Source organism: Macaca thibetana, chromosome 17 (genome assembly GCF_024542745.1).
Source record: "Macaca thibetana thibetana isolate TM-01 chromosome 17, ASM2454274v1, whole genome shotgun sequence".
In the NCBI taxonomy this organism is placed as follows: domain Eukaryota; kingdom Metazoa; phylum Chordata; class Mammalia; order Primates; family Cercopithecidae; genus Macaca; species Macaca thibetana.
The window spans coordinates 31,035,293-31,149,092 of record NC_065594.1 but is presented as its reverse complement, the minus strand read 5'-3'; the positions used below and the strand labels follow the sequence as shown (position 1 = coordinate 31,149,092).

The window sequence follows — 113,800 nt, the reverse complement described above, 5'->3', positions numbered from 1 at the left end:
CACCTTGTTCTCAGGAAGCAGCTACTTCCTACAGCTACGAATTTAACATGTTTAGTCTTTAAAACTGTTGTTACTCTATTAACTAAAGAAATATGCGCCAATGGTTATGCATATCATCTCCCACCCCCATGGCTCAGCAACCTCTACTGGGTTCTAAAAATAAAGAGAATGATTTAGTGATCCCAGCCCAGAAGAGCATATGGTCTCATGAGACAGACAGATAATCAGGGTTCAGCACACCAGACAAAGCCTTGATAAAGATGGAGGCAATGGGCTCCTTGGAGAATGCCTGCTCTCTAGATTTTCAAGGATGAGCAGGAGTTAGCCAAGTGAAGGTTAGAGATTTGCATTCCAGGCAGAGGGAGTTTGAGTAAGACCAGAGGTGTGAAGCTGCATGGTACAAGCAGGAAAACAGCATTCAGGTCAGGGTAGGAAATATCAAGATGGAAACGTAGGCAGAAGCTTTAAGTGGCATGTTAATTTGGGGATATCGCGTGTGTGTGTGTGTGTGTGTGTGTGTGTGTAGGAAATAGGGAACCAATGAAAAGTTGCAGGCAAGGAGGAAGCTGTGTGTGTGTGTGTGCGTGTGTGTGTGTAGGAAATAGGGAACCAATGAAAAGTTGCAGGCAAGGAGGAAGCTGTGTGTGTGTGTGTGTGTGTGTGTGTGTGTGTGTAGGAAATAGGGAACCAACGAAAAGTTGCAGGCAAGGAGGAAGCTGGTAAGTTTTCACCTTAGATGAATCCCCCTTGGTGGCTTCCCATGTGAAAACTGAGCAGGTGCCATACAGTCCAAAGAGGCATCTTAGTAAGGACAGCAGGTCATAAGGAAAGGTTGCCTTTTGAAAAGATGCTCCCTTTCAAAGCTTCATAATTAGATGAAAATATAGGAGATAGATCATTTACTTCTAACAGGTAAAGGGACTATGTTATGTTATGAAATGTCACTAAAATACCCAAGGACATCAGTTTAACAGAAAAAAAATCAGGATGATTTAAAAACAGAGGAAAAATTCAAGGTTGGATTAAGGACAGGAATGACAAAGGAGACTTAAATTGTATTCAAGGATGAAAATAAGGGTCTACTTTGAAAGAGAAGTGGACAGATGAGCATTCAGTAAAGTAAGAAACTGCAACAGGGAAGAATTACAAACTTCTTCACAACTTGGTACTAATTTCCCAAATTACTTTTAACCAGGCCAGTCTAAAAGTTGCAAATACAGCTCAGTTTGCTGTGCTGAATCTTGACTGAAAAGTTAGCATGTGTGTATAGACATATGACTTACTGGTACTTTATTACAGGTACTCACTTAATTCTCAGTAGTGGTACAAGCCAATCCTGATGGAACATCTCAAATTAGATTTCAAGGTCCTAGTTTGACTTGGAAAGGAAGGAAAAATGTGACAACTGCCATTTAGTCAGCATACCGAAAATGTTTTCTTTTTGTTTTCTGGCTGCAAAAACTTATGTTTACACCTCCCCTTCCACCAACACCTCAAATAACTGTGACACTAAAAAAATAGATATACTAAGAATAACCACTTAACCCACTCAACAGTTTCTTACATCAGATTTTATTATACTGAAATACAAGCTACATTTTTACAAAATAGAAATTCTTTGTGAGAGTGGATTGACTTAATTTTATTTCTGTATAAGCTAAATATGTTAATCTGTTTTATGAACATGTATTTTATAAAAATGGTCACAATATATTTTTTAAGTTAACTGATTTACTGAGGGAGGAGGAAGGAGTTGACCAAAGTCTACATGCACAGACAGTCCTAAAAGTATATCTCAAACATGAAGATGTAAATTTGAGAGTTAATGATACAAATTTCAGCAAGAAAATTTACAGGCAGAGAGTGTTTTGGTGTTTATAAAAGCTGAACTCCTTTTGAAGGGCTTCTGTACATATATGCATGCTCATATACTATATGCATATATAGGTGTGCTTCATTTTGAGAAAGTCCAGTATAATACTAGCATCAAATTTACAAAACAGGTTTAGTGTTGACTGACTGAAGAACTCACTACAGGTTTTACTTCAACTGCTTACATTCAAAAGTATTCAATTTACAATTTTTAGATACTTACTGTGTAAGGTAAGTACATCTATACATAAATACTTTTATGCATGTATAATCTAAACATAGCAAATAGCTGAGGCTATTTTCTAAGGTGTTTGGCTTAGTGAACCTTTTTTACATCTTAATAGTTTTAAAATCAAATACATAGCAGTCTTTATTTGGGTGTATGTTATCACAGAGGGATAAAAATCAGTAATGGGACTGGAAACAGTATACCCACTAAGTTAAATTAAGTCATTGGTTAAAACACCAAACTATTCAAAACCATTTAAGAGATATGCCCCCACTAAATTCCCTCTGAATTTAGTAATTTACAGATGTTGTGTTTCATAATCCTGTTCTCCCCTTTATGCCCGCTCCTTTGCAAACATTTTCACACCAAATTCTTACAACTGAATCAGAACCACAGAAAATCCAACACCTTTTCTCTCCTCTGCACATGGCTACAAAAATTCTAATAGTAACAAGATAGTTTGAAAGACATACCTCTATACACTTTTTACTAGCATTGCATTTGCAAATTTACTTGAAATTACTTTTTTAAAAAAACAGGATCTCTATGGCTTCCTGTCCTTCAGGGTTCCTTCTAAGGTATGAATGCTAAGAATTTTCTTTTCAGCTGCCTATATTTCATCAGCCTAGATTTATAACCATCTTTTATACTAAATTTGCCATATGCTGACAAAGTCAAAGACCTGTAATAAACTAGACAAACAAAAACTTCCTCTTAGCGGGACTAACGCTGTTAAAGGCAAGTGGTTTCGTTTCCATTAAAACTATATTCCTGCCTGTTAAGTTACTGAGGTAACTCTAAAAAATTAAGTAGTAAAAAATATCTCCATGGGATGTGCCCTAACACAAGTTCTACTCTGCCTATTCAACCAGCACCATAATTTTTAACATTCACTTAGCACCTATGGGTAATTAAACAGGCATCATCTGAGAATATTCCAGTCGCTCAATAGTACCTCATTATTAATTAGTACTATGTCATGGCTCTCTATGACTCTTTCTCTGCTCAGTTCTAGTAATATCTTAGCAGTGATAAAGTAGTGTTTTGCCCAAGTAGTTATTCCTATTTTGTTTCACTTCGACTGAAACAAACATCTGATTTTCTTTCATCACGTGCTGTCATATGGTGATATGGATTCAATAACTTAATCATAATGACCCCCAAGGTTAAGAAGAAAAAAAGGATCATTCAGCATCTCTCTTCTACCTTTTACGTTAAGAGGGAAACAAAACCTTCAAAGGAGCAAGCCAAGTAGCTTTTCCCCTTATCTAAACGTTACTGGAAATAAGGCATTAGAGGTGATTAGTGCTAATCTCACTTCTGTTCTCTCCTTTACTCCTTGACATCACTGTGTTCTACATGCAGTCCTCCAGGTCACCTGCTTCAACACCATCAGTTCATTCACAACAAAGATTTACTGGACCCTCTCTCAAACGTACTGATTCAAAATCTCAGGAGGCAAGTAATGAAGGTCTACATTTTTAAACGTTAAGCTTCCCAAGTGAGGGTTACTCACCAATAAGCTTAAGAACCACTACCCTATATATTATACAAAATAGCTGCCCAATGTTATAATTTTAGTTGTCTTGATATCAGAAGGTCAGCAGAGGATTAGGGTAAATCAGCTAAGCATGGTGGCTCATACTTGTAATCCCAGCACTTTGGGAAGCCAAGGCGAAAAGGATTACTTGAGGCCAGGAGTTGAGAGAGCAGCCTGGGCAACACCGCAAGACCCTGTCTCTACAAAAAAAATTTAAAAATTAGCTTAGTGCACTAGTAGTGTAGTCCCAGCTACTTGGGAGGCTGAGGCGGGAGGATCACTTTACTCCTGGAGTTGGAGGTTACAGTGAGCTATGATTGAGCTACTGTGTGCCTGGACAGCAAAGCAAAACCCTGTCTCTTAAAAAAAAAAAAGATTAGGATAAATAAGTTTTAAGAGAGAGTCTATCACTAACTATCTGAGTGAGTTACATTAAAAACCTGTTACAAATAAAAAAGTATATGAGATGACAGCACTCTGGAAAAAGTGCATCTGTAAAACCAAAGGTTTGGACTACGTAGTATTTAAGATCCATTCCAGCTCTAAAATCCTGACTTTGTTTTTGTCTCCTCATATTGACAGTGGATGGAATGCAAATACATGTTTGCATTCCAGAGAATAAGAGGTTCCAAAGCTACCTCTAGTCTTGGTAGATGGCCCATAAAAACATGCTCTGTTGATCTGATTTTAACAACTCTAAAAAAAAATCCTATGCTACACATATTCCTAAGTCCCTGTTCACAACTGGTCATTCTCCAATCTTGCCTTGGTACTTATTCTGTTGTAACTGTACTTACATTCCAGAACAAGAAATAGCTTTGCTAAACAAAGATTAGACTCACATATGCCATTACCTATAGTTTAATGTGTTAAGAAAGGGCAGACATAAGTTGAGTATTCAGGCTGAGGGCTTCTTTCCACCACCACAAGCTAAGCTCCATGAAGGCAGGGAATTTTGTTTACCTAGTACCTAGCACCTAGCTCAGTGTCTGACGCATATTTGGCAATCAATGAATACTTGCTGAGTGAATAAATGAATGAGTAGATGTCATGAACTAATTTCTTTTTCAGTTACCTATATTATTCTATTACATACCTTAAAGTAAAAGCCCACTCAAAGAAAAAGTATATGGTTTTTGACAGCAAAGACTTCAAGGGCCTCAAGGATGTTAATACTGTTTAAAAATAAAGTATACAACCCTCATCAAAGAGGGCTTTCTAGTATTCAACCTCTCAAAATTTCTTCGGGGATTCCAGAAAAAAAATGGACTGGGGAGCAATTCAGACTTTTGTCTCCAAAGACTGGTATGCTTATAAATTGACTCACTCTCTGTTTCCAGATTGCCATATATGCTCAAACCTAATTCCATGCCTGGCTTTTAAGATCTGGCCTCCCCTGTACTCCACCCAAGACATTTGGGCTCATAACTTTTTTATGAATGGAGGGCTAACCTAGTTAAAAAGTAAACTTCAGTCTGTTCCATTGAAAAACAAAACAAAACAAAACAAAAATCAGCCAGGCACGGTGGCTTACGCCTATAATCCCAACACTTTGGGAGGCCAAGGTAGGAGGACTGCTTGAGCCCAGGAGTTTGAGAGACCAACCTGGGCAATGTAGGGAGACCCCATCTCTACACAAAATTTAAAAATTAGCTGGGAGTGGTGGCACATACCTGTGGTCCCGACTACTCAGGAGGCTGAGGAAGGATTGCTTGAGCCCAGGAGATGGAGGCTGTAGTGAGCTGTGACCATGCCATTACATTCCAGCCTGGGCAAAGAGCAAGACCTTACCTTAAAAAAATAAATAAATAAATAAATAAATTTAAAAACTCAGGACACCCCTCCAAAAAATGGTATCTCAACTCCAGCCTGAGCAACAAAGCAAGACCTCATCTTTTTTAAAACAAATCACTATTCTACTTACATTGACAAATACATGATCCACTTTAAGGGGCTGATTTAAAAACAAAACAAAACAAAACAAAAAAACCAGTTTTAAACACTACAGTTTGAGATGAATAACTTCCAATATTTGAGTACATACTATGTGAAAGGCACTATGCTATGTATCAAAGATCCAAAGCTTAAGTAACACTGACCAAGACACACAAGGTAATACAGACACAGCTGCAATTAACCCTAAAATATGTGACACCATGAGGTGTCATCATAGAGGCATAAATGAGGCACCTCCACATCACAACTAGAGTGGCAATGCATTTCAGCAGAGGGCTTGGAGCAGGGAATTCCACAGAGTACTGATATTTTAATTGAGGTCTCATAGAATGAATGGAAGAAAATAAGGGCATTCTGTGCAGTGATAAGACCATGAGCAAATCCATCCAATTCTGAGAGCCTGTTCTGTATGCACCAGGTACTACACATACAAAGATGGAAGCCAGCCCCCACACTCAAGAAGCTCAGTCACACGGGGGAAGAAATGAATCAATTAATGTATTGATCTGACAAACAAGGAATAGATCAGCACTCTCAAGCATGCTCATGACACACTGTAGTTTTGGTATGACTCCATCAAAGGATCCAATGATGACTCAACCATAAGCAAATAACCCAATCCAATGCCACAAAAGTCAGTAACAGAGTAGCAAAAGACTAGGTTGCTTTCCTGGAGGTAGCATACAAATTCAGTTTTGACACATCAGTATGAAACTGGAGATGCCCAGGAGGGGCAGAAAAAGGAATGAAAATACATAACATATTCAGATACAGCAGATGTCTGAACACTAAAAACAAAGAATATGCAATAGAGACTGTAAGTCTCCTTTAAAGAAAAAGTTTGACTATGTCTAAAAGATTTTTGTGTGTCTGGGAGCTTTAGTACACAGCAAAGCAGTGACAAGAGATGTGGCTACAAATTTTGGCTGGGGTTGAATTCTGAAAACTCTTGAATAGCAGGTAAATGCCAGACTCACCCTCCTTTGAAGAATTTCAACACCAAACAGGACTGAGGGGAAAAATAAATCAAAGACTTTACACTTAAGTAGCATTTATTGATCACATAATTTGAGTCAGGACTTAGTTATTAAATCCTCACAATCCTGAGGGTTATCATCCAGTGTTATAAATAAGAAAAAAGTTCAGATAAGTCACTTGCCCTCAAAACACACAATTATTAAAGTATCAGAACTGGGATTCTAAGAGTCTAGATTAGTAAGTTACTCCTCCTTCCATTACAAAACAACAACTGTCTCTGTGGTGAAGTATAATTTTTTAAAGTCAATTGTTTTGAAATAGCAAACTAGTAATAATAATAATAATAAAGTCAAGGAAATGCACTCATTTTCTTAAGCATGTTTCATCCCCCACTGGATATACATCCTCGGCCTAAGCTCATTACTTATGAATGTGTTCACTTTTAGTCAATTCAAGTCACAGAAAAAGTTTAGAAAACAGATAATCAGTAAAAAGTGATAGTTGTGAGAACTCCCAGCTGAGAATAAGCCCATATTAATGTCTATACACTTGTATCTGCTGCACACTGATTCATTTGGGGTAAGAAGAAGATTGATGAACTAACTCATAAAAACGTCTATCAGCTTCTTTTCACTGATGGGAATAACAAGATAATCTGTGGTTTATAAACAGTGTGATTTTGTACCTTGCATTTTTTACAGATCCTAATAGTTTTACCTTCTGTTTTGAGCTTTGAAATTGAAATGAAAACCAGAGAATTTCGGAAGGAAGTCCCTTATAAGATTCTACAAACAGTTGATATTTTCTGCCACCATTTTATTTTACAACTCTTTATAAAGTGCTGCTGACAATACTTACATAACTAAGATCTCTGTAAGTAAAATTATTAAAATTTATTAAAAACTTTTCATGAACTCTTATGCTCTCCAAAGTAGAAATTTTATAAATTACAGTAACAATTGTTAACTGGCTGATATACTTTCCTCAGAGAGAATTCCAAATCTTGCAAGACTGAACTTACAACACAAAAAAAGCTTCTCTAGGATTTACACTTTCCAGCCTAGGATCTCTGATGTTGTCTGTTACATGAAGCACTGCTCTTTGCACTTCACACACATAGATACATAATTCCAAAACCTTCAGACCAGATGAGTTTTTGAAGTCAGAATTTTGGATTTTAGAAGATAATGCAATATAGATAGACCATTAATAGTAATTCCCCTTTATCCACGGTTTTGCTTTCCACAATTTCAGTGACCCATAGTCAACTATTGTCCAAAAATAACTGTTTACATAAGTTTTATTGCAGTATATTGTATATTCTATTTTATTATTAATATCTTACTGTGCCTAATTTATAAACTTTATCATAGGTATATGTGTATAGAAAAAAATGTAGTATATACAGCATTCAGTACTGGGGGTCTTGGAATGTATCTGCCACAGATAAGGGGCAACTGCTGTATTTTGTAACAATTTCAGCAGGATCAGTGCTAGCATTCTATAATTAAACATTTAATATTTCTGCAGCAAAATCTGACTATACATAGTATAAATTCAGGTTGGGTTTTATATCACTCGTCATACAAATGTGCGCGCGCGCACACACACACACACTCACACACAAAACCTTAGTATTTTGAGCCTTTTGGATTAAGATAACTGTGGAGTTACATGAATTCATTCAACTCAGACCATGAGGCATGAGGTGGATCCTATTATCTCCTTTATAAAGACACAAAAACTGAGGCACAGAGACATTAAGCACCTATCCACTGTCACACAGCTAGTAAGCAATGTAGCCAGGATGATCCCCACAGGATGGCTTCAGAGTCCACGAATTTAACCATTATGCAATACTGTCTTTTCATGTACTTAACAAAAGCATTAAATATATATTAATAGTATGCACAATTGTTTATTATTTAGAGCTTTTGTGGCTGCATTGTAGGGTACGGTTTTTAAGAAAACCCCATATAGGTATTAAGGAACATTTTCCTAACTCCTTCTAAAGAAACTGAAAATTACCTTTAGGTAAATAGTAGTGTTTCTGAAACATCTTTTTGTTATAACTGAATCCTTTAATCATAGGAAAAAATAAAGTCAATGATATAGGCAGAAGTCTCAATGTAAAAATAAAACCAAAAATTCATATGTGAAGGCATACCAAGTATCCAGAAGACTCAAGACAAGCCAAAATTAAAAAAAAAAAGAAAAAAAGAAAAAATTATATATATATACACACACACAGAAAATGCTAACTAACATAAGTTAGGAAAAAGGAACTAACCTGAATTATTCTAATTTTATTGGAGAAATCAGTGATACACAAATCCTAACATGTCTGTAGTAATAAAACCTTGAAACAATCTCAGCATTTGTACAACGGAACTGGTATGAGAGCTCTCAAGTTAAAGGAAAAAAAGAATTTCACTGACATCATGTGCCAGTCTTCTTACACATGCAACAGTTGTTAAAGGTATACTGTTTCTCTGTAATCTGGATTTGAGAAAAACATCACCCTCTCAAAAATCAGACTACTTCTTTGCATTACTTTCTGTATGAGGCAAGAGATTTGGATTCCTAATAAGCTTTCCTACTTAAAGTGAGGATCTCTAGGAACATATCTTCCCAGCTCATATATAAGAATTAGTTCTTGGCTGGGCACAGTGGCTCACACCTGTAATCCCAGCATTTTGGGAGGCCAAGGTGGATGGATCATGAGGTCAGGAGTTCAAGACCAGCCTGACCAACATGGTGAAACCTCGTCTCTATTAAAAATACAAAAATTAGCTGGGCATGGCAGTGTGGCAGCACACACCTGTAACCCCAGCTACTCAGGAGGCTGAGGTAGAAGAATCGCTTGAACCCAGGAAGTGGAGGCTTCAGTGGGCCGAGATTGCACCACTGCATTCCAGGCTGAGGAACAGAGTGAGACTCCGTCTCAAAAAAAAAAAAAAAAAAAAAAAAAAAAAAAATTAGTTCTTTAACTTGCATATTCTCTGCTTCCATTTCCAATCAGCTGATTTGGTAATAAAAATCATTCATTCCACATCTGATGAGAAGACTGCAGTTGTATGGGTAATGGAGTCTGACAGGTCTGGGTTCAAATCCCAGCTACTGCAATTACTTACTAGTAGAGTGACTTAGGCAAAGAGCTTTACTTTGGCCCCATTATCTTTCTGATTTGCAATAATGGGATGCTATTGAAGGGCTATTAAAAATGAGATAGTGCCACCCAGTCCATAAGAAATGCTAGTACACAGTCACTACCACTATTTGCAGTAACGGGTTAGAATTGTATATGATTTTAGCTGACTTGGAGTGGCAACTTTACTAAGGTAGGAAGTGAGGCTAAGAGTTAAATTAATCTCAGAAACAAAACACAAGGATGGCTCCAAATAGTAACATTTGTAGGTAAATCAATATTTTCCCCACAAGTTCCGAAAATAAAATCTCTCGGTGTAAAATGATCTTACGATTTAAAAAATGCACAGATGGAGAATGGGAAACCGCATCAAAAGAGATGATCCCTTTTATTTAAAACTACGTATGACCCTTCCCTGCACAGAAACCAGCATTTTGTCCTTCTAGCTTTTATCATCTCTCTAGTTCCTCTAGGCAGAAATAACTTAAATCCATACTCTCATATGGTTACAGTAGCAGGTATGAGCAAAAGATGTACTTCTTTAGAGCTAGTTACAAAGGGTAAGTGGCTCTAGGAACTAAGAAAAACCACCACCACCTAGAAACCTTCTACCTTTTTTTGGAAATGTCAGTAAAGCTACAAGTTCAGAGAGATGCACACTAATCTGAACAAGAAAGATTCCAAAGGAATTTAAGTGCATTAGGCCGATTAGATGGTAAATTAATATGCAGTTTTGCTCTGGGTCAGAGATATATCTCAGAGATCAATAATCTAATCCAGTATGTAGGTAACTGAGGAGGGAGTAGAGAAAGGTAAAATGGGAAAGCATAGCCAAAAAATATTTAAGTACTGAACTAAATTAACATTTCTATCTAAATAACTCATAATAGCATTGTGATATATCTCCATTTTAAACATTTACTTGAAGTTCATGACCGGGCCACTGTAGTGGCTCACTCCTGTAATCCTAGCACTTTGGGGAGGCTGAGGCAGGAAGATAACTTGAGCCCAGAAGTTCGAGACGAGCCTGGGCACACAGTGAAACCTGGTTCTACAAAAAAAAAAAACATAAATTAGCCAGTCGTGGTGGTGCATGCCTGTGGTCCCAGCTACTCAGGAGGCTGAGATGGGAGAATCATTTGAGCCTGAAAGATCAAGGCTACAGTGAGCCAAGAAAGAAAATGTGGGCCAGGCACAGTGGCTCACACCTGTAATCCCAGCACTTTGGGAAGCTGAGGCAAGAGGATTACTTAAGCTTAGGAGTTGGAGGCTACAGTGAGCCATGATTGTGCCACTGCACTCCAGCCTGGGTGATACAGCAAGACCGTGTCTCTAAAAACTTTTTTTAAAAAGGAGTAAAAATGTTCTTAAAAGCTAAGTTATTAATGCAAGCTATCCTTTTTCTCCATTCCATTTCATTCCCTATAGGGAGAAAACAGATTGGCCAGTAAGTGTCAGTGCTAAAGACTGAGTTTGTTAGTTGGCAATCAACTCTGAATGGGTATTAAGACGTAAGACAGGAAATTATCAAAATTGACCTTAATGTTTCAAACTTGTGGTATAGATACCTAACGAGATTACTAGATAGCAGAGTTCAAAGCAGCAGATAATTCTCTTTGAAGACAGTGGGAGAATTCTGGAGTCATCAAGGCGCCAATTATTATGGAAATCAGAAGAGATGAAGTCTATAAGACCAAGAAAGATATGTATTCCAGGGCTAACCTTAAAAGGGAAAGGAAACACTTAAGAGGAAAAATATACACATTCTGAACAAACAAAAGGCTACTAAGAGCACTAAGAGAACCAAAATTTGAGAAATGAAAATTGGAGTCTAGAAACAAAGAGGGAACAATTAATAGCTATAATGAGATAGCAGAGAATAAGGATAGAGTTAAGAGGCTCTCAATCAGAATGAAGTTTTTTGTTTTAACTTTCTGGAGGCTTACAAGCTTCCATTATCTAGAATGATTAAACAAAGCAGTACTTTAGAGTGGGATTCTTGAGCAGCAATCTAGCTTACTTTTCAAAATTCCCTTGACCTATAAATCTAATGTATTTGACAAGGTGCGTTTTATAATGCTTTCAGTCATGTGTTTTACAAACTCCCTTTAGACCAGCAAAATCCCAAATCCCACAACACTTAGCAAATCTAGCCAATAGGTAAGCATATTCTAGATAATATGTCCTTTAAAAACAACCAAAGATAGTACTATATTTTTTTTAAAAAGCAGCTATTTTATTTTTTTTGAGATGGAGTCACCCAGGCTGGAGTGCAGCAGCATGATCTTGGCTCACCGCACCCTCTGCCTCCCGGTTCAAGCAATTCTACAGGTGCATGCCACTACATCTGGTTAATTTTTGCATTTTTAGTAGAGACAGGGCTTCACCATGTTGGCCAGGCTGGTCTTGAATTCCTTACTTCAGGTGATCTGCCCGTCTCTGCCTCCCAAAATGCTGGGATTATAAGCATGAGCTAAAGCACCTGCTCAAAACAGCTATTTTAGTAGTGTCATTTTTAATAAAGAAAAAGTTAAGCGGCAAAAATATGCTTCTGTATTTAGAATCATGGACCTTTAATTATAACACTTAAGACTCTATGGATTATTTACAAAGGAACTAAGAAAAGCCTAAACCTGTTGAAGATTATGAAGGCAGCAATGACAGAAGATCTGCTAGAGCTAAGCATTCCTGTTTCTGGTGTAGTGCTGTACGTCCTCAACTATGCCTGTGCAGCAATAGCCTTCCTCCTCATCTTAGGATTATTGGTACTGAGAAAATTTAACACACAGAATACAAAAGTCACTATCCTATTTCCCTAAGGAGAAAACTTTAGAAATCCATCCAACCAAAAACTTTAATTTTGCCTTTTCCTTCAGTGTTCAAGAACAAAAAATGTATCTAGTAGCTCTAAGTGGACAAAAGGACACATGAAAACTCTAGAATGCTTAACCAAGCTATAACAGGTTTGGGCACTATCTGGTATCACCCTACTGAAACTTTCCTTAGTAACTCCCCTACACCCCACAACAAAGGACTAGAAGGAAGGAGCTGAATTCCTACTGTTTTGGAGGCTGAAATGATGACCTGTTTGCCTCCCACTCACCCTGCTCTGATGGTACAGGGTAGTGCTTTGCCATAAAAATGTTACTGACACCTAACAGAGCTGAGACCAACCTCTGGGGTATTACAGTTGAGAAAATTATGGTGAGAAAACAAAGTCAGATCTACAGGTCATCCATAGCCTATACTTTATAACAGCTTAGACTGTAAACAATTTTAATCACAGAACACTTTCCTGTCCCTAAAGTGTATTTATGCTGAGTTCAGCATTCAGTCTTACACAGTTCCTTCATGAATGTTATTTTTTCCCTGCTACATTTATAAGCTCTTTGAAGTTAATAATCATGTCTCTTACTTTTTGTATTTTCATGATATCTATATATTCTAGGCACAGAGTAAATAATAAACATATACACATTAATTTACTCACAGCAGTTACCATAAACCAATGAAACCAAAGTAATCATGGGGACGTGACAACAGAGATTTTCTAATAAAGAAGAAAAAAACACACCAAAAAAACCCACCAATGCTGTAATTTCAGGAATCCTGCTGTGATAAAAGAAGCAAGTGGAGTTGGGCTTTCCTAGAACCTTCTTTGCCCCACCTTTGCAGATTACCCTTAGTATAAACTTGCAGTGTGTTAAAACTCAGGTATCTATGTTTTATACAGAAATTTGCAAGGTAAGGACCAAAATATCTCAGTGCAATTAAAATTACAAATTCTTCCCATTAAAAGAACTAAATGGGAACTCCCTGTGATAATTTCTCAAAGTTCTCATTAAAAACTTAAGAAAAAGGTAAATAAACCAAACGTCTTCATAGAAAAATTGTATTTACAACTCCATTCAAAAGCAGTTTTTAAAAGCAAACACAATGTAACACTGAAGGCGAAAAATCTATGCTCACCCAAAGCTGCCAGATCTAATAAATTACTGACAGAATACTGCATCAAAAATAAGGCAATAACCCAAAATATACCATTAAAGATTTCTCCATCCTCACAACTAGATAGAATGAATCTATCTAGGAGCAAGTGATACGCTTTATTCAGTTTCACCATGTCTGAAATCTTTAAGGACAGAAGTGATAAAATGTTATCTTCATTCTTCATTAGACTTGAACACTTGAAGGAAAATAATTTCTAAAGCACAAAGAGGTAAAGAGGTATAATCTTTCAAAAAGATATTCAGTGTTCAAAATTCAAGAATGCAATATCAATACACAATGGGCATTAGGTGAATATACATAATACAGTGAGAGCAAATTAATTTATTTAGTACTTTTTCCATTCCATATCATCAGGAGGGTTGATTTCAACTTTCCTTTTACCTACATCAGACCAGTTGGTACTCAAAACTGTACCACCCGACTCCATCTGCAATGAAAAATTAAAATGAGATTAATTCCTGGACCATATAATCAAAATAGAATATTTTTCTAAAAATGTTCCAAGCATAGAGCCCCAAATATTGGCTATTATATACAGCTCAATATAAACTCTATACAATACATATATATAACAGATTACACACAGACAAAATACATAGCTCAATATAAACTCAAAACAGTATTTTTATTTAATTTTAGGCATTCCAGAGGTTAACAAGTTAAATAAAATCTGAAAAGGAAATCCTAAAGTAGTCAGGGAGGTGCACTACATCCTTTGCTAATGAGCATAGACATATACGGGGAAAAACGACCTTCAAATGAAGGTTCAAATTAAACTACCTTCAATTATTAGCTCCCCCAAAACAGTGATTATTGTAATTTCTTTTGCTGAAGACCATAAAGACCAGTCAAAATAATCTCTTTCTATATCAGCTGAAGAGAACTTTAAGGCCTCTACTTTGTGCTCTCTTTGTGCCAAACACAAGCAAGTTTATCCAAAATTCTTTAAAAATCAAGGTACATATATGCAGGTATAGAAAGTCAGTGTCTCAGTGAAAAATTGGTCATTTATTTACCATCTACTGAATATACCACCCACTAACAACCCAAGAATATTCATTAATATATTTAAAAAACATCTGGACATTTCTTATTTTAATATGATAAAAATCAATGGATTTGAACCACAGCAAAGAATAGTGCAAATTATTAAAATATAAACACTTAAAAATAACCAATTGGGTTAGTGGCCAATGTATACAGCTACACATCCTACACACTGGAACCTCAATGTAACCCCATGTCCGACACGCTCTACTGAGCTCCCTTACATGGGCTTTTTTGCACAGCTGTGAGTTTTTGTGTCCTTAGTCATCTTCCAAACATGAAATGTCATCACCTCTCCGTGGCTTTACTCTGACCTCTTATTTCTCTATTCCTGTAAATTCGTCTACGTAAGCCTAATACACTTACATAACATGTGTCCCACTGCATTGTTGCAATTTAAGGTTCTGTCTTCTTATATCTGCTTTCCACCCTCGACTTCAACTAATGCTGAGAGCTCATTAAGGGCAAGGAGTACATTTTACTAATATTCATATCCCAGTTCTAAACACAGTGGCCTAGCACATAGTAGGCTTTAAATAAAATGACTGAATTACATTTGACAAATCTGTATAATAAACTACCCCAAGGTTGAGCATAGTGGCTCACGTCTGTAATTCCAGCACTTTGGGAGGCTGAGGCGGGCAGATCACCTAAGGTCACGAGTTCAAGACCAGCCTGGCCAACATGGTGAAACCCCGTCTCCACTAAAACTACAAAAATTAGCTGGGCATAGTGGCACGCGCCTGTAGTCCCAGCTACTCCAGAGGCTGAGTCATGAGAATCACTTGCATCTGGGAGGCGGAGGTTGCAGTGAGCTGAGATCGCGTCACTGCACTCCAGCCTGAGTGACACAGCGAAACTCTCTCTCAAATAAACAAACAAACAAACACAAACTACCCCAAGAGGACCTTCAGTTATAAAACTGAAAAAAAGTAGATTAGTTTACAATCTGACCATATTTGCTGATGACACTTATCGTGCTCCGCCCCCTGCCACCGCATCTCTAATAGACTGCAGGGCAATTTAGCATTTCCCTGTGATTATTTTGTATATGTTGGTCTTTTGTCCCAACTAGATAAGGAGATTACAGAGAAAGAGGTCTAGTTTCTTTTGTATTCTCACAAGGACAGAAGCCCCTGGTATAGTCCAGATCAATGTTGCTGCACAGATGGCTTATTTTATGGGTATACATAATTTGGTTATAATTGTCAAAGTTTCTATATGAAAATGATTGCAGATTCTATCTTTGATCTTTGATTTGATGTGACTTGACATCTTTGATCTGATGTACTGCTACTTTTGTCTACCATACTTTCAAAAGTCAAAAGTGAGAACGACTTCTCCTGGGAAGATCGAGTAGATGTACTTTTCCTATTCTTCCCAGTAGTAAATCGACTAAACAGCCTAGACGCTACATATGAAACAAAGATAAAATGACTCTACAAGGGGCCAGGTGCAGTAGCTCACACCTATAATCCCGGTATTTTGTGAGGGCAAGGCAGGAGGATTGCTTAAGTCCAAGAGCTCAAGAACAGCCTGTTCAACACAGCGAGACCTTATCTCTATACAAAAAAAAAAAAGAAGAAAAATAGCCAGGTGTGGTGGCACACACCTATAGTGCCAGCTACTGAGGAGGCTCAGGTGGGAGGATCACTTGAGCTCAGGAGTTCAAGGCTGCAGTGATTCATGATCACACCTCTGTATTACAGCTGGAACAACAGAGCAAGATCCTGTCTAGAAAAAAAAGTAAAGACACCAAAAGGTAAAGTGAAGACAGACCTACCAAGGACCCTGGGACTCAAGAAATGACGTGGTGGCAAATTCTGGGTTTTCCTTTTGCCTCATATATCCTAGACTTGGAGCTGAAGAAGCTGGAAACACCAGGGAGGACAAACAAGAAAAAAAAAGTCCCAACAAACCCCTGCTCTCTCTTGCCAAGAGATCAGGAAAGGACGCTGCCTAGGAAAACAGAAAACTTTCAGACAACAGGCCAGGCATGGTGGCTCATGCCTGTAATCTCAGCACTTCGGGAGGTCAACATGGGAGGGGACTGCTTGAGCTCAGGAGTTCAAGACCAGCCTGGGCAATATGGGGAGACCTCGTCTCTAAAAAAATTTTAAAAAATTAACTGGGCATGGTGGTGCATATCTGTGATCCCAGCTACTCAGGAAGATTACTCGAGCCCAGGAGGTCAAGGCTGCACTGAGCCATGATCGCACCACTACACTCCACCCTGGCGATAGAGGGAGACCCTGTCTCAAAAATGAGTGAATACATAGAAATAGATAGTAGATAAATGTACATCTTAAGAACCTAAAAAAATAAGAACAAAATGCACCTAAAGCAAGCAGAATAATAATAATAATAGAAATGAATAAAATGTAGAACAAAAAATAGAGAAAAAAATGAAACAAAGAGCTAATTCTTTGGGAGAAAAAATTCAATAAAATAAGCAAATCTAGCCAATGGGTAAGCATATGCTAGGTAAGGTGTCCTTTAAACCTCTAGGAGACTAAGAAAAAAGAGAAAAGACACAAATTACCATTATAAGAATGGTAAAAAAGTATCACTATAAACCCTGCAGACATCAAAAGAGTAAGCAAGGCCGGGTGCGGTGGCTCACTACTGTAATCCCAGCACTTTGGGAGGCCAAGATGGGTGGATCGCTTGAGCTCAGGAGTTACAGACCAGACTGGGCAACATGGCAAAACCCCGTATCTACAAAATAAAATAAAATAAAAATACATTAGTTGGACATGGTGGCACATGCCTGTAGTCCCAGCTACTAGAGAGGCTGAGATGAGAGGATCACTTGAGCCTGGAAAGCTGAGGCTGCAGTGAGCTATGATCATACCACTACACTCTAGCCTGGGTGACAGAAAAATGCCATCTCAAAAAAGACAAAAAACAAACAAAAAGAATAAGGGACTAAATAAACACTGACAACTTGGACACAATGGATCAGTTTATCAGAAACACAAACCACAAGTCACCCATATGAAACAGACAATTTGAACAGTCCGATAAAAACTTTAGGTTAACTAAATTCATAACTTTAAATCTCCTAGTAAAGAAATCTCCAGTTTCACTGGTGAGTTCTGCCAAATACTTAAAAAAAGTTAACACCAATTATACACAATATCTTCTAAAAAATCGAAGAGGATGAAATGCTTCCTAATTCATTTTACAAAGTATTACTCTGACACCAAACCAAAGATAGCACAAAAAGTACAGACTCATATTCCTCATGAATATAGACACAATAACCCATAACAAAACATTAGAAGATAGAATTGAGAGATACACTATATGACAAAGTAGGGCTCATGCAAGACTGTCTCAATACTTGAAAATCAATCATATTAATCATATAAAATCACATTAACAGGCTAAGGAAGAAAAATCATATAATCCTATCAACACAGAGAAAACATCTGACAAAAAGTCAATGTTAAAAGTTAATGATAAAAAAATTTCAGAAAAATAGGAATACAACAGAACTTTCATAACTTGACAAAGATCATCTACCAAAAACTTACAGTTAACATTCTACTTAATGATGAAACAATAAATACTTTTCCCTTAAAATGGGAAGCAAGGGGGATGTCCACTCTCACTACTCTTACTCAACACAGTGCTGAAGTTGCAGCCAGTGAAACACAGCAAGAAAAGGAGATAAAAGGCACACAGATAGAAAAGGATGTAATAAAACTCTATTTGCAGATAAATAAAACTTCCATATTTGAAGATGATTGTCCACATTAAAAAAGTAACAATCCAAAAATATTCCTACAACTGAGTCCAGCAACGTCATAGAATACAAGATAAACATAAAATTAACTGTATGTCTAGATTCTAGTAATGAACACCAAAATTACATATACATCACTTTATTTTAAAATTTACAAAGAAAGACAAATGAGTTAGAGTATCTAAAAACAATTGTGAAAATAAAGGATAAAGTAGGAGGAATGAGTCTGCCCAATTTCAGACTTATACAGCTACAGTTCAAGACGGTGGGACTGACAGAGGAACATACATATAGATCACATACAGCTCAATCTAACAGAACGGGGAACTTAGAAATAGACTCACACAAATATGCTCAACTGATTTTTGAGAAAGGTGCAAAAGTGATTCAATGAGAAGAGATAGGTGCCAGAACACTTGAACATACTATCCACCCCACAAAAAGGAATCTCAAGTTAAATCTCACACTTGACATAAAAGTTCAAAATGCATCACAGACTTAAATGTAATATGTAGGCCAGGTGCTGTTGCTCACACCTATAACAATAGCATTTCAGGAGACCAAGGCCAAAGAACTGCTTGAGGCCAGAAGTTCGAGACTACCCTAAGCAACACAGAGACCCACCCCCCTGCGATCTCTACAAAAAATTTTAAAAATTAGCCAAGCATGGCAGCATGGATGTGTAATCCCATCTACTTGGGAGCCTGAGGCATGAGGATCACTTGAGCCCAGGACTTTGAGGTTACAGTGAACTGTGACTGTGCCACTATACTCCAGCCTGGGTGACAGAATGAGATCCTATCTCTAAATAAAAAATAAATGTAATATGTAAAACAATATTACTTTTATTTATTTTTTAAATAGGAGAGTCTTTGAGATCTAGGACTAAGCAAAGAGTTAACAGACTTGAAACTAAATGCATGATCCATAAAAAGCAGTAAATTAGACTTAATCAAAATGAAATCTTTTGTCTCTATGAAAGACCCTGCTAAGAAAATGAAAACTACAAACTGGGAGAAAATATTTGCAAACTACATATCTGACAAAGATTGCCAGATGTGTGATCATCAGGGATCATGGAAGGGTAGAGGTGGGGTGAGTATAGCCATAAAATAGCAACATAAGCGATCCTTGGAATCCATGAAAATGCTTTCTGTATCTCTCTCTCTCTCTTTTTTTTTTTTTTTTTTTTTAAAGAGATAGGGTCTCACTTTGCTGCCCGGGCTGAGTGTAGTGGCATGATCATAGCTCACTGCAAGCTTGTACTCCTGGGCTCAAACAATACTCCTGCCTCAGATGCCTAAGTAGCTGACAGGGGCACAACACCATGACAACAAGCTAGTTTTTAAATTTCTTGTAGAGACCAGATCTTACTACATTGCCCAGGCTGGTCTAGCCTCAAGGGATCCTGTGGTCTCAGACTCCCAAAGCACTGGGATTAAAGGTGTCAGCCACTGCATGCAGCCACGTTCCCTATCTTAACTGTCAATATCATGGTTGTGACATTGTACTACAGTTTTGGCAAAATGTTTCCATCGGTGGAAACTTTGTAAAAGGTAGAAAGAATCTCATTTCTTAGGATTGCATGTGAATCTACAATTATCTCAAAACTAAAAGTTTAATGAAAACTTTTTTTTTTTTTTTGAGAGGGTCTCTGTTGCCCAGGCTGTAGTTCAGTGGCATAAAAAATAACCCACTGCAACCTTGACTTCCCAGGCTCAAGAGATCCTCCCACCTCATCTTCCCAAGTAGCTGAGACCACAGGCACATGCCACCAGGCCTAGCTAATTTTTTTTTTTTTTTTTTTTTTGGTAGAGATAAGGGTCTCTCTATGTTGCCCAGGCTGGTCTCAAGATCTTTAGCTCAAGTGATCCTCCCACCTCAGCCTCCCAAAAGTGATGGAAAAAAAAATTTTAATTAATAGTGAGGCTGGTTGAGGTGCCTCACGCCTGTAATCCCAGCACTTTGGGAGGCTGAGGTGGCTAGATTGAAGCCAGGAGTTCGAGACCAGCCTGGGCAACATGGCGCAACCCCATCTCTACAAGAAATAAAGTAGCCAGGCGTGGTGGTGTATGTCTATGGTCCCAGCTACTGCAGAGGCTGAGGTAGGAGAATCACTTGAGCCTGGCAGACAGAGGCTGCAGTGAGCCGAGATCACGCACTGCACTCAAGCCTGGGCAACAGGGCAAGACCCTGTCTCTAAATAAACAAACTGTGAAAAGCACAATCATGACCAATTACCACATATTTCTTAAGTGTGAAATACCTGAGCCTCAACCACATTAACTAAATATTAAATTATTAAATACTAAATTTAACTTTCTACTGTAAACACGAATGTCTTAAAAGAGTCATATTTCCAGAGCTACTGGTATTAATAAAAGTCACATGATTACAACTGCAAGCTAAATAATCTATAAAGTTCTACAGTGACGAATTGTTACTAAAATCTTGAGGTCTAATTTAGGTATTTATGCTGCCCTGACAAAAAGCCTGAATTCTCTTAAGAGAGTTGTTAAACCAATGAATAATGTGCACCTTCTACTTGCAAACACTATTCTGGAAAGTTTCACATCTATATTCTTCATCTCTAACATTGACACTACATACGAATCTAGAAGGGACACAACAGAAGTTCACTCAGCTACTGTGATAAATCCAAGTAAGATGATTCCATATCAATCTAACTCATTGATAAAAAATACCTACTTAGGATAAACTACTTGTTTCTCGTCTCTTCCATAAGTTTTCAACTTCCTCAAAAATTACTCTTAGAGCAAAAAGAAACGTTCAGACAGACCTTATTCAAAAAGTTCTCCCAGCTATAGTACACGCAATTTGGTCTCACATTACCAATTTTCTCTTTTAAAATATGTAAAATTTGCTCCCATATATATATCTTTAAAAGTTTATATTCTTACAAAGGATTTGTTCATGGCACGTTTCACTTCATCAGAACCATCTGAATAGATCTGCTGAAATAATCTGTTTAAAGCTGCATCTCCCTCCAACTTTTCATTCTTTTCTTCTTCTTTGATCTCACCAACCAATTTATCCCAATTTCTTGTATAAGGAGATGATGATGGATATAGGTTCTTTACATCTGTGAAGTAAAAAAGGCAGAAGTAATTAATCAACATATTTCAATTATGTCAAGAATATGTAAACTTTGTGACTATGTATATGGAACATCTTAGCAAACAGTTTAGGTTACTGAATTTCACGTATGCAGTAAGTGTCTTTCTGGTATACACATCAGTAACAAAATTTACATTTCTAAAAACTGAGTCAGTTACCATAATGTAAAATCTGGGGATTTCTTTTGAGTACAATAACTCAATAAAGTGTAAACTTCTGACACATTATATAAAATTAGATTAGATTAAAAGCAGATTCTTCATGCTGATAACAGGAGAAACTAGACGAAAAATATACAGAACTTTTATGTTTTCAGAAAAGTTGCAAAGACAGTACAATTTTAAAAATAAAAGTTTTTTTAAAGGATACCTATGAAATCTTTCATAACTAAGATTTTAATAAATGTTAAAAATGTGGCTTTTTCTAAAGTATTTAGTATCCTTCAGAGTATAAATAGCCTGAAAATATAAATAATCATCCATGCCACTGCATACTCTCCCCACATCAAAAATATAAGATTATTTCAATAGGCAGTAACAATAAGTAATGCCTAAATGTTTAAAGTACTATACTTGATGATCTGAAGTTCAATGTCCACATGCCATACACCTAGCAAATAACAGTATTTGTAGGGCACACTGGGGTTTGTAAACAGAGGCTGCTTGCAGCCAGAAAGGCCACTGGCCCAGGGGCTCGGGGTACTGCCAAGATTGCTCCAAGGACCAAAGGCATCAAGATCTTGGCACACAAATAATTAGAAAATAACTAGCCAACCTAGTAGCTATAGGAGCAGCTCTGTTCACTGTCCAATAAAAATATGACAGCCTCAAATGCGAGTCACATATATAATTTTAAAATTTCTAGTAACTACATTACTAAAAAGAATCAGGTGAAATGCAGTTTAATAATATATTTTATTTAACCTGATATATATCACATATAGTATCATTTTGACATGAAACCGACAGAGGCTGGGCATGGGGGCTCACGCCTGTAATCCCAGCACTTTGGGAGGCCAAGGTAGGACGACTGCTTGAGGCCAGAAGTGTGAGACCAGCCTGGGCAACATAACGAGAACCCATCTCTATGGGAAAAAAAAAAAAAAAATTAGCTGAGCATGGTGGCACATGCCTGCAGTACCAGCTACTTGGAAGGCTGGGGTGGGAGGACTGCTTGAGTCCAAGAGGTTGAGGCTACACTGAGCCATGACAGTGCCACTGCATTCCAGCCTGGCTGACAGAGCAAGACTCTTTTTTTAAAAAAAAAAAAAAAGAAACCAAAAACAACAAAAAGAATGTATTTTACATTCTTTTCTTTTTTTCATACTAAGTCTTCAAACTGTGGCATATATTTCACATAGCAGATCTCAATGCAGACTAGTCATATTTCAAGTGCTGAACAGGTAACATGTGGCTAGCAGCTACTGTGTTGGACAAAACAGCTGTAGTCTTCAAAAAACCCAATTCAAAATTTCCCCATCAGCATGTATTAGGATACATTAATACTAATCTAAATGTTCCTCCCAATACTGCTCTCTATATCCCTTTTGTCAAAATAGCTGAGAAACTATTTAACATCCACTGTTTTTCTACGCTTTCACTTCACTTGTAAACCGACTTTCTCCCTGCCCATTCCTCCTCAAAACAAGACAAAACGACACACACACCACCAACACATAGTTTTTTTTCAGGGCCAAATATATTGTTTTGAAAATCCTATCCACCTTCCTTCTACTAGACATCCTTCTATCTTTGTACATTTTCACTAGAAGCCAGATAAAACAAAAAAATGCATGCCATGGTAAGTTAAGAGCCCGGGAAACATGGATTTAATTAATCCTAACGCTGACTCCCAGGAAGCATGAGCACAGAGGTTTTAATCTCCATTTTACAGATAAGCAAGCTGGCTCTCAGATAGGTTAAGTGACTTGCCCTTATCTACAGTCTCCAGCTTGCAATACACAGGAATCTGACAAGCATATTAATTTCTTACAAAAACAGGACAGGAAGAATATCATCTTGAATATCTAAGGTGTTGAGTTTAGAAAAAACATGGTAACTATAACACTAAAAAACCTTGATCTTTAATCTCAGAAAAACTTTTAACACCTGGAGATGGTAGAACTACTACTGAGAGATGAGTAACCTCCCTGCTCATTCACTATAATATCAAGTAACTGGCCAGGCGCAGTGGCTCAAGCCTGTAATCCCAGCACTTTGGGAGGCTGAGACGGGCGGATCACGAGGTCAGGAGATGGAGACCATCCTGGCTAACACGGTGAAACCCCGTCTCTACTAAAAAAATACAAAAAACTAAGCGGGCGCCTGTAGTCCTAGCTACTCCAGAGGCTGAGGCAGCGTAAACCCGGGAGGCGGAGTTTGCAGTGAGCTGAGATCCGGCCACTGCACTCCAGCCCGGGTGACAGAGCGAGTCTCCGTCTCAAAAAAAAAAAAAATCAAATAACTACATAGATACTCATGTCGGCAAAGACTGTTCCCATTGTTAGAAAATGCAACAACAAGCCGTATGCAACAAGTAGACAAGGGGTTAACAGAGTAACCGGAACCAACTGAGAAGACCTAGATTTTAGTCCTAGACAATGAGAACTGCTGGATAATCTTGAGCTTAACTTTCCTGAGCCTGCAAAATGGGAGGAGTACTAAGGGGCTGCCTGTTATGCAGGGCTGTTAGAATCAAGTAAGATGCTACATTTAAAATGATTATATTTTTTTAAACCTTTCAGCTACATATAAACCTCAGCCTCAAAATCTCTTGGAGTCAGTCCTAAAAGCAGCACATATATCTTTCCAATAAAGTGGGAAGCAGATGCTTAACTAAATACCTCAAATACCAACTAGATATACTTCAGTCCTTAGAAAGTATCTGTTGGTGTTAATACCCTGATTTTGAAAATTATACCATAGACTACTTAAGAGGTAATCATTGGACTAGTTAAGACCCTATCACCGGGGGAAACTGGGTGAAAGCTACATGAGAATCTCTTATTTTTGAAACTTCTAAACATCCAAAATTATTTCTAAAGAAATAACTACATACACACACACACACACACACACACACACACACACACACACACACGAATGATCTGTTGAATAACTTGGTGTTTTCTAAAAGGTGCCACAAGGAATATGTGTTTTCTGTTACAGAAGAAAGCAGTCAAAATCAGAAAAAGTAGCTGAGACACATGTTAGCTTGTTTCAGTCATTAAATCAGACTATTACTTCTAATAAAAAGAAATTTCCCTCCACTCATTAATGAGGCTATTGCTATAAAACATAATCTTAGGTTGTAGTTCTGAGTGTGCTGTGAATTAGTCCATTACAAAAATTCTTATCTAGTTATTGCATATACTTAAAATTGACCTCAACACAAAGTTCTGTCTGTTTCTTACAGGACTATATATACAATGAAGCCTGGTTTTCTACTCTTTTCCTAGACTTTCCTTTGGCATTTATTACCTATTTGTGTTCATCTCTAAATTAGCAATAAGAAATGGGGTAGATACCGTACCCTGTAAAGCCCTGAAAATTCCAGGAAATCAGATGACAATATCAGTAGAAGGAATAGAAAGGAGTAAGTGAGAGAGGGAGAGGGAAGAGGGGGAAATACATCAGCTGAGTAAACCAACTTACAACCCAAAAAGAAACAACAGGAGGGGCCAACACACAAAAATAAACATCCTTCAACTGATGTCATAAACTTTACGTGGTAAACAATAAATCCGAACTCCCTCTGGGATTTTGCTGCCATTCATTTTACTCTTAGAATTTGAGACGTTAGAACTTTCAACAGAAAGGCTACTTTATATTCATTATGGAGCAACCTTATTATACTCAATGTATCTTATCTTCAGAACATAAATAATGAAAGCAAAAAGAATGTTCATTACTATTTAATTTCAGTTACACAACACAATATGAATATAAAGCTATCAAGGCCAGAAAACAAACCTGCTACGAATTGTTTTGGCGTAGGCACATCTCCTTGCCCCTCTAGCTTTTCCCATCTCACAGCCTCTGGCTTTTTCAGTTTAATTTCAATCTGGAGGAAACACCAAATAAAATCCATTACTCGAAGTAAAATACACAAAACAGTAAAAAATGCAGTTTCCTTAAATTACACAAGGTTAAATTTGAAGAACTATGAAACGATTTTGTTTCTACACTCAAAATTCACCCTTGAAAAAAAAAAATAAACATACTATACATAAGCTACAATCAAGAAGAGACTTGAAATACATATGCTTTTTTTCATCCAAAGCAATCTGAGCCAGGGATGATTCTGCCACCCAGGGGACATTTAGCTATGTCTGGAGACACTGTGGGTTGTCATACTGGAGTGAGGGAAGAGGTGGTAGTGACATCTAGTGAGTAGAGACCACGGTTGCTACTAAACATCCTACTATGTACCAGGCAATCCCCCAAAACGTCAATAATGCCACTACAGAGAAATCTGATTCTAAAAGAATTACTGCATTTACATGTGCATTAACCTGTTTCACGGTGGAGAAACTTATTTCACTGTATAAACATAATACAACTAACACTAACATTCTGGCAATCATTCATTCAACAAATAATTACTAAGCACCTGCTATGAGACAGTATAGTCTTCAAGGCTGTGGGAGGTTTTTGTTTTATTTTTAGAGACAGGGTCTTGCTCTGTCTCCTAGACTGGAGTGTAGTAGGACGATCACAGCTCACTCTAGCCTTGAACTCCTGGGCTCAAGTGATCTTCCAGCCTCAGCTTCCCAAGTAGCTGGGACTACAGACAACTGCCACCACTCCTGGCTAATGTTTTTAAATTTTTTTGTAGAGTCTCACTAGATTGCCCAGGTTGGTCTCAGACTCCTGGCCTGAAGCCATCCTCCCACCTCAGCTTCCCAAAGTGCTAGGATTACAGGCATAAGCCACCATGCCCGGCTGGATTTTTAAAATACTAAACACACATCCTCGACCATTTCGAAGTATGTGAGATACTTTAAGAAAGTTACTAAAGTTGTAAATAAGTAAATGTTCTAAAAGCTCAGGAGAAGCACACCTGACTGTGAAGAGGAAAGGCTTTATATGCCTTGAAGGGCTTTGAAGGGTAGAAGCGTTTGCAAGAGTGAAGGCGTAGGTCTACAGAGGCACAGGGAACGGCCTAACTGGAGCACGGGTAGAAAGGACACTGCATCGGGGAGCAGTGTGAAGACTAAGTTCACTTATTTACCGAAAAGACTAAGTTAACTTATTAAAATGAAAAGTTGGCCAGGTGCAGTGGCTCACGCCAGTAATCCCAGCACTTTGGGAGGCTGAGGCTGGCGGATCACAAGGTCAGGAGATCGAGACCATCCTGGCTAACATGGTGAAACCCCATCTCTACTAAAAGTACAAAAAATTAGCCGGGCGTGGTGGCAGGTGCCTGTAATCCCAGCTACGCAGGAGGCTGAGACAGGAGAATGGCGTGAACCCAGGAGGCGGAGCTTGCAGTGAGCCGAGATCACGTCACTGCACTCCAGCCTGGGCGACAGAGCCAGACTGTCTCAAAAAAATAATAATAAAAATACAATGAAAAGTTAATAGTATCCTAATGGTATCTCTTACTCTAATTAACGCTAGCCCCCAGAGTCTATCTTTACCCCTAACACACACAATCACATAGCATTTTATCTACCTTTTGTTTTCTTTATTCAAATAATGCTCCCACCTCTATTTTAACAGGCTAAAATCAGCATTTTTAGTACAAATATTAAAGCAAGGACTACAATAAACATTATATGAAACACTTTAAATGAGCAATTGAATTAGAATTTTATATTCTGTTATTTTCCTATGAAAAGGATCACAACTTTTGTAAGCAGAATTAAAAAATCAAAAGGCAGACTTAAAAAGAGAAGCCTATTCACCCTTTGGTTCTTCTATCTTTTATCAGATGACTCATTTAAACTAGCAATTCCTGGTAATATTTATACCAAACGCATTCAGCAAAAGGACCTTCAAAATTTGCACCTTAAAATACCTTAACAAGTGCTAACATAGGGAAAACTGCCAGTATTTTTAATCAGAGATAAAATGATGGTATATGTATGTGGCGTATGTGGTCTCAAGTGTTTATTTTTATTTTCTTTAGGAGCAAAGAAATGTAATAAACAACTGTTTTCGTAATAGGAGAAAAATATGAAACAAATGTCACTGGGATAAGAGCTAAGAGTAGTAATCCCGAACGTTAGGAGGCCGAGGCAGGCAGATCACCTGAGAGCAGGAGTTCAAGACCAGCCTGGCCAAAATGGCAAAACCCTGTCTCTACCAAAAATACAAAAAGTAGCCAGGCGTGGTGGCAAATGACTGTAGTCCCAGCTACTCAGGAGGCAGAGACAGAATTGCTTGAATCTGGGAGGTGGAGGCTGCACAGAGCCAAGATTGTGCCGCTGCACTTCAGCCTGGGCAACAGAGCAAGACTGTCAAAAAAAAAAAAAAAAAAAAAAAGTATAGTATCTTTGGTGTAATTTACTTGTTTAAACTCTACATACATAAAAACATATTTCATAAGAATTTCTAGAATTCCCTAAAGTGAACTACAATTAATTTTTTATAAAGTAATATACCACCAATATTTTCTGTACTCCGGTTACTTTGTCAATGCTATGGTATTTATTAAGAGGGAACACAAATCAAATAGATGGCAATGACACAGCAACAGTTACTGAAAAGAACTATTAATATTATCTGAAATTAAAATTGCATCTTCTTTAATTTTCAGCTGTCTAAAAAATGAGGGTCTGGAAAATACTGTGTACATCACCACATTAAACTTGGCCACAGGCCACCCTATATTCACACTTCATGTTCCTGTAACTATGAACATACTGTCTATAAAAAGTTCCTTGTTTCACCTGAAGAGCAGCACAGAGTAGCATTCGCATCTACTGAAAACCACTATAACCTGAATAACTGTGCAGTATGAAGAGGACTTTATAAAGCCAAAGGCAAAGCTCTTAGTAACAACCTGCTTCAGCTGAGACAAGCTGACCTCAACTTGAAATTACACTTAATACATTCATTAAAATAGCTGCATGTAATAAACCACTTAAAGTAGCTTTTTAAAAAAGGTAAAAGGGGCCAGGTGTGTTGGCTCACACCTGTAATCCTGGCACTTTGGGAGGCTGAAGTGGGAGGATCACTTGAGCCCAAGAGGTTGAGGCCACAGTGGGCCATGATCACTCCACTGCACTCCAGCATGGTCAACAGAGTGAAACCCTATCTCCCCCAACAAAAAAAAAAGTAAAAGAAGGGAGGGACTATTTCCTATGAAATCCTTTTTACCCTTAATTCACTTTCAATGTTCGTACATGCTTTTAAAAATGAAGTTTTAAGTCTTGATGATTCTGGCACATAGGTCTAGAATTAGCACTAGTCCAATTTCAGAGGTTTTTATTGCAACCATTAACAAACCATTCTATTTTCATTTAAGTCAAAAATACTTTAAAAGTAACTTAAAACTTCGGTAGTTTGCTTGAATGTTGTTCTCATATGTACAGGGAAGGCTCTCAAGGTGCTAATATCCCAAAAGAGTATTCACAGTTTACACATAAGAATCCTTTCTGTGCTGGATCATTAGTTCTCAACAGTATATGTATTACCATCCACTTCTAAAGTCTCCTCTGCATAGCAGTTTAATTCTTTCCAATGAAAGAAATTTCAGATTTAAAGAGATGTCATTACGCTTAAGCAGTCGTGATATCCTGACACCACCATCTTAAGTGGTAAGTCAGATCCCACCTACCACTACAGACTGACATGAAGGGATCTTTCCCAGAGACTAAAAAGCTGGGCCAATTTATTGGCAAACTTTTGAGACCCATACACTTCAAGACTGTACTCATTAAATAATTGTTCCTCTAATCTTCAGAATACAGTCTTCCCAACATACTCTTACTGAGCTGTTTGCACGTTTAATTGCTACATCAAATTCCTTTGTCTGATAATAGCTCAGTCTTTGAACCCAGACTAATACATCTACCTTGATTTTACACTAAAATATTTCTATTATCATTTCTTAAATGCAAAAAAATGGCAATGAATGGAGAAGACTGAAAGATCTTCTCCAAACTTCTAACAGCTCATTTCAAATATTTGCTGAGTAACGACTCTGTGCCAGAAACAGTGCTGGTACATAAGGACACAGCCTCTGTTCTTAAATTAATCAATCAGGAGAGACATTCCCATAAACAAAAAGATTCCAGTATGTGTCAGGTGTAGTGACTGACCTATGTATCAGGAAATACCGAGTTATCTGAAAGGAAACATGCTAGAATTTCATCTGAGTGGTGAGTCTGAGTGATTACTTCCTAAACTCCTTTATCTTTTCCAGATTTTCTATGATACGCATTTGCTGAGTTTACAGCCTGAATAAAAATCGAAATAACTAAAATAAAACAATAAGAAAGGTACTAGTAACATTTATTGAGCTCTTATTACATATCCTGTATGCCACATGCTTCACATATATCATCTTACTTAATGGAATCACCCTACAAAAAAAAGATTGTTATCCATATTTTAGAGATGAAGGAGCCAAGATATGAAATAATTTGCTGTAAGTGACTTTTTCAGCTAGGATTTTTACTTATTTCCTCAGAAACAAGCAGGGGTTGAGAATAAGACAAAAACAATCAGTTGTATAATTAGAAGAGTCACAAATAGGTGCCACTGGTTGGATGTATGATCACAAGCAAGCAACTCAATCTCAGGGAGCCTCAGTTTCTCCTATAAAATGAGAACAGCAGGCCCTGACTCATTTAGGGTTCTCAAGAAGATTAAATGACATTATGTATGAAAAGACTAAAGAACCGTGTCTGGCAAATAACAACAGACTGATATTATCAATATCCTGATCAGTATAATCGGTTAAAAAACCTGGGCAAATTATTGAACATCTCTGGGTTAAGTTTCTCTACCTGTAAACTGGGGATAAAAATACCTACACCATGCAGTAACTATGAGAACTACATGAGATAATACACAATACAGTGCCTGACGTGATAAAACAGTCAAAACACCTATTCTAATTCTCCACAGGTCAAACAAAATGGGACTAACTAAATAAGCTACAGTATATGCATATGCCGAAATGCTTTGCTGTTGAATATGTAAGGATGTGATAAAAATATCAACAAAGTGTAGCTGTTTGAAAATTATGTAGAGTAAATTCTTCTTTTAAAAATGTATGAATATACATTACAAAATATACAAAAAGAATACATTCCAAGATCTACAATTGGTGATCTTTTTAAACTAATTCAGTTAAAAAAAAAATCAAATCTCACTATTATCACCACCACTGTATTAAAAAAGCAAAACAAAACAATAATTTTAAAAACTCCCATATTTATGTATTCAGACCAGCAGAAGCATCACGCCCAAATACCCCATTCCATTACATTATTACCAGGACTTTTCTTTAACATACATACATTCTTCTATGAACATTAAGAAATAGGATTCACTCTAAAACTTCTCAAATTTTAGTGGGAGAAGAAAAAGGAGGCTATTTTGTTTCTAAGATACACATTTTTATTTCTCACAATTCCAGGCCTTCATATTTTATATTGTATACATTACTGTGACTAAAAATAAGAACACAAGAACATTTTCACAAGGACAAATTCACCCCAAAAGACTGAGAATTCTAATTCTTTCTTTTCTTTTGGAGACAGAGTCTCATTCTGTCACCCAGGCTGGAGTGCAGTGGCACAGCATGATCTCGGCTCACTGTAACCTCCATCTCCCAGACTCAAGTGACTCTCCTGCCTCTGTCTCCCGAGTAGTTGGGACTACAGGCACCTGCCACCACGCCCAGCTCATTTTTTGTATTTTTAGTAGAGACAGAAACGGTTTCACCATGTTCACCAGGCTATTCTCGAACTCCTGACCTCAACTGATCCACCCGCCTTGGCCTACCAAAGTGTTGGTATCACAGGCATGATCCACCTTGCCCAACTTGCAAATCCTAAATCTTAAAGGGAAGGAAAATTAATTTTTAAAATGCATGTTTCACAATATGGGTGCCACTAAAGTCACAATTCTAAGATTGTGACCAGAGAATATTGTCATGAAATCAACAAGATGAAATGAAAGACATATAGTTTCTTAATTTCTAAAAAATTAATAGGCTGACATTAAAGCTGATATTCAGTAAAAAGTAGCAATAACTATCAGAGATACTGAAAAAATATGAATCCTGGCTTGGAAAAACATATTGGATACTACATTGTAAAATAGTTGAGAAATGCTATTTCATTAATTTCAGGGTTTTACCTCTTACTACTTTCATCACTAATTACGTATCACTCAAATTAGTAATATTTAGCCACCACTGGTTATACATGGATATGCAACATTCAATCTTGAAGGTGGGAAAGAAAAGAGAATTCCCAAAAGCAAAGAAATCGCCCTTTTAAGCTGCAAATTTTACAGAATCTCTACTATTAAGCAGATTCTCCTCTGCAAAATGCATCCTTTCTCAATTCACAAAGGTCCAAGACATTAGAACAATCAAGATATCTGAATACATGAAAACCAAATTATTTTAGTACTGCTGTCTCTTAAGTGTCCACGAAGTAAGCCTCAGTAACCCAGAGATTTTACTTTCAGTATTTTAATATTATCTTCCTCTACTGTATGAAAAAGGAAATTCAAAGATTTTATCAATTATTTCCCCAAGACATAATTAAGAAAACTTCTTTCAATTTGCTTCCCCCCAAATAGCTTAAGAGTAATCTAACAAGATTATGTGTGTGTACACACACACACACACACACATATATGATATATAAAATATGGAGATTCCAGGGTCAGGACAAGAAAAATAATAATTCTTTAGAACATATCCTTAGAATCTAAGTTCTCCAATTCAAAACTTAGAAAAACCTAAGCAAAGATGCACTAGTTTGGTTGGCAGTCAGAAGTGTATCTATGTCTCCTGGGTCAGGCCAGACAATTTACTTAACCAGGTAAACTTGGGGAAAGTATTTAAAGTCCATTAACCTCAGATTTTTTTTCCACCTGCAAAACTAAGAATAAAAATACTCTGCCAATGTCATGGGACTAAAACCAAAATCCAATTTTAATTCATTCACTGAACTAAGCACCCACTGTACAATGTACGTGGTGAGGGCTGCCAAGTTTGACAAATAAAAATATAGCATGAAACATACTTACATAAAATATTCATTGTTTATCTGAAATACAAACTTAAGTGAGCATCTTGTACTTTATCTGGGGATCCTAACTGGGGCACGTACAAAGATACAAATAAAACATGCTTCTTATCCTCAAGGACTTGCATAGAAATGAGGGACATGAAATGTATACATAAACTACTATACAAGAAAGAAAAGCAGTCACTTAGTATTTAAAGAGGAAAGGGGCAGAAGAGGCAAACTGAGAATACAGTAGTATGGTTGAAGAATGGTTAAAATTAACAAATCCAAGACTCAAAAGAGAAAAAAGAGGTAAGAATGCTTAATTATCCTCGACTCTTGCCACACATCTGTGTATTTACCACACATGATATTCTTCCACCATAGGAGGTGGCTCAGTAATGTAAGTTCTTAAGTCATTTATCATTTATTCACACTCGATTTAAATAACTCCAAATGGACATGCATTAACTTTTTTTTTTTTTTTTTTTTTTTTTTTTTGAGACAGAGTCTCTCTCACTGTTGCCCAGGCTGGAGTTCAGTGGCGTGATTTCGGCTCACTTGCATTAGCAATCTCGATAGACATATCAAAAAAAGTCAAATTCATAATTTTCTGAACTATATCCCTCTCAAATCTACCTATTTTGTGCTTGATTACTCAAAATAATTCTTTTATTAAACAAATTCTATACTATGTGGATAGGACCAGTGACAGACCAAAATCCTGGTAAGATTTTGTCCCTTTCCTCAATTTCTACTGTCCCAAGCAGCTATTTCAAAAATCTGCCTCATAATTAACCAGCTTTGTTCTTGACAATCTTCAAATAAATAGGCAGATCCTTTTTAACTAGATGCAAAAACTACTTCACTTTGCACTTCCTTCTCCAACACTCTGCAGCTGTCTCCTTTTTGCAAGCCCAACTATCATTCTTCACGACACAGGCCAGCCCCGATCCTGTTCCACAACAGGAAGCTTCACATGTCCTTAGAGCTTCAACCTAATAAATAGTAGCACAGTATGCTGCAGGACTTGTGTATAAAAAAGTAGTAGGCCAGGTGCGGTGGCTCACATCTGTAATCCCAGCAGTTCGGGAGGCCAAGGTGGGCGGATCACGAGGTCAGGAGATCAAGACTATCCTGGCCAACATAGTGAAATCCCGTCTCTACTAAAAATACAAAAATTAGCTGAGTGTGGCAGTACGTGACTATAATCCCAGCTACTCAGGAGGCTGAGGCAGGAGAATCACTTGAACCCGATTCAAGGAGGCGGAGGTTGCAGTGAGCCGAGATCACACCACTGTACTCCAGCCTGGTGACACAGCTAGACTCCATCTCAAAAAAAAAAAAAAAAGTAATGGAAAAAGCCTACCTATATCATTTATTCCCATTAACTCATTTATCATATACCTTCACACAATTCTACAGCTGAAAGGACTCCAGAGTTCATTTGGTCCACAGCCCTCCTTTCAAAGGTGCTGAAAATTCAGTCTTATAGTCATTTTGTGCCTAGACTAAATTCACAGGGCAAGCAAAGATCCAGAGTCAGATTTTTAAATTTTCAATTCAGTATTTTTCCTACTAAATTACACTACTATCTACATCTTTTGAGTGATACTCTCTGAACATTAATTCTATTGTATATCTCTACTTCTTTTAGAAACTATAAAGGAATCTAAAAACTACTCAAACTATAATTTATTCATTGTTCCCTCATTACAAAGTAACGTAAAATTCATTTTAATTAAAAAAAAAAAAAAAAAAAGGACAAGGTCAGGACCTGGAGACCAGCCTGGCCAACATGGTGAAACCCCATCTCTACTAAAAATACAAAAATTTAGCAGGGTGTGGTGGCACATGCCTGTAGTCCCAGCTACTTGGGAGGCTAAAGCAGGAGAACTGCTTGAATCCAGGAGGCAGAAGTTGCAGTGAGCCGAGACAGTGCCACTGCACTTCAGCCTGGGCGACAGAAGAAGACTCTATCTCAAAAAAAAAAAAAAAAAAAAAGGAGGATTCATCTTTATAGTAGTTTGTATTTTTAACTGCATGAGGTAGGGTGAGAGAAGTATGTGTACATCAAAACAAACAAAACTGACAAGTTCAAGAGAAGAGACACTGTCAGTATCCAATCTTTTTTTTTTTTTTTTTTTTTTTTTTTTTTTTTGAGACGGAGTCTCGCTCTGTCACCCAGGCTGGAGTACAGTGGCCGGATCTCAGCTCACTGCAAGCTCTGCCTCCCGGGTTTACGCCATTCTCCTGCCTCAGCCTCCCGAGTAGCTGGGACTACAGGCGCCCGCCACCACGCCCGGCTAATTTTTTGTATTTTTAGTAGAGACGGGGTTTCACCGTGTTAGCCCGGATGGTCTTGATCTCCTGACCTCGTGATCCGCCCGTCTCGGCCTCCCAAAGTGCTGGGATTACAGGCTTGAGCCACCGCGTCCGGCCAGTATCCAATCTTAAAAGATAGGCTCATTATTGTATCTTTTAAAAAAATCTCTTTATTGAAAAACATTATATCTGTTTTAATAAGTGCACAAACACCACACAAGCTAAGTGGATTTTTACACTTTACTGTACTAGAATTTGAGAGGTAAAATAACCCTTACACTCAAAAGTTATCATTCTTCTTTTCCCTGTCCCTTATAAATATAAAGGGCTGAAAGAATCTACAAGCTCATAAACACATCGGTGATCAGTTCACCAGTATTTCTATAATTCTGAAAATATTACTAGCAACAAACCTTTTCAATTGTCTTACCTTTGTTGAAAGTACTTTAAACATGCTCTGTTCTGGTATTATAGGATGAAGAAGTTCCAGTTTCAAATTGTAATCCTCTCCAGAAGGAAGTTTAACCAAAGCAGACAACTAATGAACACAAAATTACCATCACATTTTGCAAATGTATATAATGGAGGGTAAAAAACCTAGACAAAATAATTATAAATCTTCAATGTTACAAATTATTTTAAACATTACATATGGGATTTTAGATTTAAGAACCTCAAAAGGTTCTGAAAGATTTAAGAACCTTTTTTTTTTTTCCATCTGTTATCCTTGACATGAATTCTTATATATATCATTAAACAGCAGAAAAGAGTAAGTTTCATAATATTTGTCATATAATCACACCTATTTGACATTTAAATCTCAAGAAAACATACAAAAGCAAAATGATATATAACAAAAAGTAATTCATGTGCAAAACATACAGCTCTATCACTATCTCTTCTAAATTATCTATTAAAAGGTTCTCTACTAAATGCTAAGAAATCAAGTTGTTAAAAGTCATACTCAAGAGGCTGGGCACAGTGATTCATGCCTCTAATCCCAGCACTTTGGGAGGCCGAGGTGTGTGGATCACTTGAGGTTAGGAGTTCAACAACAGCCTGGCCAACATGGCGAAACTCCATTGCTACAAAAATTTGCCAGCCACAGTGGGATGGGCCTGTAGTCCCAACTACTCAGGAGGCTGAGGCAGAAGAATTGCTTGAACCCAGGAGGAGGAGGTTGCAGTGAGTCTAAATCGCGACACTGCACTCCAGCCTGGGCAAGACGGACACTATGTCTCAAAAAACAAAAAAAAAAAGTCACACTCATTTAACATGGTTAGTCAATTCTAAGACATGTGTGATCACAAAACTAGATCTTTTTCATGAAGTACACCACAAAAGTATAAACAAATCACATTATCTTACTAATGTAACGAAATTCTGCTCTAAATTTCAAATCTGAAGGGAAAAAAAGCACATCCAGCTATAACTTACCAACATACATATTCTTATCTCAAAGCAATGGCTTCAGATTTTACTCAGCGTTTTCCACATCATCTCAGGAAGAAATGACATTTATCTGATAAAGTGTTATAGATTATTCTGCAATATACTAAATTTACAAATAATAGTAATTAACATTGAAAAATGATTCAAAGTCTACTGACCTCTTTTTCTGAAAATTCCACATTTACATCATTCTTCTGAACATTCTTGATCATAAGTGTAATAACTACTTGAGATTCGGTTTGATACCAGTCATACCTATTAAAAAAAAAAAGAAACTTAAATAACACTTCTAATTTTCTTAAAGCTATTGTCAAAACAAAAACTAGTCTGATAAACAACAAGAGCTCCACCTGGAGGAAGAAAACAGCAAAGCAGCTATTGATTCACAGAAACAACTTTACTTAACTAGTTTTTTATGCTCTGTACTAAAGGAAAAAAATGGTAAGGTAGATGATGCTCACACCTTTCCAGCAGACTTAAATACTTGCATGATTTTCTGGGTTCTGACTCATCTCCAACACTGTTGTGCTTAAACTAATATAAATATTAAAGATGCCATTTATTTTAAACAGCTAATATTTACATGTCATTAACAGAGTTTTTACACTCATGTCATCCAAATACTAAAGATAATCACTTAAATCCCTATTTTACAGATGATAAAACTTAAACTCAGAAAGGTGAAGCAATAAGCCTGAGTCAACACTCCAAGCTCTCATAACTAAAGTTGGAAGCTGATAAGACTTTAGCACAGGAAACAGGGGCAAATGAGCTAAAATTAAAATCATATAAAGTTTAACTATGTCAGGCACAACACCATATACAACACTTTCCCTCAATTTCAAGATACATGGGAAGACTAATGGGTCTAGATTCTAATTATGTGCACCTTTTGTACCGAAACTCTAAGAGTTTTTTCCTACTAAATTACACTACTATCTACATCTTTTGAGTGATACTCTAAAAATGTGAAGAGTTTGAAACTCTAAAAACAGAGTTTCAGTACAAAAATAGGGAATTCTCACTTTCAAATTAGACTAGATTAAAAACTCCCTGAGGGCAAAACTGTTTATCCTGTCACTATTATATTCCTAGGACAAAGCACAGTGTCTGGTACACGTAAATTAAGTCAGATGTTGGATTATTTTATGCTCTGAACACCTTATTATTTCATGGTTATGTGCCCTACCCCTGCTGCTGCCGCCAGGGCAAGTCAAAGTTCCTCATCTACTAGGTACTTGGAGTTTTATCCTGTATCTCCCCACAATCACCATGGATAGATTGTTTTTAACATTTCCAGGCCATTTTAGGTAATTATATCCAAAACCAACTTGATTAAAGAAATTAACTTTAAGAGTCTCAGTTTCCCTTTGCAATTCAGTAAGGATGCAAAGCTCCAGAGCAATGGCTTGTTTCTGTTACAGTCCTAAGAATACAAGCTGTACACAGGCTAATGAATAATTAAAAGTCAGAAACTTGCTAGTTGCTTATTCATTATTATAATTGCTGCCCTCAGCAATTAACTTTCAACTCATAGAGAATGTTCCTATAAAAATTTGCTCCAAATACAAAAGGCAGGGTAAGTTACAATTCTGTTAGGTCTACTACTAACTTGTGTATCTGTGTAGTACCATAAACTTAACTGGAAGAGACGCTCCTTAACATATGCAAAGGTAACATAGTATGAAATCAAGTGAAGCAACTTTAAAGATGAGAAATGATTTGAATTTAACTTAAGTATAAATATTAATTCTTAAACAGCCTTAAAATTAGCTTTACATAAAGCTATTACCACAATCTTAGAAAACAAAAACTTAAAAATCACATGGTAAGAATTTACTTACTATTAAACTACAGGGTTTCTTCTTCTTTAGGAATATCTATCATGCATTGTTTTATGAAAAAGAAACACTTACTTGATTTTTGACTGGTGAGTCCACTGGGATGCAGATTGATTTCGGCAAGTTGAAAGAGAAAGATTTTTACAAGTCAGTTTAGCAACTGTATATTAAAATGCACATATTATTAATTTATCCAACACTGCAGTTATTTTGATACAAAATAACTACATGAAAATTTTATTCAAAGTATGGTAATTGTAATTGTTAAATACTAGTTTTCAAAAAAAATTAGAATGTTCAGCACTTAAAAAAATCTTAGTTTCAATTTCATAAAAGATTTTTCCTCTAAAACAACAGAGCTTTAAGTAACAGAAAACTTCTAAAGGCATGATTAGAAAAGGTTGCTTATATAAAATGGCCAGTTCTAAGATTGAGCAACTCCCTAAACTAAAACAACATTGTTTTAAAGAAACAGAGTATATTAGCCAGGTTTGGTGGTGTACACCTGTAGTCCCAGCTACTTGGGAGGCTGAGGTGGGAAGACTGCTTGAGCCCAGGAGTTTGAAGCTCAAGTGCACTATGATGGCACCACTGCACTCCAGCCAGCATGACAGGGCAAGACCCTGTCAATTTCCAATTTTCTTTAACTTTTGTCTTAGACTATCACAAAAAGCCCTTCAAGTGATTCAAACTGTTTAACCTAAATAAATGCAATAAGGTTTTAGCAACAAAAAGATAAATAATCATCCTGACCATACTAAAACACACGAAATCAACTTTAACCACACACTAAATTCATTAAAATAGGCCAATAATTTTCATGACTGGAAACTTCTATATTCATCAAAAAATGATTTTATTTCAGTTCCTAGAGGAACCAGCACTTAAACGAAATTACTCAATATTTAATTATCAGACAGCTCATCCTGAGTCTTGTCTCAAATATATTTGGTATTTGAAATTTAAAATAATAAAAACATGAAGAATGAAAACTGTGGACTTACCACCTCAGATTCTGAGCCTATTAAAACATAAAAAGGAAACATTTTCAGGTAACAGTGCATTTATAAGCAAAGTTATTTATATGATTCCTATAGCACAAACATACTGATTAAGCAAGCAAATTCTACATACTTTTCAACTAAAGAAAACTAACCAAAAGAAAGTGGTTTCATTTTGCATTCTGAACTCATCTTAGACTCCTTGTAATTTCTTACTGATACACCACACAAACAAATCCACCCTAATCTCCCATTCAACATAAGAAGCTATGCAAAAACCAGTGTATCTTTGGAAGTCCACATCTAAGGAAACATATACTATTTAAAAGAAATTATAAAGGTAAAAACAAATTTGTTTAAACCGAAAAAAATTCAGATGTTTATTTCTTTTTAAACTAAATACCAAGGGAGACCCACATACCATTCTGAGCTTCTTGACACCTTTTAATCCAGACACTGAAATTAGCATCTGCACCTAGAAAGAAAAAACTGACTATAACATCACTCATCTGCACAACCTATTAATCAACAAATACTTACTGAATACCTACTACATCCCAGGCACTGTTCTAGGCACTGGGGAGTCAGTAGTGAACAAAATCTGTCTTAACAGACCTTATTGCCAACCCTTCTATAGTTATCAATATACCAATAGTTTAACATTTAGTTGTTCATCATGTAACATTTTGATTTTTTAAAAATTTTAACTACAGTCAACCTTATTAATTTCACAGATAAAAATAATCTACATTTCTCCCAATCTCACTGCTCTTAAAGAAGTTTCCTCACACACACAACAAAATCAGACGTAAATCAAACTCTCAATATGCCATCAGTTAGGGTGGGGAGGAGGCTTGGTAACTGGGAGCTGAGTTGAGGTCCAAAAGCCCTTCCCAGCCCCAGCTTGCTCTTCAATGCAGATACCTATTCAGTCCACTATTCTCTCAGTGGCTTTATCTGTTACCATGCCCTTCCTACCAACACTAAGTATCCTTAAATTCTGTGAAGTTTGTCATATCTCCAAGTTACACAGCAGTCGAGGGGCTATAGGTGATGTATCATATATTTACAGATAACAGTGTAAATGAATGCATAAACAAATCATTCATTTCTGGAGACACAGAACAATGATTACATTTAAACAGTCACTGTACATAGTAAGATATGTTAAAAATATTAAAAGTACTCTAAAGAAAAGCTTATTAATTCAAGTTAACTTCAGGGAAGATTAATTTGAAAATTTTAAGTTAGAAATTTCTTAACAAAAATTTCTACTTTACTAATATATAAAAGAAATTCAACTATACCAGCCTTAATAAAAATTCTAAATACACTCTCTCACACACACTGTATTCCAGAGAACTATTATATCAAAATCTTAGATTTGAGTAACCTATTATTTTAAATAATCAGTAACTAAAACCAACCAATTTATCACACAAAGAGGGGAAAAGGTAAAAATTCTTTACCCTGTCTGATAAAAATAGAAGCCTAAAAGCTTAACTTAACTTTTTCCCAGATTTTGGCCGGGCATGGTGGCTCACAGCTGTAACCCCAGCACTTCTGCAGGTGGATCACTTGAGGTCAGGAGTTTGAGACCAGCTTGGCCAACACAACGAAACCCCATCTCTACTAAAAATACAAAAATTAGCCAGGCATGGTGGTGCATGCCTGTAGTCCCAGCTGCTCAGGAGGCTGAGGCAGGAAAATCACCTGAACTCTGGAGACAGAGGTTGCAGTGAGCCAAGATCGCACTACTGCACTATGGCCTGGATGACAGAGTGAGACTGCGTTCCAAAAAAAGAAACAAAAAACAAACAAACAAACAAAAAAAACCCAAAAAACAACAAAAAAAGTCTTCGGGATTTAAAGACAAATTTATTTTTAAGTGAAATATCCTCAATAGCAATTTTACCAAACAGGTCCTCTTCTGAAGGCCACCTCTGAAATAACTAAAAAATAAATGTCAATGGCATGATATTAAGATCTTAAGAAAAGAATTCAGGGGCCAGACACAGTGGCTGGTGCCTGTAATCCCAGCACTTTCGGAGGCCAAGGCAGGCAGAACACTTGAGTCCAGGAGTTCAAGACCAGCCTGGGCAATGTGGCGAAACCCCATCTCTGAAAAAAATAAAATGCAAAAATAAGTCAGGTGTGGTGGCATGTGCCTGTAGCCCCACTTACTCAGGAGGCTGAGGTGGGAGAATCACTTGAGCCCAGGAGGTGGAGGGTGCAATGACCCGAGATCGCATCATTGCACTCCAGCCTGGGCGACAGAACGAGACCCTCGCTCGCTAAAACAAGAAAGAAAAATGAAAATGTAGAGAATGGTATGACTCATGTTTCTTCAGGATTTTCACATATGTATCAAGGCACTACATAATTTGACTCTAGAATTTGCTAAGTATCAAAGCACTACATAACTTGACTCTAGAATTTGCTAAGAGTGCAGATGCCCTGTTTGCTGACTGAATAGCCCTAATTATTCACGTACCAAAACTGAGATAAGCAAGTTTGAGAATAAGCCTTACCACCCAGACCTCTCCTTTTTTAATCTGTAGCTTCCATTTGCATAATCAGTGCTAAAATCCTTTTTTCTGAATAGGTACACAACAGAAAAGCAAACATTCAAAACAGTAGAGTAAGAATGTAACATAAAATACTAAGAGTGAAGTTTCTTATTTTCAGCACTACCGACATTTTGGACCAGATACTTCTTTGTTAGGTAGAACTGTCCTGGGCATTACAGGATATTTAGTAGCACCCCTGGTTTACACTCATTAGATGTCAGTAGTACATCCCCCTCCACCATTCATGATCATCAAAAATCTCTTCAGACACTGCAGAGTTTCCCGGGAAACAAAATTGTTTCCAGTTAAGAACCCCTTCTTTAAGAGAAATGTGATAAAACTCTATCATAACATAAAGATAAAATGATAGTACAAGTAGGATTATGTAGTTTCCAATTTTCTGAGATTACTCACAATCTCTTAGTATTTTTCAGATTTAAAAATTCTTGGCTCTCACAATTTCTGTATGTCCAGATATCCCTACCACTGTGATACTTTTCATACATTTCCCTCAAAAATGTAACATTAAAAGTCACAATACTCTCAAAACTGTGTTTCTTCTGTACCCTCTCATAATTTATTCAAATATACACTTCACTTCTCCATAAAAACCTTTAATGTTAAGATTTCACATCTCAGCAATCTGAATAACGTAAAATGAACAGACTTCTGACCAAGAAGGCAAATTAAACTTTCACTTCTCCATTAGAAAAAAAAAAGCCAGACTAAGTAGAGACAGCATAAGTGTTTCCATAGAGTTTTTTACTTCTAATGGTAAAGTTCATCTGTGATTTAAATGCCAAAAGGCTAATCAGTTTTAAGTGATCTCATATCTGCAATCAATATGAAATGTAATTAAGATGAGAAAAACAGGTATTGGGTTTCTACAATTAACCTGAAATTAACATTACCAAAATTCAGCTTTGGTATTTAAGACAGAAATAGATACGTTTATTAAAGTATAATTTTTAATACTTACTATCTAACTTTTGTCCTTCTGTAAAAGTTTCTAGGGCAGCAGCATAGTTTTTTTCATGGTATTCACATATTCTGCATGAATGTATTTAAAACAAATTAAGACACACAAAAATCTGGAAAATAGCCTTCTTTCTAAATAAAGAAACTTAGTATTTTCTACTGTTGAAATAAAAAATTTATTTTAAATATATGTTAATAAACCAAGAGACTTTCTAATATACTCTTAACATCTAGTACAATTCCTAGTAAAATTCAGTTTTGGAACTCACTTCAGAAAGAATCTGACTTTAATTATACAAACTTGCTTACTCCAAAATATAATTATACAAAGGAATTAAAGAAGTTTCTTAAAGAATAGTTATACTTATCAACAGAAACAAGATGGGACATAAAGTACACAGATACAGAGCTTTCACAGCATTAAATGTCGCCTATTTGGCTTGGCAGAATAGGATGCTGTCCAGTCAATTAAATACAGTAAATTCCAAATGATTAAAAAAAAAAAAAAAAAAAAAGGAATGTGCAATCTATCAGCTTCATCTATACCTTTCAATTACTTCAATCATCACTTTTAAAATTTATTAAGTATAGATCTCATATTATGTATTATGGTTAACAAAATAATAGAACCATAAGTTGTATTTAAAATTGAATCATATCTCTGCTATATAACGTATAAATACAGAATTTTACAACTTACATAAAGCTTGCAATGAACTCATTCAACAAATTAAACACCTACTATCTACACTAAGCTCAACAAGAAGAGTAGCTATTGCATACCCTTTTCTCAACAGAGCAGTGGAATTATTTGGATTGAGTTTGAGAGACTTCTTTGCATCAGCAACAGCAACTATGTAGAAAAAGATGGGTTTTAGTCAGTTATTTACAGATCCTAGCAAATACATATAACATATAAATCAGTTTTAGATTTCTAAGTTTTCAAATTGGTAGAAATGCCAAATGGTTTTAAATTAGGAAAAGCTAATACAAGATAGAATTCAAATAAATTATTACTCTTGTATCTTCCTTTTGGCTTAACATTTAGCTTCCTTCTTAAAGCTCTTCAGTCAATGAATACAGCTGTGTCACAAAATTCACCTCCTTGTCTCATTAACATCGTCTACGTAATTTTACTCAAGGTATTCGGTTTTACCCTATTCAGATTCTTGATCAGAATAATTTTTTAAAGTTACAAAACACAGAAATATATTACTTTTTAAATATAGGTGGTCTTGTTATGTTGCCCAGGCAGGTCCTGAACTCCTGGGCTCAACTGATCCTCCTGCTTTGGCCTCCCAAAGTGTTGGGATTACAGGCGTGAGCCACCATGCCTGGTCATTCTTTTTTATAAAAAAATACAAACAAGCATTTCATTTTAATACTCTGTCAAATAGTAAATGTGATGCTATTTTTTATCAGCATACCCAATAACTATGAATGAAATCTGTATACATTCTCCACCCAATGAAGGAAAAAGCGACATCCATAAAATTTAAATGGGTGTTGCTCAACGTGTCTGTCACATTTGAGCTACTTTACCTTGTATCAAAGACCAATTTAAAAATTCTCAAAGACAACCTTTAATTTGTCATGGGTAAAATGTGTAAGTAACTTATTAAAAAGGGCAATATACTTTATAAGAAAAGTTACCACAGTAATTCCCAAGAAGAATGTGACAATAAGCTCTTTGACAATAATACTGTGCATCATCTGGTTTCTCTTCCAAAGCCTTAGTCAGCTCCTACAAAAACAAACATGTTGAGTGTCAGTAAAAGTTTGTAAAAAGCCATCAAATTCTAATTAAAACATAATTTTTAATCAAGTAACTTATTGTCAGAAGCTATTTGGAGGAAAGCTAACAGGGATATAACCTTGGAGTTTTTCCTTATAAAAGGATCAGTATCTCCCCCACTTCTCTTGCCCCTCCTCCCAAAAGTAGACAATCTAATGTAGTATCTGTGTACCATAAAGTATTTAGTTCCTGGTCTACAGAATTCAATAAATGATCATTATTATCACCTCATATATTCTTAAGAGTTTAATTGTTATACATTGACCATTACAGATTTCCTCCTCCTAATCTGAAGAAGATTCAAACACCACATAGAATTTGAGATTCTAGAAAATGTGAAGCTGTGCAATAAAAAAAAGACGAGAAGTTAAATCTAGCACTCAGGGAGGTTAAGACAATCAACACATACACAATCAAGCTTACCTGGCCCTCTCCTAGCCTCTATCAATAGCACACAACTCTAATAAAACCCAACTAAATATTCTGTTCAAAGCCCAGACACAATCTAATAGATGGCTATGTCAACTATCAAGAGTTAACATTAGAGACTGAAACTTTTTCAACCCATGCAGTCACAACATATAGGTGTGGTAGCTGGAAAAACAATGATGCAAAAGATTACACAACTTGGGAGATCAAGGACAAGTGCAGGAACACTTTTATTTTCTGCCAACTGACTACAAACTCTAGGGATTTGGTAGTTTTCTTTAATGGTAAAATTATTTCAAGAGCCACATGTATCATTGACTTTGCTTTAACCTAGTAGTGTGACTCTCACAAAGCAACATGTACAGATGCTCCTCAAATTACATGGGGTTACAATCAATCAACAGAAAGTGTGGCTCAAACCAAGAAAGCAAAGAAGCTGTAACCTGCTACACTTCAAGGGCCTCACTTTGTAGGCTGCAGACTGTATAAGGAATTTGGACCTTCGGTGTGATGGAAAGCCATGGAAAGCTCACTGTAAGAGCATGGTCCAATTTACTATTTTTTTAAATGTCATTCTGGCTGCAGTCTGGTGAATACATTATCAAATTAGGACTGGAAACGGAGACTTCTTAGGAAACTACTAAAGTCTAGGTTAGAAAAGTATGTTAGCCACAGAGGTGACGAAGAGAAATACGGTAAGTTGGAACATATTAGAAGCAGCGAGACTTGCTAATGGGTGAACATGTGAGATAAGATAAATTGAAGATGACTGCAGGGTGCTGGGCTTGCCTAGATCTGTATGTGGCATCCAGTAACCATTCAATGAAAAGTATTGATTTTTCTCCTTGCAGATTTTTTTTCAGACCTTTCCCTGGTCTCTGCTTTGACCTCATCTTCTTTGCCACAGAATACAAAAATATTTGCCTCTCTAGTCTTAATCTTCTCAAAATCACTAATAACCCCTTATCAAATCCAACTGATTCCTATCTGACTTGATCTCTCTGCGGCCCTTGACAATAATAACCAGGCCTTTTGGCTTACCATTCTGTTGCCTCTTAAAAACTAATGTTCTCCTTGGGATCAGTACTTAAGGCTTCTTCCCCTCTACAAACATTCTTTGATTCCTTAACTATTGGGGGGCTTCACATATGTGTTGATGCATGCTGATGACTCAAGTCTATTTTGAGCCTAGACAGTGCCCCTGAGCAACAGCAGCACATAGTTTTCTCTAGACTACCTGAAATGTCCCAGGGACAACTCATGTACAAATATTCACAATCTAAAACTACTTTCTCTCCTCAAACCTGTTCCCCAATGCTGAATGCAATCTTCTAAGTGCTATCATCCTAAATGCTATCTAAATGAATAGCACCAGTTCCTACTACATTCCCCCAGCCAGAATCTCAGGAGACATCCCTTATATTCCAATTGTTACCAAGTCCAGTGCATTTTACATAAAACAACTCCCCTTCATGCTCTCAATCACTACCCTACACGCATATATTATTCTTCGATCCAGTCAGCACCACCATCTTCCTGCTACCCACTATCCCTTGTTCCTCCTCCAATTAACCATCTATTCTGCTTTTAAAGTAGGTTTTGTAATTCAGAAAATTTCATTTTCCTTTCTCCAAATTTTTGACACATCTCCACGATCATGTAAAACTGAAAACGCTGTGCCGGGATTTAATGCCTTTGATGGCCAGACCTCACTGTCACCTGGACTGGAGTGCAATGGCACGATCTCAGCTCACTGCTACCTCTGCCTCCAGGGTTCAAGCGATTCTCCTGCCTCAGCCTCGAGGGCAGCTAATTATGGCTGCCCACCACCACGCCCGGCTAATTTTTTGTATTTTTAATAGAGACGGGGTTTCACCATGTTGGCTAAGCTGGTCTCAAACTCCTGACCTCCTGATCCGCCTGCCTCGGCCTCCCAGAATGCTGGGATTACAGGTGTGAGCCACCGCGCCCGGCTGCACTTCTAATTAATTGCCAGGTGATACTACTACTGCTGGTCCAAGAGCCACACATTAAAAACCAAGGTACTAATACTAGCCACATGACTATCCTAGGCAATTCTTCTCCTAGGTACATACAACCAAAAGAAATGCATGTGTTCACCAAAATACACGTACAAGAGTATTCACAGAAGCTTTATTTATGCTAGCTAATAACTAGAAACCCAGATTTCCACTGTTAGAATAAATTGTGCTGTACTTACAGCTATACAACATATATTTATACAATGGAATATTACACAGCAACGCAAAAGAACTACTGCTTCACACAATATGAATGTATACTCACGTAACGATTAAAGCAAAAACAGAGTGCCTACATTCAACAAAGCACCTACTGTATGATTCTGTTTATGAGTAAAGAACAAGCAAAACTAATTGATGGTGATGGAGGTCAAAACAGGAGTCAGCAGGACAGTAAGAAGAATTACTGGCTCAGAAGGAGCACGAAGGAGCATTATGAATGGAGATACTCTGTATCTTAATCTGGTGGTGTAAACATGTGAAAATTCATCAAACTATAGATTTAAAATTTGTGTTATTTACACATATCATATATGCCTCCATAAACATTTTTAAAAGTACAGTAAGATGGAAAGTGACAATAAAATTCATTATGTTAATATTGTTTAAAAGCAACTTTTATATAAAGCGGATTTCCAAACGAAGCACTAGGTCTAACAGGACAATAACAAATGTAAATTAAAAGTAATAGCTGTCTAGCGAATACAAGGAATTATGGAGAAAAATTATCAGTGCTTTCTGTAACATTATCCCCAAACTGATCCCAGAAGCCTTACTCCCAGTATCTAAAGGTCTATATATTTAGGTACAAAAAACACCTGGACCCTAAAAGGCCTTATAGGACCTGGCTCCTAGTTTCCTGTCCAACCTTATCTTTTAATCAAATGGGCCCTCTAATAAAAAGAGCCTTTTTGTTGCTTCACATACAGGCCCAACTTCATTCCTACCTCAGGATCTGCACTGGCTCTTGGTCCTGCCTGGAATACTCTTCCCCCAGAGCTTCCAAGTAATATACCTTGTTGCTTCAGATCTCAGCTCAAAGATCTTCTCAACGGAGGCTCTAGTACCATATGGCACATTTCTTATAAAAGTCATAGCTAGAAAAAACGCTGTCTTGCCTCAAAGTGTTAAACATAACAACAAAACAGGTTTTCTCTTCTCTGTGATGTAACGCAAAAAACAAACTCCTGGCTAAATTCTGTGACCCACACCATCATTTATCTTTAGGTTCTCCTCTAATTCTTATTATTTAACTCTTGCTCTTTTACATTCCTTTACAGCTTTATGGTTTGTCTTCACTGCACACCTACAAAAAGTGATTTCTAAGTTAGCTAAGTATATAACGAAGACTTTAACCCATAGCAATCAGCGCCTTTGCACACTGCCACTCAAAAACAATTTTTGATGTATATACAAATGAGTGAATAATGAACTGTGATAAGACATCTGGAAAGTTTCAGGGACGTGAGGGAAAAGGTTTTTGCTCCAATAAACCGACTTCATACCGACACTTTTACGTAAGAGTGGCAAGAATGATTGTCAAACGAAAAACTTAACTTCATCGAGCCCAGAGTCCACTTTTCTAGTCACAAACGTCATTAAAAAACAAAAATCCTTTCAGGCCAGCCCAGAGCCCACTTTTCTCTTCTAGTCATAAATGCCATTAAAAAAAAAAAAATTCTTTCAACCCAACTACAAATGCCAACCATGCTCCCAAGAAATACAGGTTTTTCTCAGGAGCTGTAGGGAGTGGAAAGGGCGAGATAGGAGTCTAGGGTAATGCGGCTACCGTGGAACAGAGAAAGGAGACCCAGAATCTCAATACCGGGGCTGAGACGCAGCATCAACAAGAGCCTGGGTCCCTGTCCGGCGGTGCTGGGAGAAGGCGAGTCAGCCGGGCCCCGAAGTGGCCCAGTTCCCCTAAAGAGAGTGGAGGAAGCAGAAATGGGCTCTCTCACCTCTAACGCCGCCTGGGGGTCCTCGTCGATTAGGGCATCCGAGAAGCTCTGCAAAAACCTGTCAGGAAAACAACGACTTCAGCACGGCTCACTAGCCAAGGAAAGGGGGATAAAATAAATAGCAAAGGGAAAGAAAAACACGCACCTCTGGGATGTTGCAGTTCCTGCTGCAGCCGCCGCCATCCCTCGTAGTCACTGTTGCTGCCGCCGGAGTTGCTACTATCGCGGTTACCACCTCCACTACCGCCCAAGGGGGAAACTTCTGGAGAAACACCAACCGAGCTTCCGTCCTAAATAGCCAACGAGCAGCCACGCAGCGTGCTGCTAGCGGAAAGGGAGGCGACACGCCGGCGCGGGGCCAGCCGGGACAGTGGAGGACCGATTCCTCCCAGCCCCACCCCGGCCCAGGACCAGCGCTCCCAGTCCCCGCCCCTCGCAGCCATGGTTACTGAAGCCTGGGGCGTACACGTTCTCCCTCCCTTCCACGGCGCCCACGCCAGCGAGCACTCCCACGGAGCTTTCAGTAGTAGTTTAGAAGCACTTTTGTAACGTACTGTCATCCCTCAGGAACGTGTGGCGGTTAGGGGCGTTTGTACGTCAGTTAATAATGCAAGCTACTTCGAGCTTCCATTTTCCCTAGTTTCTATCATGGCTGCCACAGGTAGCCAAGTCCTTTCGCTTCCATTACCTCATTCGCGGCTGCGTTGTCGCTTCCGGGAGCAGAGGCCCGGATGACGCTTGGATTCCCGCGATCTTTGGGCTGGGAATCCTAAACGGCTGGGACTCACCGGAAGTCATTCTGCCCTAATAGCGGCAAAAAGCCTTCTGGTTCCTGGGGCAACGCGCCGGGCGGCCCCACAGCCCAGGATTTCTTCTTAGTGGGCTTCCCAGACCAAGAAGGGAAACTTTTTCCATCCGAAGGTACTGAGGGGAGGAAGGTGGCCTAAGTTATCTCAGTGCCGCTTTGTTTCCCACGCCAGTCGGTCAGCCCTTCCTCAGCGCTCTTTACGCTTGCAGATCGGATGGAGAAAGCTGCCAGCATGTTCCAGGGATGGGGGCAGATTGAGGAGCGAGAGGGAGTAGTGTTTGTCTAACTTTATACCAGTACCAAACTGTGTTAACTTAATGTAGTTTTATAATAAATCTTTAAGTCCTGTAACTTATTCTCCCAAGATTGCTTTGGCTCATTCTACGACCTTTGTATTTCTAGGTGAATTTTGGAATTAGGTTAAATTAAAAAATGGGATTTTTGCTGGACTTGCATTGAATCTATAGATCTGTTTGGGGAAAACTAGTATCTTAACATTAAGTCCTTCAATCCATGAGTATCATTCTACCCCACCATTTATTTAAGTGGTCTTTAATTTCTCCTGGCAATGTTTTGTAGATTGCCCATATATCTATATTTTAATGCAGCTGTGCTTGGATAGATTGCAGTATAGAGATGATACATATCTTTCATTAGATTTATGTTAAATGGCATTTTGACTTTTTTATATTCTGCTTGTTGTAAGAATAAACAATATTGATTTTTACATACTGATCTTATATTCAAGCATCTTGCTAAGTTCCCTTGTTACTTGTAATAATACTGTGTAGATTCTTTCGGAATTTCTGCGATCAAAATCTTGCAATCCACGAATAAAGATGGTTTAACTTCTCTGTAACCTTTATACCTTTTATTTGTATTTATTTTTGCCTTTTGTTGCTGGCTAGTATTTCCACTATTGAGTAAAAATAGTGATAATGGACTTCCTTGTCTTGGTCGTAACATCAGGAGGAAAGCATTGAATATCAAGTGCTTTTTCTGCCTTTATTGAAATGTTCATTTGTATTTTTTAATGTTACTGTGAATTACACTGGTTAATTTTCAGATGTTATCTAAATGGCCAATTGTTCTTCTGGACCCACTGACTCCAGTTGGGATGGCACTATAAGAAGAGAGGCAGAGCCAGTGAAGGAGACAAGGTTTATTCAGGACTTACATACGAGGGTGGTCCAGTGGTGGGCTGGCCTGGAGAACTGATACCATTTGTAAAAAGCATGTAGTGTATATACCATTTTCACTTAGCACCCTCCTAGCAACCTCCATTTAACCCAAAAACAAAGGGCCTTGATTTCCTGTACAGCCTAAGATATGGGCCAGGGATGTGGATGTCCTTCATAGATAAGGAGTGAATCTCTGGGTTGGCTATTCCTGGATTCCTCAGCCCAGGACTCCAAACGTGGGTTCTTCTTAGACCACAGGGTTAGTCTCAGGTATGCTCCAGTTATGGCTCTGCACTAATGTGTGTACACCAGCCTCTGCCATGCACCAATACACATAAATGTATGGCCTCTGAAAGGGTGAATTCCAAGACTGACCTATAGGCCCAACATGAGAAAAAGTTCTATATATTAGGGACATTGAAATCAATGAGTTACCAAGACTACCACCAGAATGGCTTAAATTAAAAGGACTTCCAATACCAAGCACTGACAAGGATATGCAGCAACTATATCTTTCATATATTGCTGGTGAGAGTTTAATCATTTTGGAAAACTGTGGTACTATATGTCAGTTCTTGCATTGCTATAAAGAAATACCTGAGACTAGATAATTTACAAAGAAAAAATGTTTAATTGGCTCTTGGTTCTGCGGACTGTACAAGAAGCATAGCAGCTTCTACTTTTGCAGAGACCTCAGGAAGCTTCCAATCAAGGCAGAAGGCAAAGGTAAAGCAGCCATCTTACATGGCAGGAGCAAGTAGGGTGGGGGGAGGTACACATTTTTTAACAACCAGATCTCACAAGAATTCACTGTTGTGAGGACAGTACCAAGGGGGGTGGTACTTAACCATTCATGAGAAACCCACCCCTATGATCCAGTTACCTCCCACCAGGCCCCACCTCCGACATTGGGGATTACAATTTGACATGTGATTTGGGTGGGGACACATATCCAAACTATATCAGACACTACTAAAGCTAGTTATACATAGACCATAACCCAATAATTCTACCACTGGGCATATACCCAAGAGTATTTATTATTTATGATCATGTAGAAGAATATTCACTGCAGCATTACCCAAGGTAGCAAAAACTGGAAATAATCTAAATGTCCTTAAATAGGAGAAAAAATATTATATAGCAATGAGTAACAATGAACGACTACTACACACAACGATATGGATGAACATTATATACATTAAGTTGTGGTAAAAAAAAAAAAGACAGAGTACATCATGATTGATTCCACTTAGATGAGAGGTATCATAAGGGAACCTCCTGGTTGTCAGGGAGGGTGGGGAAAAGGAGCATGAAGAAATCTTCTTGGATGCAGGAAATGTTACATATCTTGATCTGGCTGGTAATCACAGCAGTGTATTCAAACAAAATTTTATCAAGTTATGCACAAGATTTATGCAGGCTGGGTACACGCTCACGCCTATAATGCCAACACTTTGGGAAGCCAAGGCAGAAAAATCACTTGAGCCCAGGAGTTCAAGACCAGCCCAGGCAAGGTGGTGAGATCTCGTCTCTACAAAAAATAAATAAAAAAGCATTAGCCAAGGATGGTTGTGCGTGCCTCAGCTACTTGAGAGGCTGAAGCAGGAGGATCACTTGAGCCCAGGAGGTTGAGACTCTTACCATGTTACTGCACTCCAGCCTACATAACAGTGTGAGTCTCTTAACAACAACAACAACAAATTGTTCACTTTGATTTTGCAGATTCGTTTGAGAAGAAATGATATCTTTCCCTTGTATTGCCTCTTCCAATCCATGAACGTAATTGCTTGCTTCATTCAGTTACTCATATCTATCTTTCAGTAAAGTTTTTATAATTTTCTCCATAAATTCTTGGCATCAGTTTATTGAAGTCTTGGGAGGAAGGAGAGACAAATGCTTAAGAAGTCATTAATAAAATGTTTTCGGCCGGGCACGGGATTACATGCCTGTAATCCCAGCACTTTGGGAGGCCGAGGTGGGCGGATCACCTGAGGTCAGGAGTTCGAGACCAGCCTGGCCAACTTGGTGAAACCCTGTCTCTACTAAAAAATACAAAAATTAGTGGGGCCATGGTGGCAGGCGCCTTAATCCCAGCTACTTGGGAGGCAGAGGCAGGAGAATCATTTGAACCCAGGAAGCAGAGGTTGCAGTGAGCTGAGATTGAGCCATTGCACTTAAGCCTGGGAGACAAGAGTGAGACTTCTCTCAAAAAAAAAGTTTAAAAAAAAATGTTTTCATATGCAAATGACATAACTAAATATGCCAATGTACTTAGCTTTGGTAATTTAAAGAAGGGGAGGAGTAACCATGCTGGATTAAGTGGGCATTTATTGAAGGATAATTCGTCTTCAAACTGAAGAGTGAAAATAGTCATCTATACTGTGTTACTTAACATCTTCCTAGGAAAAGGATCCTTTCATTTAAAAGAGAAAACCTTCCCAGTCTAACATTGAAGCCATCCTTAAGTGTATTATACTTGATAATTTCAAACTGAATCTAACAAAATCTCTTATTTGTGTCTTTTTCACAATAAAGCTTTCCCAAAGAGAAGTTTTTTTAAAAAAAGAAAATTTTAAAAAGATTTGTGCACTTTACAAAGTTTATATTTCAATAGAAAAAAGATTTAAAACAAACTCAGTAATAATCAAAATTTTAAATGCTAAAAGCCATGACATTTATAGTAACATCAAAATATTAAATACTGAAAAAAATCTGACAAAAGATATGCAAGATGTGCACTGAAAACTAAAAAATATTGCAGCCAGGCACGGTGGCTCATGTCTGTAATCCTGGCACTTTGGGAGGCCGAGGTTGGTGGATCACCTGAGGTCAGGAGTTTGAGACCAGGCTGGCCAACATGGCGAAACCCTATCTCTACTAAAAACACAAAACAAATTAGCTGGTTGTGGTGGCAGGTGCTTGTAATTCCACCTACTTGGGAGGCTGAGGCAGAAGAATTGCTTGAACCCGGGAGGCAGAGGTTGCAGTTAGCCGAGATCGGGCCATTGCACTTCAGCCTGGGCAATGGAGCAAGACTCTGTCTCAAAAAAAAGAAAAAGAAAAAAAAAACAACAACATTGCCGAGAGAAATTAAAGAACACTAACAAATGGAGAGCTCCTCCAAATTCATGAGTCAAGAAGACTCAATATTGTTGAGATCTCAGTTCTTCCAAGATTGACCTATAGACTCAACATGATCCTAATCAAAATCCCTAGTTGGGCATGGTGGCTCATGCCTAATCTCAGCTCTTGTTGGGGCTGAGGCAGGAGAATCACTTGGAGGCAAGGAGTTCAAGACCAGCCTAGACAATAGAGACCCCATCTCTGAAATAAAATACATTCAAAAATCCCAGAGCTTTTCCCTTTTAGAAGTTGACAAACTGATTCTAAAATTCAAATGGGGGAAAAAATTCAAACGAAAATGCAAAGGACTTAGAATAGCCAAATCAGCTTTGAAAAATAACAAAGTTGGAGAGATAACATTACTTGATTTCAAGACTTGTCAACCTTGTGGTATTGGCGCAAAGATAGACAGATTAATGCAACAGAGAATCCATAAACAGACCCAAACCATATGTAGACAACTGATTTTTAACATAGGTCCAAAGGTAATTCAGTGGAGAAAAAAAGAGTGGAAAAGGAGAGACTTTACAACAGATTGGATATACATGTGCCAAAAAGTGAGTTTCAATGTATATCTTGCACCATGTAAAACAATTCACTCAAAATGGATTATAGGGCTACAACTCCTATAAAACTTCTAGAAGAAGAAAATCTTTGGGATCTTGGGTTAGACAAAGATTTCTTAGCACACCAAAAGCATGATCCATAAAAGAAGAAATTTGCAAATTAGACTTCACCAAAATTTAAGAGATTCTACACTAGGAAAATATTTGCAGTCACATCTCTGATGAAGAGTCTGCATCCAGAATATCTGAAGATCTCTCAAAACTTAGAAACTGTAAGTCAATAGGGAAATAGAAATTAAAACCACAACCATATACCACTACACACCCATTTAAATGGCTAAAATGAGAAAGACTGACCATGTTGGCAAGGATGTAGAGCAACCGGAAGACGCATACGCCACTGGTAGGAATGTAAAAAGGCACAACCATAAAATGACTTAGACTGCTGCTACACAATTAGCAATTAGCACCCAAGAGATATGAAATAACATGTTCATGCAATGTTTGCACAGGAATGTCTGTTTATAGCAGTTTTAATGGTTAACAGTTGAAAACTAGAAACAACCCAAATGTACATCAACAGGTGAATGGATAAACAGTAGTACAGCTGGCCGGGCACAGTGACTCATGCCTGTAATCCCACACTTTGGGAGGCCGAGGCAGGTGGATCACCCAAGATCAGGAGTTCGAGACTAGTCTGGTCAACTCTGTCTAAAAATACAAAAAAATGTGACATGCACCTATAGTCCCAGCTACTCGGGAGGCTGAGGCAGGAGAATCGCTTGAACCCAGGAGGCGGAGGTTGCAGTGAGCCAGGATCACGCCTGAGTCACAGAGCGAGACTCCGTCTCAAAACAAACAAACAAACAAAAAACAACAGTAGTATAGCCAGTATAGCCATACAATGGAATACTGCTCAGCAATAAAAGGAATGAAGTATTGCTATACACTACAACATGGATGAATCTCAAAATTATGCTAAGTGAAAGAAACCAGACAAAAATAGTATTATTTTGTATGATTCCATTTATATAAAATCCTGAAAAATTTTAAAACTCATCTGTATGACAGACAACAGATCAGTGGTTTACTGGGTGGGGGTGGGGGTTGGAGAGCAGGGTGGAATTTTAAGAATAAAAGGGGCATTAGGAAACATATTGGGGTAATAGGTATGTTCACTATCTTGATTATGGTGATGATTTTACGAGTGTATACATATGTAACACTTCAAAATGTACACTTTAAATAATGTGTGTGGTTTGCTTTATGTCAATTATAGCCCTATAAGCTTTTTTTTTTTTTTTTTTTTGAGATGGAGTCTTACTCTGTCACCCAGGCTGGAGTGCAGTGATGAGATCTCAGCTCACTGCAAGCTCCACCTCCCAGGTTCACGCCAGTCTCCTGCCTCAGTCTCCCAAGTAGCTGGGACTATAGGCGCCCACCACCACACCCAGCTAATTTTTTGTGTTTTTAATATACATGGGGTTTCACCGTAGCCAGGATGGTCTCCATCTCCTGACCTCGTGATCTGTCCACCTCAGCCTCCCAAAGTGCTGGGATTACAGGCGTGAGCCACCACGCCCGGCCTAAAGCTATTTTTTAAAACACATTTAGAGCTATAGATAAGAGTTGATAGTCATAAGCATATGGACGGTGGTAAGCAACATGAGAACACTAGCACAAGGAGGCCAGGCATAGTGGCTCACACCTGTAATCCCATCACTTTGGGAGGCCAAAGCAGGAGCATCCCTTGAGTCTAGGAGTTCGAGACCAGCCTGGGCAATACGGTAAAACACTGTCTCTACAAAATACATTAGCCAGATGTGGTGGTGCATGCCTGTAGTCCCAACTACTCCTGAGGCTGAGGTGGGAGGATTGCTTGAGCCCAGGTCGAGGCTGCAGTGAACCGTTACTATGCCACTGCACTCCAACCTAGGCAACATAGCGAGACCCTGTGTCAAAAAAGAAAAAAAAAAAAAAGGCAAGAAGAAAATTTAGTTTTTTCACTTAATAAATACTGAATCCCTACTACGTATAGATATTATGTGAGGTATTAGGGATACTAAAATGACTGCAATCTTGGTGCTTAATAATCTAGTGTTGGAATCACACATACCAACAGGCAGTTATTGCAGTGTCATATATGTCTAAATGGGAGAGAGTAAAGGGTTCTGTGAGAGCAGTCAGAAGATTCTGAAAGCTCAGAGGAAGTAACGTCTCAGCCGAAGCCTGAAGAACACATAGGAGTTAACCAGCATGAGATGAACTGCTGAGCAGAGTGGGCTGGAAAGCAGAGGCAGCCCAGTGATTTGGGAAATACAGCTTCAGGGATGTTTATTTGCAAAAGCCCCTTCAAACCCTCTATCTAATTTGTTAATATAATTTTGTATGTATTTTTCCTAAATAAATCCCCTCCCCACTCCCACAACCCCACCAAATTGTGTAAATTTTGGCCCCACAAAACCTGGATTTGTCCTTAAGTAGGTCTTTCTTTTGGGTTATTTAGAATTCAGCTCTTTCTTATGTTTGGGGAATTCCTTGAGTCTTCCCACTGAGCCAGTCTCCCTTTATAAAAGCTGAAAATGCAAACGACTTAAGTTGAACTTGTACATACTTTAAAATTGGTAGCTAGTTAACAACAATAAATCAAGGAAGGACCTTAGTGTATCCTCTCCAGATGCAGTAGCACATGTGTCAAGATTAAATTCCCAAAGCAGCAGATAGTATTACAAAGCACAGTGTGTCAGTGCTTGGCAACAGCGGCTACAATCTCCTCACCCAACCAGTTATGCAGTATAGTTCCAGGATTTATTCCCAGCCGTGTGGCTCAGACTGATGCTGATTCCCTAGTCCTTTTGGCCATTCAGCGAGCAGCACAATATTCTTCTAATACAATTTATCTTATGCTGAAAACCAGAATCCATCTCTGTTGCTTATGACTAAAAATCCAAACTGACAGACAATTTGGTATTTGGAAGTGGAGTACTACTAAACAGACCTGGAATGGTGTGTAACTGGCTGAGTGGGAAAGGCAGGATGGAGGGCAGAGACACAACTGTTTCGGGCTAGGAAACTAGTGACTCTGAGACAGGACACCAAGGTCACACAATCAAGAAATGTACTCTAAAGCTGAGCAGCCTTAGAAAGAGTCTTCCCAGTGCTCATATTAGATGTGGCTGTTGAGGACAGAACACCAGAGAGCCACAGCCACCAGTTGAAAAAGCAGCCTGTGTATTCCACCAGAGATCTTAGACATGAAGCTGGATAGAGTATCTGGATGAGATTCTGGTTGATTCTCTTTGGGAAACAAATACATTTTTCATATGGGCATGAACATTTTTCAGTGTATGTACAGGAAGGACAAGTATACCTAACAGTAGGATACTTCACTTCTCCTCCCTTCTTCCTTGCTGTGGAGCCCCAATTTTGTTTCTCCAGCACATGACTAAGTCATTTGTGGTAATCCCACAATCCACACTATTGGGATCCCCAACCCCACAGTGGCCATTATGGCCAACAATATGGTTTACGAAGGGGTATATAACTAATCTAGCCATTTAGGCCATGCATGAGATATCTGCTCAGGGATTCTGGGAAAGGTCTCCTTATTGATAAACAGAAACATAGAATAAATTACTGCAGCTACCTTTAGCAGTAGCCATCCTGGAAGACCAAACTAATATCCCAAGGAAAGTGAAAGCAGAAGGATGGAGAAACCTGGTTCCTCAGTGTTACCACTGAGCTCCTGAGTTAACCAACCCAGAAGCCTCCAAACTCTTGACTTTTTGTTTTGTGTTATTTCATAATTTTCAGTTAGGTTTTTCTGTTTGCTTCTTGCAATTGAAAGCATTCTTATTCTAATTGCTATTATGTCTGGGAGTGTAGAATTTGATCATAAGGCTGGTGAAATAAAGAAGAGGTGAGACCACATAGGGCCTCAACTCCATTTGAAAAGACTAAAAAAACCACTGAAGGCTTGACATAATTAGACCGACACTCCTGTTGCATTGGGGAGAACAGATTGGAAGCGGACAAGTTGAAAGCAGAGAATAAGAACAGTGACCTTTAGACAAAACTTGGGAGAACTCCAATCTTTGAAAAAGTCTCTGGAGCAACCCAAAGGGAACATTAGGAAATTATTTTTTACATGGTAAAAGGGGGAAAATATTACAGAAGCAGGAGGATAGGAGAGTTGAGCACTTCAGATTGGGCAAAACTGAAGGCAATAGAGGGTTTAGAAGAAAAGTGAGTTATGAAAGGTTATCAATTGATCAAGAGGTCCAGGAAGAGAAGGAAGGATGGGATTCAGCGATATGGAAATTGGTTACTCTTAGTGACCTTTGCAACAACAACTTCAGGGTAATAAGTCAAATGCAATACTACAGCGGGTTAAAGAATAAATGGAAAGTGAGGAAGGCAGCAGGTTTACAGGTTAAGGACAGTGACAACAGCATCACAGGTCCTTCCTTAATAAACAATGTTGAGTTAATGATTTGGTGTGGAGAGGCCAAGTACTGAGAGCCATGTCCTATTCAGGAGCTGATGACTAGATTATGTTAGGGCTACAGAGAGTCAAGACGTAATATAGGGACAGATCATGCTGGTCCTTGTAAACCCTGTTCAGAAGTTTGCATATTCCTGGTAAGAAATCATGGTAACTTAAACTAAGGTAGAAACATGAAGATGAATGACACATTAAAAGCTTTTGAGGAGGTAAATTACCTGGGCTGCATGATTGATGGGATGTGGATCTCAGATGTGACTGAGCCATGGAAATAGATGAGATTCTCAAAGGAGCATGTGCAGTGGGAAGAAAGCCAAGAATGGAATCTTAAGAAATACCAGGACATAAGGCAGAGCTCCCCAACTAATGTACTATGAATGGGTTATGGCTGTGCCCAAAATACTGATCCCTTTTGTCTAAATGGATGGTGAGAGTCACTGGCTAGTCACACGCAGCAGTAAGCAACTTCCCTGGTTAACCCCAGTGTGTCTCTGGAGGGCAGACATTATATTCTGTCAACTTTGTACTACAAGTTCCATGACTATGTGGAGCCATCCTTGATACCTTACCCAATACATGTTGGTTAAATGAATAAATGTAGAGCAACATTGAGGGACAAACTTAAAATGATAGGTTGGGGCCAGATCAGTTATTCTTAAACTTCCAAGTGTACATTAAGATTACCTAGTGCTTTTCAAACTTGAATGTCTATATTATTCTGATTCATTAGGTCTGGAGCAGGGTCTGGAGTTCTATTTTTCTAAAATGTTTCCAGTGATGCTGATGCTAATTTGGGACCACTCTGAGTAGCAAGAAATAAACAATACTAGTTAAAAATACAACCTGTACAGCTTTCCCATGAGAGACAAATTCAGTAGGTATGGGGTGGAGCCAAAGAATTCGCATTTTAAGAAAAACATCAGCTGGGTGCAATGGCTCACGCCTGTAATCCCACCACTTTGGGAAGCCAAGGAGGGGTGGATCCCTTGAGCCCAGGAGTTGGACACCAGACAGGGAAACATGGTGAAAACCCCTTTCTACAAAAAATACACACATCTATTAGCCAGGTATGGTGCAGGCCTGTGGTCCCAGCAACTCGGCAGGCTGAAATGAGAGGACTGCTTGAGCCCTGGGAGGTGACACTTGCTGTGAGCCAAGATTGTGCCACTGCACTCTAGACTGGGTAACAGAGCAAGACACTATCTCAAAACAAACAAACAAAAACAAACAAACAAAAAAACAAGAACAACATTAACTCTGCAATAGTCGGCCTAGGAACCCAGTTTGATGGAGAAATTTGAACGTTAAGCTAAGGATTCTGGACTTTATCTTACAGGTAGCAAGAAAGGCATTGAGGTTTTCCATATACAAATACTACGTATTCCCAAGGGATATTTTATTTATTTATTTATTTATTTATTTATTTATTTTTTTTTATTGAGACAGGGTCAAAGAGAGAAGAGAACAGAAAAAACGAGAGAAAAATAAAGGAAGGCCAGGAGTTGGCAAGCAAAGACACACTCAAGAGTGCTTCTCTTTGCTTCCTTGCCCTCTGAACTGTTCAATAAATAGTGAAGAACACAAAGCTAACTGCAGTATTTATTTCAGACCTGCTGCTGCTCTCCAATTTAAAAGCAATACAGGTTCCATTAAATTTGTCACAGTTGAAACTGGTAAAGGTAGACCTCTACAGGTGCTTCTCGACTTACAATGGGTTTATTGGGAGGGGAAATTATCGTAAGTCAAAATGCCTTCAATACACCTAACCTACTGAGCATCAGAGCTTAGACTAACCTACCTTAAACGTACTCAGAAGACTTACACTAATCTACATTTGAGCAAAATCATCTAACATAAATTATTTTTTATTATAGAGGGTTGAATACCTCATGTAATTTATGGGAACAACGTCCTAAACATGAAAAACAGGATAGTTGTATGGGGACTCAAAGTTCGCTTTCTTCTGAATGTGCATCACCTTTGGAACCATCATAAAGTCAAAAAATTTTAAGTCAAACCATCCTAAGCCCCGGACCGTCTGTATATGAAGTGCTCCCTAAGGGGCACTATGCCAGATACTATGCCTAAGTGTTTTCCAACTTCCTGTACCACATTCAAAAGGAGCATCTTCATAAAGATGTTACTGACATCATGGAAAATATTAGTCCTTCCTTTCTTTGCAGCTGACAGGATTTTTAAAAGAAGCTCTAAACCACAAGCGTATTCCAGCAGCTGTTTGTTCTTCCTGGTGTGAGTTACTTCCTCCCTCTGCCACTATCGCTTGTATTCTGGTTTGAGGAAATATTAAGCAGCACAGTAAATCGATCTGTTTTCAGAAATTGCTTAGTCCTGGAATTAATACATTTTACAAAGCAGGTTTGCTTTAGCTCCTTAAGATTTGGTTACTTAGAATAAAATCTTCCCAATTTAATAGCCAATTTGCATACATGTATAAATACATGAACTTTAAAAGCACCTTCAAGATTAAGAGGGTTTTGTTATCTGTTTTTACAGAATGTAAAGCTGATTACCTCAGCAAGTTTTAGAGCAATTTTAAGAATAGTAATAACACAAGAATCTTAAGATAATACATTCTTTAGAACCAAGAATCTAAGGATAATACATTCTTTAGAACCAAATGTGTAAATGGTTAAATAAAGGATGTTTTAACAACATGGTCTCAACTGTGGAGGTATCATCATCTTTCAAAGCTACCTGCAAAAAAGGGACAATGTCCTCACTGGCTAGTAAAAATCAGAAAAATTTAAGAAATTCTCAGCAAATTTCTTATCTTTTAAAATACCCATGGTCATCCCCTAAGAGGGTAAATCCACGTGTCATTAATAAGCAAGTAAGTGAGTTCATAAGCCATACTAACCTCCAGGATTTTTAATTTCTTGGTAGGGATAATGGACATTAAAAGGAAGCTTATACTTTCCTATTAATAAGGAGATTTATTTACAACAAATTTCTACTTCAAAACACTTCCAAGCATATAACAAATACCATCCTTAAAAGAGGGATTCCCTATTTGATTGTCTCAGTTTATTAGAATATGGATGGTCTTTTCATTCTAAATAACATGTCCTTTTTTTGCTTGTTTTTGTATAGGAATTATCCTGGAATCTGATAACGCTGGGACCCTACTGATGGCTAGGCACTGCGTATCTTCATTATGTGCCATTTCCATTCATTCCTTAAAATATTATGAAACATTGTTACAAACAAAAGAATATCATGTATAATTATAATATGGATAACACATATTATAGTATAATATATACAACATATAATAACATAAAAGCATGATGAAATGACCACCTGTGAACCTGCCGTCCAACTTGAGGAACAGAATGTAGTACTGTCGAAGCCCCTGGGTGTCCCTCCTCAATTACTCTGCCTTCCTGAAATACCGTGTTATGTTGATCATTTTCTTTATAGTTTTATCACCTTTAGAGCTAACAAAGTATATTCAAAATTTGGTTTTTGAATTTTATAAAATTCTATTATATTGCATGCATTCTGCTGCAACTTATTGTCTTTAGGACACCGTGAAGATATCGACAGAGTGTTTTGAAATTCATCTAAGTATCTACACTCTAAAAGTGAATATCTGACAGAAATAATCTCAATCAATGAATTTTATAAACCCCGGCAATTAACACTTACCTGCTTCATTGTCAATCGGGAACTCTCAGTTTCCCCTCTTTTGTCCACTGGATCAGCACTGCAATCTCATTTTAAAGGGGTTGTTCATATTCTGTGGCTAACTGCTTATCAAATTCCATATCCCAAAGTGAAGGTGATGTGTCTGTATAATAAGACATTTTAAATAAGAACAAGTCAATGTAAATATCTTTTTAAAAAATGTTATAACCAATCCTGGATTGATCGTGTATTTTTCATAACTTGACACTCATAATTACAGTATATAACAAAAAGTTACTCACTGAGAGATAACAGCAACAAAAATTATAGTAAAGATTATAACTAGGCTGGGCACAGTGGCTCACACCTGTAATCCCAGCACTTTGGGAAGCCAAGGTGGGGAGATCAGGAGTTCAATACCAGCCTGACCAACATGGTGAAACCCCATCTCTACTAAAAATACAAAAAATTAGCTGGGCACAGTGGTGCGCACCTGTAATACCAGCTTCTTGGGAGGCTGAGGCAGGATAATTGCTTGAACCCGGGAGGCGGAGGTTACAGTAAGCCAAGATCGGGCCACTGCACTCCGGCCTGGGTGACAGAGCGAGACTCTGTCTCAAAATAAATAAATACATACATACATACATACATATACACACACATACTACAACTATAATAATGGCAAGCTTAACTTTGGTTTTACCACAATGTCAGGTAATCACTACCCCTTCTACTGGAAAAAAATAAATAAATTTGTATTTTGTTTAAAGGTATTTTTATGAATATGAATATTTTTATACAATATGTGACTTTGATTTTTAAAATCTAGGCTGTTTACTTTTTACTCTATCAAAATTAGTCACTAATGTACTACTGTTCACAACCAAAGAAGTTAGATCAACAGAATAACAATAAAACTGCTAATGAACACTGAGTACTTCCTCTTTGCTTAAATGTTTTTTATGCATTAGTACATTTAATCCTCACAATCAACCCTATGAGTTGGCTAATTACCACCATCACATTACGTTTCAATAACTTTTTTACTTTTGAAATTTCAGATCATCTTCTGAGAATGAGCCATATTCCCACCAGTTACTGCTGCTGGGAACATAAAATGGTACAAACATCTTGGAAAACAGCTTGATGGCTTCTTAAAAAGTTAAAAATACATCTATTATTCATCATAGTTATTTCATTCCTGGATATTTACCCAAGAGATAATACATGTCCATACAAAGACTTGTACACGAAAGTTCATGGCAGCTGTCTCTGTAACAGCCAAACGTGGGTTGTAATTTGGGAAACAATCCAAATATCCACTAACAGGTGAATAGGTACAAAAATGTAATACATCGGCAGGGCACGGTGGCTCGCAGCCGTAATCCCAGCACTTTGGGAGGCCGAGGGATCGTGAGGTCAAGACGGATCATGAGGTCAAGAGCTCAAGAACAGCCTGACCAACATGGCGACACCCCGTCTCTACTAAACATACAAAAATTAGCTGGGCATGATATGGCAGCTACTCAGAGACTGAGGCAGGAGAAATGCTTCAACCAGGACCCAGGAGGCGAAGGTTGCAGTAAGCCGAGATCGCGCCGCTGCACCCCAGCCTGAGCTACAGAGCGAGACTCCGTCTCAAAAAAAAAAAAAGTAATACAGCCATACAACTGTATACTATTCAGTAATAAAAATGCATTAGTAGTATATGGAACAACATGGATGAATCTCAACTCATTAGCTGAGTGAAAGAAGCCAGACGCAAAAGAGTTCATACTCTGTGATTTCATTTATGTACAATTCTAAGAGATGCAACCTATCTATTTTAACAGAAAGCAGATCAATGGTTGCCGGCATTGTGTGCCTGTGTGTGTGTGTGTGTGTGTGTGTGTGTGTGTGTGTGTGTGTGTACTGTAAAAGGATATAAGGAAACTTTTAAGGGTTATGAAAATGTTCACAATTGAAAGTGGCAGTTTCATGGGTGTATCTATTTGTTAAAACTAGTCGAGTTACATACTTTAAATGTGTGCAGTTTGTTGCACACAAATAACTTAATAAAGTTGTAAAAGGAAAACGAATATCAATATCTATCCCTTGGCTACTTTTTTCCCTAATTGTTGGTCCTTAATTAATTTTTCAAACATTTTTTATCTTTCTGGGCTAGAGGTATACATTGCATATGATTTATCCTCCAGCCTACCTGTTTATACACTTTTGTCAAGCCCCCTAAAGCATGTCAACAAATGGCTAGCTCATTTACTCTTCCACGTGGGTAAGCCTTATTTTATCTATTTGCTTTTTCTGAATCTGTTTCTATAAGCCTTTGTGTGCAGAGATGTGTCTAACCACATGCTGACTAGTAGATATTAAGTATTTTGGCCTAGATCATCTGATACTGAGTAACTATTACAATTGTTAGCCACATTTACAGAGCAATCACATCAATAATATAACTATCTCAGTTATCTTTTACTTGGTGGACATTGACTGACCTATGTCTTTTCTATCATCATTAGGATCATCATGTTTTTACACTTGCTAATAGTTGCAAACATTTATTAAATGTGTACTATGTTCCAGGCACTGTGCCTCACACTTCTCAGATGACCTCATTTAATCCTGGAGATGTATGTACCAACCTTTATTTTACAGTTGGGGAAACGTAAGTGCAGCAGAATCGGAATTTGAATCCAGTTCTACACAACACCAACACTCTTTCTGTTAAGCTATACTGCCTGTCGACTCTAGGATAACCAGTAGGGCCTATGACTATATCCTTTGTAGCAGTGTAAGAATTTAGTGGGGAACAAGACGTGGGAATCATGGAACAGAATAACTCATTCAATCGGTCAATAAAAAAATTACTGAATGCCAACTATATTTCCAGCATTCTTTGGGATGGCAATATAACAACAGTGAACAACTGCTAAATTTAAGTTTCCATATTTTGCTATTCTTGTACTTAACTGGAAACAAAATCATTCTTTAGACTCATGAAAGTATAGCACAAACAGTACCTTCATTAGAGTAAATTATTACATAAATTTGTGTGCTACTTTCCTCACTACAGTATAATCATTTGATACTGTTTTATAAAATACATAAAATTTCAATGCCTCCTTGCCAACTAATTTCAGTTTTAGAAGTAAGACTATTTTAAAAAGCAAGCTGGCTCCTTCAAGAATCCAAGTGTCTTGGCTGGACAACAGCAGCTGCCCTGACAAAAAATTCCTTTCTGATGCACACTTAACGGACACGATTTGAGCAGGGGAGAGGTGATTCATTGTCCCTATGCATTTTGCATTTCCTTTTTATCATACACAACAGAATGCAGTTTTTGTAATACAAGGGGGTTGTTCTTTTAGCTTCACCTTCAGTTCTAATGAACAAACGTTAACTGAATTAACTACTTTCCTTTAGAGATGTATATTTTATAGTACAGTTTGTTCAAAAAAGAATTTAAGATTTAAGATAACTAGTTCCTGTGATCTGTAAGCCACATGAGTAGATGCTACAGGGTATACAGTCATGAATGAGATCTAGCCTCTAATATAGTTTATTAAATAGGGGGAAAATCAGAAGTTCATATAAGTAACTGCTAGAAAGATTAAGTGAGCCATTAGAGGCTGGCCTAGGAACTTATCTATCACATATAACATTTTTCCCCCCTTTGAGAGGGGATCTCGCTCTGTCACTTAGGCTGGAGTGTTATGGCACAATCGTAGCTCACTGCAGCATCGAATTCGGGGCTCCAGTGATCCTCCCACCTCAACCTCCCAGGTCGCTAGGACTATAGGCATGCACCACCATACCCAGATAATTTTTTTCTATTTTTTAGAGAAAGGATCTCACTATGCTGCTCAGGCTGGTCTTGAACTCCTAATCTCAAGCCACCCTGTTGTCTCAGCCTCCTAAGTCCATATACAACATTATTTCTACCAAAATCCAAAAAACTAACTTCTATTCGTAGAAATGCTCATCACTTACACTCTGGAGAACATCTGTATTGAGTTTCTTCATTTATATTACTAGTAAACCAAATTTAATGTCAAGCAAGAGGACACTCATTTCTCTTTTAGACTTAAAATGGTAAATTTCTTACCCAAAGAAAAGGGGAAGAATAGAGAACAAAGACCAACCATGTGTTAAGAAAAAAACACTACAAGTCTGTTATATTCCTTCAATGTTCTTCCCATCTCCTGAACAATCACTAAATCACTTCAATAAGTTATTTTATAAATGCTAGCTCCTCTTCTAGATAGCAAGCTGCCTAGGGGCAGGAACCAGTATATCTTTATGTAATAGCATAGAGATACGCTGCAAATGATAGGTGATTAATAATGTTCTAACCCAAATTAATGGCTAATCTGGACCTCTGGATTCATGTAATTGGTAGTACTTACCTCCCATTGTCTCACAGAATGCAACATTTCAAGGGGGAAACCGAACCACAACTAGCAATATCAACAACTGTAGTGTGGTATGTCCCCCACCAGGTTACTGAAGAGTGTATATGTGTTGCTTGAACCCTGAAGGCTCGGCAGGGAGCCAAGACCATAATGCCTAGCTGAGGGGCAGGTGTCCCTGAGAACCCAAATATCCCAGGGCATACCTCAAAACAGATCAAGCAAAACAGTCTCATCGTGCACACACAGTAGGCAAATAGCCAGAATATAAGCTTAAAAACAGCTTAGAGATAAGAGGCAGGTTGACTCCAGAGCTGCCTAGAAAAGTCCAGTATGTAAATCCTAGTAAACTCATCTATTCATCAAGCTGGACTTGCCCAAATTATTCTTTGGTCTCTCGATGCCTTCCCAATTTGGGGGACGTTACAGTCCCAAGTTTTCCTTCTAACAACCGCCACATTCATGATTCGAATCCAGGCCAATGACAGGCGGGAATATTAAAATATCCAACTATTACACCATCAGAACACTAAGGACATCCTGAAAAGATGGAATATTTTTCCACCTGAGAAATAGTTATTCTTAACAAACCTATTCAGGTGCTTATCTTTAGTAACTGCTATAATGTTAAAACTATTACGTCTCTTCCCTGTGAATATATTTTTCCATATATATATATTTTAATGAATATAAACTGTCAACAAAAATTATGAAAAAAAAATTCAGTGAAATATTATACATAAAAATTAAAAATAATTCCACTGATGCACATCAAACGTCTTAGCTAAACTGCCACATTTTTAGGACTGATAGGCTGAAAACAGAAATGTTCACTTGAAGTTTTGCTTCATAATACAACAAATCAGTTACAGCAATTTAATTTCCAAAATATCTAATTGAAAAGATTAGCTTAATTTGCCATAATTTTTATTTGTTCCCTTTTATATTAAGTTTTAAAAACTCCATGTTGTGAAAAACTATAAAATTATGCTAAAAAGAAGCTGTTAAAGTCAACATTTGTTTTTAAGGGCAGAAAACACTGCAATGTTTAATTACAAATTATAATTATAAAAGAATGCGTAGGTAAATCACAACATTCCCTTTCATAAAGCAATCATTCTGTAAAATAATTAACTTTCTTTACATGACTATTTTTAATGATTGAAATTAATATCAGAGTTAATAGGTAACATTTTCTTGCACACTTGATAATCAACTGCTTTATGCATCAATTTACATATTTACTTGGATATACTTACTGGCAGATTAAAATTCAGTTTATAAACTGGAGGGTTATTTTTAAAAATTTTAACTTCTTTTTTTATAGACTAAATTACTTTTCTCTACTAAACAGAATTAACTGGAAAAAACGGAAATATCATATGAACGTTAAATAATGTGATCTCAAGTCATACAAGTTTTCCTCTAGCAGGTTCCCAAGATACTTGTAAACAAAGGCTTTTCTGCTCCAGAACTTTCCTCAGTCCTTGCATTCTTCTCCCTCAACTGTATGTCCGGTGAACAGGATGGTGGATTAAAGTAAGTCACAGCAGACAGGGAATGCCTTGGTAAAGCACTGAACTTCAAGAGAGGAATGTACAACAAAGAAAGGGAATGGACACTTGCTGAGCACCTACTATGTACCAGATAGTTGATACGTGTTTCTTTTCTATTCCTCAAGAAAGCCATTTAAGCTAGGTTTCACTTTCAGCATTTTATAGCTGGGGAAACAGGCTGATGGAGGCTATAAAAGATGCCCTGGTCACAGAATTAGTCAGTGGCAGTGCCAACATTCTGAGGCAGGCCAGTGTGAACTGTCAATTTCCAACAGAAGCAATCAGTCCAGGCCTGGGTTGTCTGGGGTTGATACCCTAGACCCTGCCCGAGTCATAGCAGCGTGAACAACTTGGCATCACACCACTGCTTCCCCTTACTCCCCTTTAGCTGGCTTCTTAACACACTGAAGGCACAGGAACCCCTTTCCTACTTGTTTTAGCTTCTCCTTTGCCACTTAATTTTCAAAATATTAAATATCTAATATTAAAAATCAAATATGCCATCCCGATGTAGTTGCACAGTATTATATGCAATACGAATAAGTTCAATTTTCTCGAGTATTAAGTGACTCAAATATTCTAAAGTAAAACTCCAAGAACACTTTCTACTTTATTCAACAATATCTAACAGATACTAAATCACTTTAAATTAGTAATTCAAATAATATTCCAAAGTCACCATAAACTCTTGAACTTCCTGTGTTAACTGCTGACCACCTTTTCCAACTTTCCTCTATAAATCAGTAATTTAACACCCAGGAGTTAACTCAAGTGCCTGATTTTACTTAAAACAAATCTACGGAATACACAATGTATTGAAAACACTCCAATTGCGAGCATATCCAAGTATAAAGACAGGTTAGGCCAGGTGAGGTGATTCACGCCTGTAATCCCAGCACTTTGGAAGGCCGAGGTGGGCAGATCACTTGAGGTCAGGAGTTACCAGCCTGGCCAACATGGTGAAACCCCATTTCTACTAAAAATACAAAAATTAGCTGGGTGTGGTGGCTCGTGCCTATAATCCCAGCTACTGGGGAGGCTGCCAGGGGAATCACTAGAACCCAGGAGGCAGAGGTTGCAGTGAGCCGAGATGGCGCCACTGCACTCCAGCCTGGGCGACAGAGTGAGACTGTCTCATAAATAAATAAATAAATTAATTAATTAATAAACAAACAAATAAATAAATAAATAAAAAACAAGTTAATTTTTGTCAGGCCATGCCAAATATCTGGGTTCTCCTTCGCAGCTACCACTTTCAGGGTTTAAAGGAGAGAAAGAATAGAAACTTTATGTAAATACAGAACAATTTTAGATTCTAAAATAACTATGTAAGACATGGCTCGGCATCTTTAAGAACTTCAAATCAGTAATTTCAAATGGCCACAAATAATCTACCATTTTAAGGTATAGGGTGCAGTGGCATGATCTTGGCTCACTGCAACCTCCGCCTCCCAGATTCAAGCAATTCTCCTGCCTCAGCCTCCTGAGTCCCTGGGATTGCAGGCGCTCACCACCACATCTGGCTAATTTTTGTATTTTTAGCAGAGAAGGGATTTCACCATGTTAGCCAGGCTGGTCTCGAACTCCTGACCTCATGATCTGCCTGCCTCGGCCCTCTAAATTGCTGGGATTACAGGTGTGAGCCACCACGCCGGGCCTACGCCTTTCTTTCTTTTCATTGATGGTGGGTCATTTCTAAGGTGTAACAAAAGATAAGCATGTACAGAGATATAAAGGGTAAATGAATACACGGTATTAGGCATTTATATTTAAAATGAAAAATAATGTTCCTCACAAAATATTCGTTTGTTCAGAATTCAGTCAGCTCTACTTATTCTTTGTTTTTTTTTTGTTTTTTTTTTGAGAGGAGTCTCACTCTGTCGCCCAGGCTGGAGTGCAGTCGCCGGATCTCAGCTCACTGCAAGCTCCGCCTCCCGGGTTCCCACCATTCTCCTGCCTCAGCCTCCCGAGTAGCTGGGACTACAGGCGCCCGCCACCTCGCCCGGCTAGTTTTTTGTATTTTTTAGTAGAGACGGGGTTTCACCGTATTAGCCAGGATGGTCTCGATCTCCTGACCTCGTGATCCGCCCGTCTCGGCCTCCCAAAGTGCTGGGATTACAGGCTTGAGCCACCGCGCCCGGCCAGCTCTACTTATTCTAAATCAAAGGACCCCTATTCACTGTGGGTAGATGTGAAGCATGGCCCAGTTTGATTTAAGGTATAGAAAAATGGCTGGCTAAATCCAGCACATGGTTCCCTCTCTAGGAAGTGGTATACAGAGAGTAAGAACACAGATGTAAATGCGTTCATAATGCTCACAGTATCCAACAGCAATAATACACACACACAATAAGGTAAATCTACAGTTAAGGTAAAACCAAACTACACAAACAAAACCCAGCAGACTACAAAGCCTGATACCTGTTTCTAAGATCAGCGGTCTTCTCCTGGTCAGAATAATTGTCAAAGACTTGGTCAAACTGAATCTGATGCTCTGGTCTTAATATTAACTCTAGTTGTAGCACATCTGCCAATTTTCGTATCTGATATTTTGTTACTGAAACTGAAATAATAAAAAGGTCAAGTGCATTAGAAATCTTAGCTACTGCCGGGCGCGGTGGCTCAAGCCTGTAATCCCAGAGCTTTGGGAGGCTGAGACGGGCGGATCACGAGGTCAGGAGATCGAGACCATTCTGGCTAACCCGGTGAAAGCCCGTCTCTACTAAAAAAAAAAAAATACAAAAAACTAGCCGGGCGAGGTGGCGGGCGCCTGTAGTCCCAGCTACTCGGGAAGCTGAGGCTGGAGAATGGCGTAAACCTGGGAGGCGGAGCTTGCAGTGAGCTGAGATCCGGCCACTGCACTCCAGCCTGGGCGACAGAGCGAGACTCCGCCTCAAAAAAAAAAAAAAAGAAATCTTAGCTACTGTGGGGCGCAGTGCCTCACGCCTGTAATCCCGGCACTTTGGGAGGCCAAGGCAGATTACCAGAGGTTGGGAGTTCAACACCAACCTGGCCAACATGGAGAAACCCCATCTCTACTAAAAGCACAAAATTAGCCGGGCATGGTGGCAGGTGCCTGTAATCCCAGCTACTTGGGAGGCTGAGGCAGGAGAATCACTTGAACCCGGGAGGTGGAGGTTGCAGTAAGCCGAAATTGTGCCTTGCACTCCAGCCTGGGCGACAAGAGTGAAACTTTGTCTCCAAAAAAAAAAAAAAAAAAACCTTAGCTACAGAACAGTAATAGACTTTCTGAAACAGAAATGTGATATCATTTAATTCTTATTTCATTTTTATCCACTAATTATATAGCGTACAAGGTTATGTTTAAATAAAAAACATTCACATAACACAGAACATTACAATTTTTGTTTATTTGCATCTTTTAAAGATGTTCTTCAGAAATCTTCATTTCAAACATAAAAGTGTCACATGAAAAATTACTCCGAAAAGATGAAAGTACAATCAGTATCTGTATACCTATCACCTACATTCAATAACTAAATTAAAATCAATAGATAGATATATTTATTTACTGCCGTGTATTTGTTCAAACACAAACAAAATGAGTCACTGAACTGACATTCCAGATACCTATGGTTTTTTCTTTTAAATATAATTTCTTTCAGAGATAGGGTCTCACTCTGTTGCCCAGGCTGGAGTGCAGTGGTGCCATCATAACTCAGTGCTGCCTCAAACTCTGGACTTAAGCCATCCTCCTGCCTCAGCCCCCAAAGTAGCTAGAACTACAGGCACACGCCATCATGCCCAGCTAATTTTTTTTATGGTTTGTAAAGATGGGGTCTTGTTTTGTTGCACAGACTGGTCTCAAATTCCTGGCCTCAAGTGCTCCTCTTATCTCAGCCTCACAAAGTGCTGGGATTACGGGCATGAGCCACCACACGATGCCATTTCTTTTACCTTCCTGAAATACATCTGGTACATATGCTCATTGGGAACAACAGATTTAGATCATTTTCCAAAATGAAGCAGTGCTACCACTTACTACAATGTAGGCAGCAAGGAGTCTAACATAGTATAAAATAATGAGAGATGAAGAGAGTAAGTGGAAAGATGTCAGCTTAAACATAAGAATAAGAGGAAAAAGAGAAGGAAACAGACCTGAAGATTGCCATACTGTGCATAATACCAGCAAGCTATTTAACTGAAAAAAAAAAAGTACTTTTCTCAGAAAAGCTATCTTATTCTGTTATTTGTAATAACGTTACTGAATTTATCATTTCTTTTTTCATGGACAAGAAACTGTAATTTCCTAAAAGGAAAGTAACTATTCAATTGGTCTCCTAAAACTATAATCTTACTTAAGACATAAATTTTTTAAAATCTTGAATTGCTAAAATTCCACTTACATGGTATATTCTATATGTAAATTCCCTTATGTGGTATATATTATATGTATTACTTACTAGCCACATGAAAATGGCCTATTTTGAGATATAAACATTACTGACCTAATGGTTTCATTCACTTACCTAATTTTAGGTCTTTCTCCACCTCTCTGTGCCCGACTCTTCCTCATGCTACGGAGCTGCCTGAGCAGCTCTGGCTTGTTTGTCAAAAGAGGGCAGCAGATGCAGCTGCCACCAACTCAAGACTCAGGGTCTCATTTCTGAAAAAGAAAATGAAAACCAAATGAGAAAGAAAGAAAGAGAGATTGATTATTATGCCATTAGTTTAGTGAAAAGTAAAATGATTTTGGGGGGAAATTTTTCTGTTGATCAAAAAAGTATTCAATTCAATTTCTGACAAAAGTAGGAATTCTCAACTATTAGGTACCAGTTTTAAATAAACTTTGAAATGTTAGCTCAAAACAATACATTAACGTGGAGGGATGCGGGATCAGCCTCAAAAATTATAAATTAGTGGAATTTTCAATTAGATGCTATTGTATTTCAAAAACAATATATACTGCAAGCAAATATTAAGGCAGCTTAACCTGCTCACAGAAGTTTTACTCATAATAGCCCCAAACTGGAACCAATCTAAGGTCTGTTGTTAGAAAGAAAAAACAAACTGTAGGATATCTAAACAATGGAAGAGTACTCAGCTCATGCCAACATGACTGACTCTCATAGACATTAGATCAAGTGAACGAAGGTGGACACAGAATATATTCTGTATGATTCCATTTCTGTCAAGTGCCAGAACAGGCAAAACTAATCTGAGGTGAAAAAACAATCAAAACAGCAATTGCCTCAGGAGAGAAGGCTACTGACTGGGAAGGTGAAAATGGGAAACACAGTGTCTTGGTTAAGTGTGTGGGTCACATGGGCTTATCCATTTGTCAAAATCCTCCAGCTAAGATTTGTACACTTTAATATATGTAAATTTTACCTGAAAAAAAAAAAAAGCCATCAATCATTATCAAGTAGGAGATGGAAAGTGGGTGAAGGTATAGATAATACAAGAATGGCAAAATGTTGATCATTGTTGAAGCTGGGTGACAGTATCAAGGGGTTCACTGTACCATTTTGTGTTCTTTGCATATGATTTAAATTTTTCATAAGAAAAAGCTTTTAAAAACTTCCTAAATTAGAGCAAGTTCATACAAAAACATTCTATTATAAAAAGTAAGTAAATTATATATAACATTTTTTCCTTTTTTTTTTTTTTAAGAGATGGGATCTCAATACATCGTGAAGTCTGGCCTCAAAGTCCTGGGTTCATGCAATCCTCCCACATCATCTTCCCGAGTAGCTGGGACTACAGGCATCTGTCACCATACCTGGCTATTTGCAACATTTTTAAACTCACTGAGAACTGCCATCTCAAAATTAATATTTTATTATGCCTGGCTTTCTATATAATGATCTATTACCTAATACGCAAATTAAAGTTCCCAAATTCCTACAGTTCTTGGAAAAAGATTTTAAGGACTTAACTAAGATATGGAAGATCTAAAATCTGATAGGAATGGAAGAAAAATAGAAGAATGAAAAAAGGGGTTGAGCATGGTGGCTCATGCCTGTAATTCCAGCACTCTGGGAGGCCAAGGAGGGAGGACTGCTTGAGCCCTGGAGTTCAAGACCAGCCTGGGCAAGATGGCGAAACCCCAACTCCACAAAAAGAAAAAAAAAATTAGCCAGGAGTGGTGGCATGCGCCTACAGTCCCAGCTACTTGAGAGGCTGAGTGGGAGGATCACTCGAGCCTGGGAGGTTGAGGCTGTGGTGAGTGATGAGTGTTCCACTACACTCCAGTGTGGGCCACAGAGCAACACCCTGTCCCCCCTCCAAAAAAAAAAAAAGAAAACGAAAAAGAAAAAGAAAAAAGGAAATATAACAGTTAAAATGAAATGTACTTTCAGAACTGTTATCTGTAAATAAAGCTTTAACCTTATTCCACGTCATTGTTACTTCTTTCATAAACCACTTGTAAACTTCATTTCCAAATTTTAACATATGTATTTGATCAGAGTATGCACAGAACATAGATGAATATTCATTTTCTAGAATCATGCATTTCATAACAATGGTTTCCTTCATAGTTATAGTCTCTGGCTTTATAATTTATAATGTTCTAATTAATAAAAATTGTAGGGAGCCTGTGTCATTGAACAAGATAATTTTTACATACAAGGATCTTTCTTCATAGATTTTAACAATGTAAAGAGAACTTGTTAAAGTATCTTTTAGGGCTGTGTGGTGGCTCACGCCTGTAATCCCAGTACTTTGGGAGACCGAGGCGGGTGGATCACCTGATGTCAGGAATTCGAGGCCAGCCTGGTCAACATGATGAAACCCCGTCTCTACTAAAAACACAAAAAATTAGCCAGGCACGGTGGAGTGCACCTGTAATTCCAGCTACTCGAGAGGCTGAGGAAGGAAAATCGCTTGAACCTAGGAGGCGGAGGTTGCAGTAAGCCGAGATCACACCACTGGACTCCAGCCTGGGCAAAAAAAGAGCAAAACTCCATTTCAAAAACAAAAAAGTATCTTTTCACAATCTATTCAATCCTGTAATTAAGACTATTTCATGAATACATACTTTTCTCCTTCATAACCTTTTTTTTTTTTTTTTTTTTTTTTGAGACAGGGTCTCACTCTGTTGCCCATGCTAGAGAGCACTGGCACAATTTCAGCTCACTGCAATGTCCACCTCCCAGGTTCAAGCGATTCTCCCACCCTCAGCCTCCCGGGTAACTGGGATTACAGTCACATGCCCCCACACCCAGCTAATTTTTTATTTTTTTGATAGACATAGGGTTTTACCAGGTTGACCAGGCTGGTCTCAGCTCCTAACCTCAAGTGATCTGCCCTCTTTGGCCTCCCAAAGTGCTGGGATGACAGGCGTGAGCCACCGCTCCAGGCCCCTCGAGAATATTTTTAAATCATCTCTAGATTACTTGTAATACCTAATATAACAAATGCTACATAAGTGGTTGTTATACTGTGTTTTTTAATTGGTATTTTTTTCTGTGTGTTTCTCAAAAAATGTTATCAGAGGTTATTTGTAGATGCAGAACCTAAGCATAGAGAGGGCCAACTATATATTGCTCCATTCCTATCAATGACTTTATCATTGTTAAGATGGTTTCTCAGAAGTGGTTGTGGTAAAAGCAAATATCCCAGGAAAATGAAAATCAATGTGGAAGAGGGTAAACATGGTAATGTCCAATCTTATATCAGCCTAGGTCATTAAAAAGAAAATACAACTGGCCGGGCTCAGTGGCTCACGCCTGTAATCCCAGCACTTTGGGAGGCTGAGGAAGGTGGATGATGAAGTCAGGAGTTCAAGACCAGCCTGGCCAACATGGTGAAACCCCATCACTACTAAAACAAAACAAAAATTAGCCAGGCATGGTGGCAGGCACCTGTAATCCCAGCTAACTCGGGAGGCTGAGGCAGAGAACTGTTTGAACCCAGGAGGTAGAGGTAGCAGTGAGCCAAGACCATGCCACTGCACTGTCTCCCCTTGCCTGGGAGACAGAGTGAGACTCTGTCTCAAAAAGAAAAAAAGAAAGAAACAAAATACAACTTCTTCTTGGCTCACTTTCTCTTGAGACACCCACCCTGGAACCCAGCACCATGCGGTGAGAAAGCCCAGGCCACAAAGAAAGCCACATGTAGGTATTTCTGCTAACACCCTCAGCTAAGGTCTCAGCTGACAGCGGCATCAACTGCCAGACCTATGAGTGAGCAAACTTCAGATGATTCCAGCCTCAGACTACTAAGTCTTCCAACTAAGGCGCCAGATATCATAGAGCACAGACTAGCCTTCCCCACTGTGTTCCAGCCAAATTGCTAACCCACAGAATCTGAGAGCATAATGAGTGAATGTTTTATGCCACTAAGTTTGGGAGGTAGTGTAACCATGATAACCATATCAATGGGGATTTAATATACGATACAAAGAAAGAAAAGCAGGCTGTGCATGAAGCTATGATGACAGTGCCTCATGAAGCAAAGATCATGACTAATCTAATCCCATGCACCCTGGAATCCTTGAAGAGCAGGAAGGGGAGGCAAAAATAATTACAAGACACCTTCCAAAAACTCAAAACAAATGCATCTCATTCACCAATCTTTTGATGTAGGACCAAAGCCTCTTTTTGAAACACAGGACCACTGATAAAAGGTTCTAAGACATATCTTTTATATATATCACACCCATCCGGCAATATTTTCAATTTTGGTTTAAGTGGAAAAGTGGACCAAGAAAGTAAGAAAGCTTACAAAGCAATCTAAGGGTAAAATGATTTTGGGGGGAAAATTTTCTGTTGATCAAAAAAGTATCATTCAACTCAATTTCTGACAATAGGGCCATAGTAGGGAGAAGGTCAGCAGAAAGACATATGAATAAAGATCTCTGTGACATGAATCAGTTTAATGAAAAGTGCTGTGCTTTGATGTGCATATATGCAAACATCTCCATAAACATTTTCAGTGCATAAAGAACAGCATTGCCACTAGCACGTCCCAACTCCAGCCCTAAGGTGGTTTTCTCCTATCTCAAGTAATTATTAGAGTCCCTGTGTTTACAAGCTGATATTTATTCTTCATTAATTTAACATCTCCCAAGTACTTGTATTAAAAATATTTTTTGCCAAAAGAAAAAGCTTACTGGAGTTTCAAAAATTAGTTTCAAACTGCCAGGCACGGTGGCTCACGCCTGCAATCCCTGCACTTTGCTTGGAAAAAGCAATTTAAATAAAAACGAGTTTAGGAGGATTTTTATGTAGGTTTCAGTTCTCAGAATAACCAAGTATGTGAGTTTTGCATGTTGTTATTCAAGATTCGGGGGGCAGGCACAAGGTGGTTGGAGCTTGAGCTTCAGGCTAGTAAATTGCTTACTTTAGGCCCCAAAATTAGGTAGGTTTGAAGAAATTAAGGAGGTGTAAAGAGACAGAGTATGGGAAAACACATTCTGTGGAGTAAGAAAGTAAGAAAGCTTACAAAGCAATCTAAAGGTATGATGCTCCTGCGTATGTATATTTGTCTCACTCGTGCCTAATTGGAAATAAATTTTTTACATGACCTTTACTGACTCTTTCCAAAGCATTCAACTCACTTTACCATTTCTGTAGTAGTTAGTTAAATTATAATAAAGGGCATGAGGGTTCATAAATAGGTCTGGGAGCCTTAAAAATGTCATTCTTGACAAGTATTTATGTATGTTTGCGTGTGTTATTTACTTCCACACACTTATATATAACTGTTTTGTTTCTAAAGGAGTAGGAGGAGGAGGAAGTATCTATTATGGGTAGTGATTATCTAAATTAGCTTACTCTACCACCCAATTATACTTTCTAGAGGTATTTTTGATACCATGTAGAAACCAAGAAGTTCCATTAAAATGTTAAGCCATTCTGGGAAACAGAAGCCTATATTATCTGTTTGTTCTGACAAGAGAAGTCAGTGATGGGTATCCTGAAGCCACACACCTCACTACTTGAATTAATGACATCACTGAAATACATCATTATGTATCACTAAAAAAAATACTGCCATTTAACCTACGACACAATGCCAAGATATCACTGATTGCACTTAGAATTAAATGTAATACCCTTTTGACAAGCACAAGTAATTATAATGCTCTGAGGAAGCCAAGAAAGCTGAAAGCACTGACAGTTATTGGTGAAAGGAAGTCATATACAGCAGTTGTAATCAACATGCTAAAACTTTATTCCAGAAAAAAACCTTTAAAATTGAAAATTTCAAATAAGCAAGTCCTTTACAGACATGAGGCTACCTTCAAATCAAGATGTAAATGACAGTGTTAATTAGCAGCTTAAAGAGGCAGTTAAGTGGCAGTTAATAACACTGATAAATATGTAAGAGTGTGGAATTCTCAATGAGATCACTTCTCTTTTCCTTTCACTGGATTGTGTACAGATATCCTCTTGTTATTTAAATATAATACAGTCACAGCATTTGTGAAACGCTGTCTCTACTAAAAATACAAAAAATTAGCCGGGCGTGGCGTTATGCGCCTGTAGTCCCAGCTACTCGGGAGGCTGAGGCAGGAGGATGGCATGAACCCCGAAGGCAGATCTTCCAGTGAGTGGAGACTGCACCACTGCACTCCAGCCTGGGTGACAGAGCAAGACTCTGTCTCAAAAAAACAAAAAAATTAGTTTCAAACAACATTCAAATTACAATTAAATTTACCTCTTCTTTGGAGCATGTTCTGCAGCTCTTTGAGGCCCGCCAGTTGTAGCTTTTAAGTGGACTTCTGCTGGGTGGCTTTGTTGTTTGTACATTTACTGTGCTCAATTCAACTTTCGAGCCCTTAATAAAGCCTAACAAGTCTTTTTTCCTGTTTTCCTTTACACTGTCTTGGTTCTCTGAAGTCTCCTTGGAAGTCACAACAGTCCAGACCACTCAACTTCCTTGCTACAGATTGCGCCGTTAGTGCCAAAATATCTTTGGATATTATTTTTTGTCCCGGAAAGATGCGTTAAAGAAAAAAAAATGAAAAATACAATGCAGGCTAATAAAGCAAAAAAACATGTATCTAAAGTTTTTTTCAATTCAAGCCCTTTCCATTTGTTTGTATAATTATTGTTAAAAACCGTAACAGCACCAACTTACCATTTATTAGCATACACTACATGCCTCACCTTGTGCAATATGTTTTATGTACATTTCTCACACCCACATTAACTCCCTAAGGTCTCCATTTTGCAGATAAGGAAACTGAAAATCAGGGATGTAACTAACCCAAGGTCATGCACCTCACAGCTCACTAAAGCCTAAGACACGCTGGCGTGCCACAAATAAGTAGAGGTGTGCTAAGATATTGATCACCTGCTCCTTGGGGTGGCCAGGGGACGCCTGGGAGTGCTGGTGCTCCCAAATCTGTTCCTTCCATTTACCTCAGAGTTTGGTAGAAAAACTCTGACATGATTAATAAGTGACAATTTATTATTCTCAAACCCAGATCTGACTGACTGCAAGTCCTTGCTCTTAACATGATATAATACCTCTTTAAAAAGTTATAATTAAACAATACAAAAATAAATTTCTATCAAAAAGATTACTTTAAAAAAACTGAGTGGGTCTTATTTTAATCTGATCAACATTCTCATCGAGCTACATGCCACTTAACCCATAACCACTTGTAAGCTAAGCTAAAATGGAACAGAAAAGAGAATAATTGAAGGCTAGAAATGTCATTTTTGCTTTCTTCATTAGATACATTTATGAAAAAGAACACTACAAATGATTACATCTATATCAGACTCATGCAAAAGATGTCCTAAGTAACCCAAATATCCAATTTTACTCTGTGGGGTTAAAAACCTCTTTTGGCATTTGATTACTGAAGAACTTTAAAAACTCTGAATGTGTTAGTTTCCGTAAGAGGGTATAATATATTTTAAAGATCATTCATTAAATACAGTGAATATCTACCCTGTGCTGGGCATTATATATTAGTAAATAAGAATTTCATGGTCCCTACTTTTATGAAGCTGATATGCTACAGCACTGCTTCTCAAACTTTAATATGAATAGAAATTATTATTTTTTTTGAGATAGGGTCTCGCTCTGTCACACAGGCTAGAGTGCAGTGGCATGATGTTGGCTCACTGCAGCCTCGACCTCCCCGGGCTCCGGTGATCCTCCCATTTCAGCCTCCTGAGTAGTTCGAACTAACTTTTTGTAGAGATGAGTTTTCCCATGTTGCCCAGGAACTCCTGGGATCCGACCACCTAGACCTCCCACTGCCCTCCTAAGCCTCCCTAAGTGCTAGTGTTACAGGCATGGGCCACTGTGCCTGGCCCATAGAAATTATCTATGCTCCTTGCTAAAATACAGATTCTTTGGTCAGGAGTTGGAGACCAGCCTGACCAACATGGAGAAACCCCGTCTCTACTAAAAATACAAAATTAGCTGGGGCATGCCTGTAATCTCAGGTATTCTGGAGGCTGAGGCAGGAGAATCACTTGAACCCGGGAGGTGGAGACTGTGGTGAGCCGAGATCGTGCCATTGCACTCCAGTCTGGGCAACAAGAGCGAAACCCCATCTTAAAAAAAGAAAATAAATAAATAGTTAATATTAAAGGTATTCTATCAAAAAGGTGGCAATCAGGGGAATGAATCTCATATAATCTTTACTACAATGTTTTCTTTCAAGACTGCTATCATACCACAGAAAGCAATCTACATTACAGGAAAATCATGTATTATACAACTCCGTAACACTAATATAATAAAATTCTAAACCTACCCTCCCACCTGAGTTTGTTTCCACTCACAGCATTTCATCAGTACTTCAAATGCAACACCTTCAAAACGACATTCAAGATGTCCCCTTTCAGACTGACTTTCCATTTTTCACACTTCTATATTAAAATGCCCCCTGACATAAACAGATATTTTTTTGTTTTCCAAAAACTATAACATATGTAAAAATCTTTCTCAACCCCGGCTCTGCATTCTTCTGCTAACATTAAGGATACCCTAATCCTCCAAAGCAGCCAGCTGAAATCTTTGCTCTCTGTGACCACCCTACCATTATCCCATGATGTCACATCCCCTTAATTCTACCTCTGCAATTTTTCTCCTCCATTCAGTTGGTCCGTCCCGTCTTCACGGCTACTAATCTGCTTCAACACTGTACTTAACCAAACTGGCTTCTGAGTGTTATGCATGGAATTTATACAGTGGAATTAGGCTTTCATAACAATAAAGTACTCGGAGGATACATAGCAAAACCAAGTATGCCGCAACACCTTTTCTTTCCTGGCTAACTTCAACCAGTGGTCCTTCAGATTTCATCAGATTTTTCTTCCAGAAAGGATATCCTGAGACGTCCCTGCGATGGTTAGGTGTCCCTATTTGCTCCGCCAGCAATTACTTGTTGGATGAATAGTGTACTCTGTGCTTCCGTACACTATCAGCAATTACTTCACTACACAGCCCTTGAGGTGTCTACTTGCTGGAACTACACGCTCCGTGATGGCAAGGCTCTTACTTGGGGTTTATAATCAGTACTGGCACGCTGTAAAGTTTTTCAGTAATGAACTAAAGAATGAAGGAAACAGAAACGCGACTATTAAATAAATATTGGGAGGCAAAAGATAAAACAACTTCGCTTTTGGAGCTTGAATAAACTGACAGGAGTTGATGACAAGATGAATGAGGCACAGCGACCAGGCTTGTAATCGGAGCTGTTTTCCACGCACGCTATGACCTTGGGCAAGTCATCTTATCTTTCTGGGAATTTCCTTTTCACAGATTTAAAGCAATGGCTTCTAAAACCCAGAAGGTAATAACACTGTTCCCAGGAAGTCGGAGGATAACTGCATGCACAGGACGGGGTACTGGAATGCCCGAGGACCTACGGGGCCAAGAGCGCTAAACTGCGGTACCTGACCGTTCCATGCCGAGCAGCGAGTAGCAAAATTGCAGCCGCTGATGTCTCCGGGCTTCCAGAGGACAAAGGGTGGCAGGAAAGGGGACGAAGAGGTAGAAACGCCGAGACCGTAGGAAACGCCGCCGACACACAGTCAACCAAGAGCGCAATTGAAACACTGCGTCCCCATGCCAAAAACATCCCCTGCGCTCTCTTCCGTTTCCGGTCCGGCGCGTTCCTCACCCTTTGCGTTCCGGTGGGCAACAGGGGCAGGTAACTGTGTTCCGGACTCGCCCGCGGCCGGGTGGAGCCAGCTACCTCCAGGCGACCCCACCCATCCGGCGATTCTGTTCCTAGAGGTGTTCCTCGCCAGTGTTCAGAGGATCCCTGACCGCCGAACGAGATAGTGGAGGGCGTGATTAGTAGTGCGAAAACTACAGATGATCAGTCTGTTTTTATGCTTGCTTTTTTTTTTTTTTTTCTAAGACGAGTCTCCCTCTGTTGCCCAGGCAGTGGCGCGATCTCAGCTCACTGCAACCTCCGCCTCGCGGGTTCAAGCCATTCTCCTGCCTCAGCCTCCTGAGTAGCTAGGATTACAGGCGTGCGCCACCACGCCCGGCTGTTTTTTTGTTTGTTTGTTTGTTTGTTGTACGTTTAGTAGAGACAGGGTTTCACCATGTTGACCAGGCTGGTCTCGAACTCCTGACCTCGTGATCCGCCAGCCTCGGCCTCCCAAAGTGCTGGGATTACAGGCGTGAGCCATTGCGTCCGGTCGATCAGTCTGTTCTTTAACAGCACTACTGTCCATTCTTTGGAGGGAAAGGGTCTACAGCGTTCATCACGTTCTCAAAATGCGCCATGGCCACCAAAGAGGTTTAAAAAAGTTATCATAGGACCTGCTGCCCGATGAAATAGCGTTTCTTTTCCTTCTTTATCCTTGAGGTAGAGTCAAAATAAGACATACGTTTCATTTTTCACAAGTGACTTTAGGCCGGGCGCGGTGGCTGATGCCTGTAATTTCAACACTTTGGAAGGCCGAGGCGAGTGGATCACCTGAGGTCGAGTTCCAGACCAGCCTGGTCAATACGGTGAAATCCCGTCTCTACTAAAAATGCAAAAATTAGCCCGGCGTGGTGGCGCACGCCTGTAAATCCAGCTACTCAGGAAGCTGAGACTTGGACCGATTCCCCGCGGGCGCGCGGGAGTTGGGCAGGCAGAGGCGGGTTCAGGGAACAGGCTGGGCGGGAGCGTGGGAAAAAGCTGACGCGCTCTCCTGGGTTCCCACTTAGGGAACTTAAAGGAGAGTTTTAATGTGTCCTCCCTGCAGTTAAGCGCGTACGCGTGTGCTGCCCGAGCAGCCCGCGGTGTAGTGAGCCTCGCCGCTGCCGCTGCCGCTGCCCCCTTAGGGCCACTCAGAGGGTGAGTGGGAGGTGACCCCGGTCACCCTTTCCCGCCCCTCTGTGTCCTGCTGCGGTGGGGAAGGCAGAAGACGCGAGGCAGGCCCGTGGTACATGGTACTCCCGGCTTAACCGCACCCTGCGTTGGCTCCAGGGGCTGGCCAGGCTTTCGTGTCGCAGGTTCCCGCGAAGTGCAGGATTCAGATCTTACCATGGTTCTTTTTAATAGTGAGGAGTTGCCTCCGTGCAAGATTAGGGTGTTGTATTACTCTTGTTAATGGAGCTTGTGCTGTCGACCTGTGAGATCTCAAAGTTAAGTTTTAATTTGATCATGAACATACACAAAGTCTTATGGATATTAAAGAATTATTTATATATTCTAATTTTCATCATAGTTTTAAAATCTTCATAGAATCTGTTATCAGTGAGGGACTTTAACAAGGAATTTGAAAAGGAAACCAATACAATCATTGGATTTGGGTTCAGTCTTTAAAAATAAATTTGCAAAAAATTCATTCTACACCTATTTTTATGAAAGTATTTTTCCCCTAAGGTCTAGGGACTCCTATTTGGAAATAGAATTTTTATTAAACGCCTGTGCAGGCTAGGCGTGGTGGTTCAGGCTTTTAGTCCTAGCACTTTGGGAGGCCAAGGTGGGCGGTTCACTTGAGGCCAGAAGCTGGAGACCAACCAGCCTGGGCAACATGGTGAAACCTCATCTCTGCTAAAAATACAAAAATTAGCCGAGCGTGGTGGTGCACGACCGACCGTAGTAGTCCCAGCTACTCGGGAGGCTGAGGCAGGAGCTAATCTCTGGAACCCGGGAGGTGGAGGTTGCAGTCAGCCAAGATCGTGCCACTGCACTCCAGCCTGGGAGACAGAGCAAAACAACGTCTCAAAGAGAGAGGAAAAAAAAAAAAAAGATAAAAAGATGTAAGAGAGAGACTTGGCTTTTACCTGTCCTTCATGAAAAAGGGAACCGTGACCCAGAAAAGATGTAGAGATGTGGGGTTCCCAAACCTGGAAGGGCATGAGAATAAACCCGGCAGGAAACTTTGGCTAATGGGGCACATGGGAACCACTAGCCTAAAATTCCATAAAGGCATTCCAAAGTTCACATTGACATTTTCTCCGTCCTCGCAAAAATAATCAAGATGGGGAGGTGAGCTTTTGTGACGCTGAAAACACAGCTTACTTTGAGCAGATCTTCCTAAGATCCACTCACGCTAATGGAACCTTTGTGACTGAATGCTATACACAGTACACTTGGGGATGCTTACTTTGTTTTATTTGTAAAAAAAAAACTTTTTTTTTTTTTAAATGAAGTATAACTTCGTCAAAAGACAAAATTATGGTAATTTTAGTTTAATTGGTTTTTATTTGTGATTATAGAATAGGGCAACATCTCCTTCTCTATAAAGTAGAATGAGTGTTCCAGTGAGTTGAGCAGAAGTGTTTGGCTTTATAGGCACAAAAGGACTGAAGAAAATAGAAGGAACAAAAATCAGATTGGTCATTTCAAAGTTATCTTCCTTATAGGGTTAAAACAGAGAGGATTTCCTTGTCATGCTGGCTCAGGTAAACTAGGCCCCCTCTGATTGGTGCTGCAAGTCTCCTGCTTTTGGAAAACTGGCCCTGATTTCAAAGTACAATTTGATTACTTGGCACTTAACACAAGTGACTATTCTGGTTTAGTCTGGTGTACTGGGGGCTAGTACAGAAAGCTTGTCCAAAACCGTGGCCTCCTACAAACTTTAGCATCTTCAATACGGAAAAGTGCCTGAATCTTAAGTATGTTGATGAAAAAAAATTTTTTTTGAGATGGTGTCTCGCTCTGTCACCCAGGCTGGAGTGCAGTGGTGTGATCTCACCTCACTGTAACCTACACATCCTGGGTTCAACCGATCCTCCTGCCTCAGCCTCCCAAGTAGCTAGGACTGCAGGCATGCACCACCACACCAGGCTCATTTTTGTATTTTTAGTAGAGACGAGGTTTTGCCATGTTGGCCAGGCTGGTCTCAAACTCCATCTCAGGTGATCTGCCTGCCTCGGCCCCCCAAAGTGCTGGGATTACAGGCGTGAGCCATCACATCCAGCCAAAAATGTGTTAAAGGAATGATCACAGAGTTAATTCACCCATGTAAACCTCCATCTGGATCAAGAAATAGACTATTAGCAGTAAGGCATACTTTTCTTGATACCATTTGAATACCCAGTGGAAAATCCATTCTTGAATATAATAAGCAGTCCATCCAAATCACATTTAATAGTTACTTCATCTTTTTTCAATTTCTTATAATGGTCTTCAAATGGGTTTTTTAAAACCCAAAAAACTCTTGACAAAGGAGATAGAAACTTCCATCTCAATTTCACAGTTTTTCTAGGGGAAGATCTTGTCCCAGTTATCCTGTTCTTAATCTACTCTAAGGCAGTGCAGATACAGTAAATTACCTCCCTGCTGCAAGAGAGCAGATAGGCTGAGACTATGTGAAAGCGCCTGGCTGAGGGTCACAAGCGGGAATTGAAATTTAGCCTTCTCTACCAATTGGTTCCTTCAATTTTACTTTCTTACAAAAGAGGCTTTCTTTGATTACCCTGGTTAAAGTAGTCTCCCGCCCCATCTAGTCACACTCTCTGGCAGGGATTGCTGTTGTCCACTTATATCCATTCTCTTTTGGAGTTTTATCGAAACACATGGCCACAGAGGTAGAGACTATATTGCCCAGCATCTCTTGCAGAAAAATGTATCATGGACCGGAAGTTCTAATCAATAGACTCTGAACAGAAGTGATGTGCCCTTAAAAAAATGGGCTCATATTCCCCACAAACGTTTTCTCCTTTCTGCTAACTGGAATACAGACCAGATGATAGGAGTTGAAGCAACTAGACAACCGAACGATGAAGTTTACAGAGATGAGAGTGACAAAGGCATTCTACATGTGTCTTTCACCACCTCCTCCAGAGAGTTACAGAGGAAAGAGGAGGAATCCACTTCCATCTTGTTTAAATGTATCTGTGAGTCTCTTTGTTACAAGTAGCCTAGGCTGTACCTTAACCAATGTATCCTGTATGTCAAAACATTGTTTCATTATACAGAGTATTTTCAATGATCTGCAATTATCTCATATATTTATGTGCTAAAATGCTTATTATGTACCTTGCCATGATAGAGTATGTCCTTCATGAAGGCATGGACTTTGTCTTATTAGCTGCTACAATCTTACTTCTTAGAACTGTAGCTAGATTTAACAATGGTCCTCAAAAAATATTTGGTGAATAAATTAACTGTTTCCAAGTCAAAAGGAAGAAACAGGTGCAGAGAGGTCCTAAGTAATTTGCCCAACTTCATAAAGCTAGTAAGTGGCAGAACCACATTCAAACTCAAGTTCATCTGACTCTGATATTCTCATTAATTCTGGAATAGCTGAGGATCTCTTACTTTAGTCATGTGAAAAAGTCACATGGGGGTGTTTGTTAACATACATTACTGAGTAGTAGCTCAGACACACTGACTCAGTGGATCTCCATCTGAGAATCTAACAAGAACTCCAGGTGATTCTGCAAGGGTTCCTCTGACAGAGCTTTGAGAAACATCATCATGGCCCTGTGGCTTATTTAGCTATTCAAAACTCTGCCTGTCCTTAGAATACACATAAAGAGAAAGCTGAGAGATTGGTACAGTACTAAAGGTAAAAATCTGAAACAACATGGATGGATCTCTAAGGCATTATGCTAAGTGAAAGAAGCCTGATATAAGAAGACCAGTCCTGTACAATTCCACTTACATGACATTGCAAAGACAAAGCTACAGGGACACAAATCTGCTCACTGGTTACCAGGGGATAGAGATGGAAGGACAGAATTGATGACAAAGAGGCAGGAGGAAACTTTTGGGGGTTATTGAAACACTCAAATAAGAGATTACTAAGACTCTGGTAGGCTTATATGACCGTTTACATTTGCCAAAACTCATAGATATGTACACCTAAAAATTGTGAATTTTACTACATATAAGTTATAACCCAATAAACCTGACTTTTAGGCTGATCATGGTGGCTCATGCCTGTAATTCCATCACTTTGGGAGGCCAAGACAGGAAGATCCCTTGAGCCCAGGAGTTTGAGACCAGCCTGGGCAATGTAGGGGAGGCTCTGTCTCTATAAAAAATCAAAACCGTAGCCAGGCATGGTGCACTTGTGGTCCTTGTTAGTTGGGAGGCTGAGGTGGGCGGATTGCTTGAGCCCAGGAGGTCGAGGCTACAATGAGCAGTGATCAAGCCACTGCACTCCAGCCTAGGTGACAGGGTGAAACCCTATCTCTAAATAAATAAATAAATAAATAAATAAATTTCACTTAAAAAAATAGGATAGTTCTAGTTGGCCATAAATTAAACCATAAAGAGAATTTCAATAAACTTCCCCAAATTTTAAAAGTCTGTCCTTTGAAAAACTATAATTTGTCCAATGTTTGTCCAGAGCGATCATTTATGAGAGTGACAAAAATAAAGCCAGAAAGTAGAAAATGTTTTTCTTTCTCTAAGTCTCTATTATGATATATGATTCACCAGTCATTTTCTTCCCAGGAATCCCTGGAAATGCACTTTTTAGAAACAAGTGACCTTTGGCAAGAAATAGCAACTCAACTGAGATCGGTCCTGATACATTAGAGATCAGTACTTTGCACTAGATATCTCATGAAATTCTACACTAATAAACTCAACAAACCTTACAGGAAAATGAAGAAACAAAATCATCCTATGTTCCAGTTATCCGTTACTGTGCAACAAACCATCCTAACACTCAGTATCTTAAAACAGCAACTTACTATCTCTCCTGGTTCTGTGGTAGATGGGCCTCAGCTGGGTGGTCCCTACTTTGATCTCTCATGTGGTCGCCATCAGATAAGATTGGATGTCCAGGATGGTTTCTTCACCCACACATGTGATGCCTCAGCTGCAGTAATTGGAAGAAACAGGGGCTGGCTGAACCTCTCTCCACACGTTTGCCCCATGACCTTTTTTTTTTTTCTTTTTGAGATGGTGTCTCACTCTGTTGCCCAGGCTGGAGCACAGTCGTTCTGATCTCGACTCACTACAACCTCTGCCTCCCAGGTTCAAGCTATCCTCCTGCCTCAGCCTCCAGGGTAGCTGGAACTACAGGCATATGACACCACACCTGGTTAATTTTTGTTTTTTTTTTAAATAGAGACAAGAGTTTCACCATGTTGGCCAGGCTGATCTCAAACTCCTGACCTCAGGTGATCCGCCTGCCTTGGCCTCCCAAAGTGCTGGGATTACAGGTGTGAGACACTGCACCCAGCTTGCCCCATGACTTTTGTACCTGGCTGCTTGGGCTTCCTCACAGCATGGCCTCTCAGCATATTTGGATTTCTTTTTTTTTTTTGAGTGTCACTCTCTCTCCAGGCTGGAGTGCAGACTGGAGTTACAGGAGATGGGACAGAAGAGGAAGTGGTTTCATGCCCTTCAAATTAGATTGTCTAGGTACTTGTCTTTCCCCTCCACGTAAGATGACTCACTCTTAGTATATTCATGTGTAAAATTGCTTTGGATTTTAAGTGCATGGAAGACCAGGATCGTGTCACACTAGTGTGTATTGCACAGCATATGACATAGAACTATGTTGAAACAGTGCTTAGAACATGACTTTTGGAGATGACAGAGATAGGACCAAGCAGAACTGTCCTCCGGTCAATTTCTAAAGTACATGAGAATACTCTGGGTCCCCCAGCCCATCCTCTTGCCTTCTTGTATTCATTCTCCCCTGTCCCTTGGCCCCTCTCTATGTTGCCTTTTAGCTTCTCAGAGCCTCCTTGCTTTGGGTCTCATCCAGTCCAGACATCCTGGCCGAGACCTCTCTAAATTAGCCTTCCGTCCCCTCTCCTACCAGTCAAACTCCTCTCTCATCTATCCACCAAGGGGAGGGCTATGTTGTTAAACTAACACTAATGTATGAAAGCCCACATTGCCAGCTTACACTTGCACTATCTCATAAAAGTTAATTTTTAAATGAGGTGCTTTCAAATTTCAATAAGCAAAGGCTTCAGTTGAGATTATTTTCTTTTTGCTTTCCTGGCCCTCTGAAGTTATGCTTTCAGGAAACTGCTTCTCTGAGTGTTAACTCAAGCTGGCCCTCAGATGCATTTGTTATGTTCAAGTGCCCTCTGGAGGCAAAAATAGTCTCCTGTTAGATAAAAGACATGCCTGCCAATGACCCCCAAATGATTGGCCCCTGTGCTGTGAGGTCCATTCATTCCTTTCTTTGTGCATTCCCAGCACAGCCCTGCCTCGGGGCCTTCAGCTTAGGCATGGAAAGTTCTTTGGCCTGGAATAGCTGTCCCAAAGACTGTCCCATGACTGATTCCTTCACGCCATCCACTTTAGCTCAGCAGTGCTTTCTCAGCTGTGCACCACATCTAGTCAAGTCGACCTTCCCACTCTGTCATGTCGCGCTGTTTCCTTGTCTTCGGGCACTCAGCACTATCTGAAATAATCTTCCATTCACTCAACACGTTCATCGAGTGCCTGACCTAGGTCCTGTCTCATGCACTTGGGATAGATCAAGGTACAAATGCAACATGTTCCCTGCCCTGGTGGAATGTACAGGTCTTGGGAATCACATTGTTTCTTTTTTCATCATCAGCCTCCCCCCTGGAATGTAAGCTCCATGAGAGCAGGGACCCCTGTCAGCCTCATTTACTACCTTATCCCAAGAGCGTAGAACTGTGCCTGGTACATCCTGGTCAATCAATATTTGTGGAATGAATAAACAAATGTTTATATTAGGCAGGCACAATGGCTGAGGCGAGAGGTTAGTTTGAGGCCAGGATTTCGAGACCAGCCTGAGCAACATACTGAGACCCTCATCTCACAAACGAATCTTTTTCAGTTTATATTTTCTATCGGGATATACAACTAACATTTTAAACTTATTTTGCTGTGACAATGTGTGGGGAAAAGAAAGAGAGATAAGACTGTTACTGTGTCTATGTAGAAAGAAGTAGACATAAGAGACCCCATTATGTTCTGTACTAAGAAAAATTCTTCTGCCTTGAGATGCTGTTAATCTGTAACCCTATCCCCAACCCTGTGCTTGCAGAGACATGTGCTGTGGTGACTCAAGGTTTAATGGATTTGGGGCTGTGCAGGGTGTGCTTTGTTAAACAAGTGTCTGAAGGCAGCATGCTTGTTAAAAGTCATCACCATTCTCTTAATCTCAAGTACCCAGGGACACAAACACTGCAGGGACCTCTGCCTAGGAAAGCCAGGTATTATCCAAGGTTTCTCCCCCTGTGATAGTCTGCAATGTGGCCTCATGGGAAAGGAAAGACCTGATCATCCCCCAGCCCGACACCCATAAAGGGTCTGTGCTGAGGAGGATTAGTGAAAGAGGAAAGAAGGCATCCTGGCAGTTAAGATAGACAAAGGCATCTGTCTCCTGCCCGTCCCTGGGCAATGGAATGTCTGGAACCTCTCGTTGTGAAACCCAATTGTATGTTCTATTTACTGAGATAGGAGAAAACCGCCTTAGGGCTGGAGGTGGGACATGCTAGTGGCAATGCTGTTCTTTATGCACTGAAAATGTTTATGGAGATGTTTGCATATATGCACATCAAAGCACAGCACTTTTCCTTAAACTGATTCATGTCACAGAGATCTTTATTCATATGTCTTTCTGCTGACCTTCTCCCTACTATGACCCTATTGTCCTGCCACTTCCCCTTTTCCCAGATGGTAAAGATGATAATAAATACTGAGGGAACTCAGAGACTGGTGCCCGTGTGGGTCCTCTGTATGCTTAGTGCTGGTCCTCTGGGCCCACTTTCCTTTCTCTATACTTTGTCTCTGTGTCTCTTTCTTTTCTCAAGCCCCTCATTCCACCTGATAAGAAACACCCACAGGTGTGGAGGGGCAGGCCACCCCTTCATCTGGTGCCCAACGTGGGTGCTTTTCTCTAAGGTGAAGGTACGCTCGAGCGTGGTCATTGAGGACAAGTCGACGAGAGACTCCCGAGTATGTCTACAGTCAGCCTTGCGGTAAGCTTGTGCGCTCGGAAGAACCTAGGGTAACGATGGGGCAAACTAAAAGTAAATACGCCTCTTATCGCAGCTTTATTAAAATTATTTTAAAAAGAGGGGGAGTTAGAGTCTCTACAAAAAATCTCATTACGCTATTTCAAACAATAGAACACTTTTGCCCATGATTTCCAGAACAGGGAACTTTAGATCTAAAAGATTGGGAAAAAATTGGCAAAGAATTAAAACAATCAAGTAGGGAAGGTAAAATCATCCCACCTATAGTATGGAATGATTGGGTCATTATTAAAGTAGCTTTGGAACCGTTTCAAACAGAATAAGATAGCGTTTCAGTTTCTGATGCCCCTGGAAGCTGTGTAATAGATTGTGAAAAAGAGGCAGGGGTAGAATCCCGGAAAGGAACGGAAAGTTCACATTGTAAATATGTAGCAGAGCCGGTAATGACTTGGGCAACGCAAAATGTTGACAATAATCAATTACAGGAGGTGATATATCCTGAAACGTTAAAATTAGAAGAAAAAGGTCCAGAATTAGCAGAGCCATCAGAGTCTAAACCATGATGGCCAACTCCTCTTACAGCAGTTCAGATGCCTGTAACATTACAACCTCAAATGCAGGTTAAACAAGTACAAACCCCAAAAGAAGATCAAATAGTCTCTGTCACGGCAATGCCAATCCAAATACAGTATCCACAATATCAGCCGGTAGAAAATAAGACCCGGCCACCAGTAGCCTATCAAAACTGGCCGGCAGCCGAACTTCAGTATCGGCTGCCCCCAGAAAATCAGTATGGACAGCCAGGAATGTTTCCAGCACCACAGGGCAGGGCGCTATAGCCTCAGTTGCCCACTATGAGACTTTATCCTACAGCACCACCTAGTGGACAGGGTGGTGCATTACATAAAATTATTGATAAGGCAAGAAAACAAGGAGATACTGAGATGTGGCAAGTCCCAGTAATATTAAAATCAAGGCCACCTGGAGAAGGGGCTCAAGAGGGAGAGCCTCCCACAGCTGAGGCCAGATATGAGTCCTTTTCTATAAAAATGCTAAAAGATATGAAAGAGGGAGTAAAACAGTATGGACCCAACTCTTCTTACATGAGAACATTATTAGATTCCATTGCTCATGGACATAGACTCATTCCTTATGATTGGGAGATTCTGGCAAAATCATCACTCTCACCCTCTCAATTTTTACAATTTAAGAGTTGGTTGATTGATGGGGCACAAGAACAGGTCCGAAGAAATAGGACTGCCAATCCTCCAATTAACATAGATATAGGTCAAATATTACGAACAGGTGAAAATTGGAGCTAGTCAATTTTGTAGTCAACAAGTAATAATGCAAAATGAGGCCATTGAGCAAATTAGGGCTATCTGCCTTCGGGCCTAGGAGAAAATCCAAGACCCAGGAACCGCCTACTCCTCCTTCAATACAATAAGACAAGGCACTAAAGAGCCGTACTCTGATTTTGTAGCAAGGCTTCAAGATGCTGCTCAAAAGTCAGTTACCGATGAGAATGCCCATAAGGTCATAGTGGAGTTGATGGCATATGAAAACGCCAATCCTGAGTGTCAATCAGCCATTAAGCCATTAAAAGGAGGGGTCCCGGCAGGATCAGATGTAATCTCAGAGTACATAAAAGCCTGTGATGGAATTGGAGGAGCTATGCATAAAGCTATGCTTATGGCTCAAGCAATCACAGGAGTTGCTTTAGGAGGACAAGTTAGAACATTTGGGGGGAAATGTTATAATTGTGGTCAAATTGGTCATCTAAAAAAGAATTGCCCAGTCTCAAATAAACAAAATATAACTACTCAAGCTACTGAAAGGACACAAAGATAGATGTGTACCCGCCCCCCCCGCTACACCCTTTGTTCTGCTCTCTAATCTTTGCACATACCAGAGATTTCGTAAGTTCTGTGAGTACCTGTTTTTCTGCACGTACCAGAGATTTTGTTTTGCACATACCAGAGATTTCGTCAGTTCTGTGAGTACCTGTTTTTCTGCACGTACCAGAGATTTTGTAAGTTTTGAGGCAAGGTCACAAGACGTGTTTAAGTAAGATAAACTCTTGCTGCCATAAACCTGCTCTCCCGCCTCAAAGGTTGAACCGAAATATCAGAAATGGCGGGAACCAATCATAGTTAGCCAAATCGCCTTGTTCAAACACTAGCCAATCATATATCTGATTTGTATAATAACTCTATGCCCACTTTTCTTAGACTATATAACACTGCTCGGAGCTCAGTGGGGGAGCTCTCCTGCCCATCTCGTTTCGCGAGCGAGGGAGAGTTCCAGGTTCGAACCTGTAATAAAGATCCTTGCTGCTTAGCTTTGACTCTGGACTCTGGTGGTCTTCTTCGGGGAATAAACGGTCTGGGCATAACACTACTACAACAACAGATAAAGAGCTACCTGGCCTATGTCCAAGATGTAAAAAAGGAAAACATTGGGCTCATCAATGTTGTTCTAAATTTGATAAAAATGGGCAACCACTGTCGGGAAACGACAGGAGGAGCCAGCCTCAGGCCCCGCAACAAACTGGGGCATTCCCAATTCAGCCCTTTGTTCCTCAGGGTTTTCAGGGACAACAACCCCCATTGTCACAAGTGCCTCAGGGAATAAGCCAGTTATCACAATACAGCAATTATCCCCCACCACAAGCGGCAGTGCAGCAGTAGATTTACGTACTACACAAGCAGTCTCTCTGCTTCCAGGGGAGCCCCCACAAAAAAATCCCCACAGGGGTATATGGCCCATTGCCTGAGGGGACTGCAGGACTAATATTAGGAAGATTAAGTTTAAATCTAAAGGGAGTTCAAATTCATACTGGTGTGGTTGATTCAGACTATAAAAGCGAAATTCGATTGGTTATTAGCTCCTCAATTCCTTGGAGTGCCAGTCCAGGAGACAGGATTGCTCAATTATTACTCCTCCCTTATATTAAAGTTGGAAACAGTGAGATAAAAAGAACAGGAGCGTTCGGAAGCACTGATCCAGCAGAAAAGGCTGCATATTGGGCAAGTGAGGTCTCTTGAGAGCAGATCTGTGTGTAAGGCCATTAATCAAGGAAAACAGTTTGAAGGGTTGGTAGACACTGGAGCAGATGTCTCTGTCATTGCTTTAAATCAGTGGCCAAAAAATTGGCCTAAACAAAAGGCTGTTACAGGACTTGTCGGCATAGGCACAGCTTCAGAACTGTATCAAAGTACTATGATTTTACATTGTTCAGGGCCAGATGATCAAGAAAGTACTGTTCAGCCAATGATTATTTCAATTCCTGTTAATCTATGGGGTCGAGATTTGTTACAACAATGGGGTGCAAAAATCATTACGCCCGCTCCATTATACAGCTCCACGAGTCAAAAAATCATGACTAAGATGGGATATATACCAGGAAAGGGACTAGGAAAAAATGAAAATGGCATTAAAGTCCCAACTGAGACTGAGGGAAATCAAGAAAGAAAAGGAATGGGGTATCCTTTTTAGGGGCGGCCACTGTAGAGCCTCCTAAACCCATTCCATTAACTTGGAGAACAGAAAAAACAGTATGGGTAAATCAGTGGCCGCTACCGAAGCAAAAACTGGAGGCTTTACATTTATTAGCAAAGTAACAGTTAGAAAAGGGACACATTGAGCCTTCATTCTCGCCCTGGAATTCTCCTGTGTTTGTAATTCAGAAAAAATCCGGCAGATAGCGTGTGTTAACTGACTTAAGAGCCATAAATGCCATAATTCAACCCACGGGGCCTCTTCAACCCGGATTGCCCTGCCCAGCCATGATTCCAAAAGACTGGCCTTTAATTATAATTGATCTGAAAGATTTTTTTTTTTTACCATTCCTCTGGCAGAGCAGGATTGTGAAAAATCTGCCTTTAGTATACCAGCCACAAATAATAAAGAACAAGCCACCAGGTTTCAGTGGAAAGTGTCACCTCAGGGAATGCTTAATAGTCCAACTATTTGTCGGACTTTCATAGGTCAAGCTCTTCAACCAGTTGAAGACAAATTTTCAGACTGTTATATCATTCACTATATTGATGATATTTTATGTGCTGCACAAACAAGAGACAAATTAATTGACTGTTACACATTTCTGCAAGCAGAAGTTGACAACGCAGGCCTCACAATAGCATCTGATAAGATTCAAACCTCTACTCCTTTTCATTATTCAGGGATGCAGACAGAAAATAGAAAAATTAAGCCACAAAAAATAGAAATAAGAAAAGACACATTAAAAACATTAAGTGACTTTCAGAAATTTCTAGGTGATATTAATTGGATTCGGCCAACTCTAGGCATTCCTACTTATGCCATGTCAAATTTGTTCTCTATCCTAAGAGGAGACCCAGACTTAAATAGTAAAAGAATATTAACCCCAGAGGCAACAAAAGAAATTAAATTAGTGGAAGAAAAGATTCAGTCAGTGCAAATAAATAGAATAGACCCCTTAGCCCCACTCCAACTTTTGATTTTTGCTACTGCACATTCTCCAACAGGCATCATTATTCAAAATGCTAATCTTGTGGAGTGGTCATTCCTTCCTCACAGTACAATTAAGACTTTTACATTGTACTTGGATCAAATAGCTACATTAATTGGTCAGGCAAGATTACGAATAATAAAATTGGAAATTACCTAGACAAAATAGTCGTTCCTTTAACCAAGGAACAAGTTAGACAAGCCTTTATCAATTCTGGTGCATGGCAGATTGGTCTTGCTGATTTTGTGGGAATGACTGATAATCATTACCCAAAACCAAAAATCTTCCGGTTTTTAAAATTGACTACTTGGATTTTACCTAAAATTACCAGACATGAACCTTTAGAAAATGCTCTGACAGTATTTACTGATGGTTCCAGCAATGGAAAAGCAGCTTACACAGGGTCAAATGAGCAAGTAATCAAAACTCAGTATCAATCGGCTCAAATAGCAGAGTTGGTTGCAGTCACTACAGTGTTACAAGATTTTAATCAACCTGTTAATATTGTATCAGATTCTGCGTATGTAGTACAGGCTACAAGGAATGTTGAGACAGCTCTAATTAAATATAGCATGGATGATCAGTTAAACTAGCTATTCAATTTATTACAACAAACTGTAAGAAAAAGGAATTTCCCATTTTATATTACTCATATTTGAGCACACACTAATTTACCAGGACCTTTAACTAAAGCAAATGAACAAGCTGACTTACTGGTATCCTCTGCATTCATAAAAGCACAAGAACTTCATGCTTTTGTTGGAACCGAACTGTCGATTCCCTCCTGGGCAGGGGTCGCCGCGAAGGACCACCGACACAAGATTCACAGCAGAGAGTTATTTATTGCTAGCGCGCTAGGGTCCCAAGCTCTAAGTTGGCCCTGGGACCCCGAGTGCTTGTAACAGGTTGTTTATATAGGCAAACACAAGTTCAAACACAGCTTAAGGCGCGAAATTCAAACAAAGCTTTAGGCGCGTGGTAATTGGGTCTAGCTATGGCCTGAGCAAGGTGTCTTGTTCTAATTGGTTAGAGCAGGACCTTATGAGGTTTTTTTTTCTTGGAGTTGCTGATTCCGGGAACTTCGAGGCAGGGTGGGACCCCCGGAATTGGCAGGGTGGGACCCCATGGGGTTGTTTCCTGGAATTGGCAGGGTGGGACCCTATCAGGGTGGGACCCTATCCAGGCAGGGTGGGACCCTATCCAGAGCCACCTGGTGTTAATTTTTTCTATGTGAGGCCTAGTTTCTAAGTTTTATGAGGCCTAGTTTCATTCCCTCCTCTTTTTGTGTCAGAGGCTCAATCTTGAGCCTCTTCTTCAGTCCTGAGGGTCTGGTATTGTTGGGTCAGAACCATAGCATGTACTATGTTTAATCTATTTTTAATAAGGGTGAGTAAGCGGTTGAGTATGCATGGCCCGAAAGTCAGGATGAGCATAAGCAGGATGAGGGGTCCTAAGATGGTGGAGATTAGGGTGCTAAGCCAAGGGGATTGGTTGTACCAATTTTCAAACCAATTTTGCTGAGATTCTCTCTCTTTTTTTCTCTTGTCTAATCTTTCTCTTAGTTTTGCCATAGAATCTTTAACAACTCCTGAATGATCTGCATAAAAACAACATTGCTCTTTCAGGGCTGCACAGAGCCCGCCCTCTTTCAGAAAGACAATTTCTAGTCCTCGTCGGTTTTGCAATACAACTTCAGACAGAGAAGTCAAGGACTCTTCAAGTTTTGTGATGGATTGTTCTATGGCTCTAAGGTCTTCATCTATGGCTACTCTAAGTTGTTGCAGATGATGGTTACCATGCACTAGGGCTGCTGTCCCGGTCCCAACTCCAGCCGCTACCCCAATTCCTAACATTACGGCGAGGGTGAGGGAGATGGGTTCTCTCTTTGGTCTAGTATGAGTTTTTTGCTCATACCGGAGATCAAAGGAGTCTCCAGAGTGATAGTATACTCGGGGAACAACTTGTACCAACACGCAATAGTGGGTGCCACTGCTAAAAACGGCTGTGGATATACAGGGGGTGAGCCCAGTGTTGCAAGCCCACCAGTCCGTCTCGGAGGGGACCAGATAGTGATTGGAGCTGGGTACTGTCAAGGTTACATTACAAAGATGCTGATGACTAGGGGGCACCTGGCCTATGCAGGTTCCTGACCCAGAAACTTCAGCCAGGGTTAGTTTTCTCTGTTGTTCCCATGCGCATCCAGTAGGATTGGCGGAGTTAGTGAAATTATTAGTGGAGGCAATGCCTTCATAGTAAGGGGGGCCTGTTGCCAGACATAGCCAGCAAGAGGATGTAAATTCTGGCTTTGTCTGGTTTAAAGCGAAGTAGGAGCCCTTTATGAGATTTAGGAGCCTGTCACCTATTCCCAGGTCAAGGGGCTCGCGGGTGACGGTTCGGGTGACGGTTTGGGCTGAAGGTGTGTATTTAGAGGAGGTGGAGATTAGAGGCGGGGAAGTGCTTTTAGGAGCTCTTGGTTGGGGCTCTCTTGGTGCAGGAACCAGGGGCTTCCTTGTTTCTGATAAAACTTGGTTTGGTCCTACTGCGACAGGGGCTGTGATAGGGTTGACTATTAATTTGATTTGGATGGGGATTCCATACAGTGGCTTTTGGTATAAATATAGGCCCCATATTAACCCGGATATCCAACGGTTATCAGATTTTGCTGCATCTTCAAACTTGATGCGGACCAGATTGCAAGTTTTTGAATATCGGGTTCTGGTGCAGCGCGCTGGACAAAGGACATGGTTATGTACCAGGGTTTCGTGGCCCATTTCCATTCTCCATCATTAGTAGTTATACAGGACCAACTAGCGCAAAACAGGGCATCTATTTCTCCACAAGTTTTCCTCATTTCTCCTGTCCTGAATCCGGGACAGGCATAGAACCCGTTCCGGCTTACGGACACCCTTCTAGCCTGTTTTCTCCATTCTCCCCCCCTTCCATGTCATCTATCTTTGCTATTTTGTCTAGGTTGAAATAGAGGTCAGGGAACCAAGTCCCTATAGGAGCAATTTTTGAGGTTTTATCTAAGACTTCATGAGTACTAAAATCAATCACCTGCCAGGTCAGGTTATATGGCCGGTGGGGGTTATTACTGCCAGCGACGCAGGGAAGGAGGGCTAGTAACAAGCAAGGGGCTAGATACGAGAGAGTCTTATCTTGAGCGGGTCCTCGGAGCGTCGGAGTCTCCATGTCTCAGGTGGTGTTGGTCCGGGCGTCCCTGGAGCAGCCTTGGCGTGGGATGCGTGGATCCAAGTGGAGATTCCGTCCACCTTTATGGCTGTGGGTGTGGTCAGGAGAACAATGTAGGGTCCTTTCCACCGAGGCTCTAGTCCTTGAGTGCGATGCCGTCTAACGTAGACAGAGTCTCCCACCTGGAAGGGGTGACTGGTCTGTGGATGTCCTGGTTGGTACAGTTCTGCCAAGGGGGCCCAGATTTGGGCCTGTACTGCTTGGAGTCCTTTTAGCCGGGCCTGTAGGTCAGTCTTAGGATCGGAGGGGGAGAAGGAATTAAGCAAGGTTGACAAAGGGGGAGGTCCTCCGTAGAGGATTTCATATGGAGTGAGCCCAAAACGGTTAGGTGTATTCCGGGCCCTTAACAGAGCTAAGGATAGGAGGCGTCTCCAATCTTTTAAACCAGTCTCTAAGGTCAATTTAGTAAGGGTCTCTTTTATTGTTCTATTCATTCTTTCTACCTGTCCTGAGCTCTGGGGTCTATAGGCACAATGTAATTTCCAATTAATCCCCAATATCCTGGCGAGCCCCTGACTTACCTGAGAAACGAAGGCCGGCCCGTTATCTGACCCAATTACCTTGGGAAGTCCGAATCTAGGAAAGATTTCTTCCAAAATTTTCTTGGCTACTATGTGTGCCGTTTCTTGCCGGGTGGGGTAGGCTTCTACCCATCCTGAAAAGGTATCTACAAACACCAGTAAGTACTTATATCCAGCATAGTGAGGTTTTACTTCAGTGAAGTCTATTTCCCAATAGACTCCTGGGCGGTTACCACGAGTTCGTTTTCCTTCTGGCACTCGGGTAGCCCCAGCGTTTACCTGCTGACAGACCTTACAGGCAGATGTCACTTGTTCTACGAGGGTACTTGCCTTTGGGATTAGAAAGTCAGTTTTTTCAATCAGTAATTTTAGCTTTCGATTACTCAAGTGTGTCCAGGCATGCATCTGCTGGATCATTGCCAGGGCCTCCTTTTGGGGAAGGACTATTTTCCCTCCTTTTTCCCAGTTTTTAGTGTCTTTGTTTTCTATAGCCCCTATGGCCTTTGCTTCTTCCTGGTCTTCTGGGGTATAAGTATGTTCAATAGTTATGTGGCTGGTTTCGTCAGGTTCTGTGGCTAGGGTCAGTACTTCCGCCATGGCGGCTTGCCTGGCTACTTGGTCAGCCTGTCTGTTTCCTACTGCGACTGGATCCTGTCCTTTCTGATGCCCGGGGCAGTGAATTATAGCCACTTCTTGAGGAAGAAAAAGGGCTTTCAATAAGGCAATTATTTCAGCTTTGTTCTTGATTTCCTTTCCTTCTGAGGTTAGGAGACCTCTTCTTTCATAGATACTTTCATGAGTATGAGCCGTTGCAAAGGCATACCGGCTATCAGTATAAATGTTAGCTTTCTTTCCCTTTGACAGCTCTAGGGCCTTGGTTAGTGCTATTAACTCAGCCTTCTGTGCAGACGTGCCAGGAGGTAGTGATTGTGCCCAAATGATGTTGTGGCCATCTACTACCGCCGCTCCCGCCCTCCGGGTACCTGAGTCAAGGTAACTGCTGCCGTCTGTGTACCAGGTGTGATCCGCGTCTGGGAGTTCTTGGTCTTTAAGGTCTTCCCGTGTTCCATGGGTCTCAGCCAGTACTTGCCGACAATCGTGTGGGCTTGGTTGGTCTTCCGGTACCGGCAGCAGCGTAGCAGGGTTTAGGGTGACCGGAGGGCCAAACTGGACGCGGTCCGTGTCCAGTAGGAGGGCCTGGTAGTGGGTTAGGCGTGCGTTGGTTATCCACCGGTCCGGGGGCTGCCGCACTATGGCCTCTAGAGCATGTGGGGTAATAATAGTCAGTCGCTGCCCAAGGGTTAACTTAGCAGAGTCCTTGACCAGCATAGCGGTGGCTGCCATGATACGGAGACATGGGGGCCAGCCGGCCGCCACAGGGTCTAGCTTCTTAGACAGGTATGCTACCGGTCTTTTCCAAGGCCCTAATTTTTGGGTCAAGACCCCTTTGGCAATTCCTTGCCTTTCGTCTAGGAAGAGGGTAAAGGGCTTTGAGGTGTCCGGTAACCCAAGGGCCGGGGCAGACAAGAGTGCTTGTTTTAGTGCCTCAAAAGCCAATTGATGCTCTGTCTGCCAGATGAAAGGGGTGCTCTCCTTGGTGAGTGCATAAAGGGGGGCGGCCAGTTCAGCAAAACCGGGTATCCACAAGCGACAGAACCCAGCAGTTCCCAAGAATTCACGTACCTCCCTGGGATTTCGTGGTGGTGGAAGGCGAGCCACTGTCTCTATGCGCCCAGGGGTGAGCCACCTTTTCCCTTCACTCAGGATATACCCCAGATATGTTACCTTGGTCTGACAGAGCTGTGCCTTCTTGGCGGATGCCCGGTATCCTTTTTCACCCAGTGCCTGGAGTAGATGCCTGGTACCTTGTATACAGATTTCCTTTGTAGGAGCAGCCAAGAGGAGGTCATCCACATACTGGAGTAGAGTCACGTCTGGATTTTGGGTCCGGAAGTCGGTCAGGTCTCGATGAAGAGCCTCATCGAAGAGAGTGGGAGAGTTCTTGAAACCTTGGGGAAGCCGGGTCCAGGTCAACTGGCTCGAAATTCCTTTCTCAGGATCCTTCCACTCAAAGGCAAAGAGTTCTTGGCTTTGAGGGGCCAGAGGTAAACAGAAGAAAGCATCTTTTAAATCTAATACTGTATACCAGTTATAGCCTGGTTTTAAGGTGCTGAGTAAGTTGTAAGGATTGGGGACCGTGGGATGGATGTCCATTGTTCTTTTGTTGATTTCTCAAGTCTTGGACAGGCCTGTAATCCTGAGTACCAGGCTTTTTTACTGGCAGAAGAGGAGTGTTCCAGGGTGAGTGACAAGGTCGCAACACTCCAAGTTCTAGAAATTTGTTAATGTGCTGCCGAATTCCTATATGAGCCTCTCGGCTCATGGGATATTGCTTGATAGACACGGGCACCGCCGTGGGCTTTAGATCAATTATGATTGGGGCTTGATACTTAGCTAGCCCGAGTCCTCCCGTTTCCGCCCAAGCTTGGGGAAAATCTTGCAACCAAATATCAGGGAGGCTAGTGATAACCGGAGCGTCGAAAAGCCGATGCTCATCTTGCAGAGACACAGTTAAGATTTGGATGGGCTGACCATCCCGATTTAATACCTGGGCCCCTGTCTCGGAGAAATGGATTTGGGCTCCGAGCTTGGTCAGAAGATCTCGCCCTAGGAGGGGGTAGGGGCATTCAGGTACCACCAAGAAGGAATGTGTCACCATTCCTTGTCCAAGATTAACTGTCCGGTGGTTAGTCCACTTGTGCAATTTTCCCCCTGTTGCCCCTTGGACCCAGGATGTGCGGGAAGACAGGGGCCCGTCTGCCTTTGTCAAAACTGAATGTTGGGCGCCTGTGTCCACCAAGAAGGTGGTGGGTTGCCCCCCTACAGAGAGAGTTAGCCGGGGCTCGGGGGGGGCTCCAGAGCCTTGACACCCCTATTCGCTATCTTCACCTAGGGTGAGGACAGCGGCAGGTTTCTTTTGGTCTTTAGGACGCTTGGGGCAATCTTTAATCCAATGTCCCCGTTCTTTGCAGTAGGCACACTGGTCTTTTTCCACTTTTGGCCGCCTTCGCTTTTCTCCCTCTCTCCCTGGTCCTTTCTCTTTCACAACTGCCGCCAGGATTTTTGTTAAATGCTTATTTCTCACTCGGTCCCTACGATCCTCTCGCTCCATCTGTTCCTTTGCTAACCTGGCTTCCCTTTCCTCAGGGGTTTCTCTCTTATTATATACTTTTTCTGCCTCCCTAACCAATTCCTGTAATCCATAGGTTTGGATTCCATCTAGCCTTTGGAGTTTTCCTTTTATATCTAATGCAGCTTGGTCTATGAATGCCATAGCTACGGTAGCCTTATGTTCTAGGGCCTCTGGATCGAATGGGGTATACATTCGGAATCCTTCCAGAAGCCTTTCCATGAAGGCTGCCGGGCTTTCATCCCTTTCCTGAGTTATGGTCCTTACCTTGGCCAAATTTGTGGGGCGCTTTCCTGCCCCTTTGAGACCCGCCAACAGAGCCTGGCGATAGATTCGGAGACTCTCCCTACCTGGTGCCGTTTCATAGTCCCAGTCTGGGCGGGTGAGGGGGGGAAATCCCTCGTCTATTTCATTGGGAAGTTGGGTTGGGAGGCCTCCTGGTCCTGGCACATTTTTCCGGGCCTCCAGGAGGACTCGCTGCCTTTCTTCAGTGGTTAGGAGGACCTGCAAAAGTTGCTGGCAATCATCCCAAGTGGGCTGGTGAGTGAGGAGAATGGATTCTATTAACGAGGTTAGGGCCTGGGGGTCTTGGGAAAAGGAAGGGTTATGGGTTTTCCAGTTATAGAGGTCAGAGGCAGAGAAGGGCCAGTACTGGACCGTGCGATTGACAGTACGGAGGGGAAAAAGGGAGGATTGCCAAGTAGAAGGGCCCTCTGGGTCCTCAGTCCGCCGCAAGCGGAGACGAGGAGGTGTCGGCGTCGGCGTCCGAGGGGTGAGTTTGGGCGGGGCTGGAGAAGGAGACGGGGTGGAGGGAGGGGCCGAGGGAGAAGTTGGAGAAAGGGTAGGGGCCGAGGTGGTAGAGGAAAGAGCTGGGGACAAGACAGGGGGCAAGGGTGAAGCGTAAGGTGGAGGTCCCAGAAGGGGGTTCTGAGGTGGAGGAGGCAGGGGGTCAAGAAGGAGGAGATCCCTCTGGGGTTCATCTGGGAGGACTGGCCTAGGCGGGTCTGGATTCCGATTCTTTGGGGCTTCTAAGGCAAGGAGGGTAGATTGGGATGGGGAAGGGGGATGGAGGAAGGGTTTCACCCAAGAGGGAGGATTTCGGACCAGATCCTCCCAAATAATTATGTAGGCCACCTGGTCCGGGTGTCCGAGTGGCCCAGGATCCATCACTTTTGCTTTAACCTGCAAGATAATTGAGAGGTTAAATGTTCCGTCCCGGGGCCACTCCCCATGGAGGGTTGGCCATTCGGACGAGCAGAATGTTTTCCATCGTCCCTTACGGACTTCTACAGAGAGGTGGTGGGCTCGAGCCCGGACGTCAGGGAAGTGAGTCAGGGTTAGAGACAAAGGAGTCGTCAACGTCTGTCCCATTTCGTCCACATATAACAAGGACAAAACAAAAGAAACAAAAACAAAGACCAGACAAGTAAGGAGAAGCCGCGCGGCCAGAGAGTGGCGCCACAAGATCACAAAATATTCAGACGGCAGGGGCGGCCTGCCTACAGATTTGAAGAGGCTAACTGAGTCGTTAGCCTTCTCCCAGACTACCGCCAGGGCGTCCCCCAGGGTGCAAGTGGGAAGGTGCGGGACACGTCTGTCCCCCTTCCCCACTTAATTCAGAAGGAGTACTCCCCAGAGTTCAGAGTTAGCCGGCAAGACAGACAGAACAAAACAAAAGTACCTGGTAGGTCCGTTCAGTCAGCAGTCCGTGGCCCGGGCCAGATGGGTCTCCGCCGGATGGGTCGGGGGTCCTCGGACGACCCCACTTCCCGGCCAATGCACCAAATGTTGGAACCGAACTGTCGATTCCCTCCTGGGCAGGGGTCGCCGCGAAGGACCACCGACACAAGATTCACAGCAGAGAGTTATTTATTGCTAGCGCGCTAGGGTCCCAAGCTCTAAGTTGGCCCTGGGACCCCGAGTGCTTGTAACAGGTTGTTTATATAGGCAAACACAAGTTCAAACACAGCTTAAGGCGCGAAATTCAAACAAAGCTTTAGGCGCGTGGTAATTGGGTCTAGCTATGGCCTGAGCAAGGTGTCTTGTTCTAATTGGTTAGAGCAGGACCTTATGAGGTTTTTTTTTCTTGGAGTTGCTGATTCCGGGAACTTCGAGGCAGGGTGGGACCCCCGGAATTGGCAGGGTGGGACCCCATGGGGTTGTTTCCCGGAATTGGCAGGGTGGGACCCTATCAGGGTGGGACCCTATCCAGAGCCACCTGGTGTTAATTTTTTCTATGTGAGGCCTAGTTTCTAAGTTTTATGAGGCCTAGTTTCACTTTGACTCATGCAAATGCAGCAGGATTAAAAAACAAATTTGATGTCACATGGAAACAGGCAAAAGATATTGTACAACATTGCACCCAGTGTCAAGCCCTACACCTGCCCGCTCAAGAGGCAGGAGTTAATCCCAGAGGTCTGTGCCCTAATGCATTATGGCAAATGGATGTTACACATGTACCTTCATTTGGAAGATTATCATATGTTCATGTAACAGTTGATACTCACATTTCATATGGGCAACCTGCCAGACAGGAGAAAGTACTTCCCATGTTAAAAAAACATTTATTATCTTGTTTTGCTGTCATAGGAGTTCCAGAAAAAATTAAAACTGACAATAGACCAGGATATTGTAGTAAAGCTTTCCAAAAATTCTTAAATCAGTGGAAAATTACACATACAACAGGAATTCCCTATAATTCCCAAGGACAGGCCATAGTTGAAAGAACTAATAGAACTCTCAAAACTTGGTTAATTAAACAAAAAGAAGGGGGAGACAGTAACGAGTGTACCACTCCTCAGATGCAACTTAATGTAGCACTCTATACTTTGAATTTTCTAAACATTTATAGAAATCAGACTACTACTTCTGCAGAACATCTTACTGGTAAAAACAACAGCCCACATGAAGGAAAACTGAGTTAGTGGAAAGACAACAAAAATAAGACATGGGAAATAGGGAAGGTGATAACCTGGGGGAGAGGTTTTGCTTGTGTTTCACCAGGAGAAAATCAGCTTCCTATAGAACCCACTAGACATTCAAAGTTCTACAATGAACCCATCGGAGATGCAAAGAAAAGTGCCTCCACGGAGACGGAAACACCGCAATTAAGCACCATTGACTCACAAGATGAACAAAGTGGTGATATCAGAAGAACAGATGAAGTCGCCACCCACCAAGAAGGCAGAGCTGCCAACCTGGGCACAATTAAAGAAGCTGACCCCGTTAGCTGAAAAAAGCCTAGAGAACACAAAGGTGACACAAACCCCAGAGAATATGCTGCTTACAGCTTTAATGATTGTATCAACCGTGGTAAGTCTCCCCATGCCTGCAGGCGCAGCTGCAGCTAATTATACTTACTGGGCCTATGTGCCTTTCCTGCCCTTAATTCGGCCAGTCACATGGATGGATAATCCTGTTGAAGTATATGTTAACAATAGTGTATGGGTACCTGGTCCCACAGATGATCGTTGCCCTGCCAAACCGGAAGAAGAAGGAATGATGATAAATATTTCCACTGGGTATCGTTATCCTCCTATTTGCCTAGGGAGAGCACTGGGATGTTTAATGCCTGCAATCCAAAATTGGTTGGTAGAAGTACCTACTGTCAGTCCCACCAGTGATTCACTTATCACATGGTAAGCGGAATGTCACTCAAACCCCAGGTAAACTATTTACAAGACTTTTCCTATTGAAGATCATTAAAATTTAGGCCAAAAGGGAAACATTGCCCTAAGGAAATTTCCAAAGAATCAAAAGACAGAGAAGTTTTAGTTTGGGAAGAATGTGTGGCCAATAGTGCAGTGATATTACAAAACAATACATTTGGAACTGTTACAGATTGGGCCCCTCGAGGTCAATTCTACCACAATTGCACAGGACAAACTCAATCGTGTCCCAGTGCACAAGTGAGTGCAGTTGTTGATAGTGACTTAACAGAAAGTTTAGATGAACATAAGCACAAAAACTTACAGTCTTTCTACCCTTGGGAATGGGGAGAAAAAGGAATCGCTACTCTGAGACCAAAAATAATAAGTCCTGTTTCTGGTCCTGAACATCCAGAATTATGGAGGCTTACTGTGGCTTCATACCACCTTAGAATTTGGTCTGGAAATCAAAGTATAGAAACAAGACATCGTAAGCCATTTTATTCTATCAACGTAAATTCCCGTCTAACAGTTCCTTTACAAAGTTGTGTAAAGCCCCTTTATATGTTAGTTATAGGAAATATAGTTAGTAAACCAGACTCCCAAACTATAAACTGAAAATTGCAGATTGTTTACTTGCATTGATTCGACTTTTAATTGGCAGCACCGTATTCTGCTGGTAAGAGCAAGAGAAGGCATGTGGATCCCTGTATCCATGGACTGACCGTGGGAGGCCTCGCCATCCGTCCATATTTTGACTGAAGTATTTTTTTTTTTTTTTTTTTTTTTTTTTGAGACGGAGTCTCACGCTGTTGCCCAGGCTGGAGTGCAGTGGCGCGATCTCGGCTCACTGCAAGCTCCGCCTCCCGGGTTCCCGCCATTCTCCTGCCTCAGCCTCCTGAGTAGCTGGGACTACAGGCGCCCGCCACTGCGCCCGGCTAATTTTTTGTATTTTTAGTAGAGACGGGGTTTCACTGTGGTCTCGATCTCCTGACCTTGTGATCCGCCCGCCTCGGCCTCCCAAAGTGCTGGGATTACAGGCTTGAGCCACCGCGCCCGGCCTTGACTGAAGTATTAAAAGGTGTTTTGGCCGGGCGCGGTGGCTCAAGCCTGTAATCCCAGCACTTTGGGAGGCCGAGACGGGCAGATCACGAGGTCAGGAGATCGAGACCATCCTGGCTAACACAGTGAAACCCCGTCTCTACTAAAAAATACAAAAAACTAGCCGGGCGAGGTGGCGGGCGCCTGTAGTCCCAGCTACTCGGGAGGCTGAGGCAGGAGGATGGCGTAAACCCGGGAGGCGGAGCTTGCAGTGAGCCGAGATCCGGCCACTGCGCTCCAGCCTGGGCGACAGAGCAAGACTCTGTCTCAAAAAAAAAAAAAAAAAAAGGTGTTTTAAATAGATCCAAAAGATTCATTTTTACTTTAATTGCAGTGATTATGAGATTAATTGCAGACACAGCTACTGCCACTGTGGCAGGAGTTGCATTGCACTCTTCTGTTCAGACAGTAAGCTTTGTTAACAATTGGCAAAAGAATTCTACAAGATTGTGGAATTCACAATCTGGTAATGATCAAAAATTGGCAAATCAAATTAATGATCTTAGACAAACTGTCATTTGGATGGGAGATAGGCTCATGAGCTTGGAACATTGTTTCCAGTTACAGTGTGACTGGAATATGTCAGATTTTTGAATTACACCCTGAGTTTATAATGAGTCTGAACATCACTGGGACATGGTTAGACGCCATTTACAGAACAAATTTTTGAAGCCTCTCAAGCTCACTTATCCATTGTGCCTGGAGCTGAGGTGTTAGATCAGGTGGCAGAAAATCTGTATGGATTAAACCCCAAGACTTGGATTAAGTCTATTGGGGGCTCTACTGTAGTAAATTTTGGAATTATGTTTCTCTGTTTAATCGGCTTGTTTTTAGTGTGCCAGAACAGTCAAAGAATCCTGTGTCAAAATTGAGAGAATGAACAAGCCTTCATCGCCATGGCACATTTATATAAAAAGAAAGAGAGAGATGTTGCGGGAAGTCAGGGACCCCAAACGGAGGGACCGACTGAAGTCGTGGCAGAAGAACACAAATTGTGAAGATTTCATGAATATTTATTAGCTCCCCAAATTAATACCTTTATAATTTCTTACACCTGTCTTTACTGCAATCTCTGAACATGAATTGTGAAGATTTCATGGACACTTACCACTTCCACAATCAATACCCTGTGATTTCCTATGCCTGTCTTTAATCTCTTAATCCCGTCATCTTCGTAAGCTGAGGAGGATATATGCCACCTCAGGACCCTGTGATGATTGCGTTAACTGCACAAATTGAGCATGGGTGTTTGAACAATATGAAATCTGGGCATCTTGAAAAAAGAACAGGATAACAGCGATGCTCAGGGAACAAGGGAGGCAACCTTGAACTGACTGCCAGTGAGCCGGAGGCAACAGAGCCATATTTCTCTTCTTTCTTTGGCAAATAGGAGAAATATTGCTGAATTCTTTTTCTCAGCAAGGAACATCCCTGAGAAAGAGAATGCGCCCTGAGGGTAGGTCTATAGCCCTCCTAGGCTTATCAGGACAAGGAAATTCCCCACCTAATAAATTTTGGTCAGACAGGTTGTCTGCTCTCAAACCCTGTTTGCTGATAAGATGTTATCAATGACAATGTGTGCCAAAACTTCATTAGCAATTTTAATTTTGCCCCATCCTGTGGTCCTGTGATCTCGCCCTGCCTTCACTTGCTTTGTGATATTTTATTACCTTGTGAAGTATGTGATCTCTGTGTCAGTACCAGAAATGGAGGCAACTGCAGGAGTTGCTGATGGCCTCACAAATCTTAACCCTTGTCACTTGGGTTAAGACCATTGGAAATACTACTATTGTAAATTTCATATTAATCCTTGTGTGCCTGTTCTGTCTGTTGTTAGTCTGCAGGTATTCCCAGCAGTTCCGAAGAGACAGTGACCATCAAGAACGAGCCATGATGACGATGGCGGATTTGTTGAAAAGGGGGAAATGTGGGGAAAAGAAAGAGAGATCAGACTGTTAATGTGTCTATGTAGAAAGTAGTAGACATAAGAGACTCCATTTTGTTCTTTACTAAGAAAAATTCTTCTTCCTTGAAATGCTGTTAATCTAACCCTACCCCCAACCCTGTGCTTGCAGAGACATGTGCTGTATCTACTTAAGATTTAATGGATTTGGGGCTGTGCAGGATGTGCTTTGTTAAACAAGTGTCTGAAGGCAGCATGCTTGTTAAAAGTCATCACCATTCTCTAATCTCAAGTACCCAGGGACACAAACACTGCGGAAAGTGGCAGGGACCTCTGCCTAGAAAAGCCAGGTATTATCCAAGGTTTCTCCCCCTGTGAGAGTCTGAAATATGGCCTCATGGGAAAGGAAAGACCTGATCGTCCCCCAGCCCGACACCCTCAGCCTGACATCCCCCAGCCCAGCACCCCCCAGCGCGACACCCGTAAAGGGTCTGTGCTGAGGAGGATTAGTGAAAGAGGAAAGAAGGCCTCTTGGCAGTTGAGATAGACAAAGGCATCTGTCTCCTGCCCATCTGTCTGGAACATCTCGGTGTAAAACCCAATTGTATGTTCTATTTACTGAGATAGGAGAAAACCACCTTAGGGCTGGAGGTGGGACATGCTAGTGGCAATGCTGTTCTTTATGCACTGAAAATGTTTATGGAGATGTTTGCATATATGCACATTAAAGCACAGCACTTTTCCTTAAACTAATTCATGTCACAGAGATCTTTATTCATATGTCTTTCTGCTGACCTTCTCCCTACTATGACCCTATTGTCCTGCCACTTCCCCTTTTCCAAGATGGTAAAGATAACGATCAATAAATACTGAGGGAACTCAGAGACTGGTGCTGGTGTGGGTCCTCTGTATGCTGAGCGCCGGTCCCCTGGGCCCACTTTCCTTTCTCTATACTTTGTCTCTGTGTCTCTTTCTTTTCTCAAGTCTCTCGTTCCACGCCCACAGGTGTGGAGGGGCAGGCCACCCCTTCACAAAGTTCATTCATTCCATCATCACAAGTCTATAAAATGAGACAAGCTATATACCTCATTATTATTCAAATGATCAATAACAACAGTAGTTAGCATTTATTGACCAGTATTAGACACTGTAATAGTGCTTTATATGTATTGTCTCATCTTCACTCAATTTCCATTTTTCACTTTTAAGATGAGAAATTTGAGGCTTACAGGAACTTCTCACCATCACAAAGTCATCAGGTGGGAGAGCCAGCTTTTGAGGACTGGACAGTCGACCCAGAGTCCATGCTGTCAGCCTCCTCCACACAGCCATGTGCACATCAGGAAGTCTGTATTACTCAACAGCTCCCTCTACCATCCTCTAAAGAAACCCTGCACTCTCTTAGCAGGGCCTGTGAGACCCCTCAAGATCAGCCCTGCCTCCTTTGCTAGTCTCCTTCCTGTTACCTCTCCTCCTACCCTGACCGGAGCCCCTGCAGCTCCCAGACATGGCCATGCCTTCCCCTGCCTCCTTGCAATCCTATGGTATGTTCCCTTCTTCTTCCCTGCCTAACTCCTGCTCCTACTTCCAGGCTCAGCTCTTGCCCCAAGCTCCAGACCCTTTCCTGGTCCTCTGGGCTGGGTTCTGTGCCCATGCCCTACTGCTCCCAGCCCCCTCAGCCTGGCTCTGTGATTCTCCATGAACGAAATGAGGTGTGGCTTTTCATCTCCAAATTTCCGATGCTTAATTGGAACAGAGATTGACTGAATACTATGAATGATGGAGCACTTGGGAATTGGCCTTGTTTTACAAATTAAGACCCAGTGAGGAAAACAATCCCATTGTAAATAAGAGGGTTAGGGCTGGGCACAGTGGCTCACACCTGTAATCCCAGAACTTTGGGAGGCTGAGATGGGAGGATTCTTTGAGGCTAGGAATTTGAGAACAGCCCAGTCAATATAGTGAAACCCCCTTCTCTACAAACAAACACTCGAACAAAACAATGAAAAATTAGTCAGGCATGGTGGCATAGGCCTGTAGTCTCAGCTACTTAGGAGGCTGAGGTGGGAGGATCATTTGAGTCTGGGAGCTCGAGGCTGCAGTGAACTATGGTCATGCCACAGCACTCCAGCCTGGATGACAGAGCAAGACTTTGTGTCTTAAAAAAAATAAAAAAGGTCAGAATGTGGCCCATGGAAATCCTCAAAGGTACAATTGCATGAAGCTGAGAAGCAGCGACATGGAGCAGGGGTACTTGGAGCATCAACTGGCAGAACAAGATCTTTCCTCTCATTCCCACCCCAAGAGACCTTTCCGAATCATCCTGCTGGAAGCAGAGAGGCCAGGATTTCCCCCTCAGGTGTCTGACCCAGAGCCTGCATGCTAATCTCTAAGGCAATGGCATCTCAACTCTGCTGGGCCTTTATTTGTGTGTCCTTTCAATGGTTATATCTGCCTGTGTTTGCCCAGAATAACTAATTTAATGAAAGAATTTTTAAAAGATGTTTATAAATGGCTAAGTATCTAGTGATAGGTGCCATACAAATTTTTAGACACAAAGGGGCTACATTCAGATTATTTTTACTGGGGGAACCATTATTAATGTAATTATAAAATAGTACATCGTGGAAGTGTACACACAAGAGAGAAGAAGAGAGAGAGAGAGAAGCTGCATACACTTGCTATTTTACAAAAATGATGCAATCCAACAGTTTACAAAGATGATTCCTTCAGATAGATACTGACTAAAACTCACCAGGGGCAGGGCCTTGGGCCCAGCAAGGAGTTAGTCATGGTTCCCGGGCCTCAGCAGAGAACACTGAGTAAGATGCAAGTACTTGCCCTTGCTGGGCTTGATAGCTCACAACTGTAATCCCAGTGCTTTGGGAGGCCAAAGCCAAAGGCTTGCTTGAGACTAGGAGTTCAAGAGCAGCCTGGGCAACATGGCAAAAACCCATCTCTACAGAAAAACACAAAAATTAGCTGGGGGTGCTGGCGCATGCCTGTAGTCCCAGCCATTCAGGACACGGAGGTGAGAAGATCGCCTGGGCCCAGGAGATTGAGGCTGCAGTGAGCTGTGATCATGCCACTGCACTCAGGCCTGGGTGACACAGCAAGACTGTCTCAACAACAACAAAAAAGTATTTTCCCTTGAGGTTGGAGCCACAAGGACCATGAGTTTAGCAGGGGCTCCTGCCGGCTACTCCAAGCCACTCTCCCAGCACTCACTGCTGTCTTCTGCAGAATAAAATGCTTCCAGTTCCCCAAACGTGCTCTGCCGGTTCACACCTCTGTGCCTTTGCATGTTTCCTCTGACTGCGATGCTCAGTCTGTGCAGAGTGGACACGTGTCATGCTTTTTGGCTGCCTCG

General features: G+C 40.2%; 2 protein-coding genes, 1 long non-coding RNA gene and 1 pseudogene across 7 annotated transcripts; 1 reads left to right on the top strand and 3 right to left on the bottom strand.

The window, feature by feature from the left end:
* Positions 1-14,040: 14,040 nt before the first annotated feature.
* SUGT1 (SGT1 homolog, MIS12 kinetochore complex assembly cochaperone) lies at positions 14,041-79,943 on the bottom strand. 4 transcript variants are annotated; one of them, XM_050766353.1, is made up of 18 exons: positions 79,689-79,943; positions 73,550-73,686; positions 71,481-71,622; positions 68,949-69,084; positions 63,119-63,260; positions 49,410-49,526; positions 49,265-49,322; positions 44,694-44,784; positions 43,824-43,893; positions 43,042-43,112; positions 39,914-39,967; positions 39,496-39,512; positions 38,567-38,589; positions 36,809-36,905; positions 35,629-35,736; positions 25,642-25,732; positions 21,454-21,635; positions 14,041-14,161 (listed from the first exon to the last, which is right to left on the bottom strand). In XM_050766353.1, the coding sequence occupies exons 6-18, from the start codon at positions 49,445-49,447 to the stop codon at positions 14,060-14,062; spliced, it is 1,002 nt and encodes a 333-aa protein (XP_050622310.1). In that variant the 5' UTR covers positions 49,448-49,526; positions 63,119-63,260; positions 68,949-69,084; positions 71,481-71,622; positions 73,550-73,686; positions 79,689-79,943; the 3' UTR covers positions 14,041-14,059. The 4 variants fall into 4 exon arrangements, with proteins under 4 accessions (XP_050622310.1, XP_050622312.1, XP_050622313.1 ...); XM_050766355.1 differs by lacking the exons at positions 63,119-63,260; positions 68,949-69,084; positions 71,481-71,622; positions 73,550-73,686; positions 79,689-79,943 and adding an exon at positions 49,953-49,970; XM_050766356.1 differs by lacking the exons at positions 63,119-63,260; positions 68,949-69,084; positions 71,481-71,622; positions 73,550-73,686; positions 79,689-79,943 and adding an exon at positions 49,819-49,930.
* Positions 79,944-82,227: 2,284 nt separating this feature from the next.
* Positions 82,228-83,090, bottom strand: LOC126940484 (uncharacterized). Its single transcript, XR_007720762.1, has 2 exons — positions 82,895-83,090; positions 82,228-82,547 (listed from the first exon to the last, which is right to left on the bottom strand). It is a non-coding gene; the product is annotated as an uncharacterized LOC126940484 (long non-coding RNA).
* Positions 83,091-99,753: 16,663 nt separating this feature from the next.
* On the bottom strand, positions 99,754-101,376 carry LOC126940451 (uncharacterized). 2 transcript variants are annotated; one of them, XM_050766364.1, is made up of 2 exons: positions 100,590-101,376; positions 99,754-100,301 (listed from the first exon to the last, which is right to left on the bottom strand). In XM_050766364.1, the coding sequence occupies exons 1-2, from the start codon at positions 101,184-101,186 to the stop codon at positions 99,954-99,956; spliced, it is 945 nt and encodes a 314-aa protein (XP_050622321.1). In that variant the 5' UTR covers positions 101,187-101,376; the 3' UTR covers positions 99,754-99,953. The 2 variants fall into 2 exon arrangements, with proteins under 2 accessions (XP_050622321.1, XP_050622322.1); XM_050766365.1 differs by having other exon boundaries at positions 100,629-101,376.
* Positions 101,377-106,708: 5,332 nt separating this feature from the next.
* Positions 106,709-110,421, top strand: LOC126940471 (endogenous retrovirus group K member 19 Rec protein-like; annotated as a pseudogene).
* The last annotated feature ends 3,379 nt before the right edge of the window (positions 110,422-113,800 follow it).

What these genes read in the sequence shown, in the direction of transcription:
- SUGT1 (XM_050766357.1), bottom strand. Translation starts at nt 49,447, where the DNA reads ATGGCGGCGGCTGCAGCAGGAACTGCAACATCCCAGAG. An exon ending in ACCCCCAGGCGGCGTTAGAG is followed by an intron (nt 44,785 to 49,264) that starts GTGAGAGAGCCC and finishes TTGTTTTTGTAG; the next exon opens with GAGCTGACTAAGGCTTTGGA. An exon ending in GCCAAAACAATTCGTAGCAG is followed by an intron (nt 21,636 to 25,641) that starts GTTTGTTTTCTG and finishes TTTACTTCACAG; the next exon opens with ATGTAAAGAACCTATATCCA.
- LOC126940451 (XM_050766364.1), bottom strand. Translation starts at nt 101,186, where the DNA reads ATGGCGGAAGTACTGACCCTAGCCACAGAACCTGACGAAACCAGCCAC. An exon ending in GGCCGGCCTTCGTTTCTCAG is followed by an intron (nt 100,302 to 100,589) that starts GTAAGTCAGGGG and finishes TCCGATCCTAAG; the next exon opens with ACTGACCTACAGGCCCGGCT.